The following is a 121,896-nucleotide window of genomic DNA, read 5'->3' on the forward strand; positions in this document are numbered from 1 at the left end:
AAACTTGGCATAGCTCTCTGGGCCCCCAACATTTTCCAGGTGCTCTCCCCCCCCCACCCCCGCCCCTGGCCCCTGGGCTCTGTGCTCCTCTGACTGCTTGCTACAAAAGCAGCTGTGACACCAGGAGGCTGCAGCTCCCCCTGCAGCACTCTAAGCTGAAGTCCCATTGAAAACCACTCAGCTGGAACTAGCCAAATATACCCATTCATCACGATGACTTTCCTTCTTCAAGTTAGGTCCTAATCCCTTACACTACTTTCGCCAAAGAAGCCTGCGTTGTGCTATGTGTGTTCAAACCCCACCACACCCCACCCCACTTCCTGGAGACTGTGAGACTTGCCTGCAGTGGGGTCTTCCTTTTCTCTCTTTTCAGCCTGCCTCCCCCTCTCGGATTCTATGAATTTTTCAGAACCTACAAGAGGATCCCTCCAACGTGGTCAGAAACCAGACATGTCTGGGGCACATCAGGAATCCCTATAGTTTTTGTGTTATAAACCCAGCAAGCAGGTTTCCCTAAAAACCTTACTCTGATGATCCCACGTACCAACTGGGATTCACTCCCTAGCCAGTCCCAGCCCCAAACTGCCCAAGCCCTGTTGTTTCCACTACTGTTTCTGCTACTGTTTCCTCCAGAGCCATCTGTGTTGCAACCTTCACCCCCGACTCCCATCCACAGACGCTTAGGCAAAGGGAGGTCACTGGGGCAGGCACATGGCTAAGCCTGAGCCTTAAAATCAGGGTGGGCTTTAGGGAAAATGATCAGGGGGCACTTCCTTTCCATCTCTGTATTGAATTTGCAAAGTCTATGGAGGAAAAGGAATTACACATATGTAGGAATAACCTCTTAACACATTTCCGAGGATCTCAAATGAAAAAGAATGTTTTAACACACAAAATGAGGAGAACTCTAACTTTGTGGATGGTATTGTAGAAAAAGCTCTGGGCCAGGAGGAGGAAAAAGAGGATTCTTATCTTGCTTCTGCCAATGAATAGTTTGAGGCCTTAAGCACAATTCTTGGTCTGCAGTTTCCTGGTTTCTGCAAGGAAGTATTTGGCTTTACCAACAATTTCTTCCGGCTCAAAAATGCTGTAAACTTATGGATACCTTTCATTCAGTGTATATTTTATGTAAGGACTGTGAGCAAAAACTTGACCTCAGGACTTGACTGTGCTACCTGTCTCCACCCATCCTTTCCCCCTCTTTCCTGGGCAATATTAAATATTTTAAAAATCCCGCAAACTCATCCCTGTGGTACAATCAACCCAGGCGTCTCACCTTCATCACGCATGTATATTTATTTGTGCCCTCAATAATTGGCTTACTTCTCCCCCACCTCATCCCTGGATTACAAACTACAATATGACATAAGAAGAGCAAACAGTCAGAGTCAGGGAGCTGTAAATCCATCTGGAAAATCCCAACCAGCAAGACAGTTATGTCCCGCAAAGTCATTGTAATTCACTCTCAAACGTCCTGGAAGCCTAAGAGAAAGGGAAAACCTTGCAGGTGCACAGTGAGCACCTTGGCACAGAAAGTTCACAAAGGCACAAACCAAACCAGTGTTTTCAGGGATGCACAGCTTCCCTGTGCCCACGTCCTGAAAGGCACGTGTAAGGGTATTCTTTACACAGGAACAGAAAACGACAGAGTGAATAGAGCCTGCACGCAACACCCGTCGAGCAGCGAAGCATCTGGCTTCTCTTTGGACCATTTCTCGCAAAGACTGTCTGTGGCTAGCTACAAGGGCAGGAAACAATCCGTGTTCTAGAGAAAAAGGGAGCACTGTAAGGGGGACAGCCTGCAGTGGGGTTGGCTGGGGTGCTGTTTGCGTTGACTAGGCAGGGCAGTCCTGTGTGTATGGGTGCCATCTGAGCTGAGATCTGGAGGAAGTAAGGGAGCGAGCATGCTAGATCCCCAGGGAAGAGCATAGCAGGTAGGTAGACAGCAGGTGCCAAAGGCCCTGAGATTGGCAAGGCTGGGCATGTTTATGGAAAAGGAAAAAGGCCAGTGTGACTGGAGTCCAGTAGTGCAGGGAATTGTGATGGGGAAATGGGCTCAAACAGAAATAGTCTCAGGGCTAGGGGCAGAGGGCTGATGGCATGTGGCCAGCAAGAATTTTTGGCTTATACTGTAGGTAAGATGGGTAGGCAACCGAGTACAGAGCATGACTGACATATGTAGCTAAGAATAACCCCTGCAGGGTCTTCCTCCTTATGAAATACCCAGAAGCCACAAATAGAGCGAGGACTCCTCCTCTGCCATTACTGGGGTAGTCATCACCAATCTGAAGGTTTCTTAATGCATGCAAAGCCCTGAAAGTAGGAACCACTTTAACTCGTGCCACATCTGCCTCACCTCAGCAAAGGCGATAAGACAGGAGGTTCCAATCTGTCTTTGTTCCTCATGTCCTAAGGTTCTTCCCAGAGACCCTAGGAGAAATTGTCAGGGGCCTCTAAGCATCCCACCTACTTGCCCCACGTATAGTTCTGTTTCCACCTGTGCCGTAGCTTACATCTTCTGGGTCTGTTATTGCTTGAAAAGTATCTGCCTGGACAAGAAGGATGGCAGGGCCACTGACTACACTGTTCTTGGTTATCAGATGACTCTCGGTGGTTTCTGGAAGTGGGATGGAGGAAGTCAGCACATGAAGACAGAACTTATTCTTCCAAATTGTTCCAGTTGTGTACTAATTTTAAAAGAAATGTGATATGAAAAAATTAAAACCTGTACAATTATTGGGAGATGCCAGGACGTGACAATTCTGAGGTGGGTTTTGGTAGGTGCTCTTTAGTCTGGGTAAAGAGGAAGGGCTGGAAGGGAGAGAAGAGGAGTGCTTTGCCCTAGTGGAGACCCCAAAACTTTCTACATGTAGTAATAAGAAAAGGCAAACCTTGTGAGTTTATTAAGTGCATCGAGAGGAAGCATGTTGAACTGAGTGGTTGTCTGCCACAGACAAAACCAAACAAAAACCAAGGAATCAAGATGTCTTCTCTACTGGCTTCCTTGGGCCACCACAACAAATTACCGCGAATTCAGCAGATTAAAGCAACAGAGGTGTATTCTCTCACAGTCCTGGGGGCTAGAGATCTGAAGTCAGGGAATCTGTAGGGTCATGCTCCCTCCAAAGGCTTGAAGGGAAAAGGCTGTCCCTGCTGCTTCTGCTTTCAGTAGCTCCGGATGTCCCTTGGCTTGTGGTTGCAGGGTCTGCCTCCATCTCCACACCTGTGTCTCCCTGTGTCTCTCCTGTGTGTCTCTTCTAAGGATTACTTGTTGCCAGATTTAGGACTCACCCTTCATCCAGGATGATCTCCTCTGGAGAACCTTCACATAATTAGATATGTAAAGACTCTTTACAAATAAGGTCACATTCCAAGATATGACATATTTTTGTGGGGGGCGGGAGAGCCATCAACCCTCCCAAGGGATACACTTATGGAGACAATAAATGAGCTTCCACCACTGAAGAACATCAGGGGTGCAGCCATTCAGAAACACCTGGAGCACAAAGCCAGAAAGCAATCAGCCAGGTAGAGGCCCGGGAAGCCATGGGAGCAGATACCACATGACCTGCAGATCAGGGATGTAGCTGGCAGAGGGAAGGCGACAACTCCGTGCAGCACAGCAGTGTGCAACCCTGGCTGCACATTAAAATCACTTGGGAGCTTTTAAAAAACACATTAACACCCAGGCTCCTCCCTCAGAGATTCTGACTTAATGGGGTTGGGTTGGTACCAGGTCATTCGCATTTTTTTTAAAGGTCCCCAGGAGATTCCCATGCACAGCTAAGGTGGAGAAACACCAGTAGCTGGAAGGGCATTGAGGGGAGGAGCCAGGGACCTACATTCTCCCCCAGGCTCTGATGCTTACATGGGACAAGGAAATTCCCGTATGGGCTCAGAGACGACAGCCAACGTTCCCTTTCTTTGTGCTTGTTCAGCACCCTTTTCACACGGTCCTCTGAGTTCCGCTGCTGCTGCCAGGCCGGTTGGAAGACCTTCCATACACACACTGTTCTGATTTTGTTTTCCATCTGCCCCTGCACCACGCGAGGAACTGTGTGATCCTCAGCACTCAGGCATGGCTCGTTCAAATTACTTCAAGGGTGACAATTTGAGCAGCCGGCATTGGGTCCTCAGCAGAGCTATGGAGCCATGAGATGTGCACATCTGAGGAGGCTGGTGTTACCTCAGAGCACTCTCCAACTGCCTGCTACAGTTCCTGAGGGGCCACCATGGCCTGTACTGTGGTGTTCTACTTCATCCCTCTACTCTGAGCACTCTCCTCTGGGGCCCAGCCACCCGTGCAGTCAGAGAAGCCTTTCCGTTCTCTTCTGCTTTCCTGAAAGGAAGAAGACACAAACTCAGTACCACTTCTTGTGTTCAGTAGCTACTCCTCCCTAGGCCTTAAGAGAAGTTCTGGAGTGGAGATGGCCCTTCGGAACTGTCCCAAATTCAGGCTAGTCGGCCAGGTCTTTGCAAACCCTACTCCACTCCTCCGCAACAGAGCAAGCTGGTGCCATGCCTCGTGTTGGGCAGCTTTCTTGAACTGAGCTCAATTCCCAAAGAGGGACAGAGCCATGAGTTTAGCAGCCAACATTGCTGTCTGCTTGGAGAATGTGTGCCCTCGTCTCGAAGGGGAACTTGGGCGGCACACTGCAGGATCCACTGCACCTTGAATATTTTCATTTTCACCAAATCAATTTAAAATTAGGAATTTTTTTTTTTTTTACTGAATTCATCAGGAGATAAAAATCTTTTTTAGTGTGTGGGAAGGTCTTCTTTATCTGGTTAAGAGCTTTAGCAAGCAAAGCTGAGTAAGAAACAAAAAAAAATAAAAAAGAAAATTTGCCCTTGTTAAGTGATGAAAGAATTCTACAGCAACTGGCAAGAACACTGAGAAGCTAGTGTTTGGATATGAAAACAAAATCTCTAAGGTACTTAACACAAAACTCTGGCGTTCATAATGGAGAGTCTCACACACATAGACAGGCAGGCTGACAGACTGACGGAGAGGCCAGTGGTTCTCAAGGCAAACATCTTAAGTTACAGCAGCCCTTGGCTTCTTTCTTTTCCCCATTAGGTACTGCATTCAAAGGACCTTCATGTGGTATATTGAAGATCAAAGTACATTTTTTCAAAGGAGAGAAAAAAAACCAGAAAGAACTAACTATTCCAAATATACATATGTTCTCAGTTGTGCATATTTTCCATCCTTTGTTGTAGGAAAATAAGTTGAAGACAGGAAAGAACTAGGTGATAGAATCAATTGTGTACATATCATTGTCAAGAGAGGACGCCAGGTTCAACACAATGGAAGCCTGTCTGTAAGCTGAGGCTTTTGGAATTTAAACTAATCAATGCTGTTACAACATTTGAGACTTTTTAAAAGACAATCTTCTTTTAAAGAAAAACTACAGTGGATTAAGACATATATATTAAAGCATGTTCATGGTGAATGTCACTTTTCTTTCTGCAGAAAGTTCTATTTCTTACTCTATTTCAAGTAGTTTATTTTTTTTAATTTATTTATTGATATTAGAGAGAGAGGAAGGGAGAGAAAGAGAAAGACAGAAACATCGATCTGTTCCTGTACATGTCCCTGACCTGGGATCAAACCTTCAATCTTTGCATATGAGGACAATGTTCTAACCAATTGAGCTACCCAGCCAGGGCTCATGTACAGTTTAGATTAAATGGCTCCTGCTACATTATCTTAGTGCTTCTAAGAGAAGCAAAAAAAAATCACACACTATGTTCTTGAAGTTTCACCAATAGAAAAATATTCAAATAGTACATATTAAGCACATAGTTCAACACATACATTGCTAGTCTTCTGGGTGTCAGATACTGTGGTGGGCACTGAGGCTACATGAATAACTAGACACAGTGTCTAGTTATTTTCAAAGGGTGAGCAAGATAGACAATTCCAATGTTAGGCAGCAAATTTGAAGATAGCATATAGAGGAGTAATCACAGCTACCTTGGAAACAACCTGCCTTCTTGTGGGGAGGGATTTAGAGGATGAGGGAAGGTTCCATGGAAGAAATGGCTCCTGAACCTAATCATGCAGAATGAGCAGGAGATAGATGGGCGAAGAGTCCTGGGAAAGACTTATGGGCTTGGGGAATGGTAATGACAAGCCATTCTGTATTGTTGCATATAGAAGAAATGCAGAACGGGAGATGACCTGGGGAAGTGGAAGAAGACAGCCAAGGAGGGCTTTGGATGACATGAAGGAGCTTAGAGTCATTAAAGAAGAAGATGGCCAGGTTTGCATTTAGACCAGTTGTTCTGGCAGCAGCATGGGAAAGGGATTTAAGGGAACCAAGATGAGGAACAGGTGTGAGAACTATTTTAGAAGCAATAGGACAGGGTTACTAATAGGATTTAGGCGTGAGGGAGAACAAGAAATTAAGTATAGTTCTCAGGTCTCTAGAAAGGGCGATTGGCTAGATGGATGGATGAATAGACTGTTAGACAGATGGAGAATTCAGAAGAGTAGGTATAGAACAAAAGGATGGGAGTTTGGTTTTAGATACCTTGAGCTAGAGAGAACCAAGAAAGAGGTTAATGTAGATGTGGGAGTCTAAATCTCTGAAGATGGGTCTAAGTTAAACATTGACTTGGGAGTCATTCCTGTATTCAAGCAGTATAAGGGTATAAATTGTTGTTTGTTTTTACATGTTTTATTCAAAACTGTATATCCAGAACCTACAACCATACACACCATAAGTGTCTGTAGATGAAGAGTCATTAAACTTGTGGCAGTGAAGGAACTGTGTGGTAGAAACGCTGAAGAAAAAGAAGTGATCAGAGAACACAGGGCAGCGTGGAAACAAATGTCTTGCTGGGCATCTCCGAGCTCTCACTGCCAACACTCCATACGGAATCTGTACATTTCAAGTTCAATAGAAATTACAAAAGAATTCAGTACTTACCTTCATTCAATTATCTCCAAAGTAACAGGAGGAAAGTCTATTTTATGTATTTTCAACTGAGTTGTATGGGATAATGTGAGTGTTTAAAATGGACGAGAAATACACTCATGGACTTACAAAGACAAACCCTGCATAGTTCATCTAATTTTTTAAAACTTGGGAAAAACAAATTATATACTAATAAGAGAGACTATCTTGGTCACCACACGTATATACTAGTGCTGACTTAGCATCTCCATGGAAAGGATTCAAAGGGACTTCAAAATTGTTATGTTGAGGTGAGTGGCAGAAAAATGGGGAGTCACCTCTGACATCCCTTATTTCCATAGCTACACTGTTTCCAAATCCTGCCCGTTTCACATCCTACATACCTCTAGAATCTAGTCACTTTCTCTCCCCATCACCCTACTCTACTCCAAGGAATGGCCACCTGTCCCTGGACTTCTGCATACCATCCCTCCTCTCATCCTCTCTGGACCTCCTCCCACTCCTCCCCTAATGAATTTATTTAATGCTAACCTGAGTATTTTTTTTGTTTTTGTTTTTTGGTGTTTTTATTATTTAAAAATTTTTAAATGAAGCTGGAAACGGGGAGAGACAGTCAGACAGACTCCCGCATGCGCCCGACCGGGATCCACCTGGCACGCCCACCAGAGGCACGCTCTGCCCACCAGGGGGTGATGCTCTGCCCCTCTGGGGCGTTGCTCTGTCCCGACCAGAGCCACTCTAGCGCCTGGGGCAGAGGCCAAGGAGCCATCCCCAGCGCCCGGGCCATCTTTGCTCCAATGGAGCCTTGGCTGCGGGAGGGCCGGGAATCGAACCCGGGTCCCCTGCACGCCAGGCCGACGCTCTACCGCTGAGCCAACCAGCCAGGGCCTGTATTTTTGTTTTTTAAAAACACAAACCTGATCACATTTCCCTTTCATATGAAGCCCTTCATTGGCTTCCTGTGCCTCACAGGATAAACACAGATCTCCTTAAGTGACCTAAAAAGCCCTCAAGACATGACCTCAGCCTCTTTCTGGTCTCCTCAGGCCCCTATCCCCTGCTCTCGATCTGCTGTCTGCTCGGACCTTCCTTTAGATCCTCATATCTGCTGCCTCCCTCCCACCCCAGCACTCGCTGTTTCCTTCACTGAGAACGCACGTATCATCAGCCCCCACTCTCCAACCCAGCCCATTCTTCCCGGTAAAATCAAACTCTACTATTGGCTGATTTCATGGTACTCCACCACTATCCCACAGAGCACATAGCTCACTTTATAATTATAGACATTCTTCACTCTATAATTATCCATTCATTGCATAATTAAATAAATAATAGCTGTTGGCTGGGCCATCGGTTCCATATCTGTTTTTGATCCCAGCTCTTAGATTTCCATCTAGCACATAGCAAGTACTCCAGAAATATCTGCTAAAATAATGAATGCATTAATGAATATGTGGAAGTGTATTTCTCTAGTTAGGATATTTGGGAGGCTTTGAAATTATTAACCAAAAAACAAATCTCTCAAAATGTAAGCACTATATGTTTTTACTTCCACTTCCCAGTTATTATACAATATTGAACAACATATGCCCATACATACTCCTTAATAAAATGTTTGATTGATCTGATTTTTCAGGTTGAACTGAAAAAGTAGAATAATAGTCATATAAAATATTTCAGAGTCCCTTCTCTTAGGCATAGTTCAGTAAAAGAATCGACCAGAAATAGCAGATCCAAAGCTATTTCAACCTATCCTTCATCATACCATGTAACAGACACTTTTTGAAACAGAAATAAAACAACAATATTTCCTAAACATTACTTTGAACAATCCTATAGTTCTATGGAAAGTTAATCAGGACTTCAAAAGTATTAGAAAAGCTTTGTTAAATGCATTTTAAATAACTCATGCCTATAGTTTAATCATTGTCTCACATGGCTGTCTCCTCAGCCATAGCAGGAGCTGGACTTGACTGATTTTTTATTGCCAAGGCTAAGGCCCACATGCTTACCACCCACTAGCAATAAATGCTCCTGAAACAAATGCCAACTTCAAAATGTTCATTAAATGTTTCCTCTCTCCTTTTCTTTTTTCTTTTTTTTCCAAGTGAGAGGATGGGAGACAGAGAGACAGACTCCTGCATGAGCCCCAACCAGGATCCAACAGCAAGCCTCCTATGGCCCTGGTCAGCAAACTGTGGCTCGTGAGCCACATGTGGCTCTTTAGCCCCTTGAGTGTGGCTCTTCCACAAAATACCACGTGTGGGTGCTACCTCAATAAGGGATGTATCTATCTATATAGTTTAAGTTTAAAAAATTTGGCTCTCAAAAAAATTTTCAATTGTTGTACTGTTGATATTTGGCTCTGTTGAATAATGAGTTTGCCGATCACTGCATATGGGATGATGTTCTGTTCATCTGGGACAATACTTGCAACTGAGCTATTTTTAGCACCTGAGGCAGAGCCTCTGCCGAGCCATCCTCAGTGCTCCAGGCCTATGCTCTTGAATCAATCAAGCCATAGCTGGGGGAGGAGAAAAGAAAAAGAGCAAGAGAGAGAGGGAGAAAAAGGGGAGAGGGAAAGGGTGAAAAAGCAGATGGTCACTTCTCCTGTGTGCCTTGACAGGGAATTGAACCCGGGACATCCACATGCTGGGTCAACGCTTTACCACTGAGGCAACTGGCCAGGGACCTCTATTTTCAAAAATAACTAAAAGGCATCCAGTTCAATATTGTCTAGAGATTGATTCTCCAATGTTTATAGGTATTATTGTTCCTTTCACCTCAAAAAAGGGTACCTATGTTTAGTCAAAAAGCAAATTTTGATATTTTCTTCGACCTTCTAAGATTGAATCTGCAGACTCCTCTGTAGAAAGGTGAAAAGACTGGCAAATCAAACATTAGGACTTACTGCTGCAAAAGAGACAGAGCCATGCGGAAGGTGTTTGGTCGGCCACGTGGTCGCTCCTGGAGAGCTGCCCTGTGCTGATTAAGAAGGAAAGCATGTATGACTCAATTGGATAAAAAGGCCTCATATCTTTCTTTTTTTTTTTTCTCTCTGAAGCCGGAAACGGGGAGATACAGTCAGACAGACTCCCGCATGCGCCCGACAGGGATCCACCCGGCACGCCCACCAGGGGCTACACTCTGCCCCTCCAGGGCGTCGCTCTGCCGCGACCAGAGCCACTCTAGCGCCTGGGGCAGAGGCCAAGGAACCATCCCCAGCGCCCGGGCCATCTTTGCTCCAATGGAGCCTTGGCTGCGGGAGGGGAAGAGAGAGACAGAGAGGAAAGGGGGGGGGTGGAGAAGCAAATGGGTGCTTCTCCTATGTGTCCTGGCCGGGAATCGAACCTGGGTCCCCCCGCACGCCAGGCCGACGCTCTACCGCTGAGCCAACCGGCCAGGGCCGGCCTCATATCTTTCTTGCAGAAAAACTCCTTGTGAGAATTTCGGGACCTGGACCCATACAAATAGGCACAAGTGAACCCAACATTCACAATGAAAATTTAAGGTGATTATCTTACTACATGTTTCCCCAAAAGCAACCCCGAGGAAGGCTTTGCGTACCAGGAGTTTATTTGGGAGTGGCGCAGTGGGGGGGTGCAGAGGAGAGGAAGGGAAGGCAGCAAAAGAAAAGGCCCATTAACACCCAAGTCACTTCTGTGGACAACTGAAGCCCAGTCCCACGGGGGAACTCCGGAGCTGGAGCAGATGGGAAGCATGAGATTCAGTTATTTCAACCAAGAGGCAGGATAGCTTGGGTATTTTATACAACGGTTAGTCCTTGCTTGAAGGCTGCTTCCAGAATTGTCCTTTCCTCAGCTCCTCCAGCCTTCTGTGTGAAAGCAGCAGAGCAGTTTCGGTGGCCAGAGAGCCCTGAGGCAAAGAAATGCAGCCACTACCAGTTGCAAGTTGGGCTGCCATGCGTTAGGGATAATAGCCAGGGCACCGAGAGCATCTGCCACAGTAATGAACTGCACAGAGTCATTCCCATTTATCGGGTGCTTGCTCCGAGCAGAGCCGTCTACAATGATGATTTCATTTTTAAACTCATAACAGCCCTGGGAGGTAGGCATTATTATTACAACTTTACAACTAAAGAGAGAGGGTAGTGAACTTCTACAAGGTCATGCTCGAATGCATAGCATAATATAACTGGCTACGGAGTTGAAGCTCTGAGCCACCGCTCTGTACTGGAAGGACTATCCTGCAGCTCCATAAATGCATACTGACCACCCACCCCATACACAGTGAAACTCACACAAGCCAGCCTTCCTTCCTGTCGGGCATTTCACTCTTTGCCTTTACTGGTTCTTTCACATTGGCATCAAGAGCTGTGCCAATTATTCAACAGTCAGTTGACCAAATACAGGACAACTTTGTGTAGGATAGTGGAGCTCTAAGGGCCTTTGACTGAAACTTCCAAATGAACATTCCGTGTGGCCAAGTTGTCAGTGAGAAAGGAGGTCTAATGAATCTCCGTGGTGCATGCCTGAAAGCAGGGCCCGAACCACGCCAGCTTGAACACAATTATAAGGGCGTTGTTCCAGTGCCCTCCATACAGAGTAACTGTTATCTGGAGCTGTGGAGGCATTTCCTGAAATAGCCGGTAATTGTACAATGAAGCACATCATAAAAGCTGGCTGTTCCTCCACGTCTGATCACGAGGACAAAACTGAACCAGTTAGGACATTGATCTAGACCATGAAATTATGTTCAGAGGCTTTCCCTCCAACAGAGAAAAATCCACTTACCTAAAATAGCCTCCCTTTAATAGACTGTTGCAGTAATAAACGGGTTTATTTGATGGAACTTGCTGTGTATACTCAAAGTGAATTTGAACCAACCAAATTCCCATCCTTCTCTCAAGTAGAGTAATGACTTCCTATATATTCATGCATTAAAATCACAGCATTTTGTCTTGAAAACAATGAAATTCTTTAAAGGTTACATTTCTAATTTCTCAGGATCCTCACTTTTTCTTATATAATCGATCAAAGAATTTCCCTAAGTTCTTTGATTCCTTGGAAAGCCTACTGCTAAGGGGAAAAAAAATTCATTTCATAATTCTTTTTAAAACTGCAAAATGATTAAAAGATATTCCAGAGGCAATTATATAACATACAAGATCAAATATTTAAGAAGAGAAGCAGAAGTTAGGAGTTCAGCTGACATACTTCTTCAGGTCTGGTGGATTAATTACCTCTATCACCCAAAGTTACCTACCATGGTTTGCATTCTCTGCAGGCAAAAAAAACACACACACAAAAAAAAACCCTCCATAAAACAAAAAACAAAACACTGTGCATAGCCTCCACTGTCTGCACCAATTAATTTAAAGGAGAGGGGCTGCAGAAAGGCACCTAGAACAACCTGACGATCAAATTAAAGCATGAAACGTTAGGGTCTTCTGTATCCCAGCCTATAAGGAGCCTCCTGACATCATCTCTTCTAGAAGGAATTTGTTTTCTTGTTCCCTTAACATAGACATTGTAAACAGGCCAGTTTATATAGTAGGATGAAAGAACATTAAGGGACCCCTGAGAGGAAGCCACCAAAATGTGATCTTGGGAATGATGGCTTTGTAAACCCAGCGACAGGAACTCCTGAGATCTCCCCAGTGTCCACCCCATTTAAACAGCTGTCATCTCCTTTTCTGCAGGCACAGCAGACATGCTCTTCTGAAGACTGGCTCAAATGTGCTGTGATTCATGTGCATTTTTAAAGGATGCCCTGTCTCTATTAAAACATTTCCATCCAGGCCTTGGCCTGGTGGCTCAGTGGATAAAGCATTGTCCCAGCACATCAAGATTGAGGGTTCAATCCCTGATCAGGGAACATAGGAGAAGCACTCAATGAGTACACAATTAAATGGAACAACTAAGTGAAACAATGAGTTGATGCTTCTCTCTCTCTCTCTCTCTCTTTTTCTCTCAAATCAATAAAAAAATGAAAACCATTTCATCCATAAAGCAGTGGAATAGCTATAATTGTGAGATGAACTAGATAGAGTTCACATTAAATAATAACTTCTGGTCACCTCAATAAATTCAATTAAAAAATAAAAATAACCTAACCAGGCAGTGGCACAGTAGATAGATCATTGGCCCAGGATACTGAAAACCCAAGGTTGCCAGTTTGAGCATGGGATCATAGCCATGACCCTATGGTTGCAGGCTTGTGCCCAAAGGTCACTAACTTGAAGCACAAGGCTGCTGGCTTGAGCCCGAGGTCACTGGCTTGAGCAAGGCTTCACTGGTTCGGGTGGAGCCCCCCCCCCCCCAGTCAAAGCACATATGAGAAGCAATCAATGAACAACTAAGGTGCTACAACTATGAATTTATGCATCTCATCTCTCTCCCTTCCTGTCTGTCTGTCATTCCCTCTCTCCCTCACTAAATAAATAAATGAAAATAAAAATAAAAAATTTCTGACCCAATCAGAATAAATGAATGTACTTGAAGAATTTGTCTGGCCTGACCGGGCAGTGGCGCAGTGGATAGAGCGTCAGACTGGGATGCTGAAGGACCCAGGTTCAAGACCCTGAGGTCGCCAGCTTGAGCACGGGCTCATCTGGTTTGAACAAAAGCTCACTAGCTTGGACCCAAGGTCACTGGCTCAAGCAAGGTGTTACTCGGTCTGCTGAAGGCCCACGGTCAAGGCACATATGAGAAAGCAATCAATGAACAACTAAGGTGTCGCAATGCACAACGAAAAATGATTGATGCTTCTTATCTCTCCGTTCCTGTATGTCTGTCCCTGTCTATCCCTCTCTCTGACTCTCTCTCTCTCTGTCTCTGAAAAAAAAAATTTGTCCAGTGAGAAAAACATGAGGTGTTGCCATTGCCACTATCCATGTCACCATTTTGCTTGTAAATTGTGCCTACCCAGCACCATCACCTGCTCAGGCCAGCACAGGTGTGGAAATGAAGGCTCTTGCTGTGCTAAAATAAGACACCTGATGTTTGACAAATGGGGTGAGGAATAAGCTGTGTTTTATCTCAGACCTAAAGAAACAGAATTCTCTATTCTCAATCTCAGCAGACAAAAAATAACACAAAAAAACTGGAAACTACATACAGTATATTGATATGGAAAGGCATATTTTCTAAAAACTTCAAGCAGAGGATATAACTGTAGTTTAATATGCTATCTTTTATATAAAGAAAGGGACATATATACATTTAGGCATAATTATATGTAAAATAATCTTGAGAGATAAACAAAATCCCAAAATGATGGTTGCCTCTGGAGAAGATAATGGAGGATTTGAAGTCAGGAGTAGAACCAGGACATGCGCTCTTCATTCTATACTTTTAAAAATGCTGGGCTTTTTATCATGGACATGTATTTCTTCTCTTTAAATACTGAATATTTGGAACTCTATAGCCCTATTTAGGAAACAGGAACAGAGAAGCAAAAAATTCTAATGTGTAGTTACGGGCAGTGAGAAGTAACATTAGCAGGAGAATGAAACTTAGTTCTGCAGGAAAGCTCTGGGCACAAAACACAAGCCTCCAGATTTTCCCACCAGCCCCAGGGAGCTGGCGAATTCAGGCACTGAGAGTCCACCCCCTGCCACATGTAGACTACTGTAAATGGCGGGGGTAGGGGGTGGGAGGGGGAGGCCTCGGTTCCTGAGCACTGCAGGGAAGTGTGGATTTGGCTGTTGGAAGGGAGAAGAAGCCTCAGGCACCACATCATGAGCTCTTTTCACTCACAACTCTTCTGACACCAAGTGTGTGGGTTGTCCACACCAAGAATTCTCCAGTTCTCTGTGGACACCAACTGGATGTCTTACAATTAATTCAATTCTGATCCTACCCAGAGTTAGCACAGACCTCACAGGTGAGGGGCTGAGACCCACAAAACTGCACCACCCCCACTTCAGAGGTAAACCACAAATAGTGAATCCATGGGTTGCCCATACCTCTATGCCACTGATTATAAATTAAGAATCCCGCCCTGGCCGGTTGGCTCAGTGGTAGAGCGTCGGCCTGGCGTGCAGAGGTCCCGGGTTCAATTCCTGGCCAGGGCACACAGGAGAAGCGCCCATCTGCTTCTCCACCCCTCCCCCTCTCCTTCTTCTCTGTCTCTCTCTTCCCCTCCCGCAGCCGAGGCTCCATTGGAGCAAAGATGGCCCGGGCGCTGGGAATGGCTCTTTGGCCTCTGCCCCAGGCGCTAGAGTGGCTCTGGTCGCAACAGAGCGACGCCCCGGAGGGGCAGAGCATCGCCCCCTGGTGGGCGTGCCAGGTGGATCCCGGTCGGGCACATGCGGGAGTCTGTCTGACTGTCTCTCCCCGTTTCAAGCTTCAGAAAAATACAAAAAATTAAAATAAAAAGAAAGAAAGAAAGAAAGAAAGAAAGAAAGAAAGAAAGAAAGAAAGAAAGAAAGAAAGAAAGAAAGAAAGAAAGAAAGAAAGAAAGAAAGAAAGAAAGAAAGAAAGAAAGAAAGAATCCCCACAGCCCCTCCTTAGGTGTAATCATTGTTATAATGGCTCACAAGACTCAGAACGCTGCTTTATTTGTTTGTTCTCATTTGTTGTAAAGGATGCAGGTGAACAGCTGGATGAAGAGGTACATAAGCGAGTTCTTGGAGGGTCCTGAATGCAGAAGCTCAAAGCTCATGGAGTCGGGGTACACCACGCTCCTGACACATGGATGTATTCACCAACCCAGAAGCTCCCCAAACCCTGGCATTTAGGAGTTTTGTGAAGGTTCCATTATGTAGACACATTTGATTAAATGTTTGCCCATTAGTGTTTCCTCCCTGGAGATGAGGGAGGGATGTGTGTGAAAGTTTCAACTCTTTCATCACGTGGTTGATTCCTCTAGCACACCGCCCCCATTCTAAAGCTCTCTAGGGGCCCACCAAGAGTCACCTCATTAGCATAAAGTCAGGTGTGATTGAAAGGGGCTAACTATATATAACACATTCTTCTTACCCCAACATTCAGGAAATTCTGAGGGTTTCAGAAGCTCTCGTGTGAGGGAACAAGGGCAAAAACCAAATGTGTATTTCTTATTATGTCCCAGCGTCACTCACAGAGATGCCGACTCCAGCAGCTGGACCCCCGCAGAGCACACTAAGGAGTCTGAACCTTGTGGTGGGTGCTGACAGCATCCACTGCAGGCCTCACCTATTGAGGTCAGTGTAGTGACCTACCAGCCATCATTGAGTGTCTCTGCCTAATATTCTTGGAACAGCACCTGGGGCTCAAATCTGACCTTTGAGCTTTGCTTTTATGAATTGTTACAGAGAGCTCCTTGGAAAGCCACAAAGGGAGCAAGAGGATTGGAAAAGATGGGAAAGAGCAAGGCCAAGACAGAAGAGGCAAACACAAGTTCCATGTGCTGTCACCCCACTCACAGCAGACACTCCTCATTAGTCATGTCACTTTCCCCTTTGACACGAACTGGCAAAATTCTCATCAACATCAGAGGACTGGCAGCCACTCTCAGGCTATCAAAAGTACCTCTCAAGTGTCAACTATTTGTCCTGTCTTTACTAGAAGGTACAAAAGATTCAGCTAGACTAGGGAATAATAATAACATTGCTACTGTAACAAATTAGCACAAAGTTACTCTCTTAAAACAGCACAAATGGCATGTGTCTGTTCTGTAGGCAGAGGCAGATTAAGGTCAGTTGAGGCCCCTGGCCAAGAATAAAATATTGAGCCCCTTAAAAAAGAGAGACAGGGAAAATAAAAATACATGTTAACCATATTTTTAAATAAATAAAAAATATTATATACTATTAATGTTAAAATAGCACATTTGAAAAAAAATAGCACATATGAAACCAAACTTGGTGCCATTAGGAGAGTGTGAAGTTGGGGTTTTGCGAGGCTCTTCAGAAGTCGGAGCCCAGAGCGCACCATTAAATCCAGTGAGCCCACCATTAAATCCGCCTCTGTCTGTACGTCAGAAGTCCATTGGCTATAGGTCTTGGCTGTAGACTCTAGGGAAAATCTGTTTACTTCCCTTTTCCAGCTTCTAGAAACTGCCCATAATCCTTAGCTTATGACCCCTTCCTCCATCAAAGCCAGCAATGACAGGTGGCATCCTTTTTACATGGCATTTAATCTCTTCTCATCTTCTACTTTTAGGGACTCTAGTTTGGACACACCCAAATGATCCAGGATAAATTCCCCGTCTCAAAGTCCTTAATTACATTGGTAAAGTCTTTTTTTTTTTTTTTTTTTCAGGTAATCTAACATATTCACAGGTCCTTGGGATTAGGATGTAGACATCTTTGGGGGACCCTTGTGGTACTCTGCCTACTGCAAGCCCCTAAAAATAGTGTTTTATTAAAGTCATAATTTTTTCTAAAATGGATCCTGATTCCATATTATCTCACTTATTCTTTTCTTTTTTTTCCTTGTGTGTGTGTGTGTGAGAGAGAGAGAGAGAGAGAGAGAGAGAGAGAGAGAGAGAAAGAAAGAGACAGACAGACAGGAAGGGAGAGAGATGATGAAAAGCATCAACTCATAGTTGCATCACTTTAGTTGTTCATTGATTGCTTCTAATATATGCCTGCCTTGACTTAGTGACTGCTTGCTCAAGTCAGCAACCTTGGGATCAAGCCAGTGACCTGGGGCTTCAAGCACACGACCTTTGGGCTCAAGCCAGAAACCATGAGATTATATTGATGACCCCACGCTCAAGCCAGTGACCCTTACTTACGCTCAAGCTGATGAGACTGTGCTCAAGCTGGATGAGCCTGCACTCAAGGTGGTGACCTCAGGTTTTGAACCTGGGACCTCAGTGTCCTAGATCAACCAACACTCTATTCACTGTGCCACCACCAGCCGTACTCTCACCTGTTCTTTTTAATCTGTGTGATTTTTGCAACTCTAACATTCGCAAAGCAGCATAAAATTTCTACCCATACTGTTTCTGGGTGAGTAGTATGCTAAAGGTTTGATTAGCTATACTTTATAAGAACTAACTCTAATCACAAAGTCATCTAAGTGTTCAAAGTAGTCAGAACTCCCTCAGATATGCATATTGGGTCAGAATTTGTCTTCTAAATTGAAATTTATTATGGAGGAGTTGGCACCAGCAAATATTGGCCTGACCAAAATTAACATTGCTGAACATGTAACATACCTTTGAGCCTACAAATAAGTATTTGTCCACCCATGTTTATAGAAGTGCCATTCACAATAGCCAAAGGTGAAAGCAACACAAGTCCAGTGGAAACTAGTCAATCTTAAAAAGGAAGGAAATGATCACATATGCTGCTACATGCTCAAAGATGTTACATTAAATGAAATAAGCCAGTCACACACACACACACACACACAAAACAGTATATGATTCCACTTGGATGAGATATATAGAGTAATCAAATTTATGAAGACAAAAAAGTAGAATGGTGGTTACCAGGGACTGGACTTGGAGGAGAGAGAGGTAAACAGAGAGTTAGTGTTTAATGGGTACAGAGTTTCAGTTGTGGGAGATGTGGGTGAATGGTTTTACAACAACGTGAATGTTCTTAATGCCGCTAAACTGAACACTTAAAAATGATTAAAATTGTCCTTTTTTTTTTTAATTTAGTGAGAGGAGGGGAGGCAGAGACAGATTCCCACATGCACCCAACCAGGATCCACTGGCAAGCTCACTAGAGGGTGATGCTCTGCCCATCTGGGGTATTGCTCTGTTGCTCAGCAACCAAGCTCTTCTTAGCCTCTGAGGCAGAGGCCATGGAACCATCCTCAGTGCCCAGGGCCAACTCACTCTAATTGAGCCATGGCTGCAGGAGCGGAGGAGAAAGAGAGAGAGAGAAGCAAGAGGAGGAGGAATAGAGAAGCCGATGGGCACTTCTCCTGTGTGCCCTGACTAGGAATTGAACCTGGGACATCTACATACTGGGTGGACACTATCACTGAGCCAACCAGCCAGGGCCAAAACGGTCATTTTTTAAAATAATTTTTTTACTTATTCATTTTAGAGAGGAGAGAGAGAGAGAGAGAAGGGGGGATGAGGTCAGGCATAATTTTTATGTTATGTGTATTTTACCACAGTTTTTAAAATTAAGATGTTTAAAACTGTGTTTAAATATCTTTGAGCTTAATTGTTTTAAAAAATTGTTCGCAAAACTGTTGCAGAGTTGTTGTAATATAAAGTTGTAATAATATAATGTAGGAGACACCAGAAAGTGAGATTCACATACACTTCCAATGCTTAACAATAGAGAGAAGTGACTATTAGCTTTGTCCACTCCATCAACTTTGTCCTTCACACAGAGGACGTTGAAAAAGCCCCCAGAAAGTCCTAGAGATTTTATTTAACTCCCAGGTTGTGGTGCAAAACCCAGACAGCTATAATTGATTTCTACCGTGTCACCAAAGATTTAATTCAGGTAGAATAAAACCAACAAAAACAGAGAGAAGAGAGGGAAGTCTGGGAAAGAGATATCAATAAGTGATTCATTCCATCAAAAACATCTATTGAGTACCTTTTTGCAAAATATTTTATAATTGGTAATATATAAGTAAACAAAGTGGTCCATATCTTCAAGTAGCTTATAAACTAACAACACATTCATTATTCAAGGAACTCATAAGTTAATAACAATTAATCAAGACATTTAAGGCTGCAAATATGAGAAATCCCACTTGTAAGTGACTTAAACAAAAACAAGAATGTACAGGGCCACGTAAAATAAAAATTAAAGCCTAAAACGGTCATCAGAATGAAGTTTTTCTCCATTTCTCTTCTCTGTCTTCCACGTTATTGGTTTTACTTTATTCTCAGGCTACAGCTGGTATTTCAAGCAACTCCAGATTTAACTATTTTTACAGTTAGGGTATCTCAGTGGGATAGGAATATTACCTCTTTCTCAGCCATCCCCAACAATGTCTCACTGTGTTTCATTAATTCTGAGGGGCTCCCGTGCCCTTTACTGAACAATCACTGTGGGCTGAGGAATGAGATGCTCCAGTGAGGCAGGCCAGTCTGAGGACCTGTGCAGGAGCATGGGGTAAAGTCAGTTTACCCTGACGCACTTAGTTGGGGCAGAAATGGCCAGGAGGAAACAGAGGTGATACCAGCAGAAGAAAGAACAAAAAGGGAGACTGGGTATCAAAAATAACAGCTGTCCACTCTGGCCTGTGGAGGAGAGACAAGAGAGCTAGGTATGGTGAGTGTTGTGGGAGGCAAAAGGTGAAAGAGCTTATTTCAAATGGGGAACCAGGGAAGTCTTCTTGGGGTAAGAGACACATGCACTGAGTGGCAGGGATGGAAGTGGAGTAATAGGATGTTCCACAAAAAGAGAACAGCATGAGCAAAAGTGAGAAAGTCAGTCACCTGAGGGGACAGAGGAGACCTCAGCTCGGTGCTTCACAATGAATAAAGAAGGGCCAAGGTAGAGAAGGGTGTTGGATGCCTGGCTGGACATTCAACCTTCATTCAACAAATGATGGGGCAGCATCGAAGGTTTCTGGTCCAGGGGTGGGTTGAAGAGTTGTACCTTTTAAGTAGGGACTTTGTGATGATGCATGGGATGGATTGGGATGGGTGCAGCGGGAAGCAGAGAACCAGTTTGAGGATTATTAGAATAGGCTGAGTACTTGGGACCAGGGCACCTGTGAGAAAGAGGGATGTGAGTGAACATGAAAGAAATGATGGTGGGAGAAGCGGCAGGATAGAGACAGGTTGGTGACTTATTAAGGGGGGGGGGTAGGGAGAGAGCTGGTCAAGAGAAAAGCATAAAAAATATACATATACATAAAGCGTCACATTTGGGTGGATATTGATGCCTGTGAGGGGAAGGGAGACAGAGAGAGAGAGAGAGAAATGGCGTTGTGATCGGACAAAGATAATTTCCATCTAAAGATAATTTTGCGTTTGGGGTGCCGGTATACAGATCAAATAGAAATTATAAAATTTGTGAGTTCTAAGGAAATTTAAAGGCCAGACATTTGGCCACACTGTCCCCACAAGTCCCATGGCGACAATTGATCTGCTGGAGGTAAGTAGTTGCTGTCCCCTCTGGACAGAGCTCTGCAGTTTGCCACAGTGTCCCCTACTCCCAGTCTTTCAGTAGCTGATTAATAAGCTCATATTTGTCTAATTACTTAATTCATTTTTTTTTTACCATTCAAAAATGTTGGTATTTGGCAGAGGAGGTTAAATGTCTTTCTTTTCTCTTATAGACCATGAATTTCCTACCTCTATTTCAAAAAGTTTTCCCCAATCCCTACGTCATGTTTTGTGTCTTCTAAGTTATCTTTTTATTGTTTTACTATTTGTATGAGAACACTCCATCTAGAACATACTTTTGCAAATTTTTGAGATAGGGATCCAGCTATATTTTCTTCTAGGAGATATTCACTTGGGTCAGCACATCAGATTTCCCGTTGAATTTAAATTATCTTCTTTGTCAGATATTAAATAGTTTGAAAGTGTAAAACACAGGCATTTTTGGTGACATGGAGTTATACATTCCTTGGAAACAGCCATATGATTCCAGCTAGTTTGCCACTGAACGAGAGGGCAAGTAAAGCACTTAATAAATATTAGGCCAATAACATGAAACAAGGAAAGTCCTACCAGAGAAATGAAAAAAAAAACATGAGTCTGAGCCATAAACACTACCCTTCTGATACTGAGACGAATTTCTGTCCCATTAGGAAAGTATTTTGCAGTCTGTCTGCAGGGTGAGAACCCAGTCTCAGCCTGTGTGAGCCAGCTGGATGAACGGCTGTACCTGGGAGCGAGACAGAGAGAGGTTCAGGTCCTGGCTAGGGAAGCCCCGTTAGCTACCTACAGAGGCCAACTTCACAAAGCAATTCCATCTTCCCTTCCCCTGACAGCCAGATCTAGACTAATGGCTCTCAAGTTTTAGCAGACATTAGAACCAGCTAGAAGACTTGTTAAAACACATATTGCTGGGCCCCACCCCCACAGCTTTGACTCAGCAACTGGAGGGAGAGGGAAAGGAGGAGCAGCTGAGAACTGGCATTTCTAACAAATTCCCAGGTGATGCCGATGCCGCTGGCCCGGGGACCCCACTCTGAGAACCACTTCTCTAAGCTTTAATACCAAAATGACTAATAATTGTACCGATGACAACATCAAAATGACTAACACTACCCAAGAGATTTCAAGTGTACAAAAGAAAACCTTATTTGTGAAGTTCTTTCTGACTGTCTGATACAGAGTCGATGTCGTCTGTGTGTGCCAGCGAGGTGACGTTTGAGTTGCATCTTGAAGGATACGTGGAAATGTAGAAGGTATGGAGAGAAGACAGAGGGACAAGGGAATGCCCAGACATACAGGAGCAAGAAACTCAGAAAGCTGCACATAATCGTGCTTGCCTTGGGTAGAGCAGCAGGTGTGGAGTTCTGGCTGGAGAGGAAGGAGGTCGACAAGCTCACCAGGGCCCATGGAAACCACACCATGGAATGTGGACACGGTGCCGATGAACCCCTCTGGGTAACAGGGAGCCACCACAGGTGCTGCTTCATTTCTGGCTGGGCAACTTGTAACTGGAAGAGTCATGAATTGAGCCAGAATAGCAGGATTGAGGAATTGGGAGGGAGCGAGGACCTTAGCTGGAGGAGGTGGGCAGGAACATGTGTGATTTTAGGCACCTGTGAAGCATCATGGCCTTGGAGGTTCAGTCTGAAGCTCAGGGTAAAGGGCTGAGAAGAGCTTGGGTGCCCATGGACTCACTGTCCAGCCTACAGGAGTAAAAGAGTAAGCCAGCAAGAGGAACTGAGGTCAGCAATGGGCCCTGGGGATCACCAACCCCAATAGATGAAAAAACAGGAGCCAGCAGAGGAAGCTGGGCAGGAACAGTCAGAGAACAAAGGCCCCGGCAAGAGAACAGAACTTGGCCACCAGGTGCTGGAGCAGGTAGGTGAGCATGTCACAAAGGAGCATTGGGAGTTGTTCAAAATAAGGATCCATAAGAGTCCATCAGTCCTGCGGCAGCCCTGCTGGGTGAGGAGCCGGGAGCTGCAAAGTGTTCTCTGCAGCCACAAAGCAGCCAACCATAGTGGCAACTCCTGGAGTAAGGTGAGCTGGGCTCAGACCACAGCTCCCATAGGCCTCCAGCACTTCTGCTCCACAGAGAGAGTGCAGCACAGCCCTGGGTGCCCTATAGCAGTGGCTAGCAGCACTGTACGTGGTGACTAAGGCTCATGAGTCAGCTCAGCATATAACAGGTTGGTGTTGAAGGCGGGAGGCAGAACACAGACTCCAAGAATCTAAATCTCTATCTTCACAGATATCAGATATGGAACGTGTCTCTCCTTTTTGCAATTGGCACACTATTATAATGGTGTCCAAGTGGGCTCAGGGTGACTGCCCTAACCATATGCAAAAACTCTGCAAATTAGAGCTTCTTTATTATTTTGAAATGCTTGCTTTTGAAGAAAATATTTCATGATGTTATGGGTTGAATTGTGTGTCCCCCAAAAGATATGTTTAAGTCCTAACCCTCAGTACATCGGAATGTGACATTTGGAAATAGGGTCGTCGCAGATGTAATTAGTTAAGATGAGGTCATACTGAAGTAGAGTGAGCCCCTAGTCCCATATGGCGCCCATATAAGAAGGGGATACAGAGGTGGACACACAGAGAGAATGCTGTGTGAAGATAGAGGCAGAGAAGGGAGTGATGAAGCTGCAAGCCAAGGGACACCAGGGACTGCCAGCCACCACCGGAAGCTGCAAGAGAAGCCTGGAGCAGATTGTCCCTCAGAACTCTCAAAAACAAAAAAACCCAACCCTGCCTGACCTATGGTGGAGCAGTGGATAAAGCGTCGACCTGGAACGTTGAGGCCGCTGGTTTGAAACCCTGTATTTGTCTGTTCAAGGCACATATGGGAGTTGATGCTTCCTGCTCCTACCCCCCTTCTCTCTCTCTTTTTCTCTCTCCCTCTCTCTCTCTCTCTCCTCTGTAAAATGATAAATTAAAAAAAAAAAAAAACCTGCCAATACCCTGGCTTTGAACTTCTATTTTAGTCTCTAGAACTGTGAGAGAATACATTGCTGCTATCTTAAGCCACCTTCTGTGTGGTGCTTTGTTATGAGAGCCCTGGGAAACAGATAAACAAGGAAAACTAGAAATACATTTGTATTACTATACTGCATTTCAATTTATTTGTCAAAGCAAGAAAGAGAAAATTGCTTAACAAAGAATATGCTAGCCTAACCAGGTGGTGGTGGTGGCAGAGTGGATAGAGCGTCGGACTGGGATGCAGAGGACCCAGATTCAAAACCCCAAGGTTGCCAGCTTGACTGGGGACTCATACGGCATGAGTGCAAGGTCACTGGCTTGAGCATGAGATCATAGGCATGACCCCATCCATGGTCACTGGCTTGAGCCCAAATGTCACTGGCTTGAAGTCCAAGTTTGCTGACTTGAGCAAGGGGTCACTTGCTCTGCTGTAGCTTCCCCATCCCGCCCCAGTCAAGGCACATATGAGAAAGCAATCAGTAAACAACGAAGGATTAATGCTTCTTATCTCTCTCCCTTTCTCTCTGTCACTCTCCATCCCTCTCTCTGTCTCTCTCTGTCGCGCGCGCGCACACACACACACACACACACACAAAGGTATACGCTAGATTCTTTGAATATAATTCAACAGGTGTAAATGTTGTTGTTTTTCAACTTTATTGAGGTATAACTGACAAAATTGTTAGATATTTAAGGTGTACAGCCCTGGCTGGACAGCTCAGTTGGTTAAAGCATTGTCAGGATGCGCCAAGGTTGTGGGTTTGATCCCTGGGCAGGGCACATAGAGGAATCGACCAATGAATGCATGGATAAGTGGAACAGCAAATCGATGTTTCTCTCTGTCTCTCTTCCTTCCTCTGTCTCTAAAATTTTTAAAAAAAATTTAAGAAAAAAAGTAACATTTAAAAAAATAATAAAGTGTACAACATGATGGTTTGATATACATATACACTATAAAAAAGATTCTCTCATCAAGTAATTACCACCTCCCTCACCTCACGTTTACTTTTTTTTTTCTTCTTTTTCAGTGAGAGCATTTAAGTTCTACTCTCTTAGGAAATTTCAGTTTTACAATACAGTGTTACCAACTGTATTCATTATGTTAAACATTAGATCCTCAGACACCATTTATCTTAAAACGAAAACATTGTATTATTTACCAAGTTCTCCCTAGTTTCCCCAACCCCTCAGCCCCTGGCAACCCCGTTCCTACTCTCTGTTTTTTTTTTAATTTTCTTTTTCATTTTTTTTTTTCTGAAGCTGGAAACAGGGAGAGACAGTCAGACAGACTCCCGCATGCGCCCGACCGGGATCCACCCTGCACGCCCACCAGGGGCAGTGCTCTGCCCACCAGGGGGCGATGCTCTGCCCATCCTGGGCGTCGCTATATTGCGACCAGAGCCACTCTAGCGCCTGAGACGGAGACCACAGAGCCATCCCCAGCGCCCGGGCCATCTTTGCTCCAATGGAGCCTCGGCTGCGGGAGGGGAAGAGAGAGACAGAGAGGAAAGCGCGGCGGAGGGGTGGAGAAGCAAATGGGCGCTTCTCCTATGTGCCCTGGCCGGGAATCGAACCCGAGTTCTCCGCACGCTAGGCCGACGCTCTACCGCTGAGCCAACCGGCCAGGGCCCTACTCTCTGTTTCTGAGTTTGACTTTTTAAAAAAAATTTTCACATGTAATTGATACTATTCAATATTTGTTCTTCTCTGACTGACTTATTTCACTTAGTGTATTGCACTTCAAGTTCCATTCATGTTGTCGCAAGTGGTGGGATTTCCTTCTTTTTTAAAGGTTGAATGACATTTCATTATGTATATATACACCACATTTTCTTCATCCACTCATCCTTTGGCAGACACCTAGGTTGTTTCCATATCTTCTTGGCTATTGAGAATAATGCTGCAATGACTTTTGAGGTGTAAATATCTCTTTGAGATAATGGTTTCTTTCCTTTGGATATATACCCAGACATGGAATTGCTGGATCAAATGGTGGTTCCATAGTGGCTGCACAAGTTTACCTTCCCATCTGCAGTTCACAAAGGGTTCCATTTTCTTCACATTTGTTATTGCTTGCCTTTTTGGGAACAAGTATAAAGTGCTCTCTCATTTTGGTTTTGATTTGCATTTCAACAGGTATAAATTTTGAATGGTTGGAAAATGGCTTTTGTTTTTATCAGCAGCTCATACAAAGTTTTAAATCATGGTAACTAAAAGGAATTTTAAAAGAGCATCATTTAAACATCTTGCAGAGATCCTTATTATAGTCTTACTCAGAGACTTTTTACTCCGTCACTTTCGGCATGAAAGCTGACATAAAAAATTGATATTCGTTGGAAGAAGTTCAGATTTCTCAATCAAAAAGCTGAAAAGGTTTTATTTCAAAGCTCCATACAAATTTTATATTTAATACTTCTCAAATTTCTAAGCTTAACTTTCTGTTAATTCTATACTAAAATGATATAAAATTTCCACTAATCCTCCCCCCCACACACACACACACACAGATAGATGCCTTTGAATCTCCTCTGGGTTATTCCACAATGCTGTACCAGCATCATCGTTCTTTCTAGGTGCGCCATGATATAAAAAGTTGAAAAGCACTAGAAACACTAAAAGAAAGGGTATCAAAAAAAAGTTATTAGTGGGGCCAATTACAATTGCACAGTCTGCCAAAGGAGAGGGCATGGAAATGAGCAAGCCATTCAGTGGAGGGTGAGCTGATAGCTGTTTCAAATCATGCAGGTTAAATGGAAGAATTCACCTGGATAAGCACATAATGAGCAGCAATTCGCAAGCCGCCTTCTCCTTCGCTTCCTTCAGGCCAATGCTTGTTTGTAACTGAGTATTTCTCAGCAGTCTGTCACTTTATCCATAGTGAAGTGACTTCATGAGAAAACATCTATAACGTGAAATTCACAAGGAAGGAGAGTTAAGGTCACTATTTTCTGCATTTTTTACTATTACTCACATTTACAACTTCTAATTATGTTTGTAGTAAATAACATCACTTTATACACCGAGAACTGCTGAAATGTCATAAGATGACCCCATAGATAGGTTGACTTACATAAAGCATTTTTTAAAACTCAGATTTGAGTCTGTAAAGTTTGTATAATCTCACTGCCTTGGAAAAGATCATATGGGTTTCTTTTTTTCCCCCTCTTCCCCTCTTTTTTTTTTATTGATTTTAATTTATTGTGTTTACATAGATTCTAGTGTCCCCCGCATGCATCCTCCATCCCCCGTGTTCTCCTCAGCATCTCCCCTGCTCCTGTCCCTGCAACACACTCCCTACTTCCCTCCAGGATTATCCCATTCTCTCATCCCTTTTCCTTCTGTCCTCTTTTTCTCTGGTCCCTTTGATCCTGCCTCTGTGGGATTCCTTTCCTCAGTTCACATTGTTCACTGGATTCCTCAAATGAGTGAGGTCATATGATATTTTTCTTTCTCTGCTTGGCTTATTTCACTTAATACAATAGTTTCCAGGTCCATCCATGTTGTCGCAAAAGGTAAGATTTCCTTCTTTTTCATGGCTCCATAGTGTTCCATTGTGTATATGTACCACTGCTTTTTAATCCACTTGACTACTAACTGACATTTGGGCTGTTTCCAGATCTTGGCTATTGTAAACAACGTTGCCATAAACATGGGGGTGCATTTCTTCTTTTGAATCAGTGATGTGGTGTTCTTGGGATATATTCCTAAAAGTGGGATGGCTGGGTCAAAAGGCAGTTCCATTTTTAGTTTTTTGAGGAATCTCCATACTGTTTTCCACAGTGGTTGCACCAGTCTGCATTCCCACCAGCAGTGCAGGAGGGTTCCCTTTTCTCCACATCCTCACCAGCACTTTTATTCTGTGTTGTTTTGTTGATGAGCGCCATTCTGCCAGGTGTGAGGTGGTATCTCGTTTTGGGTTTAATTTGCATTTCTCTAATGATTAGTGATGTTGAGCATTTTTTCATATGCCTATTGGCCATCTGTATGTACTCTTTGGAGAAGTGTCCATTCATTTTTTTTGCCCATTTTTTGATTGGATTGTTTATCATCCTGGTGTTGAGTTTTACAAGTTCTTTATAAATTTTCATTATTAACATCTTATCAGACATATTGTCGAATATGTTCTCCCATTGTGTGTTTTGTCTTTTTATTTTGCTCATATTGTCTTTAGTTGTGCAAAAGCTTTTTAGATATAGTCCCATTTGTTCATCCTGTCCTTTATTTCACTTGCCCATGGAGTTAAATCAGCAAATACATTGCTGTGAGAGATGTCAGAGAGCTTTCTGCCTATGTTTTCTTCCAAGATGATTATGGTTTCACAACTTACATTTAAGTCTTTTATCCAGTTTAAGTTTATTTTTGTGAATGGTGTAAGTTGGTGGTCTAGTTTCATTTTTTGCAGGTAGCTGTCCAATTTTTCCAACACCATTTGTTAAAGAAACTGTCTTTACTCCATTGTATGTTCTTATCTCCTTTGTCAAATATCAATTGTCCATAAATGTGTGAGTTTATTTCTGGGTTCTCTGTTCTGTTCTATTGATCTATATGCCTGTTCTTATGCCAGTACCAGGCTGTTTTGAGTACAATGGCCTTGTAGTATAACTTGATATCAGGAAATGTGATACCTCCACTCTATTCTTCTTTTTCAAGATTGCTGAGGCTATTCATGTTCTTTTTGGGTTTCATATAAATTTTTGGAATATTTGTTTGATATCTTTGAAGTATGTCATTGGTATTTTAATAAGAATTGCATTGAATTTATAAGTTGCTTTGGTTAATATAGACATTTTAACGATGTTTGTTCTTCATATCCATGAACACACTATATGCTTCCACTTGTTTGTATCTTTTTTGATCTCTTTTATCAATGTTTTATAATTTTCCGAGTACAAGTCTTTAACCTTCTTGGTTAAATTTACTCCTGGGTACTTTATTTTGTTGTTGTTGTTGCAATAGTGAAGGGGATTGTTTCCTTAATTTCTCTTTCTGACAGTTCATTGTTGCTGTATAAAAATGCCTCTGATTTCTGAATATTAATTTTTTATCCTGACACCTTGCTTAATTCATTTATTAGGTCCAGTAGTTTTTTGACCAAGACTTTAGGGTTTTCTATATACAATATCATATCATCTGCAAATAACGATAGTTTTACTTCTTCTTTTCCAATTTGGATGTTTTTTATTTCTTCTTCTTGTCTGATTGCTGTGGCTAGAACTTCCAGAACTATATTGAATAAGAGTGGTGAAAGGGGGCACCCCTGCCTTGTTCCTGATCTTAAGGGGATTGCTTTTAATTTTTTCCCATTAATTATGATGTTGGCTTTGGGTTTGTCATAGATGGCCTTTATCATGTTGAGGTATGTTCCCTGTATTTTCACTTTACTGAGAGTTTTGATCATAAATGGGTGCTGGATTTTATTAAATGCTTTTTCTGCATCTATTGAAATTATCATGTGGTTTTTCTTCTTCATTTTGTTTATGTGATGAATCACATTGATTGATTTGCAAATATTGTACCAGCCTTGCCTCCCCAGAATAAATCTCACCTGATCATAATGTATTGCTGGATCCGGTTTGCTAATATTTTGTTGAGAATTTTAGCATCTAAATTCATCAGGTATATTGACCTATAGTTTTCTTTTTTTGTGTTGTCTTTGCCTGGTTTTGGAATTCGAATTATACTCGCCTCATAAAAGGAGCTTGGAAGTCTTCACTCCTCTTGAATTTTTTGAAATAGCCTGAGAAGGATAGGAGTTAGTTCTTCTTTGAATATTTGGTGAATATTTGGTAAAATTCGTCTGTAAAGTCATCTGGACCAGGGCTTTTGTTTGTTGGGAATTTTTTTTTTTTTTTTTTTTTGGATAACTGTTTCTATCTCTTTTGTTGTAACCAGTCTGTTTAGGTTTTCTGATTCTTCCAGATTGATTTTTGAAAGATTATATTTATCAAGGAATTTGTCTATTTCACCTAGGTTGTCTAATTTTCTGGCATACAGTTCTTCATAGTATTTTCTTACAATCCTTTGTATTTCTGCTGTGTTAGTTGTTACTTCTTTACTCTCATTTCTAATTTTATTTATTTGAGTCCTCTCTCCTTTTTTTTGGTGAGTTTGGTTGAAGGTTTATTGATCTTGTTTACTTTTTCAAAGAACGAGCTCTTGGTTTCATTGATCCTCTGTATTGTTTTTTATTTATTTCCACTATGATCTTTATTACTTTCTTCCTTCTACTTCCTCTGGGCTTTACTTGCTGTTCTTTTTCTAGTTCTTTTAGATGCAGGGTTAAGTTGTTTGAGTTTTTCCTAGCTTCTTAAGATATGCCTATAATGCTATGAACCTCCCTCTCTGGACTTCTTTTGCTGTGTCCCATAAATTTTGAGTTGTTGTATGCTCATTTTCATTTGTTTCAAGGAAATTTTTTATTTTTTCCTTGATCTCATTGTTAACCCATTCTTTATTTAATAACATGCTATTTAGTTTCCAAGTCTTTGAGTGTTTGTCAGTTTTTCTATTGTAGTTGATTTCTAGTTTTATGCCATTGTGATCAGAGAATATTCTTGATTGATTTAAATCTTCTTAAATTTGTTGAGACTTGTTTTGTGCCCTAACATGTGGTTTATCCTATAGATATACCATGAGCACTTGAAAAGAATGTATATTTTGCTGCTTTAGGGTGAAAGGTTCTGAAAATATCTATAAAATCCGGTTGATTTAGTGTGTCCTTTAAGGCTGTTGTTTCTTTGTTAATTGAGGATCTATTCTTTGATGTTAGTGGGGTATTAAAATCCTCTACTATTTTAGTATTGCTGTTGATCTCGCCCTTTATGTCCATCAAAATCTGCTCTATATATGATATTTAGGTGCTCCTATATTAGGTGCATAAATATTTATAATGGTTATATCTTCCTGTTGGATTGCTCCCTTTATCATTATGTAGAGATCTTTATCCCTTACTATATAGCATTTGTTTTAAAGTCTATTTTGTCAGATATAAGTATGGCTACCCCAGCTTTTTTTCATTTCCATTTGCATGAAATATTTTTTTCCAACCTTTTACTTTCAGTCTATATGTATCTTTTGTTTTGAGGTGGGTATCTTGTAGACAGCATATGTACGTGTTCTGTGTTCTTATCCACACAGCTACCCTTTGTCTTTTGTTTGATTGGAGTATTTAATCCATTTACATTTAAGGTTATTATTGATATGAAGTTGTTTATTGCCATTTTATTCTTTAAATCTACATTTCTCTTTTACTAGATTTTTCCCCTTTTGTTCTGTTTAGAATAAAGGACCCCTTAACATTTCTTGCAGCATTGGTTTGGTTGTAAAGAATTCCTTGAGTTTTATGTGTTTTTTGTTTTGTTTTGTTTTTTGTCTACAAAGCTTTTTATTTGTCCTTCAATTTTAAACAATAGCCTTTTTGGATAAAGAAGACTTGGTTGTAGGCTCTTGTTCTGCATTACTTTAAATATTTCTTGCCATTCCCTTCTGGCCTCAAGTGTTTCTGTTGAGAAGTCAGATGTCACCCTTATGGGGGCTTCTTTGAAGGTGAATAACTGCTTTTCTCTTGCAGCTTTTAGTATTCTTTCTTAGCTTTGGTATTTTAATTATGATGCGTCTTGGTGTAGGTCTCTTTGGATTTCTCTTTAGTGGGATTCTCTGTGCTTCTTGAACTTGCATGACTTTTTCCTGCATCAATTTAGGGAAGTTTTCAGCTATGGTTTCTTCAATCAGATTCTCTATACCTTGTTCTTTCTCTTCTCCTTCAGAAACCCCTATGATGCGGATGTTATTTCTCTTCATGTTGTCACAGAGCTCTCTTAGAGTTTCCTCAGACTTTTTGAGCTTCTTTTCTTTTTGTTGCTCTGCTTCCTTGTTTTCATTTATCTTGTCTTCTAAATCGCTGATGTGATCTTCTGCTTCATCCAGCCTGCTTTTTATACTTCTAGTGTACTCTTCATTTCTGATATTGTATTTGTCATTTCTGACTGGTTCTTTTTTATGATTTCAATGTCCTTTTTGATGCTTATTATCTCTTTATTTTGGAGTTCATTATGGCCATTCATTGTTGCTCTAAGATCTTTGAGCATCCTAACAATCATTATTTTAAACTCTGCATCTGGTAATTTGGTTATTTTCATCTCACTCAGTTCTTTTTCTGAGGATTTCTCTTGTTGATTTATTTGGATTGCATTTCTTTGTCTTCTCATTTTGTCTGTGTATCCACTCTTCCTTTGGGTTTGTGTATCTAGCTGAGTCTAGGGTTGGAATTGTCTGCCTCCATTTTTCAGTTGTGTTGTTTTTAGGTCTTCTTGGGTTCGTATCAGCTGTTGTTTGTAATCTGCTGTGGGCTACTTATCTGCTATCACTATTCTTTTTGTTATTTTTGTTGGCGTTTTTCTATGTCTTAGCTGGGTCAGGTGTGAGGAGCCCTTTCTTAAGCTACCACTCTAACAAGGGTTGTTAGGACCTGAACTGATGCTCTCTGTATCTGACTGCTGGATGTGCCTGCCCTGGACCTCCCTGACCAGAGCCTAGCACAGATCATTGGGGGTCACTGCCTATGACTGGCTCTTATCAACTTTTTTGGAGGTACTGGCAATATAGATCTTGTGACTGCCTCTGCTGGGCCCAGGTGCCATTGTAAATATCCACTGCACTCCTAGGCTAGCTTTTATCTACTTTTGGCCAGGGCAAAGTTCCTTTAAAAGTTCACGTTACTCGCCTGACCTGTGGTGGCACAGTGGATCAAGAATCGACCTGGAATGCTGAGGTTGACGGTTCAAAACCCTGGGCATCCCCAGTCAAGGCACATATGGGAGTTGATGCTTCCTGCTCCTCCCCCTTTCTCTTTCTATCTCTCTCTCTCTGTCTCTCTTCTCTAAAATAAATAAATAAATAAATAAAAATAATTTAAAAGTTCACATTACTCTAAGATCTGCTTTCTGCTGCCCCTTATTGCTGGCTAGTTGTTGGTCTCAGTACTGTACTTCAGTGATTAGGTACAGTATTGGATGTGGCTTCCCCCATAGCCTCAGATGTCTTTCTATCCAGATTTTTTATTTATTTTATTTTATTTTGTTTTTTTTCTTCTCTTTCAGCACTCAGGAGGGTGTGGTCACAGGGGTCCAGTGGGTGTGGCCTCTGCTGGCCCCCACTGCTGCTGTTGCCGCCATGGGCATTTGGGCTGGGGTGCTGCCAGTGCCTGCCTGCCTCCGCAGCTGCCACAGCATCTGCTGCCCTTGCCAGCCAGTGTGCACCCACTCTGACCCTCCGAGGTCACCCAGGCCCCAGCCACCACCAGGGGCAGGCCCATGCCTCAGGCAGGATTGCACATGAGCTTGGGCCTCCACAGCTGCCATGGCTCCTGCCTCCACAGGTGGGCTGCAGGCACCTGCTTAGACTGCCTTCGCAATTTCCTGGGCTTGCGCTGCAAGCAGGCTTGCATACTCACTCCGACCTCTGCAGCGGCTGCCGCAGCTTCCACCTGCACTGGTCAGCTGTACCTGCTCACTTGGACCACCCTGCCTCCTGCAGCTATGCCCTGCTGCCACTGGCCTGCCTGCCCCTGGTGAGCATTCAACAGTGTGTGGGGGCAGGTGTGGCTCAGACCTCAGCACTCACTACTTGTGTCCCTAACGTGCTGCCTGCCTCTAAGTGCCTCTTTGTTCTGACTGGAGCAAGATAGCCTCCAGTGGGCTAGGTAATTTCTTCCCTTTGCTGGTATTGCTGCTCTGATGAAAAATGTTCACTTTAGATTTGGGGAGTGATTCAGCCCAGGGGTTAGGGTATCCATTTTTCAAAGTGTCTCCCCCTGTGCCTCCTAGACCACACTCTCCCCTGGCAACTCCAGTCCTCCCAGCACTCCCCGCTCCCAGAGCCCCAAGCAGGTGGCTGTGAGCAAGGCTCTCTCTGCAGTCCCTATAATACAAAGCCTGGGCCTGAGAGTTCCGTATCCTCTCAAATAGTATCTAGGCTCCTTTCTCAGCCTAATACAGTCATTCACCCTTTCCAGGCTCCAGGGCTCTAGGCTGGAACTCTGGTTCTGGGACTGAGGACCCACAACCCACAGCTCGCGGGAAACCCTCCCCACCGTGAAAGTCCCTCTGGGCTGCTGCTCACTCCTGAGAGCAGGGCAGCCCTTTTCACATCTCAGCCTTTCCTACCAGTCTCAGTGTGGGTTCTTTGCTCGTCCTTGGGTATAGAATCCTCTTAGTTTAGTACACAGTTGGTCTTTCAAGATGACTGATCTCAAAATTAAGTTTTAATCCACTTTGGTTCTGAGATGTGGGAGTTGGAATGTCCACCTACTCTGTGGCCATCTAGAGGATCAATCACATAGGTTTCTAATCTGTACCTACATTGTTTTGTTGATACAGAGAAAATATGAAGGCAGTAGTTCCCAGCTTGGACAGACTGGGAGCCAGAAGTGGAAGCCCAGGTTCTAAGAACAAGATTTCCTATCGGGTCCTTCTGGTTCTCTCCCTCCCCCTTCCCTGGGAATATCCCTTCTTTTGTGTCATCTACAGCCCCCTTTCCCTTCTTCAGTATCCCCCACCTCCCAGCCTCCTAGGAGATGGTTCAGGCTCGCTCTCCCAGTGCTCCATGGCTCCTGCATTTTTCCTGGAACCTGCAGTTATTTGTTCTTCTTTAGATCCCACTAAGCTGCAAGTCTGTTGTCTAGGGCTAGAATGATGTCTTTAAAAAATGTTTTTATTATAAAATACATTATATATACTAAAGTATATTTATCACCTGTGTGAAAAGTAATATAAGCATGAGCCACTTTAAAGTGGACTTGGAACCCATTTCAGGGGAGTGCTGTACAAGCCCTACTCCTCTAACCTTTGGAGTGTTGAAACTAGGCAAAACAACCTTTGGACTGGGCCTAAAGCAGCACTGTATCCCACACAACTCTGTGTTATGATTATGGGACTGAAAATTAAGTTAGCATTACTATGCTACCTTATCTGCACTTATAGACATGCCTTCTTCCTTCTATTCCTTTTATCCACTTCCCTTTCTCATCAGCACACCTGGCTTTCTCCTCCCAATTGAAACTCTATTGGATTTCTGCCTGAATCAGGGTTTCCCAAATAGCTATACTTCTGGATCTCAAATAAATGCTTGTTGCCTCTCACCATTGGCCTTTTATTTTTACTTTTTTTTAGCATCTTTAAAAATGTATTTATTTGAGAGAGACAGAAAGAGAAGAGAGAGTAAGAAGCATCAACTTGTAGTTGTGGTGCTTTAGCTGTTCATTGGTTGCTTCACATATGTGCTTTGACTAGGGAGCTCAAGCCGAGCCAATGACCCATTGCTCAGGCTGGTGTCCTTGGAGTTTCGAACCTAGGACCTCAGCATCCCAGGTCAATGTTCTATCCACTGTGATACCACCTATCAGGCAAAATGAGTTATTTTGAAGCTTCTAATCCTTTTGCCTCCTATACCCCTAGAGATAACTATTTCTCTGAATGTTTTATTCATGCTCTTGCTTTTATTTATAAGTACTACCTGGTTTTAACCTTTATATAAGTGGAATTTATATATGTATTCTTATGAGACTTCCTTGTGATGTAGGTATTTCACCCAAGAGAATGTTTGTGAGATTCATTCATGATGCTGTAAGGTAGCTATGGCTTATTTTCACTTCTTGCTAGAATTTCATTGTGTAAGTTCTCTACCCTTTGTTGATCTTTTCTGCTTTGCTGGACAGTTTGGTAATGCCCAGTTTTAGGTTAGTACAAATAGTGCTGCTGTGAACATTCTTGAACACACCTCTTGGGCTGGGCCTCATGATTCTCCTAGAACTCTATCTAAGAGTAAGTGTCAATCTTTCTAGACAATGCTAAGTTATTTTCCTAAAGCATATAATCTAACTTACACTCCAACCAGCAATGCCCAAATCTTCCCATTGTCTTACAGTCTTACTCGTGCTTGCCATGGGCAGACTTGAATTTTTCCATTCTGATGAGTATAAAACAGTATTTCATGGTGTTTAAAGGAAGATGGCTTTTTTATTCCCAAAGCCCCAGCACCTAAAAGAGGGCTGTGCTGGTAGTGAGGCTCATGAATCTTTTATTTGATGAATGAAGAGCAACAGTACAATGTGACAAGTGCCATTACAGAGGAGAATGCTAAGGACAGATTTAATTAACTGCATGTCCTTTAGGTCTTCAAATCTAGTTGCATATCAGAATCAACCCGGTTTCCTCTTTTCTTATTTTATTACAAAGAACTTCAACATATAGGAAAGTTGGAAGAATTTTTATAGTGAATACCCACATGTTGCTATATTTGCTTTAAGGGGGGATTCTTTTGAAAGTGTCAATCCCCTAGGGCTGAGATTCTGATACTATATTCTGGGATGGGAGCAAAGAATCTTTTTGTCCAGGGGTTCTTATTTTGAAACTCCCCTGGTGATTCTGATGAGCAGCCAGCCTTGGAAACCATTGCCTGAAGGAACTCACTGCAATAAAAAAGACAGATTTATAATTAGCTCATTCTTTGTGGGGAAAATAAAAGTTCTACCTGGTGCCTACAGCAATTCTCTTAAACCACCAGAGTAGTGGGCAGGTTCCTGGGGTAGCAGGTCAGGTGCTCTCAGCCTGAGAAGCCAGGAAGGACCAGTGTGTCTCTATTCTTTCCTCAGAGTATCCCAGGCATAGAGAGGAACATGCCCTTCGAACCCAAGCCAGCTCCTTTCAACATCTGGGTATTGTTATAGGATGAAATATATTCCTCCAAATTCATATGTAAAAGCCCTAACTCTCAGTAATTCAGAATTTGACAATATTTGGAGATAAGGTCTATAAAGAGATAATTCAGTTAAAATGAGGTCATATGGTGGGATATAATCCAATTATGACAGGTGTCCTTCCAAAAAGAGGAAATTTGGATACAGACATGTACACAGGGAAGACCATGTGAAGAATTTGAAGAATGTGAAGATGCAAGGAAAAGACAGTCATATCTACAAGCCAGGGAGAGAGGCCCCAGGAGACTCTAACCTTGACAACACTTTGATCTTGGATTCTAGCTTTCAGGATTGTATTGTGGGAAAACAAATTTCTGTTGTTTAAGCCAGTGATTTTCAGCATTTTTACACTTGGGAACTAGTAAGAATAGGAGAATTATTTTGAGGACCACTAAAGCAGAAATCACTCTGAGCATAAGCGAATTTGACTAAGATCATTGGGTCTATAATCTCCATACAGCATCAAGGTGGTTAACTCTTGTGGACCAGCACAACATTTCTGGTGGACCAGTCTGCAGAACGGCAGCTGAAAATCACTGGTTTAAGCCACCCAGGCTGTGGTACTTTGTATGGCAGCCATGGCAAACTAACACAGGTGTGGAAGGGAAGACACCACACTAGAGTCAGACAGTAGGATAGGCAGACTCAGCCTCCCACCTCCCCAACTTCCCCCAAAATGGGCCTAAATCAACAACCGTCAGAGTTGCTGGAGAAGGTACCACTATCCCCAGTGCCCTCCCTGTGCGGACTGTGCTGGAAAAAAAAGCACACCTCCTTTCCTGGCCCAGCTCCAGGGGGGGAAGAGGCATTGTCTGCATATATGAGGGTCTTCAGAGCCACCAACAGTGCCTGCCTCCTGCCAAGGGGCCCCAGACTGCAGCATAATAACGAGGCTCCAGGCTGCTTCAGCATTTCCCTCACACCTCAAACCTTCTAAAATCTCCCTCATGTGGAGCCTTTGTGTCACAGCCTTCTTCTGTCAGGGTGGACATGGAACTCGAATCAGTCCTCCAAGCCTGGATCGTGCAGCAAACATCAAGGTTCAGGCCCATACCTTTCCTGCTGATCTTAACCCAGACAAGTGATGACTTCCGAGTAGCAACAATGCCAGTCGTGTAAAATAGCACTTTTTTGTCAGACAGGCTATTTTTTTTATACTTACCGTAATTTTATAGATTTTTCAGCCCTCTTAGGTACAGTTAGGACTTGGTGTTCATATTTCTGGCCTAAAAGTCATCAGTTGTTTCTGCTGGCTGGGACCCTACCACGTCACCATGACCACCAGCCGGCCTGGCCACACCTGCCTCCCACAGTGTAGATCTCTGTCAGCTCTTTTGTTTCTTACGTCCACTTCACTGGTGAGGCTGCCCTGTGGGTCTCCCACACAGGGGGGTCACCTCCTCGGAGAGGGTACCGCATGGGCAGCAGTTGCAAGAGTAAGCAACCTGGGTAAGTTGCATTTTCTGAGGTGTGGAGTTTCACAGGTCTCCCCTTCTCTCCCCATTTCTTCTTTTCCTGAGATTGTGGCCCCATCCTTGACCATTGTACCGCCTCTGTGGGACTGCCCGCTCAGTAACAGGGTCCCGCCGAGCCTTTGATTTATTACCTTCCAGGTCTCACACTCCCATTTTGGTTCCCAAACTTTCTGTTCACATTGTTCTGTTCTGCTCTCCTGTTTTACTTCCTCTTGTTTGAATTATCCTTTCACTGTTTTGGTGCGGCTTACCGTTGTACTTCAGGTGTTCGTTCACTCAGTCTCCTGATCCCGACCTTCCACCGTTAAATGTTTCTTACCCTTCCAGTCCACTAAGCCCTGATTCTACAAGTTGGTCTGGTTTGTGGGCAACTTTATGACAGGAAGGAGGCAGGGGTGAGGGTGCATAGTTATTTCAAAACTGGAATCCCTATGTTGAGTAACATTGCTTTTCTATGGAAGCTTGGTCTGTCTGATCCAGCATCCAAGAACTGCATGCAAGAGTGGCATTCATCTTGAGGTGAAATATTCTCAATTGTAAATGAATATTTCTTTGGAACTCTCCGTTATTCATTTGCAGCATTCTAGTTGCTGGGGGTTGCTGTGAGGGACAGGGTAACAACTGTATCTCAAGTAACAACAGATATTCAGATAGACAAACAGAGCCACTGATGACCTTGCCCATCAGTGGATTTGATCATGCTCATGTGGTCTCTCCTCAGACTTGTTTCAAAAGGTCCTTCTATTTTTCCCTCCTCCAATGCCCCAAATGAGTCCATATGGTCCTCCTCAGTGCCCTGAAAATTTCAACTTTGGAATTATTCCTTTGAGTATGGCTCTAAAAGTCCAAGTTAACTTCCAAAGGCATCATCTAGTAGCCTCCTCAACTATTAACACCTTGATGTCAATTGGCTCATCAAACTGGGCAGGCTGGAGCTGAGCTCTGTTGCCCGGAAGCCTTCTCAGTCACTCACACCTTCCTGCCAAGTGGGCTGTCGAACTGGGAAGCACTGGGGCTGGTTTTGCAGGAAGGGATGAGGCTGAGGCGTAAGCAACTTTAGAAAGGTGGAGGCAGCTGTTAGATGAGAAAGAGACCACCCTGGTGGGGAGCCTCAGAGTAATAACAGAACGTAATAACCTAAGGGGCTCTGGACGCTGGAGAATTTCTCTCACATGACGATTGAATATTTCTAGCATTTAAGAGTGGAGGGAAGAGAGGTACAGCACTATCGTTTTCAAAGACTGATTTCAGAGGAAGGTATAGAAGGACAGGTTGCTCTTGGGAGAGAATATTTCCAGACATTGTAGGTCACAACACTAAAGGTTCTCTCTCCCTGATTATACTACTGCAGATCAACTCCAACTATTTAACACTCAAATCAAGCTCATCTTTGCTCCCAACTGTAAAGCATTTGACTAGAATATGATGTAACATGAACATATTCAATCTTAACCAATGAATGCAAGACCACAAATCTAAATAGTTCTGTAATCTCCATTTTCTGCACTATAAAAGGGTCAATTTAACAGGAGGTCTGTTCAGTTTTAGGGCCTCACACTGCACAGCCCCCATTTCCAACGTGCTATATTTGATTTTGTATTTGTAATTTTTGAGTTGCTAAAGAAGCCTTCAACTTCTAAACTGCATTAAGCCTCTGGTCCCACAAAACCTGGTCCCCCCTGATTCTCAGCCTCATTCAAGGAGCACACTCAAGGATCATGGAGCCAGGTGTGCTTGCATATGGGTCTTCATTTTCATTAGGAAAAGCAGACTCCACAAGTGCTTCTGGAATTGCCCCACAAAACTAGTGAAGGGGAATTTGTCACCACGAAATATGTCACTTTGGGATAAGGATTATTTTAGGCTGGCTAATATCTAGAAATAGCACACCTGAGAGAAGCTCTACATGTTTACTTTTCTAAGGAAAATCTCTTTCTGTGAGAGTGTTCGCCTCACTCCCCCCAGCCTGCTTTTACTATCAATTGAGAAGGCACAACTTAAATCTGCATAACACTCTGCCCCTTGCTTACTGGGCTTTTGCTGGCCCCCTCCAATAACTGACTCTCCATCTCCAACATCTTCTGTCTTTAGTTAAAGGAGGTATTATTTAAGGTGGTGGCTTCCACCATTTTGACAAGTGACTCAGTCTTCCTCCGTCTCTCCCATGTATACATGGTAAACAAGTATTAAACTTTAATTTGCTTTTCTCTTGCTAATCTGTATCTGATTAATTTAATTATTAATCCAACCAGGAGAACCCTGAAGAGTAGAAGATAATTTTCTCTCCCAGACACTAGCAACTTTATATTGTGGGCCATTTAAATGTCCTTTGTTAAGTTGTTTCTCTTTTTTCTTATCTCACCTCTTCTTTCAGATTCTAGACTATTCTATCTGGTGATGTATTTATACCTTCCTCCTTACCCCACCCAAGCTCACAGCAGGGTATGAATTGAGTCCTTTGATATGACACCAAATGTAGTATTTCTGAAGGAAATATTGCTGGGTTTGTGTTTCCAATTATTCTGACTCTTAGGATTCATGCTCCACTAATATCCATTTGTGACTATATTTTACTAAAGTAAATTGGTATGACAGGACTCTCTGGACCGGCCTAAGTCACAGGGCTCCCCAGCATCCCAATGTTTAATTACGTAATATGTCTCAAACACAAATGACCCTATTAAAGGATGGTATATTTCTCATCTTTGGGGAGGGAGACGCATTGTGACACTTAGGGTTGTTATTGTTGTTGTTTTAAACAACACGTGTACACACACATCACACTGTCACCCTAGAATAAGACAAGAAAAGGCTGGCTTCACTTGGAAGAAGAGCTGGTTAACTCTTGAACATTTCAATGAATTACCTTACCTCTCCCCGCGTAGCAATAATTCCTCTTTATTTATAATGAGGTCCATGATAACAGTACCTATCACTGTAGGGAAGTTTGCTTTGCAGGTTTGAGCAGAAGCAATGTTAAGCAGGGTCCTTTCCATTTAGGGCCTGAGGCCAAACGCGCTGACATAGGGCACTTCCGGCTAACCCAATCACCCGAGCTTGCTTCATTTGGAAAGGCAACGTGGGTGGGAGCATTTGGGTGGCATACCCCAAAAACCACAGTAATTGGAAGAGGGAAAATAGCAAATATCAATTAGTGACTCCTCAGCCAGCTACCAATCTTGGTTTCCAAGGGACTCCACCTTGATGTCTTCAGAAGCGGCTTCCTAGGGACCTCAGACAGAAACGACACGACGTCACATACATCTCGGTGCATTGAACACTTTTCCGGGGCGTCTCTGGTTATCTGCCCGGCTTCCCTGGCTCTATGCCGCCCTGTCAGCCTGTGGGCTTGTCAACCAGAATGCTCGCAGCTTCTCAGGGCTTCCGTGGGAACGCAAGCAGGACAGGGCTTGAGAATTGACAGGGACAGAGATGCTGCAGGGCTCCGGGAACCTCTCACCCCCCGGAGTGCAGGGGATGCCACAATGCATTTCCCTGCCCCCCAGCACCCCTTACTCCCCAGAGTCCGGCAAGTGGCTAAATGTTAGCCAAGAATGTGGGTGGGGTGGGGGGCACACAAGGTGGGGAAGGCGAGGTGGCGGCGGAGCTGCCCACCCCCTGCCTGGGCCCGGCGGCCCCCAGCAGACGTGGCCGCGGGGGGGGGGGGCGGAAGGGGTTCGCGGGAGCTCGCGGGCCTGGGCGCCTCCCAGGAAGGCGGGGAGAGGAGCGCCTGTTTACCCAGGAGGGCTGTGCTGATAGCACGTTCCTCGAGTTTACTTTGCTTTCCTTGAGTTTATTGTAAAGGGGTAAAGTTTTCGGATCTGTCACGTGACCCTGACAGGTCCTGCCTATGGCGCGGCAGACCACCCACGCCGAGGGCCATGGAACTGCTTAATAGAAACAGGCTTGTAATTGTGAGTCCGCGCTGCACTCCACCGAAAGCCTCCGGCGGCCCAGCGCGCCGGGGTTTTTACACTTTCCGTTCCTTTTGTAAAGACCAAGAAGGAGGAGGAGGAGAAGACCAAGACCAAGACCAAGAAAAAGACGACAAGGAAGACAAAGAGACCCGCAGCGACCAGGCTTGGGGGAGACGAGAGAAGACGGGGAGCAGACCGAGGAGCGCAGGACCAGAAAAGGGGGGCACCGGGCAAAAAGGAATTGATGTGAAATCCAAGCCCCGCGTCCGCTCCATCGGCACCCGCGCTCCGGGCAGGGCTTGACGGCCGGCTATGGTGAGTGCAGCCGCCGCCACCACCGCCACCTCGCCCTCACACGGCGCGCGCCCCGGGGACGCGGCGCTGCGGGACCCGGCGCCCAGAGCGGCAGAAAGAGGGCCGGGTGGGCGGCGCGCTGGGGCCGCCGGGTTGGGTGGGCTGCGCCGCAGTGGAGCGGTAGCTGGCCCGCGTCTCCACGCTCGCTGGCTGGCTCGCACGCTCCAGGCCCCCGCCCCCCCGAGGCGGCCCCGCAGGGCGGGGAGGGGGCTGGCGGCAGCGGGCCGGGGAATGGCTTCAGGGGGAATTCTCACGGAGGGGGTCGCCTGGGATCCCATTTGCACGCTTGAAAGGGTCGCCACCTTGGCTTCCGCTCCTCAGCCTGGTGGTGGCTACTGAGTCGCCAGTGGAGGCAGAGCTAGGATGGAAGAGCTGGTGCGGAGAGAGTGACAGCGCCGGGGTGGGGGAGGGTGCGGGCTGAGCGCGCGCGCACCCGAGCGAGTGCTGCGGTCTCAGGGGAGCTGGTGCAGACCTGCTGTAGACCTGCTGGAGGAGACGGGCGCCTGGGCCGGGACCCCAGGGCCAGGAGGGAGAGGCACCTTACCGAAATCTGGAGTTCAAACTTCCCGCTCCTCGCTGCCCTTGGTGGGAAAAGCGGCCAGATAGGCTTTTTTGAGTTCACGAAGGGGCCACAGGTAGGAGATGGTTATGTGTTGAGCCCAGCGTCAGGTGCTTGCCACCCATTAAAGAGGAGGGCCGCTAGCCAGCGCTGAGATGGTAGAAGGGAGTCCTGAGTGATCCAAACTCCTTTAGACCCGGTGCCAATAGTGGGTCCGTAAGACCACCAGAGACTGTACCTCTGGGATGACATGTGCTATGTCTTCAGGTATTTATGTTCAAAATGATTCCTAATGTGTGAATTATCAATACGTCCAAACTTTTTAGATCTCAATTTCTGTTACCTAAGAAGAACCATATGATATGGATTGTTGTCTATGGAAGACACCCAGAGACCTCTATTCTCCTTGACTTGGGAGAGAAAAGCATTTTTTCCACTTGTTAGAGCCACATGGGTGGCTCTAAATATTTAATAGTTGGATAACTGACGTCTTGAATGACTACAATAGACCCTTTTCAGCATTCTGTATACATTTGATTTCTTCTTCTTCTCCTCCTCTTCCTCTTCCTTCTCCTCTCCTTCTTCTCCTCCTTCTCCTTCTCCTTCTTCTTCTTCCTTTTTGGCTCCAGTAATTCAGTATGCAATTAATTTTCCCCACAAAAAAAGACATTGCTTTTTGGTGTTATCCTTTGTCACTGTAAATTATTATTTATGGGTAGCACCTCAGGATAAATTGTTGTCTCAGGTGCATTGTGTTCCCATGTTGTACAACATGGGGCTTTCAATTGTGAGTTTGTGTGTGTTCCAGTTGTCACTCAGCTTCCTTCCACAAGGGTGTAAAACATCTTTGAGTGCAAGTCCTTTTTCTATTAAAATGCTGAAGCAAGGTGGACACCAATAGGCCCATTCTTAATTTGGGTATTACCTTCATTTCATACTCACCAAGAAGTGTATCTAATTCCTGGTTACAATCTAGTCATAATATAACAAACTATTTGAATTGTCTTCAACTTTTTACAGATAGAAAAACTGATAAACCAAATCAATGTGGATTAAAATAGGTCTTCCCTGTTTTATCCATATGTCTCTCTCATACATACAACACACACACACATACACACACACACACACACACACACACACACTTTTATTTTCTCCCGCCTCTGCCACAGTGTATAAAGCCCTATTGAGACATGTAGGCGTGATGTGTAAACCGGATTAGTAGTATGAAAGAAAGACACACAATAAGCTGGAATTGTTTTACTTCCCTTTCATTTCTCATGCCTATATCTCTAATAAATTTGTTGCTCCAGCAGTGGGTCAAAGGGATCATGTTGCTCAGCTTCTTTTTCATGCAAGACCCAATGGCAGAGATCACTGAAATGAATGGTGTGCCTTCTGCCAAATGCAATGCTTGATATAGATACATTAGGTGGAGAAACAGAGATGAGGCAATAGAGAGATAGAGAAAGAAATGTTCAAAGTGTGGGCCGTTCCAGAATACATCTTCATCCATTAAAGTAAAGTAATGTGGCTAAGAAGATACTTAGACAAGGAAGGAAATCAATATAAGGGTCTATGCTATGTTTTCTTTTAAGTTCATTGTAGGCTCTGAACATTTTCTCTGCACTTGGTGACATTCTCAGCAAGAGAATATAAATAGCTTTGGGATTGCATAAAGTCTAATTCCCCTTTTCAAGCTAGTATTTGAATCTGGGGTAATAAATGGAGATTTCTGAGACCTTCTCAGGACATCTCCCCTCAGCCACCCCCCCCACCCCCCCCTCCAGCTCACAATAAGCTCAAAAAATGCCAGTGCTCCTGGGTTTGTGCTGTAGACCCCTCATTTACTCCTTTGTGGAATTGGGAGCAGCTTCCCATTAAAGGAGATCAGGGGTAATTAGCAGCATTATTTTGACAAGTTGGCTAGAGCTATTCCCTTTCCTCCAGTTCTGGGGTGGGGGTGGGGGGGGGAGGAAACAGAAGGTGGAAGGGAGAAGGGGAGGGGAATCACACTTAGGGCTTTACATTTGATGATGCTGAATCTGTTGCCCTCCCCCTATACCTTTTAGATTCCTTTTCTAGCATCACTTTTTAAGTAAATACAAAAGCTGCCAACAAGAAAATAATAAGACATTCTTAGGGAGCCAAAAAAATTTGATAGATGGTGGCATAGCGGTTTGAATTGAGTCAAGACTCAACTCTTATCCAAGGTATCTGCTTCTAATTGCTTACCTGGTCCCTGCTGGGGTCTCCATCCATAAATAGAATATTACATCAAACCTCCAATACCTCTCCTCGTCTCACCCTTTCAACACAAATACTATGGGACTTAACGTAATGTTTGCCATCCTTTGCACTTGTAGTAAAAAGTATTAAAATTAGTAGACAAAATTATAACATCACCCAAGGGTCAAATTACTAGAACATATTTATCCCTTAATTCATTTGTACTCTGTAAAAATGAGTTAAATTACATTAGATTTTAAAGACTCATTTGGTTGGATCTGAGCAACCAGTGAAAAGTTAAATCTCATTGCTCCACCAAGTCCACCTCCCACAACTGCTTATCATTGGAATGTTCAAACATAAAGGGCTGATGTTTTATTTCACTGTCATCATTTGGATAATTGGATGTCATTTTTGAGATGTGTGTGGCGTGGCCATGGATATTTGACATATTGGAGCAGAGAAAGAAGATATGAGTGAATCATATTTTAAGAGTTTAAGGAATCTTTTGAAAACGACAGACTCCAGTGAAGTCTTGGATGGTGATGGGGAAACCAAAGAGGACAATTGATGCATTGAGATGAACTTTACTTGGAAAGGGGACATAGAACACTCAACTGTTGCTCCAAAGAGAGCCAGCATCACCCACTGGTTGAAAAGGCCCAGAAATCTCACTTATTTGGTAACTAAGGAAGGGAGCCATGCTGCAGAAAGGTCATTAAAGGGACTGTCTTTCCAAGAGACACCTTTGCAGGCCTGGCTCCTCCAGCTAGCCTCATTTCAGGTCAGGGGAATCCTTGTGGTTCTAGTTGAGGTTAACAAACCCGGTGTGGCATAGCAGTCCCCTGCACAGGGCATGCATATTAAAGGCGACAATGCTTACAAATGTAAATAAGGGCAGATTGGTTAGGAACAACATTATCGCTGGGAATGTCGCACTCGCATGCATCAGCAATGAGGCAAATTGGGGGCAGCCTTAGCCCTGACCACCCAAGTCGAGCAGGCTTTTACACTGGCTCCTCTTCCCTTTCTTAAAACGTTACAGCAACAAGGCCAATTAGATCCTCAAAGTAATTCATCTCGGTGTATGAAAAAAGCAGACCACAGGGGAAGCGGCGGGTGGGGGTGGGGAGATTAAGATAGCGCTTGTTAGAGCCCAGGCTGGGGATTGCGTCCTGGAACCAAGGGGTAAAATTTACAGGCCGGGACCATTGTTTGAGTGCTGAAAAGTTAACCTACCAAACAGCGGGTGAGAGGGCTCAAGGCGCTGAAACCCCCGGAGATCAGCGTTCAAAAAGTTTAGAAATTAAGTCGTACCGAGGGAAATGTGCCCGAGTGGAAGAGGCATTGCCACTGAAATGATGCGGTGGTAGCCGCAGCCAGAAAAAGGACATGCAGCTGCGTGCGGGGAGATATGGGGAACCAGGCTGTGTGCTTAGTGTCTAATTTCACTTTAGAATTCCATAATCCAAGTAGCTATACTGAAATTGCTGTAAATAAAAGATTGGTAGGAAAAACGAATATTTTGGTCTAAATGTTGTAAAGAAATTTAAAAAGACAAACGCAGCAACCTGTCTATGGCTACATGGTTCCCTTGCCATAGAGCACACCTCAAATATAAAAACTGACATGGAAAACTAGGGGTACTACTCCCAGTCTTTAAAAACAAATTTCTGCGACAAGCACGATATGGTTTGACTTTTGAAACGTCTGCAGAACCATTCAGTAAAAAATAAAATAATAGAATATTAAAATCACCTCTCCTGCTTTTTGCTACTTATCGAACTTAATAAAGATCATACTTTTGCTCAAAGATTAAACTTGTTACAGTCGAGCCCAATTCTCCTGCGATATAATTTATTAATGTACGTAGTGTCATTTTCATTGGACAAGGCTCATCTTCCCTTCTGGATTTTAGCAGCCCTTCCCAGAGCAACCCACAAAATCACGTGCTCCCTCAGAGTTCTGAGGTTTGAATTTCCGCGCTGGCCGGGTACTCCGGTCCTCCTCCTGATCTAGTGAATATCCCCAGACACTTCTCTCTTTGTCTCTTTTATTCTACAGGATACCCTAACCCACCCGGGTACATGACACGTTTTGCCTGTTCGGGATTCAGGGAGCAGGGTCTCCCAGTGAAATCAGAAAGCGGAAAAAGCTAAGGGGAATAGTGGCAAGGCTGAGTAGGGCGGAGGAGAAAAGGGTGAAAGGAAGGAGAAAGGAAGTATAAGGAAAGAATGAGGGAGGGGAAACCGCTGAAGAGGAAGGAAGAGGGCTGGGAGGGCTGGCCGACAGGCCCCCCACGGGAGCCGAATGGGCCGACCCGGTGGCCGGCTGGCAGCGCTGTAGTCCTCTGTCCGCGGCCGCTGGGCGGGTGAATGAAAAGGGACCCGTGCGCTCAGCCATTGGCCGGCCGCGGGGAGGCCGCGCGAGCATTGGGCAACGTAAGGGGGCCGGACCGCCTTCAGGAATGTACTACGGCGCGTCCGGCACGTCCGTCCGCGCCGGCGGGGCGCGCGCCTCGCCTGGGCTCCTGGGAGGCAGCCCTGGAGATGGGGAACCCGCCGGCCGCGAGCAGAGCGCACCGCCTTCCCTACCTGCATGACATGGGACGCGCGGGCGCAGGGAGTCCAGGAGCTCGGGCGCGCGCGTACCAGGCCTTCGGGCCAGCGAGCGCGCGCTAGCCGGGACCTAGGTCACGTGGCCGCTTAGGGCCGCCCTCTCCCCGGCCCCTCCCCCTTTCTCTCCATCTGGGTTTCTTTCTTTCCTTTCCTTTCTTTCTTTTTTTTTTCAATGAACACACACCGTGTGCATCTTAAAGCCACACGGCCCCATTTCACGACTTAAGTCGGTTTCTTGATGCCGTGGGTCCCTCTGCAGTTCACCGTTTTTAAAAAAGAAAAAAATATATTAAAATAAGACAGAACCGAGGGTTTGTGGGTCTGACCCTATCTCAGGGAGAAACTTGCAAACATAAGAAAAACAAATTCCACCGTCTCAAAAAAAATTTTTAAATAAAAAACGGAGCTATGTGGACAGATTAATTTGACTTGGGGCCTCAGAATCCACCTCAAGGAGTAGCGTATTTTCTTTCCCAACGGGGAGAGAAGCCCCGGGATGTCTCGATGACACTGGCCGCAGTGTCCGGACAAGTCCTCGCAATCAGCCCACAATTTGTTTCGAATGAATCCAACATCAAAGCCTTTATTCTCTCCTACGTCACGCTGTTATTAAACTTAACAGGATGCGTACCAGTTTTTGAAAAGAAAGGTTTAATACAGACTTTAAATAAATAAGGACATGTAGTTAATGTTTTTTAAAAAGGGTCTAAGTCCAAATAAATCCAAAATAGTCCAGAAAACTTTTCTTTCTCAAGGAAACAATTACGTTTCTCTGGGTTGTTAAAAGGATTGTTGTTTCTCTTTTACATATGTCACATTAAAGATACAAATAAAAATGCCTTTGCCTCCATGAGAATTCTTCGGTGTCTGAATTCAACGTTTATAATACACGGCCTCCTTCAAACCAGGACTGTGCTGCCGTTGGGATTTTTTTTGGGGGGGGGTAAAGAATGGCTTTTTAAAGAGGGTTTCTTTTTCCATCGTCCTTACTTTCCTCTTTAACTTTCCATTTGTTTATCTTAATGCTAGGCGTTGTTCCCTGCGAGAGCCTAAGTCTTCTCTTTAGTTATAAAAGAAAAGAGGGGGAAAAAAATCTGGCACATACTGGCGCACTATCCACCACCCTGTCATTATTGGTGTAGGCCTGGGAATTCAAGCCGGACCTCCCAGTATTTGCTGCAGCTTGAGGCCAAGGTGCCTCTGAAAGGGTTTTCTTTGAGGAATTTCAGAAATTGTTTAAGCGCTTAAAAAAATATTACATTTCCCCCCCGTGTCTATCGCGAGGCAAATGTTCGTGTGTTGTTTGTGTGTGTGTGTGTCTGAGTGTGTGCGCGCGCTCAAAAGGCGTATACAAAAAGAAGATACTGTTGAAAAGAAAAAGAATAAGAAAGGAGGGAGAGACATTCCTTAATGGAAGTATTGCATGCGAGAAGGTTGGCGCTCTCGGAGGCTCCCCCCGAAGCCGGGGATGCACACACTGGGTTTGCCTACCTGGGTGGTCTCTCTACTTTGGTGAGCTGTTGCTAAGCAGCTAATAATAGTCATGTTTGCTGAGTAATTTCTGCCCTCGGTGAGCCAATCGCGTCGCAGAAACCCAAGCCATCTGACAGCCCCAGGGGCGGGAGCTCCAGCCTTTTTCTCTTTCGCTCGCTCTCTCCCCCTCCACCCCCTCCCCTCCTCCTCCTCTTTCTCCAAATGGAGAGAGTTCTTTTTTTTCTTCTTCCATCTCATCTATTGAATCAAGGAGCTGCTGCGGCCGCTGCCCGCTGCACACACACAGAGCGGAGTCCCCAGGTCCCGGGAGCGAGAGAGGCGCGCTGCACGGGGGCAGAATGGTCCAGCGGGTCGGCGAGGAGCACAAGAAAGCAGAGTCCGGGATCGACCAGCCACCGCGAGTACAGCAGCCAGAGCCCGAGCAGCCCGAGCAGCAGCTTCAGGAGCCGCCACCGCCAGCAGCAGCCGCCGCGAAAGCAGCGGCGGCGGCGGCTGCCCCGGCCCGGCAGCGCTGAGACCCGCCGGGCACCCACGGACCCTGCGGCGGCGGCTCTGCGCTTGCCCTCCGCGGCCGCTCGGGCGATTCGGGAGGCACCGAGGAAGCCAGCGAGGCCGGCGGGAGCGGCGGGGATTTGCTGGCGCTTTCTACAGTGAAGGGGTCGCGGCGCGGGGCGGGGGGCGGGTAGGGGGAGTTGGGGACCGCGAGGAGCGCCGCGCGAGCGCCCAAAGGACAGGCTGGCTCCGCGCGCCGGCTTTCGCCCTCCTGAGAACTGGATGTGGGCAGCGGCGGCCGCAGAGACCTCGGGACTCCCGCGCAATGTGGCAATGGAAGGCGCAGGGTCTGACTCCCCGGCAGCGGCCGTGGCCGAAGCGGCAGCAGCGCCCGCCGTGTGAGCAGCAGCAGCGGCGGCGGCGGCGGCAGCAGCAGCGGCAGCAGCAGGTCTGTCAACCGGAGCCCCAACTCGAACAGGCAGCGGCCAGCGGCGTCCTCGCGAGCCCAGCGCCGGGGCGCGTTGGGAGCCCGCAGCGGCGGCAGCAGCGCGCCGGACGGCCCGGGAAGCCTCGGTTCCCGCGGCGGCGGCGGCGGCGGCGGCGGCAGCAACATGGCCTCGGCTGGTAACGGCGCGGAACCCCAGGATCGCGGCGGCGGCGGCAGCTGCAGCGGGGCCCCAGGCCGGCCGGCTGGAGGCGGGAGGCGCAGACGGACCCGGGGTCTGCGCCGCCTCTCCGCGCCGGACCGGGACTATCTGCACCGGCCCAGCTACTGCGACGCCGCCTTCGCTCTGGAGCAGATTTCCAAGGTGCATTTCAGACTCCTCTCCTCCCACTCTCTCCTCCCTCCTCTTCCTCTTTGGGAGCGTCCGGCCACACACGCACACACACACTCACTCACTCACTCACACACCTCTCCAGGAAAAGCAGCAGACTAGCGAGGATTGAAAAATTCAAACCCTCCCTCCGGTCCTAGGAGGAAAGGGCTGTCTGAGGTCCGCAGGGGGTGGAGGGTGTGTGTGTATGTGTGCGCGCGCGCGCGCGCGCGCGCCTCTGTGTACACGCGCCCTCCCGGCGTGCCTTTTCCGGAGCAGTGGAAAGCGGTCCACAGTGGACCACCTCGAGGGCGGCCGCCGCGCGGCACTGCCGGGAGACCCTACCTAGGAGCCCCCTCTTCCCGCACCCCTGCCCCTATTTGCAGCCCAAACCCCAGTAAGGCTGCCACATTTGTTAACCTTTTGGAAGGAGAGGCGGAGTACTGAGAGGCGGAGAAAAGGGGGGAGGGAGCCGAAATAAAGGTGGTTTCCTTTTTTGGCAGCCGGTTTTGCTTTTGTTGAGCGTGAAATCTCAGCTCCCTTAAAAATTATCCTCAGAAGAAGTCATTTCCCCTCTTCTTTTCCAGTTTTTGAGCCAGCTCTTTTCAGAGCCTGGGGGGAAAGGGAAAGTTGTAAACAAATTGCCACCTTAAATCGGCGGTCTGGGTCTGCGGAGCGGCCGGGTTCATTGTGTTTACGAGGCTCGCTGAAATGTGTGGAATCCGGGGAAGGCAAGCACCCAGACGGGGGCCTGCCGGGGCCGCGGCCAGCGCCGGGAAAACGCCGCCGCCGGGAGCAGCCAGCGCCCGGTCAGGACCCCCTCCTACGCCGGCCTGGGCCCTTCCCCTGTGCACTCCGCTGCTCTTTACGTTTAACCAGAAGGGAAGGGAAAGGAGGGAAAGATCCATGTGGCTGCCCTCTTCTGATCACAAATATTGTCGTAAGTTACAGATGGCTGCTCCACTTCCTAATTCAGCTCACACAGCGTCTCCCAACGCTATGGAAATGCGTCCCGAGTGAGCTCGGGCGACCGCGCTCACCACGTGGATCTCCTTACTACCACGCCGGCGCGGGCCAGAATGGGGAATCCCGCACTACATTGTTCCCCAAGCGCGCAAACCCCCAGCCCGCATTCCCGCGGGGGCACCCGAGAGAGATGAAGGGTGGGGCAGGATTTACGAGGAACGGAGCCGAGTTTTGCGGGTTCTTAAATGTTTGTGGGTTCCTTCGCAGGGACTACGCAGCCCCTCCCTTAGCAGGTCCTGCGTGGCTATTGCCTGTATTGAGTAATTTCTCTGCCTCAACTACCCTTTCTCCTTGTAGCCACCCTCCTCCCGCGCCCCATGCTGCACTCGGGGATGCTGCTTAGGCCACGCGTGGGGGCACCCCCGCCGTACCGAGATTCAGCTCCCACACTGCAGCCCGACTTTGATTTGATCCCAGTCTCCCCACCCCCCACGCTGCTCGTGTTCTCGCGTGTGGGCGGGGGTTCCATCCTCGAGGGCATCCCCCACGGCTTTCGCGGGATCAGCTGGCCGGTGCGTGCGCTGGCCGCAACTACCCGGCGCTCACCACTTTTCCTTTCTGCTTCATCCTCAGGGGAAAGCTACTGGCCGGAAAGCGCCGCTGTGGCTGAGAGCGAAGTTTCAGAGACTCTTATTTAAACTGGGTTGTTACATTCAAAAAAACTGCGGCAAGTTCTTGGTTGTGGGCCTCCTCATATTTGGGGCCTTCGCTGTGGGATTAAAGGCAGCTAATCTGGAAACCAACGTGGAGGAGCTGTGGGTGGAAGGTAAGAGACCCAGCACCCGGTGTGGCGCCCTCCCATCCCCCACCCCGGGCTCCTTCCCTCCCTTCCAATTGATAAAGATATTTGCCAGCATACACCTAGAGCATTTCGGTGGCGAGCGAAACCCCTTGCCTGCACCAGGGGGAATTGTTTATTGTTTGGGCGCCTGGCCGAGAGCCAGGCCCGCCCGACAAAGGCCGAGCTGTAATCTACTCGGGGCGCTGCGCAGTGCTAGGTGTTGTGGGAGAGAGCGGCGGGGCAAACGGCCAGGGCGCGGGGGCCCCTCCGCGGGACGGACCACTGCGCGGCCAGGGGCCGCGGGGTCTGCAGCCGCCGCCGCTGCCCACCTCCGCGGCGCCCGGAGAGGTGGCCAGAGGCAGGCCCCTCCGCTCCTGGCTCTGGTCCTCGGCTTCCGTCCACCCCGCCCCATCCACCGCATCCAAAGAAAAAGGAGCCGGGGCGCGGAGAAAGGCCACCCCTCGGGCTGGAGGGAGTGTGCGCGTTCCCAGCGGCTGCGGCCGCGGCGCTGGGGGCGGGGGGATGGCGGGGGGGCGGGAGCCGCTGGGGCCTGCGGAGGCGGCGGCGTGTGTGGTCCTGTTTTTGGACAGCTTTCAACTCAGAGGGAAAAAAACATTTGTCTCAAGGTACCAAAAAAAAAAAAAAAAAAAAAGCGGGGAGGTGGGGGGAAGAATTTGAAAAAGAACTGTAAAGCACAGACTGGAACGTATGTACGCGAAGTAGGTGGTTTCCATCGGCTTTTAATACTGGAATTATTCTTGATTGGGAGGGGGCTGCGTTTTACAGGCTGAAAGAAGAAATGTGTTTTAAGAACGCACGTTTGGAGGGAGGGGGCCACGGAAGCTTTCCGAGGGATTCTGGGTTCTGCCAATCTTTTAAATGCATTTCGGGGGGGGGTGTCTTTTTAAGAGTTGTCAGTTTAACTTGACCTTCCCCCTTCACGGAAACATTTTACATTCTTTAGGTGATACAGTTTTTTTTGTTTGTTTTGGGGGGCTGTATTGTTCTGTTGTCTTTTTTGGGGGTGACAGTCGTTCTATTTGGAAACATTTTTAAACCTTGTCTTGGCTCTCACAATGGGATGGGAGGGAGGGAGGCACTGAGGTAATTATATAGATATTTCAAACCGGAATATGCGGCGCATTCCTAGTGGAAGGTACCTAAGACAAAATTTGAAAGTCTGAGTTACATGCCTAATCATTACCTTTCAGAATGCAGTAGGAGAACTAATCTTGGAGAATGTTTTGTTAATTTTGCCTTGTTTGTGAAGTTTTAGCCTTCAGTATTTTGCAAACGTGGTGAAGTCTTTAGTTGAGAAGTGACAATTAAAATAATAGTCGAAATAATTAAGACCAGAAGACATTCTTGCCTTAAGTAGTTAATAACACAAGTGTTATTTGGACTGAATCCATAGGGTAATTTACATGAATGCAACCCTTCAATGTCATCGGTAGATAAAAGAAGGGTTTTATTGACGATCTATGATCTAGCAACAAATTTACTGAGTACCTGTAACATCCCTAGCACTGTCCTAGGCACTATCAGGGACACTGAAGCATATGAGACACTCCTGAGCATAAATTCATGCACTTAAAGATGCTAGGGTTAAATAGACTTGCACTAAATTTGAGCTCACAGTTGAAGTGGGTGGTGAAAGTTAAATGAAAAATGCAAAGAGCTTTCATGGAGGTGCTGAGGCAAATTAGGATGACTTGGGGGAGAGAGAGAGAGGAGGAAGGAGGGATTTCTAGGTAGCAGCTCAGAGAAGAGGATCAGGCAAAAGCCCAAATTAAGTGAACAGATGGAGACCCTTCCACAACACCCCTGCTTCACCTCCTACGGAATAGGGTGCAGTAGCTCAGGTGGGCCCTGTCAGTGCTGTAGTTTGAAAATGTGATTGGCTAGACTGTGGGGAGCTACCAGAGGTTCTAGGACAGCAAGGGGTGGAACAGAGGGGACCCCCAGCTCTGTCCACATGTTCACTTTCCACCATGTGAGCCAAGAAATGTGTTGGTTGTTGGTGACAAAAGATCATTTTTTTTGTTGTTTTGAGGAAGACTTTTCCATAGACTTGTAATGGGTTTAAAGAGAAGTAATGCAGTTTTATTTTCTTAACATTGTGTATTTCTAGTAGCAACTATGTTTCTGCATTACACAATACACTTCAGTTCAGGGAAGGAGAAGTAACATGCCAAGTAGAGTCTTACCAGGCTCCATCTTAGTACGAGTGGTAGGGGCTGACACACCTGAAACTTGGTTCATTTTGTCCACTTTGGGCCTTTGAGCTGTTTTCCTTCCCATTTCTAATTTGGTGGTTTTAGTGTGGTTCACTGCTTCTTCAGCCAAATGTTACCTACTCCATACTATCACTTGTTGAGCAACTGGCATTACCATTTATTATTATCACGTGTCTTACAACTCAAAGTTGCTATCTATTATCTTTATTTTTGTAACATGATAGCTTATGTAAAATTTTTATATATAACAACTGAATTATTGTCCTCTTTTATATGAGAATCTGTGGATCCTTCATCTCGCCATGACCACTCTGCCATTGACCACTTAAGTCAGATTTTCAACCTCTTTCATCTCATGGCTCATATAAACTACTAAAATTCTGCAGCATGCCAAAAAATATATTTTTTGCTGATCTGACCCAAAAAAAGTAGGTATAATTTTGGCTGATATACCTCCCCCCAAAAAACCCCGATAGTACTTTATCTACCTTTTTTGCTCCAAAATGAATTTTAAAAAAAATCAAATGCCTGTACTTATATACAAGTATTTCTGGTACCAAGAATTTAACCCAGCAGACGCAACCTTACTGTTGTAGCCGGACCAATAAAGTGGAACTGAATTATATGACCTATATATTAATGGTTTGAGATAACATTCACACCAGACTGCTATTGTGTTGGCTGTTGTCATTATTTTTATTTGACAGTATAAGGAAAAAGAGATCAATACCCCTGACTAAATGGTCAGGTATTGCATGTTTTCAAAATTCTTGTGGGACACCAAAACACTTACTTAAGTCAACTTGGTCTCCTGTTGCCTTGACCTTGATTTATCACTCAGTCACTCATTCACTATGTGCTATGTTTTTCCCCTGTAGAAGAAGCAACAGTTTGATAAATGCAAGTAAATCCAGCCAAGGAGACCAGCATGCCATTTTATAAATTTAAATTCAAAGTAAAGGTCTTGTTTATGGTAGTGTGAACTTAATGTTCATGTCAGCAGTAAGTAGTGTGAGATTCGATTTCAGAAATAAGAATTCACTTCTGTGTTATACTGTAGAAGAGTAAAATAAGAACTCAGAATTTAGGTTAATTTTGAACTTTAATCTTTTAAATTCTTCATCAGGATCAGCAAAGTAGTTTGTTAGATGGTATTTTCTTAATAGGGACTGTAAAAGTTCTGGGTCCACACAGGATGCCTACTACTACACTAAATAAACCAAATGACAGGTTGCATATTTGCCAAGTTAAAAAGCAATAGAAGAAAGCATAGGAGATTTTATGGGGAGAGAAATGCTGAGGGACATTTTGGAAAAGGCTATTTTTTCTGTAATTTCAAAAAATACTATGTATATATACACAGATGTAAACACATCCATAGGCAACTGAAAGTATATATATGTCTACCCACAAATACACATGTACGGTGCACAAAAGTACGTTTACAATTCATATGGAAAAAAAAAAGATAGGCCCTGGCTGGTTGGCTCAGTGGTAGAGCGTTGGCCTGGCGTTCAGAAGTCCCGGGTTCAATTCCCAGCCAAGGCACACAGGAGAAGCGCCTATCTGCTCCACCCCTCCCCCTCTCCTTCTTCTCTGTCTCTCTCTTCTCCCGCAGCCAAGGCTCCATTGGAGCAAAGATGGCCCTGGGGAGGTTTCCTTGGCCTCTGCCCCAGGCGCTAGAGTGGCTCTGGTCGCAACAGAGCCACGCCCCGGAGGGGCAGAGCATCGCCCCCTGGTTGGCAGAGCGTGGCCCCCTGGTGGGCGTGCCGGGTGGATCCCGGTCGGGCGCATGTGGGAGTCTGTCTGACTGTCTCTCCCCGTTTCCAGCTTCAGAAAAATACAAAAAAAAAAAAAAAAAAAGACATGCAAGCAGGTTATGACTACCACAATAGCTTTATTAACTCAAGAATGTCACAGTGGCACAGTGCACGCAGGTACAATCTCAGAAGTGCTCAAATTGCTAGTCTTCATTATTTACACAGTCTTACAATCTTTGAAAATCAGAAAACAAACCTGAATTTCAGTGACCTGCTTAAGTTAGCCCCACTGACTCCTGAGGTGGTTGAATTCAAATCTACTTTTGCCCACCCCTGTGTATAGATCGAGCTATCAATCTCCACTTGTTTGTGTATGCACACACTTACTACATTCATCCACGTCTGCCAAAAGGATGTTTTTTTATTTTATTTTTTAACATTGTCAGCAAATTAAAGGTATCCTTTGATTTAACTTCCATGCCTTGTTTAACATACTGGGGAAATGTAGCTTTATAAAGACAATTAATACATTGGCCCTAATGTGCGGATCAATATAAACTAGATAAGGAGGTTTGTCTCATATTTTTTTATGGCACTGGTGATAAGAATTCTTTGATCCCATTGTTAAAATATTCATATAATGATTGCCTTTTAAGAAACTGTCAATGTACATTAGATGTTAGCTTGAGTCTTAGGTCAAGTAAAAAATGTCAAACCTAGTCCTCTGGTGAATGGAGTCCTGAAGTTTGGTAACAGAAATGTGGAATGACATGGTAGACATCTGATGTTACTGAAACACATACCAGTGCCAGTAAGGTCATGGAAAGACTAATTGTTATTTAAAAATAAAAATATTTATTCAGCACATATTCTCAGTTCCGGCTCTGTTCTAGGGAGGCCCTGCTTGAAGCTCCAGGGAGATGGTGAACAGCCACAGTCTCTACCCTCAGGGTACCTCCAGCCAGCAGCAGGCTTACAGACCAATGGCAGGATGGCAGGACAGCCCTGAGGAAGGGAGCCTGAGCCAAGCACAGGAGCTGGAGCACTGAGGGTCATGGGGCATTCCAGGCTAAGGGAACATCATGGGCAAAGGCTCAGGATGGGTGTGACCTCCAAGAGAACTCTCAGTGCTTGCCTTGGTTGGAATGTCAGGTTCAAGGTAGGGAGGCTTAGAGCTTGAAGGTGTAGCCAGGTGGCAGGAAGGTTTTCAATGTGTGTTGGGGAGCTGCCAGCTCTTTTTTTCAATATTTTTTATTTTTTAGCCAGTCTTTCTCTGTCTTACGACTTGCACTAGTGTTTTTGCTCTCTGGTGCCCTCCCTGGTACCAAACCACTTTACCTGATCTCACCCTTCTGGCACAAAAGGGAAACACTTTAAGTCTTGCTTATTTCTCTGCTGACTTTTGTTTTTTGTTTTTTTTTTTCATTTTTCCGAAGCCGGAAACGGAGAGGCAGTCAGACAGACTCCCGCATGCGCCGGACCGGGATCCACCCGGCATGCCCACCAGGGGGCGATGTTCTGCCCCTCCGGGGCATCGCTCTGCTGCATCCAGAGCCATTCCAGCGCCTGAAGCAGAGGCCACAGAGCCATCCCCAGTGCCCGGGCCATCCTCGCTCCAGTGGAGCCCCGGCTGTGGGAGGGGAAGAGAGAGAGAGGAAGGAGAGGGGGAGGGGTGGAGAAGCAGATGGGTGCTTCTCATGTGTGCCCTGGCCGGGAATCGAACCCGGGACTCCTGCACGCCAGGTCGATGCTCTACCGCTGAGCCAACCGGCCAGGGCCTGACTTGTTTTTTGATTAGCACTTTTATCCTCCTATCTCCCTCAATATCTACCCCCCTCCCACTCCAGCCTCTCTTAGACACAAGTTTGTTGTCATGATATTCCAGTAATAAAATGTGCATTCATATCCTTGAGCTTTTGGGATTTCTTTTCTCAAAGTTTGCCCAGCCCCTGGCCCTTTTTACTGCAAAAGGGAACAGCCTGAGAAATGAATCCATAGTGCCTTGTGTTTGTTTAATCTCTCTGGAAGTCAGCATCAAGGGAGGAAAGCAGAGAAGGAGAAATAGAAAAAAAAGGGAAATAGAATTTTAAAAATGCCTGCTTGACGTTTTTAAGTGCTCTCAAATATATACTACCTTGCTGGCATTATACCTTCACTATTCCTGGCAATTGTAGGAGATAATTGAGCTTCACCATCCTTTCTGCTTAGAGCAGGGTTTCTCACTACTGATATTTTGGGCTGTGTAGCTCTCTTATGTGCATTGTAGGGTGTTTAGCAGCATCCCTGGCCTCTACCCACTAGATGCCAGTAGCACCCTCCTAGTTGTGATAGCCAAAATTGTGTCTAGTCATTGCCGGGTGTGTGTGTGTGTGTGTGTGTGTGTGTGTTTTGATGATGATGATGATGCACAAAATCGCCCCAGTTTAGAACTAATAGGTTTAGATAATAGATTCCAATTGAAAGACCTATATTGTGCAGATGGAGGACTTTTATTATGATGATGGAATTGTGACTGCAAATGCTTTGCCTTGAATTCAAAATAGTTTTATTCTTTAAGGTAGCTCTTCCATCCCCATATTTACTGACCCAAGGAACTAATTTTTTTTCATGCAAATAATTTAAATTTTTTTGTTTTCCTAAAAGTTAGATTAAAAATTAAATAAATATCATGGCAAGCTAGGAGAAACAGGCCATGGAAGAAAAGAAATTTCGTATCCAAGGACTTTTTCTTTAGGTGACTTAATTTTGCCAGATAGACCTTGTTGCATTTCAGCTACAGTAGGCTGAAGGATTTTAGCATGGAGATGACTTTGTGGAAAGCAATAAAAGATGCCACTGGACTTTATTCATATTGAAATAACAGCTCCTTTCCGAAGTCCACATAGCACACTATTAGATCTTTGGTGGTCTCGCTCTCCAGATGTTCCTGTCACACACCACTTTTCCCCAGGTGTCCTTACAAAGCAGAACCAGAGGGGATGAAGCATGTCGGCCAGAAAAGGGTGAGATGGTTCTGCTTTTACTGCCCTTTCCAAAGTTATCACCCAGTTTCTATTGTCTGGGGCTGTCAGTTTTGGTGAGTTTCACAAGGGACAGAAAGACAGAATGTGGTGCAGCTCCTGTGTGCTCCCTGGTTCCCTGTGCACTTTTAAAAATTAAGAATGGGTTTATTAGATGGGTGATGATTAAATTCCAATAGTGGGCGCACACCTACAGGTGGAATCAGTTGTGGTATTTCTTTCATATCTGGAGGAAAACGATTAAGACAATAATCACTTTAAAAATAACAACCTCAGATGCCTTCTCCCCAGGGCAGCTGACCCTGCGGGTCCTCCCTATCTGTCTGCTGCCTGCCACTCTTGACCTCCAAAGAGTTTAGAAGCCAGATTGGGCGATGGGGTGTTTCAGATGCACGTAGCGCCACTTGGAGGCCCCAGAAAATGACAGCTTCCAGATGTACGAACTGCCGGATCCGTTTGTTTGGATTATGCGCCACAGCTGATGGCGAGATTAACGCTGGCTGGACAAGCTATGGAAGATTTGTCTGGTTTCCACAATGCCATGTTTATATTTCATTGGGATTTCTCCTTCAAAGCTGACCTCCCTATGACCCCAGAGCTCTGTCCACTCAGGCCGAGCTATAACTTGTCTGCCCTTCTCGTGCTGTGGAATGGGGGTTTCACAGTTCTCCTGCGGAGGGGGCTGCTGTTGTGGCTGCCCCCTTCTTTGTCATGGCAGCTGTCTGCCCCGATTTAACCACCTAGGAGTAGTCTGCTCTTCTGAGGCAGAGTAGGGGTGTGTGTGTGTGTGTGTGATTTTAAAAGTGTTTTTTGTTTTTAAAACAAGGAAATATCTTTAAATTATTTACCAGATATTAATAGAGACCATATTGCAGAAATAGAGTATTTTAACTTAGTACGATTTTGACAGTATTTTTTTTTTAGATTTTATTTATTGATTTTAGAGAGAGGGGAAAGAGTAAGGAATGGGGGAGGAGTGGGAAGCACCAACTAGTAGTAGCTTCTTGTATGTGCCTTGACCGGGCAGGCCCAGGGTTTCGAACTGGCGACCCCAGCATTCCAAGTCCACGCTCTATTCACTGCGCCACTGCAGGTCAGGCTTCAGTATTTTGAAGAAGAAAAAAGTTGAGGGAGTTGCAGCTATGTGAGGTATCCATAAAAACAATCATCAACTCCAAATGATTCTATTAGTATAATGCTTATCTCCTTTGCCTCTCAATGGGTCCCAGAACCCCCTTCTGCTTCCTCCTTTTCCCTCCTCTTCCTTCTACCCACCTCCTCCTAAACTGTCCAGTTCATTTCCTCCTAATGGATCTCAGGAATGACTAGCATAAATTCTGAAATGGTAGTAAATCTGGTTAATCACAAACTGACAGAGAATTATGTAATATTTCAAACATGCTAGATTCAGAGCCGCCATTTGCATCGTTGGGGTTCTTGGCTTGGTGAGGGGTAGTAGTAGTTCCAAGATCCTGCTCTTTGATGGAGTCTTGTCAGCAGAAGATGTGCTTCCCCTGTTGAAGAGTTGTGGCATTTCTGTGGACTTTTGAGGTGACTTTAGAATCCACTGACAAGTAGAGTGTGAAATAAGTCTTGGTCCCCTGCACTTCACATGCGGTATGAAATATAGAAGAACCGGCACCGTTGTGGTTCTGAGTTGGTAAGTGCAACATAAACATGGCATTCTGGCCTAGGTTCACTGCTCCAGGCTTTCCCCCGGGGAACTCCCATCAAAACGGAAGGGAACAGGGAGCTTGGGTAGAGATGGAAGAGGGAGGACAGGTTTCCATATCCAGAGTTTGGCCAACGCCACAGCATTAACTAGTCATCCACACAAGGTCCTGGAGAGCAAAGGCTTTGCCTATGAAGGCAATCCTGGCAGCTCAGGAGGAGGAAACTCCTTGGGACTTTTTCAGTCGGAATCTTCCTTGACTATACACGGGTATTGTCAAAGGTTATCAAAATATAAATAAAATTGCTTGTTCTTTGCTTCCAAACTCTGAATTTGGGTGCTTTATGGTAATACCAGATATTTTTTCTCTCAGGGTTGGGGTTTTATCCTTTTCTTTACACTGCAATATTTGCTTTTCTGCATGCTTCTTTAAGTTTCACAGAAATAGCCTTCCAAAACAGTAGAATACCGCCATTGAGAAACTGACTTCTGCAGAGATCTTTAGGAGTTTGTTGTGCAAAAGATGCAACCTGTCCTCAGTCACTTCAAGATTATAACTGTTTTGTTACATTTGGATTTAGACATAGTTGGTGAAACAGATATCATGTGTGAGGGAAACCGAATTGTTGGTGGGCAGTCAGGTTACCTAATGAATGAACAAGCTTGTTGTGGGAGAGGTTTATACTCTGGAGTCAGGACCTTATTTCTAACCCAGAAACTCAGGTGTGAGTTGGCCCAAACAGTGCGCACTGCATGTGGGTCCCAAACACCAACTGGCTAGGATGGCAAAGCTAGTACGAGGCAAGTCTCCATGCCATGGCACAAGCTTCATTTATTGTTGTTAGTCAGGATAAATTAACAGAAAAATTGGGTTTCCCCAATTTATCATGCAAGATAGTTTGCAGTTATTGATGAAACATGTTACAAAAGTAAGCAAAAGGAACTGGAAGTGGGCTTTGTTAAGTCAATGTGCATGATTTTTTTCCCCTTAAATCATTGCTTAAGGGCTTCTGGCCCCTAGCTTAGGAATCCTGCCCAAAAATGCCAGATGTATTACACAGTCAAGTACTGCAATGTAAACACTGCTCTGTGCCATGAGGCAGGGTGGTCCATGTCCTATTTAAGAAGAGGGGAAAATTGGGAGGGAATGAGGGGGTAAGCCCTCTCTTCGCAATGAGCACAGTAGTGGTCCTGTCGTTTGTGTGTTTGGCTGCTCAGACAAGATTTGGAACTACAGATGAATTCATGCTTTAGACTGGCAAAGAAAAGCAACTTGAATAGGGATGCCAAGGAGAGCAGAATGTGGCTTGGGTAGTATTGCTTCATTGGGTCAGATAAGTCTATCAAATGCTGAACTGAATGCAGAGATGCTGTTATAAGAAAGCTGTTGACCACATAGTTCAATTGAAAGTCGAGTAGAGCAAGTGGAGGAGAGACCAGCTTTCTTCATGACTTCTCCTATTTGGTGGGTGCACCTTTTGTTTTGTAGCACTGTGGAATAGCCCAAGATATGTTGCAAAATAAATGGCCTTCCACTAAATGTAAGTAAAGGCTCTACTAATAATGACCATATGGAGGTGAGAAAGCAGCTGGGCACTTTGGGCTACCCCTCGGGTGGGACACTGTACAGTGTTGCCCGTAAATCAGGAGATTGGGATGCCTAGATGTCACCTGTACATCCAAATCGTCTCATGCTACTCAGTCTTTAGATGGACTAAATTTAGAGATTTTAAAAGTTAATATGAAATTATTTTTGTAAATTAGTAGGAAAATGGGTTTCAGTTTGAATTTGGGGAATTGTTAGAACAACTTGCAGTAATAGTATACTGATTGAAAAAATCAGTTCTGTAGAATGGTTCAAGAAAATTGCTTTACAACATAGCGATGATAAAAGCAGGAATTTGGAGGTTAAGGAAAATGTCAGTTATTTGACTTCCCCTACCCCGGCACCACTTTTTCCTCCTTTTTTTGAATTCTGCCATTTTCTGTACCCCCATTCTCTGATTTCCTTTGCTCCTTTAATGGGGAAACCAGAAAACTTTACAAAATAGATGTAAATCTCAGTGTATTTTTACATAGAGGCTTTCTAAGAGAGAAAATAAAAGAATTTTCCCTAGCTGCCTAAGAAATGCTTTCCTCTTACCTGACCCCCCCTCCCCACCGCCCCATGAGGTTTATACATTGTTGTAATAAATTTTAAAAATAGCAAATATGATTCCATCATTTCAGTCACATGTGATCCAGAAAAAAAATCGCGTGTGTTTAATATCTTGCTTAATTGCAAACAAAGCTTATACTTTCAGAGCATTGGGATTAGGACTAAATATCTATTAACTGTTCTTTCTAGAGATTTGGGGACTAGGATGACCCCCCCTTTTTTTAAAATAGGCTACAGTTTCACATGGCTCCCAAAAGAAATCCCTCTCCCTTTTTGTTTCCCACACCAATTGATTTATCATTTTGCTTGCAAGCAGATCCAGAATGTTAGGGCAAGAACACACTCACTTTTTTCTCGTAACTTTTTTGTTGCGGACCGAAACCAGTTGACTTGAATAAATTTTTCTGAGGCCTGAATGTAGCCAGCAACGTGGAAAAATCTTGCCATTCAGGGCCGCCTGAATGTACAGTTCAGCCACACAGTAAGCTGCATTGGTAGGCACTGGACTGCTAAATACAACCATTTTTCGCAGCAGCGAGTTAGACAGGTGATTAGCATAATTAGCACCGAGCAGCTATACATATGGTAATGCTGAGTGTGTAAATGCCAGCTGCGGTGTAAAATTTATGTCAGGGGTCGGCAGGGCTGTGCGAAAGTATTGTGTTCCAGCTGCAGGTCAGGGCCGCCAAAGCTTACCTCCTTTTCTCTTGTTGGTGAATACGCCAAACAGAAGAGAAAGACAGAAATATAACAGATACGGCTTTGATGGAATAGCCCAGTTCTGTGCAAGAGGGACTGTTCTGTAAAACACACACACACACACACACACACACACACACACTTGCACACACTTGCATAAATCCCATTACTTTCCCTACAAATTGTGTTTACTTCATGCAGGGTCCACAGAAGCAGGGACCAGGATGGGGGCTTTGGGTAGGTGAATGGGCCAAATGGCTTCCTGGGAGGACAACTTTAAGAGTTGTGCTTCTGTTTTTCTCATCCTCAGTGCCCCCTCCCCCATTCCCTTCACTACTGCTGCCCACAGTGGTTTCCTTCATGTTAAAGGGGAGTGGGATCCCCACTGGATGGGATAGTGTTTGTCCTTTAGAAGAATTGGAAACAACTACCAGAAGAGGCATTAGTTCACATTGAGCATAATTTAACTTTACAATAGTGTGATGCTTCCCAAATTTCTTAAGTGGTTTTACCAAAGGGCTAAAAGTTTCTCTGTGCTTTGGGGCAGCCATGCTTACCATTCCATCAGACCCGTTAGACAAGAAAAGAATTATATAGTTTTCCTGTTTGAAAAGAGGATAGTCTTGAATGGCTCACACCCTTGGAAGTACACAATGGGGGAATTTATTGCTATGACAAGTTTGTGTATTTTTGTACTTGAAGCATTTTTTCCTGCCACATCCCCATCAGTACCTCCCCACCCCCCATGTTTGGTATCTATAAGAAGTGATAGTGACAGAATATAGCTCACACCACTGACCTGGTGATGAAACTTCCTCACTGCACCAGGGGGTCCTTATGCATCATTTCCTAATCCAGCTAATCCTGATGACAACAAAATCATGAAAGTGGCCCCTAGTGACTGGCGTCTTCCCACAAAGATGCAGAGGGAAGTGTCGGTTGTGGGGTTGTGGGAGATAAATTAAATTGGGTGATCCTGTTGTTTCCTAAGGGCAGAGCCTGTGTCCGAAGGTGAGGACTCACACTATCCACCCCCCCTCCCTTCCAGTGAGGCTCAAGTAGGAGGCCAGTGAAAAGAGCCCCAGTGAGACAATAGCCAGAAGACTGTTGAAAACAGCAAGGACTGTGAGGAGAGGTGATGTCAGCCCCACAGAAGTAGGAGAAGGGAACTGGGGTTAATGTTATGCAGCGGTCTGAATGCTGGGATAGAGAGCCCACTGCCATGCAAGCATTTGGGTTTTGTTGTTGTTATCAGCTTGTTCTGTTTATTTTTTAAATGAAGACTTTAGTAGGCCTCAACTAAAAACTTAGAACTTAATAACAACACACTGTTTCTTGTCCCTGGGTGCTGTTTCCCGGTCCAGCCCTCCCTCTGAACGCGCATGCTGTGTGATGGACCCTCCTGGGCTTGCTCAGCTCCTGCAGAAAGATGAGCTTGGGTTTTCATAACTTTTTTTGTTTGTAGCACTTGAGTATTCAGGTGAAATCCTGGGTCCTGGGACAGTTCAGAGCTGGCCAGGTAGGCAGTCAGGAATAAAGTAGAGCTCTACTCTGCTGTGTCCTGCCAGCAGGCAGGGACGTCCTTGGGTCTGTAGGCTGTGACTTCACTTGGCCTGTCTTAGGTGGGGTTTGACCGCAGCCCTCATTTATTTGCACAGTAAGTTGCTAGTGAAGAGTGGGCCTCCTTGACAGATGCGGTGTCATCTTGGGAGTTGGTGGCCCTGTAAGAAATACTGGGAGGTGAGGGGGACCATGGCAGGCAGCAAGTCCAGTGCATGCAGAGTGCTGGGGTGACCTGATTGTGTCCGACAGGGCGAATGGTTGGCTCCAAGGAAGGCCATTCAGAGGAAGCAGCCTGGGCTGTAACAGATGGCACCACAGACAGCTGTGGGGGCTTGCAGGCAGCAGACGCATGCTCCAAACCAGCCAGCCGCCAGTGACTCTTGCCCACCCCCCACCCCCCACCCCCGCCGCCACCTCTATCTCTGGGGAGGGGTAGGGATATATGTCCTGCTCTTGTCTTGTTTTTTTGTGGTTTTTCATCTCACTGGGCTCCCTTCATGAAGGCAAATTCTCTCTGGGCTATCTGATTCTAGCATTTTCCCATGGCAACACCCAAGGGCACAATCCCACAAGGAGAAAAACAGCCCAGAAGCTTAAGCAGCAGTTGGCTAGTCATGAATAAAAGAGATGGGTGGAAGAGGACTGAAACTCACAGTCTAGGGGTTTGCAGCCGATTGCCCAAATTACTGAATCTTTATTGTTTTCAAGTTAGAAAATGAGCTGGTATTCATAGTTTTGTAGTTATACTCTTTTTAGAGATTTGTACCTTTCTCACCCTTGCTGTATCTAAAGGCATACGTTGGAAGAGGGCATACGCAGAGTAACGGGGGGGGGGGGTATCTTTAGCGGCTGTTAGATAATTCATGGGATTAATCAAATGCAAATGCTACACTTGCATATACACAGACCCCATTTTCCTAATTGGACTCTGAGTGGGTACTTTTCAGCCTGAAAGGGTCATTTGTTTTGACTGATTGACTTTGAGGCTTTGGGGAGAATTAATATCTTATACAGATGACTGCCTGTTCCCAAGCCTCTGTATTGAGGCTGTTCATTTATTTATTCATCCAACACCCCAAGTATGCCCCCGTGAGCCTGGCGTGCCGAGGTGAGCGGGCAGTGGACAGCGCCTCCCTGAAAGGACTTGGAATTTATTGGGGAAAACACTTTGGTTGGTCACCCAGATTATCTTTTTGTGGATCACAATAAGCTTTTGCAAAAAGCTTTTTTTTTTTTTTCATGAATGCCACAGGCATGTATTAAGCCCTATGCAGACAGCTGTGCAGAGGAATGATAGAGCAGGAAGATGTCACAGAGGGGGCGTCTCTGGTCTGCCATGGATTGGAATAGCATGTGCCCAGCCATGGACCCAGCATGGAATGATTACATATATGTGCCAGCCCTTCTTCATCTTGGAAGACCATACTTGGTTTGATTTGGGAAAGAGAGGATCAGCAGAACTTGATCAAGAACTTATTTGCAGAAGTGATGCTCTTTATCCCACCTCTTTCAAAGAATTGGTTTAAGCCTCAGATTTGTGGAGAACATGGTAGAATTTGCTAAAAAGAGGCTAGGGGCTGCTTGTTCTTTGCCTTCATCTCTGCCTACCCTGGGGCCAGAAAGAAAATAGGGCCTGTCCACTGCCACCCATGGGGCTGTACTGACAAACTGGATTGCCTCAGTGGCAGTGATGTAGCGCGGTTGTCCTTTAAGTAAAAACACCAGTTATTTGCCCTGTGTAACGTACTTCCATGCATTCTGAAGGCTCTAGCTGTGGGCTTAGTTTAGGCTGGTATGTGAGATTTGGCACTGCAAGACATGTTTCCTCAGCTGGTGCTCAGAAGCCCCAAGGCTTGAAGGGTGGTTGGACTCAGGGTTAAGGGGTTTGTTCTGCCTCCTGTACCTGTATAGCCAGTTCTGTCATCACCCAAGCTCTGCATCTATGCTTTCTCGTCTGTAATTGGGTGCTAAGATAGACCCTGTGATATACGAATAAATGAACAGTACCTGATCAGCTACTGTATTAAGGGTTTGAGAAATTTCACATTATTGTCAATCCTTTGAGTTTAGTAAAAGCATTTTTATCCAATTATTATTATTATTATTATTATTATTATTAAGTGAGAGGCAGGGAGGCAGAGAGACAGACTCCTGCATGTGCCCTGACTGAGATCTACCCTGCAAGCCCACTAGGGGGTGATGCTCTGCCCATCTGGAGCCATTGCTCTGTTGCTCAGCAACTGAGCTATTTTAGCACCTGCGGGGAGGCCATGGTGCCTCCAGGGCCAACTTGCTCAAATGATCATGGCTGCGGGAGGAGGAGAGAGGACATAGAGAGAGAAAGAAGAGGGAGGGGTGGAAAAGCAAATGGGAACTTCTCCTATGTGCCCTGACCAGGAATCAAACCTGTGACTTACACATGCCAGGCTGACACTCTAATGCTGAGCTAACTGACTAGGGCTTTATCCCATTTTAATGAAGAACATTACTGTGGCTTAACTATATCATGGACTCATCCCAAATCTCAGTACCATTGGAACTCAGAACTATGATCTTCTGACCCCCATTTTCATCACCTGTCTATTCCAGCTTATCCCAGTTTGATGGGGGAGTGTCACTAAGCAAAATATTTATAAATAAGTAAATGAGCATGAAAGAACTCTGTAAGTTGAAAACACCACACTAGTATAAAGATTATTTTGTGTCCCAGGATCCTGAGATAACTTTTTTTCCAGAGCCTTGTTGAGAGAGGTGGGTTATTCTATTGGAGAAGGAAAAGAATATGAAGACCCAGTATGACAGACAGGCATGTTATTTTTGCATTGAGCTTGTTTTTAATTCTGATCCCTACCAAGTAGCTTTCATATTTATTTTTATCTTGTCACATAGAAGTCTTGAATTATGCATATTCATTGCAGAAAAACTGAGAGATAACCCCTAAAAACGGAAGCTGACAAATATTACCAATAAACCAACACCCAGCAATCGTGGTTGTTCACATGGCTGTCAGTATTCCTACATCTATGTCACAAACACCAGATCTTGTGTTTCATTCTGCTCAGCAGTCAAAAATGACCATGCATTATTTCATGAACGTTCAGTTATTTTAAAAATAGTAGAGACTTTGACCTTGAAAATGGAAAGAAGAAAAAAACACCATTTCCCCCAGGTCACACCTGTGATTTCATTCACTTAAAATGGGTTCTGTGCGGCTTTCTGAGAGCCCAGCTTCATACTGGTGCTTGATTAAAGAAGCCAGCAAGATAAGGAGCAGCTCTGGTTGTCACCCAGCTATGATTTAGGATAGGAGCGAGGCTAGCAAGTCAGGGGAATCCATAAAACTACTCTGTCCAGAGGGGTTTCTGTTTCTGAATTGGATGCTTGTTCCAGAGTGCCTTGGGTGAGTGCTGATGTAAGACCACAGGAGTGCTGTGTGGTTTGTGACAGGTACAACCGAGAAGGAGTGAAGTAGACCTACCCTTACGATCAAGTTGATGACATTGTTATGGTGTTGCCAAGCTCCAGCCATGCTTGCCTCCTTTCTCTCCCTGCAGAAGCCAACCCCCAGGGTTTCGCAGTTGCCAGTTCTTCTGCCCAGAACACTGTCCCCCCAGCTCTTCAAAGTTCCTTCCTTTTAGGTCTTCCCTGGCCGCTCCATTTGAAGTGGCCTGCCCTGCCCACCACCCAGTACCTCAGAAGGCATCACCATCTTCATGTCCTCCATGGTACTTATCATGTCATGAAATTATTTTAATTGCTTGCTTTTCTGCTGTCTCCTTCACTAGCCAGCGAGCCACTTGAAGTGAAGAACACACTGGTCTCATGCACACAGCACCCCACAGCTTAGCACACACCCCCAAATGGAATGGACCCCATGGGTGAATGAATTGTGTGGCCACCATTTGTCATGTAAAAAATACTGGAATAGTTTTGCAAAAAATTCCTACTTAAATAGAAGATATGTTAAGTAAAATATGGTCATGTAATATGTAAAAATAAATGGAATTTAACAATACTCAAAAATAGGAAATAGCATAGGTGGTTGAGGAAATTTTAGAAGTGAGGGTCTTCCAACTCTAGTTGCCTAGTCCACCGATAATGATAAGTCTTATCTTGGTTGAAACTGGTTGTCACATTAGCAAAACATTTATCACTTGTGCAAAGAGATGGAAGAGCAAAAAGGTTTTCGATTCCAGAGACTTAAACATACACACCTTTATTAAAACGTGTTTATTTAAATATACGTCTAAAAAGGTGACCTCATGGAGCCCCTGAGGTACATTTTACTTTCTGTAGGAAATAGCATCATTTCTGAAAACCCCTGTGGTAAAATAACCTACTGTGAGGTTGCTTTGGAAGGCTGCAAAGTTCCCAGTGGCCAGAAACTTGTATCTGATTTTTTGTGTGTGTGCACTCCTCTTGGGTCATCCCCTTACTAGGGTTACAGGCTGCTCTGTGACCCAGGGGGGAGAGGGGCCCGTTGTTCTTACCTCAGGGGTTTCATTCACCTAAGTTTTAAGCTTCAGTAAAGGGAAGAGGAAGTGCTGCTCTATAAGCAGAATGAGAAACCTTGTGCCAGACAGTGCTTGCAGAGGCAGGTGGACATACAAATGATGCATAGGTGTGCACCACAGATGTCCTAGAGCCAGATGAAAGGAAGAAGTTGAGCTTTTTTATTTTTCCCTCCGTAAAAGGTGTTTGGAGCTGCTTAGTGTGCTTTTCTGGGCAAATAATTGACTTTTTAGCATCAGACTACTTTTCTGTCTTTAGAGAAGGTGGGATTTAGTGTGATTTAGCTCACCATTTAATTGGTTAAAAGTAGTTTGTTGTGATTTCTGCTCAGGGAGCCGGCCAGACCCTGGCTGCCGGCAGCTCTACTAGTGGGGTACCCTAAAAGGGAAGGGCCTGTGGCATTCTGTAAGTTTATCCTGAGCTGCCAGTTGTTTTCCTTTGCTCTTTCTTGAACTTCAAGTTGATTGTAAGTTCCTCCCTAATTCCCCGGGGCATTTGTCAAAGTTCTGCCTGAGGAGTCTTCCTATGTAATGTGACCAATTGATAATTTCCCTCTCACCCCCTCCCCCTCCATCCCTCCTGTCTAGCACACAGGGTCTGCTCAGCCTCAGCTCTGAGCCGTCTGGGTGAACCCACACAGATGATGCTGCCAGTCTGTGACTCTGGACTAGTTTTCGCAAGGAGGGCATTACTTGCTTTTCAGCCTATCTCCTTGTTTATAAAATATGCCAAGAGAACTAAACAGCCCGTAGTTCCCAGTACTTATTTCCTTGCCCAAACCATATGTTTATGTCCTTGAATACTAAACTGAAGAAAAAGGATTCCTCCTCATGGGAAAGCTGCAGTGATCACTGAAGGCTCTTTCTGAAGGATATAGCTAAAGGTCTGCCTCTTGGCCAGCGTTCAGGATGAGTGCCTTTAGGAACTCGGAGACTTACTTGTGGGCCCTAGAGCGTGTGTGGGGAGGGGGCTCTAGTAGTCTCTGCTGCTCCCCACAGCCCCTAACCCTTGATTGCAGAGGGTCAAAGGGCCCTTCAGAGCTTCACCTCACCACTCCCTCTCGCCACACACCTGTCCCTTGACTAGTGAAACTCCCTGCCATACCTCCCAGCCAGATGCAGCATTCTGAGCTTGGCTTGTTCTAAAACCTTAATAACTGGCACACAACCTCGACTTGAGGAAGAAGGCTAGAGTAGTTTGCAGCAACAGCATCACCTGTGTCTGGTTGTGCTGGCTTCTAGCACGCCCAGCATTGGCTGGCCTGCTGGACTGCAGGCGTGGTGCTGGGCCAGGGGTTCTGGCTTCAACAGCAGGTTCAGGATCACCTGAGGGGCTCCCAGAACACAGGCTGCCCACCCCCAAGGCGGCTCAGTCTGGCCCCTGTGTTTTCTGGACGTTGACCAGGTGACTGATAGAACCAGGTTCCAGGTCCTGTTCCCTGTGTGCATCTGACGGGATTCCCATTATTCTATTTTCTCCTGGCAAGTTTTGTGCTGAATACACATTTGTCACCTTTCACTGTTTCTTTTTCCAAGAGGAGAAACATTTCCTTGTTACCTTTGCCAAATTATTTAGGAGGAGATTGTAAATTGAAGCCATTTATCTTGAAATGTGCTATGGGGGCACATTGTTTTTACAAGTGAAAGAAATTTAACAGTGGTATTTGGTCTGGTCTGCAAGGAAAAGGTATCTCAAGTTTTCTGGCCTCTCCCCCTTTGTACATGCAGTGCGCATTAGTAGGAAGACACATTACATGGGAAGATACAAAGCATGCATGCATTAGGTTTGCATGTATGACAGGCAGTAGTCCTTAGTGGGTTTTAGTGAGTATTTTTTTTATGTTTATTATTGAGAAAGTTCAACATTGCTAATAACAGTAATGTTACTGTTGCTCCTCAAACATCAGTGATACCTTTTCGTGACCAGAATTTATGTATCTGGTATCCTCTGCTTCTCAATGAGGTTAACAGATAAAAGGTGAATTTGTGGGGATTTTGCTGTTCTAACTGAAACCTGTACATGTTTGTCAGTTGGTGGACGAGTAAGTCGTGAATTAAATTATACTCGCCAGAAGATTGGAGAAGAGGCTATGTTTAACCCTCAACTCATGATTCAGACTCCGAAAGAAGAAGGTGCTAATGTCTTGACCACAGAAGCGCTCCGCCAACACCTGGACTCAGCTCTCCGGGCCAGCCGGGTCCACGTATATATGTATAACAGGTGAGGTGATGGGAAGAGGCTGCCGGCTTCGGCTCCTTTATTTTAGTAAATAAAGTTGCCCTGGAAATATACATAGGGTGTTAATTCAAATATATATATATATATATATATATATATATATATATATATATATTGCATCAACTCATTGTTTCACCCAGTTATTCCATTTAATTGTGTACTCACTAATTGCTTCTCATACATGCCTTGACTCCCTAGGACGATGCTTGGTCCACTGAGCCACCTGGCCAGGGCCTCACATAGTTTTTTTAAGGAAATGATTTTTTATTTTTATCTTGATTCATTTCCAGAGTTTGGTAACCAAACACATGACTTAATAATATATTACCAGTCAGCATTTTGGCACTGGACCCAAATGTTTATGATTTTTCAAGTAGCCATTGGATGGCTTTACATGTATTCTGAAGGTGCTGCATCACCTGCGATGTTTTTAGAACAGTTAGACTGAATTATCTTTGATCAACTTGCAAGGGGTAAGAAAAGAATAGCAAAGAAAAAGATGAAAGAAGTCACTGGCTCATTACTTTGTATTCACTGGAGATATTGATAGTTGTTAGTTTCTGTCACAAAGCAATTAGGGGCTTGAGCCACTATGGTGAATCCCTGCTGATAAGAAGGTGCAATAAGGTATGTATAACCCTGTAACATCATAGCTAATTTAACAATGCTGTGGGATAGTAAAAGCACAGGAAGAGTTCTGGAACCAAACTAACAGCACTTTTCCTTTTCTATTTGAACTGGGGCATATCAGTGCAGGGCTCACGTCTTGTCCATTCCTAAACAGCATTTAGGTCAGGGCAGGACTTGGAGTTTGTTGGTTGACTGGCCACCTGAGCTGATGAGTTTAACTGGATCTTCTCCCCGAACCATTGAGATGACCATTACTAAACATTTCCAGGGAAACACTGAGTTGACATTTTTATAACTCCATCCTGCCCCCGTAGGCCTTCAACACCTCTCAACTGAGTGGTTAGCGGGTACGATTTATTTTTCACTGGGGAGGTGAGGAAGTGGCAGTGTAGACATAGTGGCCAGGCAGAAGGAGGAAGAATGAAATGAGAATCTGCACTTCTCTCTGTTATAACCTCAGGTCTGCATGGACTTACCTGGATTGGCTATAAAACCCACCTAGCTGGAGACAGGATCCTAGGGACCAACAGGACCTGTGACAAGACATAGGTCTTCAGCATACTCTTATTTCCTCATCTGTAAACCAAGTTTTGATCGTGTTTGCTCAGTTACCCTCAGGAGGTTCCCAGAACAATATTGGATATGTATATCTATGAAAGGGTTTTGAAAATGTAAGGGGATGTATTTTAACGCTTCTGTCAGGCAAACCTGGGCCGAGAGTGCGTCAGCACAGCCCTCCTAGTCTGTCAGGAGCTTTGGAGGGAAAGCAGCTAACTACCCAGTGAAATTTTTGCAAAATTTGCAAGTGGAAATGGGTGCCCCAGAGCCACTGTGAGCATGCCAGATGCATTCTTAATGCAACATACCTACCTTGGGCTGGGGGATTGTCATTTAGTTTAGGAGAAGATGAGAGCACCTGTATAATGAAATAATACTCTTAGGCTGAGATGGAACCAGAGAACTTTTAAGCATGAACTTCAGAGAACTCCTAGTTCAACCTATCTTATTTTTTAGGTAAGAAAATTGGGAATTAGACTGATTAGAGAATCTGTCCCAAATTCTTACAGTTATTAACTAGTACAGCCAGATTGCATACCCTTTCTTGTGCCTCCAAGCCCTCTGGTTTTTTTAATCACAGCCATGACCTTCTCAAGCAAGTGTAAGTAAGAGTTAATTGAGAGTTAAGTGAAAACCTGCTCAAGCTAGATAGCCTTTGTCAATGCTCTATGGAATTAAAATATAAACATTTACATACAAGAGTGGGTGGATGGATGGACAGATTGATGAGTGGATTGGTAATTTGGGTTGTGCTCTAAGGAGCTGACAGTCTAGTTAGAAGAAAGATACCAGTATGAGAAGCATGTACAAAATCAAACACAGGCTGTCCCCCACTGCAGGTGCTCCAGGTGTCGGGCAGGCGATCTGACCAGCCAACCCTCAAGAGAGCCCTTGTTCTTATTAAGAACATTGATCAAAGAAAGCTTGGCAGGGTGGTGGCCTTTAGTGGGACATGGAGGGACAAATGGGCAGGTTCCACAGGGAAGACAGCAAAGTCCAGAATGCGTCTTTGGGTGGTCAGTAAAATAGAGAGTTTGGAGGGAGATTATTTCTACTTTTTCATCTCTTAGATTTCTCTCCCCTACCATTTCCAGGTCCCCCCCCCCTTTTTTGAGATAGGCTTCATCTCCCTAAAGGCATGGGCTTATAGAACACTCTTCTAGGGGTAACAGAACTCCATAGTAATACGTGGATGATAGATCGAAAATGACTGTAGGTCAGTCTGTTTAATGTCATTTCTACAGGACAGGAAGAGAAGATTATGCAAAGGGGAACGGAGCTGCCTGGCACTGTTGTTTGCAGCACTCATCCGTTTTGAACACTGTTACTAAAGCCATTATCTGGCAGTAAAAAAAAAGTCAATATTTTCCCACCTGAACATATGTTAATACATTATAATCCTTCCTGATTTTGTCTTCATTTATTTTGAATTTGTGATAATTCAACTCTGAATTATTTGCCCTTATGTTGTTTAATGTGGGTAGAAAAGCAGATTAATGGTATCAATAGGATTATTGGGAGAAACAGTCAAGAAAACAAGACTTTTCAAGTAGTTTGATAGTGTTAATTTACATAAACACCCACATGTTAATTACAACTGGGTATTATCTATTCATTAAAGCAAGCTTGTAGGGTCTCTTCTTGGCCAAAGCTTTGACAGATACTTAAAAGTGGTAAAAAAAAAAAATTGTGATCTTGCCATATGTTCTGCAGTTCTGATTCTGCACTGATTTCTTTACTTCGTGACAATGAGAAGTTTTTGTCTCTGCTCTTTACCCAGGCAGTGGAAATTGGAACATTTGTGTTACAAATCCGGAGAACTTATCACAGAAACAGGTTACATGGATCAGGTATATTTTCCTTTAGTTTACAAAAAAAGTTCTCAAGAAATGCCCCAGTGGTATTCATTAGCCTAATGCCTGGCCTATTCTTTTTAACTTTGACAGATAATAGAATATCTTTATCCTTGTTTAATTATTACACCTTTGGACTGCTTCTGGGAAGGGGCCAAGTTACAGTCTGGGACGGCATACCTGCTGTAAGTGTACCACCTTATTTTCTGATGTCTGGGATTTCTAAGCTTTAGAATGCTTCTGAGGTTACTTTATCATTGCTTATTCTGTGTCAGTTTTGAACAAGAAATGAAAAACATTGAAATTCAATGTGCATTTTTGGAGTGAATAGTGGTGGGGGAGAGGGGACTTCAGCAGAATATTGTTCCTCTTTTCAGAAAAATAAAAGTTCTGTAGGCATCATTAAATTTCATTCACTTTTACCAGCCTATTTATATGCAAATAAAATGCAAATGACCTCAGAGTATGTGTGATTTTTAACTCTTTAAAATGTTTGCAGTTTTGCAGACCACACTCAAGTAGGGTAACTTTTCTTATAAGGGAAGGATTTATTAGTGGGTGCATGTCAGAACTAAATATTCTGAGTTAAAGTTCAAGGTCTTCCTGTGAAGTAAAATGCAGACCTTTCTTTGGATCACATTAATGACATTTAAGAGGGAAATCTGCTATCTTGGAAGGTCCTGGTCGTGGATGCTTCACAGTCTAACAGTTAGATATTATACACACGGCATCATTTAAAGAATAATTGTTAATCAGTGTCGACATTTTCAGTTAATTATGCAAGAGTTAGCAGTGCTTGGGTTATTGTTTCTGTCCGAGCTTGCACATATCTGCAAAAGCAATTTGCAGTGGCCATACCCTGACCTTCAGTGTACAGTTTTAGATGGGAAATAAGGGGTTTTGTGTTTTCTGGTTGGGAGATTCTGAATAATGACTTCAGCCTGGTTAAGCAGCTACAGTGTGGTTTGAACCACATAACAGGCAGCCAAAAGCCTTTCTGGTCTGTCAACAGCACAAATTCAAAAGTGAGTGTGGGGGGAAGTGACCTTGATGGCGGTGATGGCCGAGGCAGCAGGGGGCTCACGGGGGTGACTGCCGGGCTGTCAGAGGGCGCTCATAAGTACGGGATTATTGCAGGTAATGGAGATCAAATATTTTGATTGATGACATTTACAGAGCATTTATTAGGCTAGCAAGTGCTAATTTGATATTGTGATTTTTTTTTTCCTTTCTCTTAATTTTGAATCTCAGTCTTCACTTTAGAAGCACCACTGGCTAATTTTATTTTTCGTTATTAAGATACAACATATCAGCAAGTAAACATTTTTTGTGCCTTCATCCACTTACCGGCTCTCTGCTGGTCACCTTCCTTCATGAATTATTTACCTGTCTGAGGTTTTTCACACAGATGGACCAGAAAAGGGCATTCATTCGATAGGCCAGGCTCAGAAGAGCAGCATTACCTTTAAAAAGCCTCATGGAATTTCACATAGTGCATGCACTATATACCATCTTGTTATTTTACTGAGGCTTTGGGAGCTTCTTTTCATTGTCTGGCCTCCTAATTCCTTTCGCAGAGGTAAGCCTCCTTTGCAGTGGACAAACTTTGACCCTTTGGAATTCCTAGAAGAGCTAAAGAAAATAAACTACCAAGTGGACAGCTGGGAGGAAATGCTGAATAAGGCGGAAGTTGGTCATGGTTACATGGACCGGCCCTGCCTCAACCCGGCTGATCCCGACTGCCCTGCCACAGCCCCCAACAAAAACACAACCAAAGTGAGTAGTACCTCAGTGAACCTTCACAGGGTGGGTAACGAAGAAAGTCTGACATATTCCCCCATTCTTCATTTTATTATTTTCATTTTTAAAGATTTCATTCTCAATGACTGTTTTTGGTCTATGGAACTAAGTTTGTTGATAGAGCTAAATTTTTGCTGTAAGATTTGCCATACACCTCTCATTAGCCTTGTTTTTAATGCTCTCTGAAACAAACAAGCCCTGAGTGCACTGGATTTCAACAAGGCACGTGACCTGCTTGCTAATTCCCACAATTATGTGGCTGTCTTTCTGTTTTAGCCTCTTGATATGGCCCTTGTTTTGAATGGCGGATGTCATGGGTTATCCAGGAAGTACATGCACTGGCAGGAGGAGCTGATTGTGGGTGGCACAGTCAAGAACAGCACTGGGAAGCTTGTCAGGTAATCCAGCACACAAGAGGACCCAAAACGTGTCGTTTCCATCCTGCCGCGAAAAGCCACTTCCCTTTGACGTCTGCCTGTGTATTTGTATGAAGACTGTCATCCTAGCTAGCAGTCTGGTGTTATAGCATATTAGGAAATAATAGCAGACCAGGCCAACTCGAAAAGGCACCTCGCAGGGAATTTTTCAAGAACATTTCTTGTCATTTTCATTGAGATTACAGTTAGTGACTAGAGGGTTTTAGATCTGCCCATTATAGAGGAAATATGGGCAAGTGAAAAGCAAGCAAAAGACTTTTGTCATAGCCTACAGGGTTAAGTGGTATGAGCTAAACTTCGTCACAGCCTGGAAGTTAAAGAGAAAGACCAACAAATGACAACCTACCAGGAGTTACCCTCTGTGCACTGTGCACTCCACTCCGGCAGGTGTTAGGGCTCCGTCTGAGATCTCTCCCTCGGGAAAGCCGTGGTCTGGGATTTCTGCATAAGCGAGCATGTCGGGGCGAGCCCAGCATATCTGGTCAAGCTATCTACTCCTCTCCCTTTCCTGTTTCATTGGGTTAAAAACTGAGGGAGGAAATTGCCTATTAATTTAATTTTGGGGTCTATCTGTAAAAGGTGTGTAAGGTTACACCTTTAATATGGTACATCAATCTATTAAATAAAATCACCATCCAGGTCTCGTTTTAATGGAAACATGTGCTCACGTAGAAGGATAGAATGACTGCGGGGGAGTTAGGGGTGCTCACTGGGGATTCTGCGCAGTGAGAGCTGCTTCCTGGGGGTGCTGATCTATTCCTCTCACTCTCCCACCCCTGTCTCCTCGCAGTGCCCACGCCTTGCAGACCATGTTTCAGTTAATGACTCCCAAGCAGATGTATGAACACTTCAAGGGGTATGAGTACGTCTCACATATCAACTGGAACGAGGACAAGGCCGCAGCCATCCTGGAGGCTTGGCAGAGGACCTATGTGGAGGTGAACCGCTAGCATTCCGACACCCACCTTTGAAGCCAGGACAGGCCCCTGAGTTCCCAAGTACTTCATTTGAGTGATGTTTTAAAACATTTTTTTTTGTTTGTTTGAATTTATTTTCAAAACAGACTGTAATTCTGGGAATTTGTGGGATTAAAACTTTTTTCCCTTTTCCTAATACTGAAAATCTTAATATTTGGGTGACACTAGTGCTAATTGGGGTGCCCTGAGACATTTCAAGTAACCAGTTGTAAACTCCAGAGTTTAGGCATAACTGTTGGAAAAAAAACCATTTGGTTAGCAAGAAAAGGTGTCTGGAAAACATTAGCAAGGCATAGAATCTGTTCACAGCTGCAGTTCCCTTGGTTAGGTCATGTGACAGGAGCTGGCCTTTGTTTCCCAAGCAGTGACCTTTCCTGAGCTGCATTTGACCTTTTAAAGGTGGAGTGCCCATAAGAACGAGTTGTTTTGGATTAAGGGGAACTGATGAGCCTGAAAGTCAGTTGTAGAGTTATGGAGGGGAATAGCTCTGGGAGTGAACTTAACTGACACTGGCCCCTGGCCCCACATTCTCACGTAATTAGTGGTCACCTTCACTGTCCCAGGCCCAGAGTTGTTTATTGTTAGTCCAAGTTCAAACCTGAATTATGTAGAACTCTTTATAATGCATCAGAAAAAAAGTGAGGGTTGGTTTGAGGGGATATGTCCCTTGCCTCTGTTCTGTTGAAGCTCTTTGAAGCTTTCGTTTCAGCTGGGATTTTTGTCCTTATGTTGTGACCACAGGTGGTTCATCAAAGTGTCGCCCAGAACTCCACTCAGAAGGTGCTTTCCTTTACCACAACGACCCTGGATGACATCCTCAAGTCCTTCTCCGATGTCAGTGTCATCCGAGTGGCCAGTGGCTACTTACTTATGGTAAACGAAGTTACACTAGGTGTTTGGGTTTCTTTTGGTTTTTGGTTTTTACCTTTCCATGATGGTTCCTGCTTTTTAACTGCTCTTAACACACATGTGCATCTAAGACAAAGAGAGAGCTTGGGCTTCATAACAGTTTGAGAAGTGGTCGTGTAAAGCAGTTTGCCCGTCTTTGATTTGTATCATTCTGTGTGATGTCTGTAATGTAAAGTTTTGTTGTTGGATTCCATGAAGTTTTACCTTGTGATTTGGGGTAATGGGTGGGGGAAAACATTAGAATCCTTACACATTCTAATGTTTGGCTTTTGTTTTGTGTCTCCCTCTCCCTCTTCTCCCCTCTCCTCCCTTCCCCTTCATTCCTTGCCCGACCCCCTCCCACGTTTCTGCTTGCAGCTTGCCTATGCCTGTTTAACCATGCTGCGCTGGGACTGCTCCAAGTCCCAGGGTGCCGTGGGGCTGGCTGGCGTCCTGTTGGTTGCACTGTCAGTGGCTGCAGGATTGGGCCTGTGTTCATTGATCGGGATTTCCTTTAATGCTGCAACAACTCAGGTACTAAAGGAGCCACCCATCATTTTGTTGACCAACACTGCTCCCTGGGCTCCGATGCTCTGGCCTCCGGCCCTCCTTTGTGTCCTTGTCACCTAAGGGTCTTCCCGCCTCTTCCACTAGGATGCCACATTTCTCAGGGGAGTACTTTCTGGAAATGGACTGCTCCCACTCATCAGTGGGCAGGAGATCTGAATGGGCTTGATGATTAGTAGAGATGCTTCACTTAGCGATGGAATTTAGATCGTTTATTAAAGCAATGGTTTTCAGTCACCTGGAGGGCTTGTGAGAACTCTGATGGCTAGGCACCACCCCCAGAGTTTGTGATTCAGTTGATTTGGGATGCGGGTGGAAAATCTGCGTTTCTCACCCATTCCCAATGCCGCTGGCCCAGGGGTCATGCTCTGAGGACCACTGCTTCACATGTGTTACAGTCCTTCTCTTTTATTAACTTTAAAAAAAGTCATTGTACATGGCACTTAGAAATAGAAGCATATGCAGTCGCTCTACTGTGAGCTAGACTTTGGGGATTTAACTATCAGATAAAACTAAATTCTTCACCCTGGGCAATGTAAACTGTCCTCTGGGCAGCTATGGGGGGCTCTGGTGGCAGTGTTGTCAATAGCCTGGGGGCGATCAGAATTGACCCTCCCACCATGTCTAATTCACTGCCCTCTGTGTTCACTGCAGGTTCTGCCGTTTCTCGCTCTTGGCGTTGGTGTGGACGATGTTTTCCTTCTGGCGCATGCGTTTAGCGAAACAGGACAGAATAAGAGAATCCCCTTTGAGGTAATGGAAAATAGAAGAATAAGGCATCAGGGGCAGCTAAAGCCTCTTCTGTTCCTGAGTGTCCTTTTGTTTTTCTCAGTCCACCCCAATAAGTAATTTAGTTCCAAGTCAGAGGACATGTTACTGGCTCTAAATAAGAGAAGTCAGAAGAATCTCAGGAAATGTATTCCGATATGCACATTCATTTCCATGAGGGTTTTTTTTTGGGGGGGGGGTCACTTTGTCCCTACCACCTTTTATATCACATTGAAAATACACTGAGGTCATTACCTTGCAGCTTGGTGTTTTGGATGGTAATAACTGTGAGGAGCATGTGGCTATCTAGATAGCACTGAAAACACTTTTTTTTTTAGGTGAGGAGAGGGGAGATACAGAGACAGACTCTCACATGTGCCCCAACCAGGATCGACTCTGGGCAATCCCTGTCTGGGGCTGATTCTCAAATCAACAGATCTGTCCTCAGCACCTGGACCCATGCTTGGACCAATTGAGCCACTGGCTGTGGGAGGAGAAGAGTGAGAGAAGGTGGAGAGGGAGGGGAAGAGAAGCAGACAGTTGCTTCTCATGTGTGCCCTAACCAGGAATTGAACCCAGGACGTTCACACACCAGGCCAGTGCTCTGTCCTCTGAGCAAACCAGCCAAGGCCCTGAAAACACTTTGAACACTTATGTGAGGGGAAACAGCAGAGGCATCCCTTTCTTATTCCCGACGTCAGTATTGTAAACTACTGCTTGTCTTATTTTGCTGTGTATTTGAATTGTTCACACAGTCTGTGCTCTCAGAACACCCTGCTCTGTTCAGGTCTCAGCACAGTGGTTTCTTGTCCTCAGGACAGGACCGGGGAGTGCCTGAAGCGCACGGGAGCCAGTGTGGCCCTGACTTCCATCAGCAATGTCACAGCCTTCTTCATGGCTGCGTTGATCCCGATCCCTGCTCTGCGGGCCTTCTCCCTCCAGGTGAGTTTCCGGCGCTTAGATCTATGTGAGCAGTGTGCGGACTCCAAGCATCACTGCCATGTGTAATGGTCCTGCTGCCATGAGTGACAGACCATGCCAGCCTCGGGACTCTTTCTTCTGGGCAGATGCTTCTTTAAGCAAGAACCTTGACATTTCCTCTTAAAAGAGTGGTAGGGTTCTTTCCTTCCTTGGAAGTCTTATATCTCAGATGCCTATAGCCTGAGAGACTTGCCCTTTCATTGTTAGTTAAACTAAAATGGTTCTGGGACTATACCCAGGTGGGACACCAGTAAACTCGTACTTTAAACAGTCAAGAGTCTTCTGTGTTCATCCATGGGACAGCCCGCTTATTGGCTGTCCCTGTTTCTAACTCCTTCCCCACTAAGTCTCCATGCTTACTCTCCAAGCATGCGACCCTCTCTCCTGATGTCCGCCAGCAGCCCAGCACAAGGCAGCCGTATGGAGCAGACGTGGTTGACAGTAAGAGGAGGCTGCAGTGTAGCTCAGGCTAGAGGGCACCTTAGGTATCGGATGCTGCCGTGTGAGAACGTATGGCCATTCTCTGCCTACAGGTGGCTTGCTGACAGGACCTTGCCACCTCCTCTCCTTAGTTAGCTTCCACCAGCTCTCCTGTCCACTTTCTCTTTCCCTTTGGTCCCTAACTTCCCTCTCAGGCTGCCCAAGAAAACTCAAAATTCCTCTTCTTTCTTTATGCAGAGCAGTTTGGCTCCCATGTTGTTCTCTTCTCTCTTTCCAAAGCAGGCTCTTTCATATCTAGAGGCCATCAAGGTATTTTTTTAAACGTAGAGCCAGCTTATGTGAATTGTAAGAATGGAGAGCTTTTTTTTTTTTTTTTTAATTCTACGTATGAGAAGGGTAGATATTAAAACAGATTTCTGCATGTGCCCCAGCCGGAATCTACCCGACAACCCCAGTCTGGAGCAGATACTCGGAAAAACCAAGCTATCCTCAGCACCTGGGGCTGACACTCAGACCAGCCAAGGCACTGGCTGCAAGAGGGGAAGAAAGAGAGAAAGGGGAGAGAGGGGCGAGAGGAGCAGGTGGTCGCTTCTCCTGTGTGCCCTGACTGGGAATCAGACCCAGGACGTCCATATGCTGGGCTGATGCTCTCTCCACTGAGACAACCAGCCAGGGCCTGGCATCTCTTACATCTGCGGAAAACTCACAGGAATCCTGATGTCTGTGATACAGGCACTTCATGGTCTTCCTAAGCCCGAAATTAAAGAAAGTTTTGATAGTTCAGGGATATTATTGAAGTTTTCTGAACTACATTTAAATTTTAAAGCTTTAGTTGTTCCCCTCCCCCCAAAAAAATGTTAAAGGAGCAATGGCTTTTCCTTTCTTTATTCCTTTTCCCCTTACAATCTGATACGTAATTCATGAAATGGTCAGGTGTTTAAAGGAAACTACTTTTGATGTCACTTTTTGAACTGTTACTACCCCCAGCTTATTCATACTGCTTTGCTCTCTTTAATCGCCAAAAGGTTCTAAGGATTGTAACCAAAAAAAGAAATTGGCAGATCATAAGTTACGTCTCTTTATATTTTTGTTTTGTTTTTTACAGGGATAGAGAGAGAGTCAGAGAGAGGGACAGATAGGGACAGACAGACAGGAACGGAGAGAGATGAGAAGCATCAATCATCAGTTTTCCATTTTGACACCTTAGTTGTTCATTGATTGCTTTCTCATATGTGCCTTGACCGCGGGCCTTCAGCAGACTGAGTAACCAGCGACCTTGGGTCCAAGCTGGTGAGCTCTTTTCTCAAACCAGATGAACCCGCACTCAAGTTGGCAAGCTCGGGGTCTCGAACCTGGGTCCTTCTGCGTCCCAGTCCGACGCTCTATCTACTGCGCCACTGCCTGGTCAGGCTCTCTGTTTATATTTTTGTCAACGTGATTCGTCTTCGTATTTAAATTACATTTCGCTAATTAGTGATGACAGAGCAACTAAGGATCCTGCTGTGTTTGGAACTAGACTGGTTTGATATTTGGTGTTAGGTATGACATGAAAAAAGGCTTTGCACCAATCTTCATGACCACCAACTCCCAAAGGAAAAAAGACTTATAAACAATTTTTTAAAAAGTTTACTTTTGTTATAAATATATATAAAAATAGAAATAGTAAGTGAATAAATGGATAAAGTTAAATCTGAAATTGGGACGGAAGTTCAGGAATAAGAAAACCCCTCTCTCCACTCAGTAGTATGGAAGATGAGTAGGATGCCTGCCGAGTGGTGGGTGTATCTGCAGTGCTGGAAGCCTTTTTGCGCAGGCGTGCATTGGCGTAGCTCCCTGTGATATCTGTTCTTCTTTGACATGCAGCAGATTCTGGAACTAAGATGTTCTGGAATCTTTTAGTGGTGGGACCCTCTCTCCCTCCTCTCTCATTGCTGCTCACCTTCCCCTCGCTGTCTGTGACCTGCTCTGGCTCTTGTCTTCTTGTCCTCTCTCTCATTCTCTCCTCTCCTCTCCTCTCAGTACACACTGGTGAATTCATCAAGGCATACCCTCCTTTAATGGTATCCTATGGTGTGGTGGTCTGAAACGCTACATGAGTTTTCCTAAACGCCTTTTAGAAAATCCCGTACACTCAGTTCTTCCAAGGTAAGCACCCAACGGAGACGAAATGAGTACTGTTGGTTTTGCATTTCTGTTCCAATGCACTTGAAGTATCACTTTAGGAAATAGTGTCTGCAAATTCCAGGGGTCCATATATATTAAAGGATAGCTTCCCATGACACTGGTTCATTCTCTGTCCAACAAACAAAATTTTAAAAAAGAAGAAAATGTAAGAAAGACAGCAAACGGCATCATGAGTTCTGCAAAAATCATTAGAAACTTGAATGCTGGTTCCCTTTTAATTTGTGTTGGCATTTGAAATTGATCATTTTGTAGCTTTTCTTTCCTTCATTAAACTGTGTTAGATTGTGACTGAGTATTCATCTGTGTTTATAATTTCAGGATCCTACAGATTAAGCATCAAAAGGGAAAGATCCAAAGTGTTTCTATCCAAAAATAAACCGATGTTAACTTAGGAATTTCCCCTGTGGAAGTGTGCAAATTTTGTAGCCTTAACAAAATATATAGAATTCTCCCCACCCCAAAATCTGTCTTCCTCCATCTGTCCAAATGCCACGTCTATACCAGAAAGCATTGGCACCAACTATAATTCTTTGGGAACCAGTGCCCTGCAATGGGGCTTTGCTGGTAATTGAATGGTGTCTGTTCTTCACTGAAACTCCCAGAAAAGAATGCCTTATTGTTCCAAATGGTCAGAGGGTTTAAACAAGGGGCCTTCTAGGCAGAGCAAGTTCATCTCTATGCTCTGCAAGGGCCTTGGCAGGGCCACCATAGATGCTTTGCAGGGACATTTCCTTTAAACACAACAATTAGAATTGATTGACAGTGCGCAATCCTCTCTGTCAGCTTTCCAGAGTTGCAATTTCTTCAACTACCTTTGCTCCAGCGGTGCCACTTCTCCTTTACTAAGGAATCCTTGCTGTTTGGTTTTACTGTTTTGGTGCACTTTTCGGGATGTTGAAGTTCTGTTATTTTCTCATTGGACAGTGTTCTCTCTGTCTATGTAATAAGCCATTTGACAGTGAGTTTACATTAGGGTGCTGCTTTGGGTTTCTTCTCTTGTTGCTCTGAGACAGGGCAAGATGCTCAGCAGATTTCTTCACTGGATGAAGTTGGTATCAGATACGTCCCCCAGGCTTTACGGAAGTATCAGTGTCGTTCTGGCTATACACCTGGGCCATCTGTGTGTGCCTGCATGGCTTAGCTTATCACAGTGTCTGCCCTTGTCCTTGGGAACTTTTGTTCAAACTGAGACACCCAGAGTTTCTTGCCTATGTTTACTCATGAATTCTCAACATTGACTGTAATAGAGAGAAAAGCTGAGGGGGTTTACCCCCAGGATTACGTTTTCCTGGAAAATCCTAGAGAATCGGGCCCATTTTTCCCAGCATCCCTGTTGTCTGCTTGGTCAGGAGCCTTCCCTCAACCCATGTCCCTCCCCTCAGGCGGTGACCAGCTCTAACCAGATTTCCCAGGTCTTGGTTGGGCTGAGGACCTAGCATCAAGCCCACATTTGAATTCAGTTTACTGGGTAACTCAGGCAGGTGTCCTTCACCTGCAACAGCAGGTCTTTACTAGGTAATGGTGTCAGAAGCAATGCTAATGTCTGTCTGCTTCCTGGTTGCTCCTGGAGTCCAGTGAATCATGGAGAACTACCTGGTGTCCCATGGCTCCTTCTTGCTCCCTTTTCTTCCTTTAATAAAGATTTTTTTTTCTCTCTGTTGAGAGAAAGAGGAAATGAGAGAGAGAGAGAGCATCAACTTGTTCCACATAGTTGTACAGTCGTTGATTGCTTCCTGACCGGGGATTAAACCTGTGACCTTGGTACTCCAGGACGACACTCTATCCACTGAGCCGTCTAGCCAGGGGCCCCTAATAGAGTTTTACACCTACCAGTGCTGAATGGCCTGTGCAGGGGTGTCCTCTCAAGACTTCACCTTTCAGATTTTCTCCACAGGCCACCTTTTTTCTCCTGGGTCTTGCCAGAGGCCTTTTTTGACTCCTACATCTCCCCGAAAAATCTTCTCTGACCACCCATTCCACCCCACGTGCACCCCCGCCTGAATGCCCTCTCTCCCTTTTCTGAGATGCTGTGGGACCCTATCATGCTTTCGTTGCAGTAATCAGCCTAAGTTGTAGTTATTTATAGGTCCGGCTATGTCAGTCTCTGAGAGCAGGGTTTTGTCTTACTTACCTTTGTTTCTTAGGTACCTACCACAGTGGCCTGGCTTTTCTTTTTAAAGTGCTTATTTCTTAGGTGACTTCTCCAGTCAAAAGAGGAATTTTTCTTATTAATATAAACCTATCCTACAGGTCTTTAAAGAATCTGATGTATGTTTAAAGGGTTAAGTAGCATGTTTATATATTTGAATTGATGAGGAATCTCTACAGCAGACTTAAGAGTCAGATCATTTTTTTTTTTAGGAAGAGCCTCTTGATTATTTTTTGGGTTTTTAGAATTGACAGGGAATTAACTATTGGAACTCTCGAACTCAGGTTTGCAGTTTCACCTTGAGCATAAATTCACAACTACTTTCCAAAGCCCTTTGCAGAGTTCTGAGATGCTTTTGTTAGGTGACTGCTTTCTTCTCCCACCCTGAGATGAGTACCCAGTTTGAGAAGGTTTTAGAACTAAACAGTTCTTTCAAAAAACCTCACAAGAGGTTATAATGGTCAAACAGTTTTCTGATGATGTCTCGGTTGCTTAGCATTCCATTTGCATTTTTTTTTTTCACTGTGCTGCTTCTCCATGCCTTTCTGAACGGGAGAGCCCTTTCAACTGTCCTCTGTTGACTTTTTTGTATTAACAGCCCAATTGTGTAATTTTTACTAGGTCAGCAGGAGATTTGCCAAGGCACTGCAGAATCTACCCTGTGTTTATTCTAGGTTATGGAGTGACTTTTGAATCTGTACTTATTTATTCTGCATACTATAATCACACACAGGAATTTCTTTCTGCTTAACTCTCCTTGACCTTCCCTGTGACTGCACATGCACACCCCACAGGCTGCTCCAGGGGCTATTTGGAATGTGCCTATTAAAAACCTCAGGGGATGTGTTTGAAATTTTATTTCATGTTTCAAAGGTGACATTTTGATATGCTCAATTCACCTTATGTATAAATTTTCTAAGTGTAAAAATCAGGGCTGCGTGAACCCCTAGCAATATTGTAAAAGAGAAACTATTCCCTTTTGTTTTCAATTAAAACATCTCAAGTGACTCCTCTGTTCTATCTTTGTAGATTTGGTCTCGTTAGTTTGCTAGCGAGATGCTAGTTTAGGGTATCTGTACCTTACAGGCTTGTGGAATTATTAGCAATGGAAAGGACCAGGGTGAGGAGGGTCTATCTAGTCAAATGGTCTCTTAGTGAGTAAAGAGAAGCAAAGTGATGAGAAACTTGAACATCCATTTCAGGCTTAAACACTTCAGTAGGAAAGTGAAAGAAAGATGTAGTCAAAGCCGTCCTCTGACTGGGAGGGGACATCCCGGTGACCTACCTGTTTCTCTGCCCCCAGGCAGCGGTAGTGGTGGTCTTCAATTTCGCTATGGTTCTGCTCATTTTTCCTGCAATTCTCAGCATGGACCTGTATCGACGTGAGGACAGGAGGTTGGATATTTTCTGCTGTTTTACAAGGTATGTTTTCCTGGTGACAGTGGCCCTTATTTGTTGGGTACAGACTAGTAGTTTTTAGAGAACGCTTTAGTCTGTGGACTCGAATGGAAATGCACATCACATGGCTTGTCCCAGAGTGACAGAGGCAGCAGAGAGGATGGACGGAGGATGACCGTGCCCTGGTGTTCCAGCAGAGTCACTGGGGCTCTCCGCCACTCCGACTGGACATCCTCACAGCCATGAGGTTGTGACACATGTGATTGTTTATTTATGTAATGAGTCAGTATTGCTCACTGTTAGAAGTGTGTCATATCTATGCATCAGGGCAGAACAAAGGTGGAAAAGCACCCATCTGGAAAAAGTATAGCCTTTTGAGTGTTTGTTTACTTTTTTCTTTTAAGGAGTTGTGCTTGGAAGGGGTTCATCAGCATGTAACTTGACTTTGTAAGCCACAGCCAGGATCAGCCATCTATCCGTCTGACCTCTGATTTACTTGTGTCTGTGTTCAGATAGGTGGCGTTTATACAGTTCAGTGGTATGCTCTTTCTCTCCTAAGTCAGAGCTGTGTGAAATGGATATTATCGGTCACCAGCAGAAATAATAGCACGATTTCCCTGTTTCAGTGACCACTGCAACACATTTTGTCCTCTTTCAGCCCCTGCGTCAGCAGAGTGATTCAGGTCGAGCCGCAGGCCTACACAGAGGCCCCTGAGAGCACCCGCTCCAGCCCCCCGCCCCCCTACAGCAGCCACAGCTTCGCCCACGAGACACAGATCACCATGCAGTCCACGGTGCAGCTCCGCACTGAGTACGACCCCCACACGCACGTGTACTACACCACTGCCGAGCCGTTGTCTGAGATCTCCGTGCAGCCGGTCACCCTGACTCAGGACACCCTCAGCTGCCAGAGCCCCGAGAGTACCAGCTCCACAAGGGACCTGCTCTCCCAGTTCTCTGACTCCGGCCTCCACTGCCTTGACCCACCCTGTACCAAGTGGACACTTTCTTCTTTCGCCGAGAAACACTATGCACCTTTCCTCTTGAAACCAAAAGCCAAGGTAATCTACCCAAACTGAAGACTTCCTGTCTTCAGGAAGTAACAGAACAGTCTCCTTGGGAATTCATGGGGTGTGATGTATTTCAGGCCTCCTAAGGAGCCAGCCCAGTGATAACTTGGGCTGTTTCAATGATCTCATCTCCTATAGGAGTGAATCTCAACGTAGCAAGTGCTTCTGTGAATTTAGATCAACTCTGAACTTTTACATTTTAAACATGGTATTCTTCATGAGGTTGTTTAAAAATGTGATTATTATGATTTTATGTTTTTCCCTCTGGGAGAATGACCCCTTACATGCTGTATCAGGGCCAGTGGGATGGTGACAGTGAGGCAGAAACCAAATAGCTTCTTTGTCGATGGAGAGTCCCTCATGTTCCTTGGGGTCTGACCCCGTGCCTTTTTACTCTGTTGCAGGTTGTGGTGATCTTTCTTTTCCTGGGCTTGCTGGGGGTCAGCCTTTATGGGACTACCCGAGTGCGTGATGGGCTGGACCTTACAGACATTGTGCCTCGGGAAACCAGAGAATATGACTTTATCGCTGCACAGTTCAAGTACTTTTCCTTCTACAACATGTACATAGTCACCCAGAAAGCCGATTACCCGAACATTCAGCACTTACTGTACGACCTTCACAGGAGTTTCAGTAGTGTGAAGTATGTCATGTTGGAAGAAAATAAACAGCTTCCCAAAATGTGGCTGCACTACTTCCGGGACTGGCTCCGAGGTAAGATGCCGCGAGAGAGCGTCCAATCCATCCTTCCTAAACATCTGCTCTTTGGTGTTCTGCTTCCACAAGTTTCTTCTGTTCAGTTTATTAAAGTGTTAGATTATAATGTCACACTGACATGTTTCATTATCTTCTCTTAAGAGCTGCTTAAAATTCTTGTGTGCAGACTTTCTGGGGCAGCCTCCCCAAACTGGCTTTGACCTATAAAACAATACAAATATTTCATTGGGTGACTCAGGAACTTCTGTAAGAATTTATGAGTGCACATGAGGAGACAGGAAAGTACATGATAAACTGTGGCGCTGGATACTTCTAGTATTCTTTTTGGAGGAGAGATGGTGGCTAGTTTGGGTGACCCAAGTGATAAAACTGTTGATGGAAGCCCTAGGCTGACTCACTGCCAGTGACAGCTTGCTACACTAGTAGGTTTTCCATTATTGGTGAATATAATTTTAAATTCTATATTCTGACCATCTTCTGATTTGGCATAAAAGGCCATGAAATAAACTTACAAATGCTTTGATCACTTCTCACAATATTTCGTAATAAAATTCTGCTTTAAAATGCCTTTGATAGCTTCTTACCTTGCTCTTAGAAACATGTCTAGGAAATAGTTGTCAACTAGAGTGGAAAAAAAAGATCTAAATTTGCTCTTCAACTGCTGGCTGAATACAAATGTATTCAGTGCTTCCAAGAACATGTGTTCATTTATTCTGTGTTGACACATAGAAAGTGAAGTGGAGAATCAAGATAATTATCCATACAATTCAAGTAAAAATGCTATTGAAATACTCAAATAATTTATAGGACCCAACGTTTTTTGGCTTAAGTTATCCAAATCATTTTCTTAATTTCCCCTTTAATTAGACTTGTTTAAATATAGATTTAAGTGCCTTTTTTGGTCTAAAGTCAGTATACTTATATGTAAAGATTAAGCAGCCATTTTCCCTGTGAGTTTCTGTGAAATGCTAAACAACTTGAGTTTGATTGAAAATTGTTCAATACCGTGTCTGGCTTTGACCTCTGTTCCTAGAATTTTGTTCATTACACATATATCAGAGTTGACCTCTTTTTTGGGGGGTGGGGAGGAAGAAAACTACATGATATGAATATTATTTTTTACCATGCTTTTGAGATTAATTTGAATTTATTTATGGTCTTATTTTTCACTGTAGTTTGGGAAGCAGTATTTTTTTGGATATTGAGTCAAAAGATCAGACAGTTGAGAGATCCCTGCTTTTCACTCCCCCCAACCCCCATTGGCCAAAGATATGCAAATAGTTTGCCACAAGTGACAAAAGAAATCTGCAGTGCACAACCAGTATCTGGGCAGAGAAAGGTTGTTGTAGACCTGACTTCAGTGTCTCGAGCAGTTCGTTCCTTTGGATGCTCAGTAAGGCATGTTGGGTGGAGTTTGGGAACACAGCTGAGAGTTACTGTCTCCAGGCAGTGCAGAGGGCTAAACTTTTTATATGATGCTGTAATTTCTGTGCTTTCATGTATTTAAAAACCTAAAGCAGGTGGACTGAAGAGTCTTTTTTTAAAAGTGTATTTGTAAATCATGTTTTGATTGCTAAGTGAGCCACACCCACCTAGACCAAGTGAGATCCATTCAGTGCTCCCAAGTCAGTGTCCCATCCAGGCTTAAAACTAACTGCATCCTACTATCAGGAGGTCCAGCAGAGCCCTGTGTACAGGAGGGCCGGATACTGGAACTGTTGGCTGCCTAGGGCTACTTCATGCCTATCAAGTGGTTGATTTGGTCTTTAAACATTTCCTGCAAAGAAATAGTTAGCCTTGAATCAGCTTTCCTCTGAGACCTTCTGTGTGGTTGTTAAGTGATGGAACCCTCTTGGCTGTTAATGGAATTATCTTTGAAAACCATGTCACCCCCCACTGGTCTTTACCAATATTTCAATAATTGGGAGTCAGGGTTGAATTCATAGAAAGATATAAAATGGCTACACTGTAATGATGCAAATAAAATTTAAATTAATGTTTTCTCTTTTGAGTCCCCTATGAAAGAAAAATTGGCAGTTGGGATAATTAGCTTAGAACTTTTCACAAGGAAATAATTAGTATAAAATATTTAAAATGAGAAACGTCCCAACTAAAACTGTTCATGTTTTGCTGTGAAATAAGTAAAATGCTCTAATTTATTTCTGTATTGTGCATGCATTGGTATATAAAATATTGACCAAGGGGCAGTGGAAGCAAATCCTTGTACTTTGTGTCTAGAATCACAGACTGTGAGCACTTAGGCCAACCGATTGTTACTTGAGCTTTTGGTAATTATCAGAAAATAATATGCTAGTTATAAGGACTTAACTTTTCCATAAAGCCAGTGACTCTTTCTTGTTAATCTTTGTATTCCAAATAGAGTGACTGTCACAGGGGGCCCAGCAGCACCTGTGATGAGTTGACCTGAATTGCCAGCAGGGTGGGCCCGGGTCTGTCTTCCTTTGTTTCCCTCTAAGCTGTCCCCAAATCCTTAGTGTCTAGTATCTTTTAACCACACCCAGAGTTTTGATACACTCCTGTTTGCCACCAGACTTTCTTGTTTCCCACGTTAACTCTGCTAATGTTATTCATGTTTTTAGCAAATCCTTCCTGGACACTGTAGTAGTGTGTTCAGGGCAATTTAATTGAACTCATGGTTCAAGCCAAGTCTGGAATCAGGCTGCCTGGGTCCAAAACTTAGCTCTAACACTTGCCTGCTGATGGCCTTCCTCAAACAGATTTTACCTTTCCAAGCCTCAGTTTGCTCATGGTACTCAGAGGGCCATCTCATGAGGTTGGTACAGGAATTAAACTTGGGGTAATCTGTGTAAAATGCTTAAGACAGTGCAGTACTCACTAAGCCTGAGCTGCTCTTCAGGATTAACAGGTCAAGAGGGAAAGAGTTAAAAGTACCACATAGAAGCCACAAAGTGATGAAACTTCTATTATGGTGAGGAAAACAGATCAGGCCTTTTTAAAGGGGGTTGGAGTTGTTTTTCCTCTCCTGTTTATTTTTTTCAAAAACAGAAAAAAAAAGGACTTAAGGTAATAAAATAACATCTGTTCAATACAGCTTGTTGTGTGCATGCCTTGCTATGAAAAACAGTCTGTGTGAGTGTTGGGAGCCCGCCGTGCCGGTGGTCTCGCTGACTGTAGCCCCTCCACACTCACCCCTAACAGGGCCCTCTTTCATGGCTGAGCCCACAGTCCTCATCCCCAGATTGTTCCTATAGAAACAATGCCCACAGCGATGTCGGAAGGAAGATTTAGTTTAAAGAGAGAGACAGAGAGGCAGGGTCCTGTGCTCTCCCTCCCCCCACTTCAAACCTCAGGAGCTTAGCCATTCTGAGCACTAATGGAACCCGCTTTTGGGGGGTGTCTTTGAAGTCATTCAAGGCATGTCACGAAATGAAATAAACCCTTCTCCTTCTGGCCGGCCACATCTAACCCGTGCATGTACAGCTTGTGCAAAAGGTGTGGTTTCCTGAGCTGCTGGGGCTCGCAGCTCTACTTGGGAGGTGACTAGGGGGGAAGCAGGGCAGTGGGAAGGGGGCAGGGTGTCAGAGGAGAGTGTGCACACCAGGATGGCTTGGACCCCCAAGGCCGGGTCATCAGGGGCCTGTTTTCTCTTCCAGCACGCTTATCTCTTTACAGCTGTAGCCAAACTGTCAGGTCTGTAATGATGGTTTTGATTACAGAGGCCAAGAGCAGCTGTGTGTGGTGGGCTGGTGGGCTCACCCATCCCCCAAACCCAGAATGCTCTTTCCTTCCCCTCCCTGGGCTTGCGGTTTGTCATCTGTTCTCACAGAGCCCCCTTGTATTGGCCTGTGGCTTCCTGTTCTAAATCTGATCCAAATACACCCCGTGAGGTCTTTCCCTGCGCATGCACGCGCACACGCGTTCCCCGCTCGCTCCCCACTCCGCACCCCCTCTTCCCAGGAAAGGGTGGCAAGGAGGAAGAGAACGGTCGAGAGTGAATAGGTGTTGGCTGTGATCTTTACACAACCTGGCAGCTGATCCCACAGCTTGTATTAGCTCCACAAGCCGAACAGATGGAACAAATTGACAGAATCGTGTTCACTCACCCTGCGCTCGAAGCAGCTGAGTTGCTGTTTGAAGTTGGGAGTTTGAATGTCTCTCCCCCCACCCCGTGGAATTTCTGGTTGTGCTGAAGAACCCGTGGCTCAGCACCAGACAGTGGCACAAAACGGTCAATAAGCCTGGGTGTCTTCCTCATGCCCTCCCTCTTTCCTGCTTTTTTTCAGAATAGTCATGTAGGAAAAGGAATCTTTTTTTTTTTTAAGGTAAAACATGTATTATTTCCTAGAACTGAATACCCTGTGCCACCCTTAAATCAACAATGATTAGCAACCTGAAGTTCACTCAATGAAAAAGCTAATGATATCATTTAAACAGGAAGTTGAATACAATAAAACACAGAACGTTCTGGGGTGATGCCCCACACCACCCTCTCCTACCACCCCATTAGGACCAGGGTCATTCCTCCGAAGAGTTCTAACGTATTACATACACTTGCCTTTTCCAGGACTTCAGGATGCATTTGACAGTGATTGGGAGACCGGGAAAATCATGCCAAACAATTACAAAAACGGATCAGATGACGGGGTCCTTGCCTATAAACTCCTAGTGCAGACCGGCAGCCGCGATAAACCCATCGACATCAGTCAGGTACTCGTGCTGCCTGACATCATGGGGCCTTCAGGGGGTGCTGGTGAGAGAGCTCTGGAGCAGCTGCCATATTGAAAACTTGTACACTGCCTGTGAGCCCAACCTGTACTTTCTGGAGACGAGAGCCATCAGGGGCTGGAATTCTGAACACCGAGTTGGCTCTAATACACGTTATCCCACCAGCTAATTGTGTGGCCACAGACAAGCCGGAGAGTCTCACTTTGCTCATCTGTCAAGTGGGGACAAGTGTGTTACCACCTCCAGAGCAATTGTAAAAACAAAGTACAGTCGAGGCAGTGCAGGTTCTTTTCGGAGTTAGAAATGCTGCATTGTGTTGTTCGCTTTGAATTCTAATATTTGTTTCCTCGCTGGTCTTGATTGTATCCAAATTCAAAAATATTGAGCTGTTTGGTAGCAGTCACTTGCACGGACAGAATTTGGGGTGGATGGATGGGTTAGGAGATCAGAGAGGTTACTAGGAACAGGAGGATTTGCTGCATTTGATTCTCTTGGGTCACCCTGGCCCCAGGCGTAGAGAAGGAGGACATACAGATATGTCGTCATGAGCGAGACATAATACGGAAATGCAAATCCTTGGGACCTAGCTGGACTCAGACTTCCTAGTAACAAGAGCTGTCTCTATTTGGTAATCATGCTCCAACTGTGTTGTACCTTCTCTGTGACACTTTGATTCCAGTGTATCCCTCTTGATTCCTCAGGCCTGTTGCGGAGTGTGTTGGAACCCTTCAGATTTCAAATGGCTCCAACACGACTACCGGCTTTCCCCAGATCCTGTTTCCTCCGCTCTTTGTAGCTTGCTTGCTTCACCTTCAGGCAGAAAAACCATCATGCTAATGATCTTCCCAGCAGCTCTGTTTATTGTCTCCCCTTTTTTGCTGGCATTCAAGGTGACAGATTTACAAAGTACATTGTTCAGAGTTATTATGGAGTGTGAACTCGATTCTTTATGGCCACATGCGGGTGTGCTATCGGGTTTGACAAGGATGTGGGCATAGGAGCCTGTCTGAGAGATGGCAGGAATGCTGGTAGCTGGGTTGGGCAGTAGGGATCAGGGAGACCGTGGGACAAAACTGATTGGACCAGCCCCCCCCCCCCCACACACACACACACACATCATTTCCTTTGCCTGGGAGGGGAACAGGGTGCTGCGTGCACGGAGGCCAGGAGCTGTACTATGTAATTCCAGAGATGGCTTGAAGACATACAGTTGTTACATATCCTGTGGATTAATTGAATCCAGATCTCTAAAATTTACTTCTCTCGCTCTCCTCCACTCTCTTTCTCCCTTCACTCTTTCTCCCTTCACTCTGGTAACTGCTGTCACTGGTGTTTTTCATTTTGTTAAAAGAGACCAAAAGCATTGGAACCAGGCCTGAATCTAAAGTAAACAGGAAAAAAATGTCTGTGTGTGTGCGTGTCACAATGTTTTTCACCTAAGTGACACCCGCAAGACCTACTGTAGAGGGAGCACGGTGTTTGCCCAGCCTAGGATATGGCATCCAACTCGTGACCACCTCTCTCAGAAAATAAGATTACCCAGGAAGCCTGGCTGTGCGCCAGTCTCCTCTGCATTCTGGCGATGGGCATTTTTTGAATACACAGGTCATAGGAGGCTAGTGTTAGCAAAATTTATACAGATGTTGTTTTATTTTTATAGCTCTCCTCCATTTACTGGGTGGCATTTCCTTCAGTGTTAACAGCAGAGGTTAACTGCACACAGACGTGTATAGGGATTCTTGCCAGGTTTCCCCCTCCCCTTCTCCTCTCCTATAAATATGTTTCTCCAGATTGTTCATTCTCCGCCTTGGCTGCAGACAGTCTTTTAGCATTCAGGTTTAATTGGTGCAGTTGATTCCTGGGCCATCTGCAGAGCTGTGTGTATGTGTTATAAACACTGAGTTTTGCATCCTCCGTTCAATGCATTTTGAAAGAAACCCAAGGTGTCCTGATGGGGTTTTTCTTACACTTGAAAACAGTGGGCATCCTAGTCTTTGTTACAAATGCCGGTGCAGGGCTCTACCTCTTCTCTCCCTGGGCAGGAGCATGTTTACCCCAGGTCCCCTTCTGAATGGCCTCTGTTCTTCCCACTCTGCAGTTGACCAAGCGGCGCCTGGTGGATGCGGACGGCATCATTAATCCCAGCGCTTTCTATATCTACCTGACTGCTTGGGTCAGCAACGACCCCGTGGCTTATGCTGCCTCCCAGGCCAACATCCGGCCTCACCGTCCCGAGTGGGTGCACGACAAAGCCGACTACATGCCAGAAACCAGGCTGAGAAGTGAGTAGCATCCATCCATGGCCTGCGAGCTCATGGAGTCATCTTTCCCTGTTCTTCCAAGTTCAGTCACAGTCCTCTTTTCCCTCAGATGCCCAGGGTTCCAAAGTGTAAATAGAACAATCTTACTTCTTTTTGTTTAAAACGCTAGGAGACAGATGAGGATGTGTAATAGAATACAACCCGCACTCTTAACACATTGAGAAATAAGTCTCTAATCTCCGTCTGTAGCTTTAACTCGAAGACATCCACCAGGCTTTGCTCTTTAGTGCTGCCAGCTGTTCCCTGTGAAAGCTGGGGACGCCTCCAGGTTGAGTGTTATTTTACTATTGCAAAGTTTTATCACTGGGGATTATATGTTTATCTTAACTTTGTCAACTCTGGTGTTGAAGGGATTTTTGGCAAGTTCAGGTCATTCCTATAAGCCACCAAGCACCTGTACTCTGTCAAAGCTGTTTAAACTGGAGCAGGAAAGTCTGTATACAGCAGCGTCCTCTTCCCTTCTCACCTCTCTGCTCTGACTTGGAGAGGTGGTTCTGCGTGGATTTGATTTTGCATTTACGTTAGAGATGTTAGTAGCTTACACCTCCGGGGGAGGATGTAAGAAAGGAGACAGGTCCCCTTGCAAACATGGCTGGAGAGCAGGCGGGCTATGCATCTCCCTCTATCTAAACCCCAGAGCCTCGTGGCAAGCAGCCAAGGCTTGTCTTAATGAAAATTTATAGTTGAGATTATAATAGGGCAAATCATGTTTAGCAAGTCAACTGAATGACCCCAAAGGGTCTGGAACACACAACGGCAGTAACCAAATGCTTGTTGTGTAAGGATTTCTTCCCCTGCTGCTGAAGACTTAGCATTGCATTAAAAAAAAAAAAAAAATAGAAGCATGGAAGGTTTAAGGGTGTTAGATCACTAAAAGGATAAGAAAGTTAAGCATTTTTCTCTGCCAAAGCATGACTTTCGAGCTATTTTGTTCTCATAAGTGATTGAGTGAAACAGTTTGAACTTCGTATTTTCACTTGTGTCAGTCGAACAAAAAAAAATGTTCCCCCGATTGAATTCTTTAAGTTGCTTAGAGTTGTTACAAAAGTGACAGCTTCTAGAGCATTGAAATGAAAGGTTAAATAAATACACAGATCACAGGCTCCTCCCCCTAAAAAAACCACAAAGGTTGGTTATTGCTTTAAACATTTTAAACCAAACAGTAAAATTCTAAAGAGCCGACGACTCTGTCGTTGGTATTGTTTGCCCTTGGTGTTGCAAGAGGTGCGGTAAGTGGACATGCCTGCAAGTTCTTTCTCTCTTCATTGTCATCATGGAGAATTTGGGGACACACATGGGGCATGGCCAACAGTGGGGGTTTGTCACATCTCTCCCTTTCACGATTTTGCAAGGAGCCCCTCACCCACAGCTCTCTCCCTTTCCCCTTCTCTGTGCAGTCCCAGCGGCAGAGCCCATCGAGTATGCTCAGTTTCCTTTCTACCTCAACGGCTTGCATGACACCTCAGACTTCGTGGAAGCAATTGAAAAAGTCAGAGCCATCTGCAACAACTACACAAGCCTGGGGCTCTCCAGCTACCCTAACGGCTACCCCTTCCTCTTCTGGGAGCAGTACCTCGACCTCCGCCACTGGCTCCTGCTGTCCATCAGCGTGGTGCTGGCCTGCACGTTTTTCGTGTGTGCCGTCTTCCTCCTAAACCCCTGGACGGGCGGGATCATTGTGAGTGTACTCTAAGGGTCTTTGTGGAAGTCAAATTCCTTTCAGCATAGCTCTTTCTGCAGCCGGGCAGTTTTGTTTATGTCTGGGCCTCTGGAGGAGGGTATAGATTGCATCATTCGTGCTATATTTATTCTGCCAGAGGTGGCAAGGTTCATGGTTAGGTAGAGCCTTTAATGGCTTTACTCCTGTGTCCCCTTTCCATACAGCTTAAAACTTTTTGTTTAAGGACACTTTCCATAACAGCTCCCAAGCATTTATGAAGCACACTCAAAGCATATCTAATTTTTTTAAATGCGAGTGTCATTTTTAGGATAATCCCAGACCTAATATAGAGAAGGTTCTGTTCAGTAGAGGGATAGTTAGAAAAGTTTTGACAGTGGTATAGGAATAAAATGGTTATGTGTTGTGTGTATTTTAACTCTTGGGGGGGAGGGGAATGGTACCTAATATTGCTCACCAGTCCTTTCTGCACGTATATAATACTTCAGGTTTGAAGAAAGTTTTATGTAGAGTCTAATAAAATCATGGCAGTGTTTAAATTCCATGAACTGTGGTACAGACTTCAAAATGCCAGAATTATAAAAACAGAGACCAGGTCCTGTGTCTGTACCATAAGTCTGTGCAGCAGGTTTGTTAAAAGGTAAATGTTTAGTCTGTAGGGTTTTTCATGGTACTTAAGCTATTGATGTTGTCCATCTTTCATTAGCTTATTGAAAGATAGCAACAGAGACTTTCCTTACACTTGTCCTTCCCGTCACCGCTGCCTGCTGCCCCGCCCCCGAGAAGGGAAGCTTACGCTCCTCTTCCATCCGCTGTAAAGTTTGTTTTACTTGTATTTTCCTCCCCTTTGGCCCAAGAAACTTTAAAATCTACTTCACAGATTTTCTTTCCGTCTCCTTGCAAATTTTTACAAGGCAGATGAAAGGCCAGTAAAACTTCTCCTTGGATTTAACTGTTTGTTTTGTCCACCCCAGTCGCTCCACATTTTTGTACAGCGAAGGGGGTTGTAACCTGACCTGCGTCAGCGGGCAACAAGTTCCTTTTCCCCTGCAAAACTTGCTCCCAAGTCATCCTCCCTTAGTCCATGGGCTCCAAGCACAAGCAGAGCTACTTCCAGGGGGAAGAACTTTGTACTCACCCTATCCTGTCAGCATCCTCTAGGATGGAGGGTGAGGCAACCAGAGACTCCATCCAGTATCAACTTGGTTACTGAGTTGAAGGATGGTCTCTTGACGGTTAAGATCAAAACGGAAGGAAACACCTTGTTTTAAATTATATTTGTAGCTCCTGATGAATTCTTATTTGTGTAAATCCTCGTAGATTGTTCCGCTGGAGTTTTTTTAAATGTTATGCTTGCCAGAGGCAGGTATATTGGAAAAACAACTTGCAAGAAGCACACTGAGCTTTGCCTTTATGTATTCCTGCTGTCCCAAAATTACCTCAGAGCCTCCCATCCCAGAAGCAAGATGTCGAATTAGGAAGTAAAGGCAGTTGTTGGAAGCTACAGCAGGTCAGTGCCTTCATGGTACTTGGGTACCAGGTGGTTTTCTCTGCTTTTGATCTGAAGTGAGGACACATCAGGGCTTAAACACCTACCTTGTTTTCCATACCTAGAGTGTGTTTGTGCCCGGCCGCTGATCCCTGTGACTTCTTACAGGTGACGGTCCTTGCTTTGATGACAGTTGAGCTCTTTGGCATGATGGGTCTCATCGGAATCAAGTTGAGTGCCGTGCCTGTGGTTATCCTGATCGCATCCGTCGGCATCGGAGTGGAGTTCACCGTTCATGTTGCTCTGGTACGGGGGACAGTGGCAGCTACAACTCTAAAAAAGCAACATATTTCCTCTAGCTCCAAGCTGGGAACCTTTTTATTTTCTCCTATCATCAAGGAACACACCAATACACACAGCGTGAACAGGCTTCATTCAGACTGGCACCGGCATTCCCTAGGAGTGGCTGGGATTGGGCTGGATGCCTTTCCCTCTCAGGGAATCTAAGGAGAAGGTCATCGAAGGTGAACTTGTGCTGGGCTGGGTGAGCCATAGGTAGCCCTGGCAGAGTGTTTGAGCGGACCAGGAAGGGTCCTGTCTATTCATTGTTGACATTGGTGTGATCATAGGCCTTGAAGTTGTCGACTGAGTTCCCAAGACAGATGGTGTGTGTGTAGGAGTATGTGTGTGTGTGCACAACCATACATGATGTTTAAAACTAAAGTAATAAAGCAAGGATAAAATGAGACCACACTCAGAGGGGATGGCAGAATTGAGGGTGAGGCGAGTTGGCAGCCATGGACATACCCTAGGCCCAGTGAGCAAAAGAGCAGGTGCTCAGCCCAGAGGATCTGCTCTCCCACCGAGCCCACCCTGTTCCCTCATCTCCCAGCCTCCACATTTAAGAACTAGTGTTGTTCTCCGCAGGAAGTCTTCCCCCCTCCTCTTTCTGTGCCCAGTCCTGTGAGTGCTTTGTTGGAGGAAATTAAACTTCAGAAGGAGTCCAGGAGACAAGCCCATTCATTGTCAGTGTTTATCAGAGAATTGTTCAAAAGTTCATACGAATATGTAAGTTATGGTCCATGCCCGTTGTGCTTATAGCCTAAGTCCTTGGGTTATTGGTATGGCATTCAGTGAATATTTATGGACTGAATAACTATTGGTGTTTGGAATGCTAGGTAGGAAATTGAGCATTGGACTTGATCTTATTACATTCAACTTTGTTTTTGGTCTCTGCCATTGGTTTTTCTCTGGCTCAATATGGGGCATGTGTGTCTGTGCACATGCTCTGCTTGTTCTTCCGCGGTCCTTCTATAGGGGTGTTTTGAGGCCCTGTTTATGCAACTTAGAGATTGTACACATCTGTATTTCAGGAGGAATGTTTTGTTGAAGTTGGCCCATGTTTATCCCCGTGTATAATGAAAACAACTGATAGTACAGACACAGTATTCTCTAAATTTTGAGCCTGCACAAATCACTTTCCTCCACTGAGTGGGGAGGAGGGAGAGACAGAGGCCAACATCTTAGAGCTTAGAAACACATAATTTCAGCCCTGGCCAGTTGGCTCAGCAGTAGAGCATCAGCCTGGCATGTGAAGTCCCGGGTTTGATTTCCGGTCAGGGCACACAGGAGAAGTGACCATTTGCTTCTCCATCCTCCCCCCTCCTCCTCCTCTCTTTCTCTCTCTTCCACTCCTGCAGCCATGACTCAAATGATTCGAGCAAGTTGACCCTGGGTGCTGAGGATGGATGGCTCCATGGCCTTGCCTCATGAGCTGAGGTGGCTTGGTTGCCAAGCAACAGAGAAGCAGATGGGCAGAGCATCGCCCAGTAGGGGGCTTGCCAGGTGGATTCGGGTCAGGGCGCATGCAGGAGTCTGTCTCTCTGCCTCCTTGCCTCTCAGTTCACTAAAAAAAAAGTAAAAATAAATATAAATAAAAGAAATAATTCCAATATTTCTTCAAAAAAAGGAGAAAACATTGTGTGTGAATTTAAGATTTCACAGGTCATTTTATTCTGGTAGTTTACATTGCAAACAAAGGCAGATCTGTCCTGGAGCAGATTCTTACAATGGAAATGCACAACTCAGTCTTTAAGCTGCAGGGGCGTCCCAGGTCTCTGCCCATGAGGTGGTATGAACCTGAATACCCACACCAGGGTTGAATAAACAATGAAGGAATGTCTCTACTGCTCAGGCAAGATTTACTTCTGAGAATTTTCAGGAGTATCAAGAGCCAACTTGACTTTGTGAGCAGCAATCCGGGCTTAGTGCTTCGAGCCTAAGTATTCATCAAGAGACTGTGTACACTTAGGACACAGTGTTATCACCATACCCTGCATGTAAAGGTCTGTTTAAAGCGGGCAGTGCCTGCTGTTGATGAAGTGCACTTTTCTTCCGTGAATGTTTTTAGGGAATCAGGGTTCCTGTCAGCTCGCTGTTTCCGTAGCATAAACGGAATGTGAGAGGATAAACCACCTTGACCTTTATTCTGGCTTCATGGCCCAAGCGCAGCACAAAGTCACGTGGTTCCAGGTGTGGTGGTGCTTTCCTCCCCGCTTAAGGGGAAAGTGTGAAGACTCATAGCACTCCCTGGTATACTTTTGTATCTTGGTCCGTTAGGAAAATAAGCACCCTGTCCCTTTACAGGGTGCATAAGGGATGGGAATGCACCCTGCAGTGTTGTGGGCTTGGGTTTTGGAGGAGCTGCAGCCTGCAGAGTCGCTAGCTCTCTCTTCTCAGCTTATCCCAGAACAGCCTGAACTTTCAAGCAGAGAGAACATGTGCCAGGCCCACCCACCCTCCCTGTTGGGTTCCTGCTGTAGGACCAAACAGAGTGTAACAGTAACTGACCCATATTTAATCAGTCCTGGGTCACTCTCAAGCCAGCAGTCGAAGCTAACAGCCTGATACACTGGGACTTTGTAAAATTGCCATTTAGTAAAACAGTGTTTTTGACCTGGAAGAGCTGTAGAGAACACAAGGGAGATGGATGTGCCCACATGTAGTCTTAGGACAGGATTCATTTCACTTAAAATTCTAAATGGGCAGTCCACGAGTTACGAATGAGATAGGTTCTGTAGATTTGTTTTTAAGTTGAATTTGTATAGAATTTGGAAAGTACAAGCCCTGGCCAGCTAGCTCAGCAGTAGAGCGTCAGCCTGGCATGTGGAAGTCCCAGGTTCGATTCCCAGCCAGGGCACACAGGAGAAGCACCCATCTGCTTCTCCACCCTTTCTCCTCTCCTTTCTCTCTGTCTCTCTCTTCCCCTCCCACAGCCAAGGCTCCATTGGAGCAGAGTTGGCCTGGGTGCTGAAGATAGCTCCATGACCTATGCCTCGAGTGCTAGAATGGCTCTGGTTGCAACGGAGCAACGCCTTGATGGGCAGAGCATTGTCCCCTGGTGGGCATGCCAGGTGGATTCCGGTAGGGTGCATGCATGAGTCTATCTCTGCCTCCCTGCTTCTCACTTCTGAAAAATAAAAATAAAAAAAAGTTGTTTAAAGTACATTGACCTGTTAAATTCAGCTTAGACACACATTTGTCTTAACATAGTATTTATTTTTACCTTTCTGTGTATATGTATACTTATATATCCCGTCCGTAACCAGGGACTGCCTGCATTTTTCTTATGATTGCTTCATGGTGCTTTGATGTACTACAAGCACATTAGTTTGAACACAGTGACAGAAATTCTAACCTCAGCATACTCATGAGGAAATAAGTATTTAACACCTAGGTTAGGTGTATCTGTGACACGGAGCTAAAAACTAAGTCCATTCAGAAGTAAGATCTTGACCATACAATCAGGCAAAATAATGTCGCTTTCACAGCTAGCGAGCTCCCATGTGAGTGGTGTGAAAGAATTTGGGTGGGGGAAGAAACTCAAAGGTGAGAACATTTGCTCATTTTTCTGTATTGGTTCGGTTTTTAATTTCAGGTAAGCATGCTTTCCATCTACCTTCGCTGTTGTTGTTGTTGTTGGTTTTTGTTTTTGTTTTTGTATTTTTCTGAAGCTGGAAACGGGAGGAGACAGTCAGACAGACTCCCGCATGCGCCCGACCGGGATCCACCCGGCACACCCACCAGGGGCGACGCTCTGCCCACCACGGGGTGATGCTCTGCCCCTCCAGGGCATCGCTCTGCCGCGACCAGAGCCACTCTAGCACCTGGGGCAGAGGCCAAGGAGCCATCCCCAGCGCCCAGGCCATCTTTGCTCCAATGGAGCCTTGGCTGCGGGAGGGGAAGAGAGAGACAGAGAGGAAGGAGGGGGGGCGGTGGAGAAGCAAATGGGCGCTTCTCCTATGTGCCCTGGCCGGGAATCAAACCCGGGTCCCCCGCACTCCAGACCGACGCTCTACCGCTGAGCCAACTGGCCAGGGCCTCTTTCGCTGTTTTTATTCAAGATTTACATCAACACCAACTATGACCCAGGATCATGAACAGGCTGTTTTAGCGTAAGCCCTGGTTTAGCTAGATGAGTAATCCTCAGTAAATTCCAAGAGCTACACAAGAAGATCCGAGAGGTTCCGTCAAGGCAGAGGAAAGCAGCTGGCAGAATTGAAGCCAGAGCTGACAACTGACTGAGTCAGGTTCAGGACTCTGACCATCTCCACTCTTCTCGTTGCACAGGCCTTTCTCACCGCCATCGGCGACAAGAACCGCAGGGCCGTGCTGGCCCTGGAGCACATGTTTGCGCCCGTTCTGGATGGGGCCGTTTCTACTCTGCTGGGGGTGCTGATGCTTGCAGGATCAGAGTTTGATTTCATTGTCAGGTAAGCAAGAGTAGGAGAGAAGCCTATTTCTAAAAATCATTATTTGCTCATATGATTTCTGTTGCTTATTTCCTTCTGTATGTGGTAGATTAGAGCAGTGGTCCCAACTCCCGGGCCGCAGACCGGTACCAGTCCCTGGGCCATTTGGTACCGGTCTGCAGAGGAAGAATAAATAACTTACATTATTTCCGTTTTATTTATATTTAAATCTGAACGATGTTTTATTTTTTAAAAATGACCAGATTCCCTCTGTTACATCCGTCTAAAGCTCACTCTTGACGCTTGTCTTGGTCACATGATACATTTATCCGTCCCACCTTAAAGGCCGGTCTGTGAAAATATTTTCTGACATTAAACCGGCCCATGGCCCAAAAAAGGTTGGGGACCACTGGATTAGAGCATTTCTTCATTATGACTCAACTTACCCCCATCTTTATTGAGGTATAATTTATAATTGACCAACAAAATTCATATATATTTAAAGTATGCAGTATGTTTTGATTACTATAATCTGTGATGCCACCCTTTTTTTTTTTGCGATCGAGACACACACACACACACACACACACACACACACACGGAGACAAACAGTAAGGGAAAGGTGAAAAGCATCAACTCGTAGTTGTGGCACTTTTAGTTATTCACTGATTGCTTTTTCATATGTACCTTGATGGGGGGAGCTCCAGCTGAGCCAGTGACCCCTTGCTCAAGCCAGCGACCTTTGGGCTCAAGCCAGTGACCATGGGGTCATGTCTGTGATCCTACTCTCAAGATGGTGACCCTCACATCAAGCTGGTGAACCTGGGCTATAGCCAGCTGATTTCTCACTCAAGCCAATGACCTTGGGGTTTAGAACCACTGCACCACCACCTGGTCAGACATCACATTTTTTTTAGTTTGTTAACTCGGAGCTATGCTGGGGGTATAAAGACAAGGTCTCCACTAGGGCCATCTTGGGGAGAAAAAATATAGGGTTTAGGGCTGGCAGCAAAGGCAACTCCACAGCTGCAGGCCAAAGGATCACCCAGTACTCCATTATTGGTAATCCAAGTTAGAAATATCTACAGAAGGAGATGACTGGTTCCCATTAATTGACTGAATCTGACTTTCACTTCTCCTTCGAAACTGTATCAGAGAAAACATACAAGTACCTAAAATTGTCACCTAGATTTTACTCTCTTAAGAAGTGAAGATAATGTGTCTAGATTTCAGACTCAAGTTTTCACTAAGATTTAGGACACACTTAGCAGGTGACTTTGTTTTTTTTTTGTTGTTGTTGTTGTTTTTCAATCTGAAATACAAACTTGAGTTTTGTTTTGTTTTGTTTTTCTGAAGCTAGAAACAGGGAGAGACAGTCAGACAGACTCCCGCATGCACCTGACCAGGATCCACCTGGCACGCCCACCAGGGGGTGATGCTCTGTCCCTCCGGGGCGTCGCTCTGTTGCGACCAGAGCCACTCTAGCGCCTGGGGCAGAGGCCAAGGAGCCATCCCCAGCGCCCGGGCCATCTTTGCTCCAATGGAGCCTCGGCTGTGGGAGGGGAAGAGAGAGACAGAGAGGAAAGCGCGGCGGAGGGGTGGGGAAGCAAATGGGCGCTTCTCCTGTGTGCCCTGGCCGGGAATTGAACCCAGGACTTCTGCACGCCAGGCCGACGCTCTACCACTGAGCCAACCGGCCAAGGCCTTAGCAGGTGACTTTGATGTCAGATACCTCTCTTTGGATCTCAAGACAAGAACTTTCTGGTGAAGTCAGTGAACCATGTAGCTGTGAAGCATAGAAGAAGAGTGAGTTTTCCTTTTTAGAAGAATTTGTGAACAGCAGGGCAAGACCACTTACTTCTCTGAACAGGCTCTGCTGCTTTGTGGAGCATCTGCATCTGCTCTTGGAGGCCACGCCACTGCTCCTGGGAAGGGAAGGCAGGGAGCATTGGTCCATAAGTGATAATCCAGGATCCAAACTGAATCTGAGAAATGGCAGGTTTGTTTGTAATACTTCAGTAATCTGGAGAGAAAACCCAAACAGGCTTTCATGGGGACTCTGTGTGTCTTTGGTAGACCTTTCATTTTCAAGTACAAAGAAAGGTTTTCTGTTGTAGCCAGCTTATTATGGAAAAAAACAAACATCAATCCACTGGTGTGTGGCATCCCCCGCTAGACAGGTCCACATCTTTGAGCTTCACCAAACTTCCTAAGATGAGAGCCAGAGTCTCATCACTGTCATTTTGGTGTAGGTGAGTGAAGAGGAGATCCTGATGAGTGTAGACCACACTTTTCAAAGTGTAATGTGCCTGTGAATCATCCAAGACTCTGTCAGTGCAGATCGATTTTCACTGGAGGTGGGAGGGTAGAGAAGCCTGCCTTTCCAGCCAGCTGCTCCCAGGTGATTCCCACATATCTGGTGTCCTCAGCCAGACTTATTGATCAGTTAACAAGCCAATTAATATATATTCTTATTTGTCACTACCAGAAAGAATAATGTTTTGGTCGGGGTTTTAAGTTCTTAATTTGACTTTTATTTCCTTTGCTTACATTTATTTATTCGGGCATTAGTAGTTGTTTCTTTTTTATTAAATGAGAGGAGGGGAAGCAGAGAGACAGACTCCCGTGTGTGCCCCCACTGGGATCTACCAGTCAAGCCCCCCATGGGGTGATGCTCTGACCATTTGGGGCAATGCACGCAACTGAGTCATTTTTAACACCTGAGGCGGAGGCTCCATCCTCAGCGCCCAAGGCCAGTGTGCTTGAACCAGGCCATGGCTGTGGGAGGGGAGAGAGAGAAAGAGAGAAAAGGGAGAGGAGGAAGGGTGGAGAATCAGATGATGGCTTCTCCTGTGTGCCCTGACCAGGAATCGAACGTGGGACATCCACACACAGGGCTGATGCTCTACCACTGAGCCAACTGGCCAGGGCCAAGTAGTTGTTTCTTTATGGTATAAAACACCTTATGTCAAAAGAGTGTTTTTTTGTGCAGTTTCTCATTTGACACAGTGTGACAAGCACCTCGTAAGTGTCGTTTCACACAACAGCAAATAATGTGGACCCTGTTCCTCTCCATGTAACCTATGGGCAGTTCACAACCATGGGAAATGCACAGTGGATGATGGGATCTCAGGTGGTCTGTCTTGTGGTGTGTGCCAAGTGACCACGCAGAGGAAACACAGCCTGGGTCTTACCAAACCACTGGAACCCTCGGTGGAGGACAGAATCCAAGCTCTCTCATCTAACCCCTGGCTTGTACTCTCTCAGAGATATCAGAGTTCTTGTTTCAAGCACTTAAAAAGGCTTCCCGTTTTCTAGAACTGGATGGATTGACCTGATAAAGTCCTCACTGGGGTCAACTAGATGAGCAGACATTGTATACACTAAGCGTCAGAAATCTAATTGGTCTGTTTATTCTACGGTTAGATGGATGGGACGCAAATGTCTTACTGCCTGCCGCTGATGTATGCCTCTGCCTAAAGTTCCCGCAGTTTACATTAGAGCAAGACGTTGGCTGCTTAGCTTTTACTAATGCAGTTCAGAAGTTTCTAGTGTTTACAATAGCTGCGAGGTATTTGTATTTTTATAGCGATTCCCTCTCCTTTCATCTAATGTCGAAACATATATAGAAATTGCAGCATTTGGTGCCTGTTCTGTTTTATGATCCAGAGGACCTTTAACAGATAGATACTTGCCCTCCCTCTTCCCAGAACATCCTGAGTTCTCCCTGAACACAGCCCACTTCCAGCAAAATCATTAGTTCCAGAAACACACACTTGCTCTGCGTCTGCTCCTCCCGCTACGGAGGGTGTCCGCCAGTGGCCATCCCGGCTGGCAGGTTTACCTTGGTATTCATGAACAATCCCAGACCTTAGCCCTCGGTGGTGGGAAAGCGGGGCCACTTGTGCATTCTCCCCTTCTTCATGGTGCTGCGGCCTTTATGTTGGAATTGGCTGTTGCAAAACAAGGCTATTCAGAGATGCTAAATTGTTCAACAAAGGCTTGGCCACAGAGCAGCCCCATCCCTGCGGACTGCCCCCCCCCACACACACACACAAATGCCCCAGCAACCACAGAATGGGCTGCATTTTCTTTGCAGAAAGCTAGTTTCCGTGTACTGAAAAAAGGGGGGTGGTGGCAGTTTTAGCTCTTTGGTCAAACTGGAACTCAACAGTTCTAGACAGAAAGTCGTGATTAATGAAAGCCCAGGGAAAGCCTTACCTGATAGCTGGAGACTTAAGATACCCCGATCTGAGATGCAGAAGCATTTCACAGTGGATTAGCGGCCTCCTGAGCGGAATTGTTTAAATTCTACACCCTTCGCTTCATTTGTTTGCTTCTGCCGGGTGTTCGTGGGCAGGGCCCCTCCACATTGTATTTGTGCTTTCAGTCTGCTCAGCCATTCAGTGCCGGTTCCATATTTTTGTGTTTGTGAAACACATGCGTAAATAACATTACATGCCATGAGGTTTCAGCAAATTAACAAACTGGGTCTTTCTTTCCTCTCTCTACATGAAGTAACACTTTGGGCTGTGGAATGCAGCCCTCAAAATCATAAGGTTAGAAAAGAAGGAAAAAAGTCTAACCTTGTGCTGAATTTGAACTGTGTTTTTGGTAATGGCCTTTTCACCCCGGTGTGGGCCTCGCTCATCTTTGGCTTCCAAGGTGATATAATATGTGAGCACCTGGACGGTAGCTTCATTTTCCTTTGCCACAGTGAATGTTTCTGTTCCCCTTTTATCTTCAAGGTATTTCTTTGCTGTCCTGGCAATCCTAACAATCCTGGGTGTTCTCAACGGGCTGGTCCTGCTTCCGGTCCTGTTGTCCTTCTTCGGACCGTGTCCTGAGGTCAGTCATATGCCGGGTGTAGTGTGCAGTCCACGGGGCACTTGAATGCTGATTTTCCTGGTGTCACTCTTAATTTAGATATTTAGCTATATCTGCACTGCTGATTTACTTTTTCTTTAAACATCTCAATAACTATCAATTTTTTTTTTCTCTTCAATGGAGTAGTCTTGGGGTCGTAGCACTAGTTTGGGGGTGTTTTTTTTTTAATGAAGTGATTGGCAGCCTGAGTCCTATAGGTCTGTATCCATGAAGTGTTTTCCACTCTAGAAAAACATCTGGGCTTGAACAAGAGTGGAAAGGGCCCCGCCTGCCTTCCCAGTGTGGTAGAGCAGAGGGCAATCCTTTTGCTCAGCTGTCAGACTTTGGAGTCCTTCTCAAGGTGGCAGAAAGTGGGAGGTGAATAGAGCTGAGTGGTGGCGGGGGGGGGGGGGGAGGTTGGGCGGGCAGAGATCCCTGAAGAATACTGTGCTTTGAACTTTGTGTACAACAGGTAAATGGACGATAGTACATTTAATATGGAATCCTCTTAAATAGGTATCTCCAGCCAACGGGCTGAACCGGCTGCCCACCCCTTCCCCTGAGCCACCCCCCAGCGTGGTCCGGTTTGTCGTGCCCCCTAGTCATGCAAACAATGGATCTGATTCCTCCGACTCGGAGTACAGTTCTCAGACAACGGTGTCGGGCCTGAGCGAGGAGCTTCGGCAGTACGAGGCCCAGCAGGGCAGCAGAGGCCCTGCCCACCAAGTGATCGTGGAAGCCACAGAAAACCCTGTCTTTGCCCGCTCCACAGTAAGTCTCCCTCGGGGGCAGTCCCTCCCTGCTCTGAGCAGCAGCTCTGACAATGTGTGAAAGCAGAGGAGAGATTAGGTGGATTCATAAGAAATTGCCAATATTTGACTCTCCTTAGACTATAAAAGTGTCAGGTTCAAGGAGTTGGATCTCATGTGGATCAGAAAGGGCAGCGGCGAGGCCTGGTCAAGTCCACAGAGCAGCAGCAGACCTCTTATTTGGGAGAAGTACAGTTTGAGGTAAAAGGCTATCAGTAGAGCAGGACTTGCCTCCTCCCCCCCCCCTTTTTTAAGCTGTATATTGTTTAAAAATGATACTTTAAAAAATTGGAGTAGGACCTTTATTGCTAGCAAAAGTGATATATTTTTTTTCTCCCACTTCTGTTACCTTTAATTGATTACCCTTGGTACAAAATTTATTTCCATTGTTACTGTCTAAGCTTTACCGGAAGCTTTGCTAGCTCTAGGGGGCTGAGAAGCTTAGCCTTTGGGAGTCCCGGAAAGCTGTGAGCTCTGGGCTCTGTGCTTCCAAGCTGTCCTCAGCCCTCCTAGAGCGTGGCACACACAGCCCAAGGCTGTGTTCCTCCAGCTGAGGACCTCCTGCTGTCCAGGAAATGGGTATTCCAGTCCCAGGCCAGAGCAGGCCTGCCTAGAGAGAGAAAGAGAGACAGACAGAGAGAGAGAAGGGCCAACCAAATAACCTAAATATTCCTCCTCTTACCCCCCAGGGCGATGCCTGCTGAGCTGCAGTGTGAATCTGGTTTTGTTCAGCGGGAGCCTAAAAATAGGTACAAGCTGACCGACTTTGAAGTTGGTCACGGTCCTTTTGATTGATGTGGCCACTGTGCTGCTCCACGCTTTGTATAGAGACCTAGAAACCAGATTCCTAACAGCCAGACAGAGCAGCCCTGTCCCGTAGAACTTTCTGTGATGGTGCAAATGCCATCTGTAGCTACGTGTGGCTGTTGAGCGCTTGAAATGTGGCTAGTGAGATGAGAAGCCGAATTTTGAATTTCAATTAATTGAAATATAAATAGTTATATGTCCCTAACGACTACCACATTCAACAGTGTAGATACAGACAGTCCTGCGAACGTCTGGCATTTGGGTGAGCCAGGGCCAGATGCTTAGTGGTTTTAAGAGAGGCATTCAAGATCTGACCCTACTGCGCAGGGTGGGGTGAACTATGGGAGGGAGGCAGCTTGGATGCTCCGACCACAGCCCTGCATTTATGGGCCACAGCTGTATGTGTCCAGCCAGCTGTGTTGATGAAAGCTGAGACACAAGGTCCAAATACGGCACTCCTCTGCCACGTTGTGGAGGCTCTGAGAGAATGGGGTTTTCCTTCTGTGAGTGGAAGGACCCTGTTGGCTCCCCCAGGCTTCTCCCAGTCATTTGTGGGGTCACAGGAGCTCTTGGTTAAGAAGAGCTGTATGTGGGTGGCCAGGCTGGAACTGGAGCCAGTTAGGGAGGGCTGGGAGCAGCAAGGGTGTTGCCCACCCTGGGCTTAGCACCTAGCCTGCTTTAACCCACCCTTGCCTCTGCAGGTGGTCCATCCGGAAGCAAGGCATCATCCTCCCTTGAACGCTCAGCAGCAGCCCCACCTGGACTCGGGGTCCCTGCCGCCCGGATGGCCAGGCCAGCAGCCCCAGAGGGAACCTCTGAGAGAAGGCTTGCGGCCACCCCCCTATCGACCGCGCAGAGACGCTTTTGAAATTTCTACTGAAGGGCATTCTGGCCCTAGCAATAGGGACCGCATGGGCCCCCGGGGAGCCCGCTCTCACACCCCTCGGCACCCAGTGTTCACTGCCATGGGCGGCTCTGTGCCCAGCTACTGCCAGCCCATCACCACCGTGACGGCCTCGGCGTCCGTGACTGTTGCCGTGCACCCCCCACCTGCCCCCGGGTCCGGGCGAAACCCCCGAGGCGGGCTGTGCCCAGGCTACGAGGACTACCCCCAGACGGACCCCAGACTGTTCGAGGACCCCCATGTGCCTTTTAACATCCGGTGCGAAAGGAGGGATTCCAAGGTGGAGGTCATAGAGCTGCAGGACGTGGAGTGTGAGGAGAGGCCCCGGGGCAGCGGCTCCAGCTGAGGTGTGTGAGGCTATTGGGCACTAAAAACAAAACTCCTTCGGGGTTTCTGGGGCTTGGAGCCCTTTGGCATCGGCACATCCCGAAATGAACGCCAGTGACCTCTGATCCTCAAGGCAAGGCTGCTTCTCTAAGCTCTGACATCACTGGGGAACCAGTCTTGTCCCAAATTGGGTTCCTCCCAACACTGTTAGCCTGTTGAGGATCATTGCATCCTAACAAAGATGCTAACAGCTACACCTGTTGTGCAGTCTTTATGAAAGTGCTCTGCAGGTGCTGCGATCAGTGAACACAGCCATGTCACCAGCCCCTAGATCAAGGAAAGGATCATGAACAGCCCCTGGAAACCCCCCCCCCCACCTGACACCCCCGCAACCTGATTCCTCATACGTAGATTCGTTCTGCCTGTTCTTGTGCTTTATAAATCTGGGTTCATATATGTTACTAAGCTTGACTTCCCTTTTTTTTTTTCTTTTAAAGGGTGAGTAAAATCGGGAGCAAAGAGGCCAAAGATTGGAATCCCTCTCCCCATCCCCCCCCAGAACTGCTTGAAGAGAACTGCTTGGAGTTAGCAAGCTGAACTGCCCCAGAGCTGCAGTTCACTGTCACTGTATCTGATTGTATTATTTTGTGAGATATTTCTATAAATATTTAAGAGGTGTACACATATGTAAATATGAAGGAATGGATATAAAGTAGTGTGGTCTGGGGCTCCTCCACCCCCGCCTCAGAGTGGCTGTGGTGGCTGCAGGGAGGCCCCTCCCTATTGTACAGTGGTCTCCGTGCCATGACCAGGCTTAACTTAGTCTTAAATTTCAGCATATGTTGCTGCTGCTTAAATATTGTATAATTTACCTGTATAATTCTATGCAAATATTGCTTATATAATAGGATTATTTTGTAAAGGTTTCTGTTTAAAATATTTTTAATTTGTATATCACAACCCTGTGGTAGTATGAAATGTTACTGTTAACTTTCAAACACGCTATGCGTGATAATTTTGTTATTGTTTAATGAGCAGATATGAAGAAAGCACGTTAACCCTGGTGGCTTCTAGGTGTAGTTGGATGCGATCTGTGTGTGTGAATCATGTGTGTGACTTCCCAATGTACTGTATGTACTGTTGATTCTTTTTTCTTTCTTCTTTTTTTTTGTTTCCTTCACTCTGTAAACTTTAGCCACTAAAGTTTACTGGGCTCTGCCCTAGTCAAGCTGGAAAAGTCAGGATACCTTTTACTGGCTAGTGCATTCACTTCAATTCCAAGGCATGTCTTATGATTGCTGGCTGCCACCTAGACATCCCAGCTCATGCTTCAGAGGAGATAAGTTTGTTCCAATGGATCTTTATGGTGGACGTTGGAACCTCAGGGTATAGAGCTAACATCTGTTCATCTTCATTATTGTTCAAGAATCAGAAAGCATGCCTAGTGGTGAGCCTCAGCTGGGCCATGAGTGTATTATGCAGCCTTCATTGTACCACTTGTGACCAGTACACACACAAACCACACATATGCATGCACACACACACACCATCCCCATCACATGAAAAAATGTGAGTGGATTAAAAAGGTTTTGGAGATAATGGCCCTGCTACAGGTAGAAAAGCCTGTTCATTCTGGGCTCACAATAAACCAACCCAGAGGTGATGTTTTGAGTCCCTACCATTTAAAATCCCTTTCTTACTTAATTGCACAGTTGGTTGGGGCTTTCTGGATCTATTTGCATCATTAAAAATAAATAGTGAGCATCCAATATAGTGATGTGGGGTCAGGAGTTCTGTGAGATATGAGCTTTAGAAGGGTCCTTCTCAGTGTGTTTATATCGACATTGTAGGTGCACACTTCCTAAATAAATCATTTTCCTTTCTCTTCCCATTATTAGAGTTCTTTTAATGTGACACATTTTTTTTCAATGTGACATTTTTTGACAAGCAGGAAGATGCTAATTGCATACAGTCCACTGAAGAACGGATACAGAGGCAGATCTCTCAACCAGGCATTATTTTTAAAGATTTGCCTTCTGTATTGCTCTGAGGTGTGGTCTTCCTTGGCTGTTAGCCAGGGACCAGCATGTCGAGGAAGCGCTTGGCACCCAGACTAAGCTACTACAGGAGGACACAAACGGCAGCTCCCGTTTCACGTCAGAAATCTTAACCGAAAGGCAATGGGCCCCTAGTAGTACCCAGCAGTGCAGTGACCTCAGACCCTAAACTCATAACGAAACTGTAAGATACTAATCAGAAGTCACCTGTGGGCACCAGGTGTGTGGGTTTAATGTACCAGGGGCCCCGACGGCCCCACTGCTACTGTTTGGTGCCTCCGTTAGCCACACTGTCCGAAATCTAACACCCAGCTCTGCTCAGAAAACTTACATGTCCTGCGTTAAGGAGAGAGATGACGCAAAGTTCTGAGGTCTCCTTCCTTCTGGCTCGCGGCGTGGACTCGCTCCTTTCCCGAGCCAGACTTGTGTGGTGCATGACAGCCTGCCTGACCCCGCTTTCTGCACAGCATCGAACTTTCTCCCGTCCGTCACATTGGCGAAGGGAGAGCACGGGGCTGGCAGGCAACTAGAATCTCTCTCTCTTAAATAGTTTTATTTTGTCTGTCTTGTTTGTTCATTTGGATGTTTTAATTTTTAAAAAGAAATCTTTGCTGATATTTATAATTTTGTATCATAAGAATGTTTTCCTACAGTATTTGTCATGCCAGTTTATAACAAAAAAAAAATGCAGGGATTTTTATTTCTATTGGAAACACTATTACAGCTATGTTTTACTTTGGAACAGAATTTTTATTTGTATAGAGTGCTTACTAATGTTAAATAGTTCAGAGTATATAACATTTGCATTAAGGTCTCCTGGTAGGTTTTAGTTTAAGGAGTTTAAAGGAAATAAATATTCAAACTGGGTCTCATTGTCTACCAATTTTGGTGGAAATGGGTTTGTGTCATTTCAATTACAAAGATAAAAGTATGCCATATAATTTATTTATATGAAAATTTATTTTTGTAGTGTACATAGTAGTCATCAAGTCTTTTGACAGAAGTATATTTTTAAAGAATTTATATGTGATGAATTCATAATGTCTGTAACTTTGCTGAGACATGAGTGAGGCACACTTTTCATTGTAAAGTACAGCAAGGGAAAGAAAATGTTTTAACAGTGTTAAGAGAGTGAGATCCCATGAATATTCAAACAATTGTGAAATGTGTCTTAGTTGCCATTCGTGACCTAGTGTGGTTCTCCTTGTAAACCTTGGAAGGCAAAAATGTACAAACTCTCTAAATATTAATGTTCAAACACTGATAGAAATTTCTAACATGAATAAAAAATAATATAACTTGTTGGTATGTCTTTGTTTCTAGAGCGTTTTTTTTTAAGTTAAATATTTTATGAAGGCAGTGAGTGTGTCAGGCGGTCATCAACTTTGTTGCTTTGTTTTGCCAACCTTGTTAAATACTCATTTTTTGTTCTACTTCGTGGAGGCATTGTTGATGTAAAGAGTTCCATAGGTCTATTTTCTGACACCAGGAAAGCCGAAATTATCATCGAAACTGGTCCCTTCTGTCATCTCATTAGGATTTATTTTTTCAATGTGATGCCTAATAATGAGAAGGAATATTTATAAAGACAAATTCAGTGTTTATTAAAATAAATAAAGGTGTCATATCGCTGATACTATGGGGCAGGTGAATCTGAAACTGTTGTTTTCTGAGTGTTTATGGTATGATTATACGTTATCTGTGGTGTAACCACGGGAGAAAATCAGGCCAGGAATGTACCCATTTGACAGCCAGAAGCAAAGGTATGGGGAAAACCCAAACTGCTCTAAGCATGTGGTGAGAGGTCAGCAAGCTGCGGCCCATGGGCTGCCTCCTGTTTTGTCAAGATTTATCAGAAGACAGACACTCGTTCAAATACAGATTGTCTATGGCCGCCTTTGAGCTGCAACAGCAGAATTGAGTAGTTGGAACAAGACTGCATGGCCTGTGAAGCATAACATATTTATTAACTGGCCCTTAAAGAGTTTTGCTGATCCATTTTATGACAAGGTTCTCATAGGCCGATGATTCTCAAGTAGTATAAGGACCATGGATGAGCAGCATTGGTCTGCTTGGAAGCTTGCCAGAAAAGCAGGATCTTCAGGGCCATCCCAGACCAACTGATTCGGAATTCCAGGAATCTGCTTTAACGCGCTGTCCTGGCGGCTCTGTGGCACCGGCAGAGGCCATCCTGTTCGTTCCAGTGGATGGTGGCCGTGATTCTGTAATTTGACTCGGGCTACATAGCCGATGCAGGCCAGATCTGGAAACAACATAAGGACCTTGAATGCTCACAAAAACACATACTCATCTGTGGGAAAGAAGACTCAGGAGTTGCGCATTTGTGTCTGGGAGAGGAACTCCCTTTTAGTGCTCTGCCACCACTGTGAAACTCCTGACCTAATGGGCATGTTCACGCCAGGCTAGACCTCCTCTGCCCTCCACTGAGAGAGCTCCAGTTGACCCATTTGACTTGAGCAAGTCACCTAAAACCTTGGAGCCTCAGCATCCTCATCTGTGTATTAAAGATGATGTGTCCCTCACTAACTTCTGGAGGTTCAAAGCAATGATAGCTGTGGCGAGGTCCAGACTAGAGGGGACATTAAGAGTCAACTGAGAATCAGAACAACTTCTGTGGAACACACACAGAGTTCCTGTTCAGTCACCAACATTCAGCCTCAGAGTTCCCCACCTCTAAGATGACGAGAATACTCGTTCAGAAATGTGAGAGTTCCTATGGGAAGGTTTTGTACTTTATGAACCACTGGAGACATTAGAGGTATACAGTAAACTGACCAAAAAATGACATACTCAGGTAATACAATGTCCTTGTTAATGGATACTTTACCTAGAAAAAAAATAAAATATTAAGTAGGGTTTCCTGTCTTATTACCTCATCTCTTTACCTTTTCCTGATATAATCAGCAATCTGTTCCTAAGCCCTTCAGTAGTAAATTTCATATATTAATGCTCACTTGGTTCATTCAAAAGAGGAGGAAGATGTACTCCCTGAAACTGAACATGGAAAATATTAATTGCATTAATTGGGTTTCAAATTGAAAGACGCTTTCTTTTAAACGTGCTTTATTCTACAAAAATGACCATTCATTGCCATCAAATGTTATATTCTTTATAAATTACATATACCTAAGTAAGCTAACCTAGTTTTCATCTTGGCCTGGGGAGAAGTTTTTAATCAGATCTGTGTCCCAAAATCCACCATATTTATTCAGGACTTAGGTAAACATAAGGCCCCATTTTTTTTGGCACGACAGACATATTTAACAGCTCTAGGAATGCTGTGCGCTGCTAAATTTCGGGCAGCAGCCACATCGATGTAAAAGCAGGTGTTTCATTTTTGGTAACTGGCAACTGACCTCCCAAAAGGAAAAGTGGAGATGACCTATTAATCATCTTAAAAGAATATCTGCCAAGTTTTAATTACTTTTAGTGAAGGCTGCACCTAATGAGAACACTCCTCAAAAATGAATCTCTTTAATTGTTCCCATTGTTGTAATGGAGAACACGTTGGGCACCATCTTCTGCGTAGGTTCCCTGCCGGGCAATTACAACAGCCAGCAGGAGGATGTTGATGGCAAGGTTTACACACCTCTTCCTTACAGATTCCCTTTCTTGAATCACGAGAATGAGACTTCGCAGCTGAGAAGCTGGAGGGAACTGACCTTGTAGAGAGCATTTGCCCTGATGGTGAGACAGCCCTGTGAGCAGTGCCACCCAACAGAGGTGACCACAAAGTCCTTGGACCCCTTTACCTTCCTTTCTCCTGAGTGTCCTCTTCATCTGCTCCCTGCCCACAGGACCTGAGGCTGAGGGTACAGGAGTGTGAGGTGTAAGCAAGCCCAGGAAGCACATGTCAACTGCACTGTCTTCATACACAATGAGCAACAGCTTGTGTTCTCATGGAGTGGGGTGGGGGAAAGTAGACAAGAACTCATTTTATTTTTATAAAGAAAATAATCATGTAGATGGAGGAGAAATTGATAAGCAAGTTCTGACTGGTGAGTTATTATATAATAATGAGGATTGCAGCATTAAGCCCAAGTCAAGGAGCCAAAAGAAAAATCTTGGTAATTATAAAGTTCAATCAGCAGCAGCGGTAGGTCGACTCCTGTTGAGAGCCTATTTCTTTGCTAGAGAAGCAAGATGAGACAGGAACAGAGGAAAGCAGGACACTCTCTGCCATGGATTGAGGGAGAGAAGAGCTATCCATCAGCAGGAACATGATCGGATATCCAGAAAATGAGGCAGACACTAAGAAGAAAAGAGTGTTTAAATGATAAAGATGCATGAAGAAAAATAAGAGTGGACTGGAGTGCCAAGAGACAAAGACTTCCTTCAAAACATCCACGGGCTGTCAGACCAGCCACCAGCCCACAATACCTGAGAGTTGTGACTGCGGATGTGTCGATAGCATACCCAGGCCTGTCGGTGGCCACTTTCCCCTGTTCCTCCAGCGCCCCCACTGCGCACGCAGTCATGGAAGGCTATCACAAATCACTGCAGTTTGCCATGAATCCTGGAAGGTTAATGCTGTATGAGACGTTTGCCACCTTGCATTCAAGAAATCTGGAGAAGTGATAGGACGTGCCTAACGTTAGCCAACACCTTCAGTCATCAAGTCAGTTTAGAACCTGGATCTAGTCCAGTCTGGCGTTCTTATTCTCTCTTATTGCCCTCATTCCCCCCCCCTCTTCCACCGCCACACACACCCCATTTGTTTTACATGTTAACTTCAAGGGTCTGGGTGACTGTGCTCCCTACACAACTACTATAGCCAGAGATCATCTGGGCCTCTCAGCCACTGTGTGTGTGTGTGTGTGTGTGTGTGTGTGTGTGTGTGTGTGTGTGTGTGTATCCATGTGCTCACAGACTGTATGTCTGCACCAAAGACGAAGGGCTGCAATGGGGGAAGCAATTAGCAAACCTTGGAATTATCCTTCTGATTACACTTAAATTCCAAAAGCTAACTGGCTGAAATGCTCCTCCTTAATTAGAAGCAATTAATATGTGAAACTAAGTTTGCATTTCACAAGAGAGTTTGCATTTCGTGATCGAAATCTCATAGTTCACTCACTAATGGTCTCTAATGGCCTGTAATCAAAAAGCACACACAATTAAGGGGGGATTTTCAAAGTATAAGTCAGGGAGAATGCCCGCACTTATGAATTATTCTTCCGCTGCCGAGGACACAGCCTGCATCCACCTTGGACTGCAGAACACGCATCATGCACGCCTGGGCTTGCCCAAACACACCCACATGAGCAAGAAGTTCTGACCTGTCAACTTTGACCTCTTCTGAATTTTCTCCTCTATACTGTCATTCTCTCAAGGCTTGTCATCTCTGAGAGCCCCCTCTCAGCACCAAGGCCAATAGAAGTCTATCCAAAAGGCAGATTCTGATGGTGAAGCCCCACCCTGGGCAGCCATAACACTGGTAAAATAAATAAATAAAAATAAAAATAAACCATATTTTTTCTGCAATATATTTATATATCAGGCCATACATAGGTTATCTCAACAAACTAACTCAATAAACATATCAACAGAAAAAAGAAAAAAAAGTGCTAAAATGCAGGAGGAAATAGAAAAAATGCAAGACAATAAGAAAAAGAATGAAGCAGCAGAGAAATTCAGAATTACAAAGGAGAACTAAGGAAAAAAGAAGGAGCCCTGGCCGGTTGGCTCAGTGTTAGAGCCAGCATGTGGATGTCCCTGTTCGATTCCCGGTCTCTCCCTTCTCTCTCCCCCTTCTTTCTCTCTCTCATGCTCTCTCTTCCCTTCCTGCAGCCATGACTCAATTGGTTTGATCACATTGGTCCCAGGCACTGAGGATGGCTCCGTGGAGCCTCCACCTCAGGCGCCAGAAAGGGCTCAGTTGGGCGTGTTCCCAGATAGGCAGAGCATTGGCTCCAGATGGGGGTTGCCAGGTGGATCCTGGTTGGGGCTCATGCGGAAGTCTGTCTTCTGTCTCCCTTCTCCTCACTTGGAAAAGAAGAAGGAAAAAGGAAAAATAAAAAAAGATAGAACGAAAAAGCAAAGCCTGAGTTAAAGGAAGGTGCCAGCAGAGTTGAGACCATGATAGGAATTCCTCGTCACACACCAAAGTAATTTTATAAGAATGGTAGTATTCTAAAACCAAAATGGGAAGGAAGATCATAAAAAAATGGTGCCTTGGCCCTGGCCAGGTGGCTCAGTGATAGAGCATTGGCCCAGTGTGTGGAAGTCCCGGGTTTGATTTCCAGCCAGGGCACACAGGAGAAGTGCCCATCTGCTTCTCCACCCCTCCCCCTCTCCTTCCTCTCTCTCTCTCTCTCTCTTCCTCTCCTGCAGCCAAGGCTCCATTGGAGCTAAGTTGGCCTGAGCACAGGGGATGGCTCCATGGTCTCCACCTCAGGCGCTAGAATGGCTCTAGTTGCAACAGAGCAATGCCCCAGATGGGCAGAGGATCGCCCCCTAGTGGGCATGCCAGGTGGATCCCAGTCAGGCACATGCAGGAGTCTGTCTCTCTGCCTCCCCGCTTCTCACTTCAGAAAAATACAAAAAATAAAAATTTTTTTTTAAATGGTGCCTTGCTTTCTTACTGCCTGGCCATCTGGGTGGCTGCACTTGAGGCAGGAAGATGGTGGCCACAAAGAAAGTGAAAAGTCACAGGAGTCGGTCAATTCTAGACTTCAACTTTTTATGAAAAGTGGAAGTACCTGCTGGGGTACAAGCAGGCAACGAAGACAATCAGGCAAAGCAAAACTGGTTACCCTCTCCAACAACCACTGAGCCTTGAGCAAGTCTCCATGTTGGCCAAGACTGGCATCCATTACTACAGTGGCAATACTATGGAATTTGGCACAGCGTGTGAAAAACACTACTGAGCATGCACACTGGCTACTGCTGATGCAGGTGACCCTGGTATCACTCACTGGAAGCATGGCAGGAAACACTGGTGAAAAATTAATCAGACAAAACTCTCCTTTAATAAAATTGTCCAGGGCTTGATTTAAATATGCACATGCGAGGATTCACGCACACACAAAGAATGCCTTTATGTTATGTATTAATTTTTCCCTTTATCTTCCTTTTATTTTATAAAATCTTATTTGGAGCAGGGGGTTGCCCAGCTATAGTTCCTGACATGAAAAACCTTAAAATCTATTTCTTTCTATCTCTCTACAAATGTATATAAACATAAAGACACATATGTGTGCATTCTGTGTTTGCTTTGCTTTACTTTTTAATACAGAAAATTTTCACACACATAACATTTCCCAGTTCTGTTTCGTCAGTTCTCCTTCAATTTTTGACTGTTTGCTGGAGTAAACACAAATTCAGACATGATGGCATTTCACTTGCAGATACTTCAGTATGCATCCGAGACTTTTTAAAAACCTAACCACCCTGCTATTATTACACCAAACAGAATTAAAAAGAATTCCCTCATATCACATGATACCTAATTTATAATCAAATCTTCCTG

General features: G+C 45.0%; 1 protein-coding gene across 4 annotated transcripts; it reads left to right on the forward strand.

The window, feature by feature from the left end:
- The first annotated feature begins 50,253 nt into the window (after nt 1-50,253).
- PTCH1 (patched 1) lies at nt 50,254-115,690 on the forward strand. 4 transcript variants are annotated; one of them, XM_066257419.1, is made up of 24 exons: nt 50,254-50,601; nt 52,207-52,399; nt 72,066-72,255; nt 75,242-75,311; nt 75,408-75,499; nt 76,892-77,090; nt 77,391-77,512; nt 78,342-78,489; nt 79,270-79,401; nt 79,795-79,950; nt 80,638-80,736; nt 81,568-81,693; nt 87,810-87,928; nt 88,563-88,965; nt 89,379-89,688; nt 94,238-94,380; nt 96,497-96,680; nt 98,117-98,397; nt 100,055-100,192; nt 104,516-104,658; nt 109,386-109,485; nt 110,020-110,274; nt 111,821-112,370; nt 112,848-115,690. In XM_066257419.1, exons 1-23 carry the CDS (start codon nt 50,404-50,406, stop codon nt 112,367-112,369), a joined length of 4,350 nt encoding a protein of 1,449 aa, XP_066113516.1. In that variant the 5' UTR covers nt 50,254-50,403; the 3' UTR covers nt 112,370; nt 112,848-115,690. The 4 variants fall into 4 exon arrangements, with proteins under 4 accessions (XP_066113516.1, XP_066113519.1, XP_066113517.1 ...); XM_066257422.1 differs by lacking the exon at nt 50,254-50,601 and adding an exon at nt 51,337-51,547; XM_066257420.1 differs by lacking the exon at nt 50,254-50,601 and adding an exon at nt 51,776-51,866.
- Nucleotides 115,691-121,896: the final 6,206 nt, after the last annotated feature.

Source organism: Saccopteryx bilineata, chromosome 2 (assembly GCF_036850765.1).
Source record: "Saccopteryx bilineata isolate mSacBil1 chromosome 2, mSacBil1_pri_phased_curated, whole genome shotgun sequence".
Classification (NCBI taxonomy): domain Eukaryota; kingdom Metazoa; phylum Chordata; class Mammalia; order Chiroptera; family Emballonuridae; genus Saccopteryx; species Saccopteryx bilineata.

What these genes read in the sequence shown, in the direction of transcription:
- PTCH1 (XM_066257419.1), top strand. Translation starts at nt 50,404, where the DNA reads ATGGCCTCGGCTGGTAACGGCGCGGAACCCCAGGATCGCGGCGGCGGC. An exon ending in CTCTGGAGCAGATTTCCAAG is followed by an intron (nt 50,602 to 52,206) that starts GTGCATTTCAGA and finishes CTTCATCCTCAG; the next exon opens with GGGAAAGCTACTGGCCGGAA. An exon ending in TCTTGAAACCAAAAGCCAAG is followed by an intron (nt 88,966 to 89,378) that starts GTAATCTACCCA and finishes ACTCTGTTGCAG; the next exon opens with GTTGTGGTGATCTTTCTTTT.